The following is a 112,564-nucleotide window of genomic DNA, read 5'->3' on the forward strand; positions in this document are numbered from 1 at the left end:
AAGTGGGTGTGCATGCTGCAGCATCATTAGAGCCACCGCAGCCTTCCCCTGCCTTGCCTGGGTTTTCGGATGCCCAGTGTGGGTGTGATGGCCTCCCAGAAGCCTGTGAAAGCAGTGGGGTTCCTTGAAATAGACTATTTAAAAATGGAAACAATGGAAACAAAGCTCATAGCAACCTGCTGAGGCAGTTCTCTAAGCTGACAAACAGTGTAGGCGTGTTGCAGCCTCCTTTTTCCATGAATGAAATCTGTTGGCAGGTACAGGGCTGCTGGAAAGAGCAGGGATGTGACAGCAAGAAAAAGACTCAAAAGCTTTATTTTTATCAACGGCTGAATTATCTCCTTTGCAGTCCTCTCTCTGGCCCTGGTCTTCCTTTTTGGTCTGCCATGGCTCCATCCTCTGCCCCTGGTTGGGGAGCAGGATGGGGCCACAAGCTCTGAGAGGTGAGAGCCACGGGGGGGCTCGGTGCAATGGGAGGGAACTGGGCACACCAGCTTATGCAGGGGAGCTGCTGGTGGAGCACAAATACATCATTCATACAGGCTCAGAGTCCTTCCTCTGAACACTTGGTCCTGAAAGCCCTGGCCGGAGGGAAGTGGAGCATGTTGCTCTGCTAAAATCTGCACAATGAGAGGTAATAAGGGTGGTTGGGCAGAGCCCTGGCAGGAGGGACAGCTGAGAGGCTGATATCCCTTCTGTGGTGGCACCCTGGTTGCCAGGGATGCCTTCACGTCCACGCACATTATTTGGTAATTATGCTTAGTAGACCATGGGGGACAGTTAGGGAAGCTTAAACATGTGGCAGCTTCCACGACATCATCACCGTGAGCACCAGCGAGGCTGGGATTGAAGCTCTGGGAAGGGTTAGCACAGAGCAGTCACAAGCAGCCTCCCCAGGGCAGGGAGCAAAGAAGAGGATCCCCTCCTGCAGCAGGTGAAGCTTTGTGCTGAGGGTGATCCTGCAGGCCGCCTTTTCTCCCATGTTTTCAGCAGACTGGAGCACTGGCGGGGTCCCTGCAGAGCCAGCAGCTCCTGCTGTGCCTCAGCTCACATCATGGGGAGGTCAGTGGGTGTGCTGCGAGGTGCATGGCAGGGCAGGAGGCAGCAGCCGGCCTGTGCTCAGGCATCTTGAACTCCTGCTGCAGGAAGGTTTTGTCACCCACTCCAGCTGCTGTGGGTTGTGGCCGTGTCCCTGTTCCTTCCAAGTGGTCCCTGTGTTGTGCTGATGCTCTGGTGCAGCCTGAGAGGTTGTTTAACCTCAGCCTGGGGCCCGTTGTCAGCCCAGTTGCTGATCAGGAACCCAGGGCAGAACAGTCACTGATTATTGAGGGGGGTTCCTGCAACTGGTGCGGGCTGGAGCTGGCAGGGAGGAGGAGGAGGAAGGGCCGTGGGATGTGGTGCTACACCAGCTGCATGGGATGGATGAGTGTGAAGAGTTCATGCTGCTGACTGGAGTGTGCTTATTGCCACATTTTATTGGAAATTGGGGCTGCTGGCTTGGGCTTTGGTTTGCTGGTGCAGCCAGAGGGGTCTGAGGGGAGCTCGGCAGGGGTGTGTGTGGCTGGAGGGGCTCTAAAAAATCAGTGTAAGGCTGCCTCTGAGCATCCCAGCGTGGAGAACCGAGCACGTTTTGCTGATCGTTACAGGTGAGTGTAAAGCAATAGGGCAAGGTCCTTATTTTCGAATGTTAGCTGTGTTTATTATGAATATTGTGTACCAAATGATCTTTACTTCATTGTTTGGGGAATTGAGAGCCATAACAGCACACGGTGAAACATTGCACAGGCGAGCTTTGCGGATTGCGTTTTCCAAGGCACACCAGAGCACTTTGTTGGATGGCTGCCCTGTGATTTGCTGTCGCCAGGGCTGTGTCTCGTGGTGGATGGCAGGGGGAAGGACCTCTGGCTGCTACCCTGTGTAAGGGAGCGTTCCCTGCGCAGAGCAGTGTGTGCAAAACAGAGATTCACATTACTTACAAGTATTCTTCAAATAGCAACTCAGAATTGCCTTGGAAACCATTTCAGAGCCTGAAATTGCTGATGTGGGGTGGATTATTCTAGAGAAAAAGTGAAAAGAAGTTAGAGTATCTTAGATATTTGTGGAGTTTTCTCCTTACTTCTCTGGGTAGCCGGGTATGCTTGTCCTTCTGTCTGAACTCTTAGTGGTATGCGACCTGCAAGCTTTGCATTTATAAAAGGTAGCAAAGGGAAAACTCCGTCTGTACTGATGTGAGTGTTGCTGGCAGGGTAAGACTGAAGATGCTGAAGGTTTTAGGCTTTCTTCTATGCGGTCTGCTGATGTCACCACAAAATTCAAATGCAGAAAGCAATGTCGTCTCTCAAGAAGCATATGAGAGGGTGAGTAAAACCTCTCCAGTTTCATCCCAGCCATTCTGCACACTCTATAAGCATTTCTGTGTCTGTTTCCTCAGTGCTGTCTGTATGTTCTATTAAAGCCCTCAGTCATTCAAAATGCCTTCTGTTTTGGAAAACTAAGCTAGCCTTGTCTGTAGCCTCCCACCTCCTGAGCCCTGCTGAGTTTTGAAAGCCTCAGTTTTTCCATCTCTCCCCCAGTATCAGCTATTTTTGAGCTGGAGTCCACTTGAATTAAACCCAGAAACGTCTCCCTCCACCCCTAATAAACCAAGAAAGCTCTTTGCTCCCTTGAGTGCACCTGCATGCTTCTGGGCATCTAAATTCTACTGCAAGCAGCTTCTGCTGAACGTGCAGCACCTGCACAGTGCTTCATTGGGATGCTGCCCCCTGTGAGGGGCGAAGTGAGAAAATGACAGCTCAGATGCTCTTCCTACAGTTAGAGGTCAGCATCCAGGGCGCTAGCCTCATAATGGCAGCACCTTTCTTTACAGCTTGTGGAGATTCAAGGAATAGCCTTTGAAATGAGCAAATTCACATCTGCAGACTTAAAGGTAGACTCAGCACCGATCAAAGGGTTTGACAAACAGAATGAAGGCTTCTGCACGATTCTTTGTCCTGAGAGGCCCAACTGTAGACTAGGCAGTGTAAGAATTATAGCAACAACGGTGGCTGCAGGAGGAACATGGGTGGTAACTAAAGGTGTGTGAAGTACACCCATTGCAGCCTGCCTACAGCATCAACAGGGTAACTGAGGGGGAGAGAGGCTTTTGCAAATTACTTTAAGCTGAGGCCCACTCTACAAGGGATTATCTGAAGAGAAATGACAAGACAGAATGACACCAAAAGCATTCTTTTTTTGTCTATTGTTTGACAAGAAAAGATGCAGGCTTGGACCTTGCAGAAGCCAGCCTCACTTTTCTCCATCCTCTCTCTGCATTTCACTTCCTGCCAGGCCTATTTAAGGACAGTTCCTCCTCCTATTCTGCGCATTTAACTGTTTTTTTTTTTTTTTTTTGTATTATTGTTCATGTTTGTAAAAGCGTATAAAGAGATCTGCAGGAGATGCTTTGCTAGATACTCTGATACTAAATTCATCTTTTCATTTTTTCTTGTCTCATTTCACAGGTTGTACATCATGGATCTTACAATTCTTCCTGTAAAGTGCATCCCTGGAGTTGGGGTCAAGGTGTTTTTCCCTGCTCTTCTCGGTATCTTTGGTACTTAGTGAGTGTTGGCTGTGAAGGCTCTTGTGGAGTGTGAATTTCTTTGAGCAGCATATGAAAAGTATAATGGAGACTTCTGCGTGGGCAAAAGGAGAGAGGGAGAAGGAATGAATTTTTTTCTAAAGAAACGTTGCAGAAATACAACATTATTCCCAGGTTCCTTGTAGAAATCTGTGCAGAGTCCCCAAACATGGTAGATGATGAAGGGCCAAGAAGGCTTCCCAAGGATGCTGGACACTGTTATCACCATGCAGCTGTGTGCCAGACTCTCAGAAGCTCCCGGACTCCTGGTGTGTGCACTAGCAAAGAGGCAGTGCTCGGTAGGTGTGCTCAGTGTGGCTTTGTCTGCTGAGGTTTGCATTGCTTCCTCTTCACACGAGAGGAACGCGGTGCATTTGCTTGCTAAGACTGCCCTCTCCTGAGGCAGCAGCTCGGAGGCAGCACTTAAAAACATGAAACTGGGTTCAAATCATCTCCTGATGATCAGCACTCTCATTTTTCTCACTGCTTTTGTCTGACAATGGTTTGTTTTGTTTCATAACAGTTTCATTTTGTCTGCAGCAATATTGACGTAAGCATAGAAGCCACAATAAGAAACAGCATCCTGTTTGAGTTAAAAAACAAACAAACAAACCAAAACAACCAAACAAAAACTCAACAAGGCACAGCTCATTTCTGATTATGTTCCCTAGAACCATATGAGAGAGAGAAAAATGAGAGCTTTTCTCACTCGGCTCCTCCAGGTGTAGGCAGGGAGTGTGTATTTTGTGAGTCTTTTTTACAAAGCCACTCTGCTGAAGCAGAGCAGAACCACGTTTTTCTCTTCCTGACCATGAGTGGAGATGTCGGCTCTCCAGGGCTGCAGCAAATGGCTCCCTGCAGGAGCAGGGAGTGAACAGTAGCTTCGTTACCCCTTCAAGCCTTCTGAGCAGTGTGCACCATCCTTCCGTGACCCATCTCCGCAGGAGGAGATCAGCTGCTCAGTTCTGCAGTGCTAACGAATAATGGCATCTCTGAAACGATGTGTGACAGCACGGGGGGATTCTGCCACCTCTAAAGGGAAAAGCAATCCAGACCTGTTTTTTCCCTGACTTATGCTTAGATCTCTGTGCCTGGAATGGAATAACTTTCTCTTGTGTTTCAGACAGCTAAAATACTTTCAAGTTGCTTTTCCATTGGATGTAGGAGATTGCTGCACCATGTAAGTTGTAAGTGATGCTCCTGAGATACAGAGAGGGTCTGTATCTCAAGATGTGTGCAGTTTGTAAAGTATTTTATTTTTGGAGAAGCTATGTTGATTGGGAGTTGAGCCTGCTCTTTTAAATTAGACTGAGGCATTCTTAAAAAAAAAAAAAAGTATCTCATATATACCAAGCAGACTTGTTCTGACACCTCGTTAAGTTAATTTAGGTGGTTTAATACAGTTCGGCAGCAGCTTAAAATCACAGTCTTCCATCTGATCTGATACATTGATTATACTGGTGTTTTGTTTGTAAACCTCCTTCTGTTTCTGTGCAGCTGTAATTGCATTCGAGAAAGGGAAAATTATATATGTGCCCAAACCACCCAAAGTGCATAATTGCTCTGCTGAAATACCTCTAGAGGTAAGTGCAAGCTGAGATCATTACTGAGACTGAAGTTTCTCAACTCTTTTTTCTTGGTGGTTTCTGGGCTGTTTTGGAGCTTCTTCCTCCTGCAACACGAATCAGGAACAACTGGCAGAAACACTGCTGTGCCATTCAGCTGCCAGGATCCACTTGGATTCATGGAGAATGGCTCTGCTGCTCTTACTGGCATCATTTCCTCGTTGAGATCTATGTAATTACAGGCTTTCTCCAATAGTAAATGTGTGGTACCATCTTTGTTTTCAGACAATATGAGGCCAGCAATGGGAAGAGGATTCCCCTTCCATCTCTGCCAGCCAGCCCTGAGGTGATGCCGGCAACGAAAGGCACAACCGAAACCACTGGGGAGAAAACATTTACCAGTATTCTCTCCTGAGTGGTCTCTGGGAGACCCGAGACCACCCCTTCCACCCATGACACAGTGAGTGCGGTGACTGCACAGGCTGCTTGGCTTTCCGTTGTGTGTCTCTTGCCACAGGATTTTGGACCAGTGCAGCAAGCTGCTAAGTACCTGCTTCTGCCTCCTGGTTTTATTGGGCCAGCAGCATTCCAGTGCTTATTGCTTCTTCATTAAACTTGTGTTTCCAGGCACTAAATTATTTGCATAAAGTCTCTGATTTTCTGGAGTTGCAGCTTTGAACACCTGTGCAGCTGCTGCAGAGTTCAGGGAGTGTATTGCAAAGCTATCCATTCTAATTTAGGTTTCTATATATTCCTCAATTGCCTTGAAAGGGCTTGGAAGCAGCTGCTGAAAAGCCATAGAAAACCTGATTGAGGAAGAAAAACAGACTTGGTTGTATAATAAACACACAGGCTCCTTCCATCCGCACTGATAAGAACAAAAAGCACTGCATGGGGGGGTTGGTTGGGTACTGGTGGGACGTGGTGGCGGTCCTGTTACCAGCATGTCCCCAAAAGCTCCACGTGGCTGTGGGAAGCGGTGTCTCCCCACCCTGCCCCTCAGAGAGGAGGCAGCCTGTGTGCAAATCTTTAATCTTTGAGACAAGCTGGCAGTGACAGCTGACGTTTGGCTTGATGTCAAACAGCTCACAGAGGCTCACGCTGCAGAGATGGCCCTCAGCGATGCCGCTGTGTCTGAGGTGAGCCCAGCTTAAATCCATGGGGGTCGTTTCCCTGCTGCATCCCAAACCTCATCATTTAACCTACTGCCAAGCAGACCTCGATTCCCCCAGCACCAATTCCTCTGGGGCTGGCATGGGGGACAAACCCGTGGCAATGCCATGTGATGCCCAAACAGCTTCCACGCCGGTTCTTGCTAGCATGGCAGTGAGGTGCAAAACCTTCCAGTAGAGATCCGCTTCCTACTCGATGACAAGGCGTAGGATTTCAGCAACGCATTCTTTTGGTTTTCTTGTGAAGTCGTTTCTGCTTTTCAGATCAAACTTCAAGAACCCTTGAGAGCTTTTGTTCTGGAAGTTATAATAAATGAAATCAATTCTAAGTCCACAGGGACGTTTTCTTCCCTGATGTCTTGTTAGTCAAATCCAAAGTATATAAGCCAAGAGTAGTGTGTGTTTTTTTTTTCCCCCTCCTTTCTGTTTGATTTATTTATTTATTTTTGTTTGTTTGTTTGTTTTTCCCACTGGAGCAATTTAAGAGTCTGTTCTTCCCTGAATCAATTGCATATTCTACACGTGTTAATTCATAAAAGGCAAGCTGGGTCTTAGGAATCTTGTATATAAACAACCATGAGCCTGGGTCTTAGACTATGATGTTTATATGCTAAAGCAATGTGTATATATATTCTACAAAGCTGTAGGTGTCTGGGGGACTGAACAGTAAAATCCAAAAGTCCTAATGCGTGTTTCTGCATACACCTGACTTAGGTTTGTTTATCTCCAGATGCACGCACCAAATCCATCTGTTCCTTCACATCGTAATAAAATAATTATAGTAAAAATCAAGCAAAGGCTGCATGTTGGCACTGGAGAAGTTTTCCTGTATTGTAAATGAACTTAATCTTTCACAAATACAAAATAATTTTTTTTTAAATATCTGTGCTAAACCTTTCAGGTACTTCTCTTTGCCCCTCATCCTGGCTCTGGGCAAACCTCAATGAGGAGATCAGGCAGGCCAAGTGTGATCTCTGTGCGTGTTTATTCAGCGTGCCCAAAGCTGGAAAAATCACAGTGCTGAGGATGTCAGGGCTGGTACCCCATACAGGTGAGCCCCCTGGGATACAGGGCAAGTCTCCTGTCCCACTGGTGCCTTCCCTACCAGCTATGAGTGTGCAGAGGCTTTTCTGACCACCTTGCCTTTTGGGATACCTTTCCAGGGGAAATTGTGCAGAGCCCAATACCTCTGAGGAGGGTCTCCTGCCCCTAAGCTGCTGCTGGCCCCCTGTGTTTGCTGCCAGCAGGATTTGTGGGCAGGTGCTGCTGTCCTCGGACGTGTCCTGCATGTTGCAGGCAGGACATGCCTCGGGGGAGCCTCTCCTGGCTGATTTTGCCTTTGCACAGTGCGTGTGCCCCAGCGTGAGCTCTGCCACTTGTGCGAGGACCTAGAATTAAACAGGACCACACCCCTCCAAGGCTAGAAACAGTGTTTTGGAAATACCCATTTCCTGAGGGCTTTAAATCAAATTCTGGCTAGACATAGCTGCTCTGATTTAAGGCTTGCCTGGGTGTATCAGGACAAGGTGGATCCATCCGGTTGTGCTCTGACACAGCCACCTGCCCAGGCTAGACAGCACCAGCCAGACTCAGAAGTGTTTACTTGCATTTACGTGGGCCTTGAAAGGTTTCTTAAATTCCGTGAAGTTAATACAATGGAAAATGGATTTTTTCTGCCCACCTAAGCAAGCCTTTAGTGATTAATGCTGTAAAGTAAAAACAACAGCAACAAATTCAGTTTTACAATGTGCTGTGTATTCCAGGTCTATGAGGAATGCTTGCTTTGTAAAACAATTTTTTCCTCCTCCCAATGCACTTTCAAAAAATATTTTATTTCCATAAAATCCCCTTGTCTCCATAAGCTGTGTGTTGATACTAATAGGATGCATAGCTTCATAATTCTTTGTCTCTTCTTGCGCTGGTATAAGGCTAAGCCCTATCACAGAGCAGATATGTTTTACTAGCAAAGACACTTAGCAGAAGAGAGGGTTCACCCTTTGTTTGCAAAATTAGTTGAGAATTTTTCATCTGTTCATCTCCTAGTCCTGCATTGTGTGCCGTAACTACAGCACAAAAAAAGAAAATCTGATGTACAGGATGAGTCGCTTGCTGTCGTGTCTCTGATGCTGAACAGAAGAGAGGCCGTCATGAATATATTTTAATTAATGTGATTATTTATTCTAAATCTTTGATTATTTTAATTGGGGAAGTGGAGGGGGGGGGGATCCTGCATCTGCATATGAGTTACAGATATAGAAATAAGGAGGTACAGATAAGAAATACGGAGGATCTAAACAGTCTCTGTGTTAAAAGAATGCATTCTACTTAGTGCTGCTTTTCCAAATCAGTGTCATCTTTGGTGATGTGCTTTGGGAAAGTCTGGAACATTAATTATTGCTCTTGCTTTCTGTTAATTGCTGGGAATAGATGCCTACACTTTACCAGCACTTTCCTTGTGGTCTTTTCTCCCAGCAGCAGGTTCATAGCTGCAACACCTCCCCGTCCATCTTGCTGGGTGGGAAGGAAGAATCCCAGCTTGGCCCACCCTGTGCTGACCCCGTGGCTCTCTGGCTCGTGGTCTGTGCTCGGCGTGGATCCTGGCTGGCACACTTGACTCAGTGCAATGTGAGTCAGCTTTCGGGATCTCATCCCTTGTTACCGGGGCTAAATGCACGACTAAAGGTTTTATTTGAATGAGAAATTTCAGAGGGCCTGCTCCCAGCCACAGCAAAGCACGCCGCTACTTGGAAATAAAGGTATGCTGTGAGTCAGGATATCCTTCCTGCTCGTGAAGCTATCCAGAAACCGCAGATACGGATTATATGACTTGAATGCTATGCTATTTATGATGTGTGTTCAGTCACCTAAATCACATTGGCACTGTTTGAGCTTTGCCTGGATAATTGATTCAAATGTAAATTGAATGAATAAATCCTTTACAGCTAAAATATGCTCCCTTTTTATCTTGATTCTTTTTCTTCTTTCTGTTGAATGGCATAGAAAATAGGTAGTTATAATCTCATAAATAGATTTTTGACTACTTTTCTAGGAGGGCAGGTAAAATGAGGTCTGTATGATCTATTTTGAAATGCTTTACTCTTTTGTTTATCGAATTGCTAACTTGCTTATAACTTGGCTTCTGTACTTCTGGTCAATAATCTGCTTGTGCAATGTTTGCGCTGCTCTTCAATGGCAAGGCCAGGTGGTTATTTATTTCTCTAAGTGCATATTAGTCAAGGGCAAAGTATCGGAGAAATCTCTTTATTTTTGCCATGGAGTGGAATATTGTTGTGAAATGCGTGCCCTGCTGGCATCAAAGGTTTATTTGGCTTGGGAATCTACACAGAGGGACTTGAACTGGCATCAGCACAAGCCTTTGTGAGTGTTTTGTGAAAGTTTTAAGCTATTTTTTTCCTGTAAGGCTTCACTGATGTTGCGTTAGAGACAGGGCTAACGTTAACTACAAGCCAACAAAAGAATGTCATTTAAGCTTCTCTCCCAGCCTGGTTATATTTAATCAGCAATTCCACAGATGGTAATTCTTGGAGCCAGTGTCTTTTCAATGAAGTCCAGTGGGCCCCTCACTCTCTTATCCCCAGCATTTCAATGATGGCATTTCTACTCCCAGATCAAGCATTTAGCTAGAGAGCAGAACCAGGCGCTTGGCATTCCTTGGGCTATAAATATTTGGGCATTTTTTTCATGCCTCGGGGTAGGAATCCCAGTGCTGTGTAGCATCCCTGTGCCCAGCTGGGCACTCGCTGCCTTGCCGGGGTTTCACTCTGCACTTGTCAGCTCTTCCTTTTGCTCTGGTCCCCACGTCAGGTATTAAAAGGATTAAAATGCCTAGGATGGCTCATCTCTACCCATACAAGACTCGATTCCTGCTGACAGCTATCACTCACAGGCCCTTCAGAGGAAGGTACCAGCACTCTGCAGCTCAGGTGGATAAGCCACTGCCTGCCCTCGCCTTTCTGGGCTCGGGAAGCCTCTGGGAGCAGGAGGCTGGTGTGGAGGTGGAGCCCATCGCACTACCCTTGAAACGTGCTGCCGGTCACTGTGTGCTTCTGTCCTCTGTGTCTGTGTAAATGTCCAGGCTGCTTTTGAATCTAATTAGCTTCTTGGCTTCGGAGATGTCCTTTGGCAGAGTATCCCGTATTTGAATCACCCATGTGGAAATGCATTTCCTCCTGCCAATTCTCTAAAAGCCCCAAATCCCTGCTTTAGCTGTTTGTGCTGCAATCCTGTTTGCTGGAGGTGTTTTTTGTGCGTGATTTCTTTTTCTGAATTTTACTTCCGTCTCTTCTTCCCTCTCTCCTTTGGTGCCAGACACTGTTTGCTCTGGGGGAACTGGTACAGCAGCCCAGTGTACTGGGGGTGAGAGTGCCCTGTCCCCCGTGTGACCGTGCTGCTGGGAGAGCTGCTGCTACCGCTTCCTAAAGCAGAGCAAGGTTCATTGGTGCCCTCCACCCTGTCCTTGCCTTCCATCCACCGGTGTACCGGAGGCCTTCAAACCCCCTGGCTTCTTCTTGCTGGACTGAAAGGGACTGATTTGCTTCTGTGTTTGTATAACAGAGGCTTGTTTGTGCCTTGTATCATCACAGCCAGATGTTGAGTATCAATATTTATAGGCTTTGCTATACAGCTTCTTGTGTGTATGTTTATGGGGGAAAAATTGCAGATAAAATGGTTCATGCCCAAACTTGCTACTGTCCAGAAACTGAATTTCTCTCTTCCTATCTCTGCACTGAGCCAGTTATGAATAGGAGATTTTGTGACTGGCTTCAGAGCCTGGCTCTGGCTATTTAGAAAACATCCATTCAATAAATCATATGGGGAGCAGCTGCCGCTCTCTGCTGAGCCAAGACACATCAGATAAAATATTGCTCATTTATTTGGTTTGGTAGAAATAAAGTTGCTGTAGTGGAACATCATTACAGGCTGTTCTTAATTCACCTCAGGGCTATTTCTAATAGCAGCACACAATTCTCCTGTGATAGTGTGAGTGAATGAGATGGGTGTTTTGATGTCAAGCTGAATGTAAGAAAGGTTTTAGGAATCAAAGCTCTGAAAAAGAAATAACTACTGTTTGTGCTCTGATACTGGAAGAGGTCCCTGTTTTATTATTAACACTATAGCTATTGAAAGTCCTGACACTTGCTCCTTGGAGATTTGAAGCAATTCAATACATGAAATACCGTTTCAGCTCAGCCTTTTACAAGTCACTGTGTTTTGGTAAAGCCGAAGGTGGCCTTGATAGCTAATGGAGACACCCAGGGCTGGCATTAAGTTAATAACACCTGATTTTCAGCTGTGTGGCAACCAGAAAGTCTGCTTCTGCCCAGCTCTTGGGTTACAGCTGCCAGCTGCTTTCATCCAAGGAAAATGGTTTATGAAAGGCTGTCCAAAGCATTTGAATGTAGGCTCACTGCTTTGCATAAATGTCATCAGCATAATATCCAGCAACGGGGCCATGGTGTCTGCAGACGTGTTGCCCACTGATCTGACAAGATGCTAGAGGCTGTTACTTAAAAAAACTAAAAGTGAAGGGGTAGGAAGACAACGGAGAGTGTTGCAATGTAGGGTTGGGTGCACATTTTCTTTGACAAGGAACAGGCATCTAATCAGGATCCTGCTTTTCTCCTTGGAAAATTGGTCTTCAAAATGTCTTGTCTTGTCTCCCCTTTGCGTCATTGCTTGGCTAAAACAAGTGAGAATTGTGTGGATCTGAAGACATTACCATATCGCAGGCAAGACAGACAACTGCTGTGATTTTGTTTGTGTTAGATCTTTAAATGTCCAATCACCTGTGTGAGACACTGGCATTTTATGCTCATTTTGGGTGTGCTGTGCTGCGGCAGAGAGCCATGTATTCTGCTTTTCCACAGAGGCGTTTCTTTGCCCTTGCTTGTCTTAATTATTCTCTATAAAATCGAGATAACTGGCGGAAAACGTATGGTTGCTCCAGCTTACGGAAAAGCAGCTCGTGTTGCTGAGAGCGATAAAGCTCATAATGCAACAGAAGCGCCTGGATTCCTCACTGCTGAATTGCATTTTCGTTGACAAAACAGATGCTCTTTGTTGGAGCTGAGGTACAGGCACTGCCCTCGCTGCCGGCGTGATTTAGTGGAGGCAGTGCTGTGACCCTGAAGCCCTGCGTATTTAATCACGAGCCTCTTAAGCGTTGGCTCTGAAGGGTGCAGCGGCGCAGGCACGCAGAGAACTCGGGGCGAGTGACAAGATGCTTGTGGTTCCTGGGCAGAAATGAGCAGCAGGCGAAAATGATTTATAATTTGCTGGTCTTATCGGAGTCCGAGCATGAACAGCATTGCTATGTTTTCCATGCAGCAATACTGCTGATGGCTGTGGTCATATTAAACATGCTCCCTCTCCTGACAGCCCAGATAGCCTCTACTTAACAATAACTTCTGCTGCAAAAGAAAAAAGTGTATGCTGAAATAGCAAAGATCGGGGAGCAGAGCTCTCTTGCTAACTGCTAGAGATGACCTTGATTCTGTGTGTGAGGGCTGCGAAGTATCATAATTCAATGAGAGTATTTATTCTGAGCTATGCTGCACAAGCTGAAAGAATCTCAGGACCTCATTTTTGTTTGAATAATTTTATATGGCAAATAGGGGAGTCAGATTTTTTTTTTTTCATTCAGGCACTCTGCTCCAAGTGAACCTCCAGAGTGCTCATCTCCTGTACATAAAAGTTTCCCAAAATACTGGTGATGAAGCTGTTTAGTTCAGCTCTATTTCCACGGTATCGGTGACTTTGTTAAACAGAAGTTCCCTGCAGACGGCTGTTGCTTTGATGCTAGTTGGTGTACGGCACATTAAAAAATCCTTAACTTGGTTTCTAAAGTCTCACTAAAAACCCTACTGGGACTTTGATGTTGAGAAGATTCCACTCAAAGTACCCAAACTCTCTGAAGCTCACCCGGCCTTATCTCGGAGGCAGACCAGCAAGTGGTTGCCTCAGGCAATAAAACACCAGTGGCAGCAAAAACCTATAGTGATTATTTATGGTCTGAGCATCTGCAGTCAGGAGAGGCTGCTGGAAATTACCAGAGCCTGGCGATGCCTTGAAGAATCCAGTTCTTTGTTTTGGAGACAATATTAACTGCTGCATGTTGTGGTTCAGCCATTTCATTCTCTAGTCCAGCTGAAATGTCTCAGCAGAGCACTGCGCAATTTCACTCACAAATTCCAGTCGGAAGCTTTGGTGCCCCCAAAGTTTAAAAAGGGTCTCTTTTGCTAAACGATGGCGTGCTAAAAGCAACCGTGGAACCCTATTAAGGTTTTAATTAGACAGCGGCACGCTTTTAACCACAGCACCTTTCTCACTGCCGTGCAGCTGAGCAGCACGGAGCTGCCACTCGGTGCCGTGGGGCTGCTCATGTGCAGCTGGCAGGATGCGGCCGCGCGTCCCTGCAGGTAGGAGCACGGTGCCCCGGCTGCGGGGCTCGTTAGTGGCTGGTGTTATTGCAGCAGTCTGTGCTGCTCCAGCACTACCCAAGTCTTGCTGTTACTATGAGAGTGAGTGAAATTGGCCTGGAACCAAATTTATTTTTTTTTAACTTCACTCAACAGTGTGAAATAAGAAGGCCTGGTGTGTGCCTCGCTCCCATGTGCTGTATTTATTTTCTAGGGCGATACTCAGTTCTTTGCAATGTCAGATACTGCATCAAATTATTTTTCGGAGTTAAGGGGGAATTAAATGTTCTCCTTTTTTTTTTGCCTATATTGCGTTTTTGTGCACAGGAATCAATTTGACCCTACTGTGAGTTGTTTTAAGAGCACTATCTTGTGCGTGCCTTTGAAATAATTTTCTGCATACCACTGCCAACCACCTCCCGTCCAGTTCCAGCTCTCACAGGGTGGACATCAGGGCCTTGGGCTCCCCGCCGTGGCTCCACACTGAGCCCTTGTACTCGTGGTTTGGGTTGGAAGGGACCTTAAAGACCATCTAATTCCAACCCCCTGCCATGGGCAGGGACCCCTCCCACCAGACCAGGTTGCTCAAAGCCCCATCCAGCCTGGCCTTGGAGACTGCCAGGGATGGGGCACCCACAGATCCTCTGGGCAGCTTCCACCAGGGCCTCAGCACCCCCTGAGGGAAGACTTCCCTCCTCTGCGCCTCCTTGTTGCCTCCTTTCAGTCCTGAGCAGGTGTTGTGAGGCTTCTGCCCTGTGAAGGACCCATGAACCAAGTGACACTGGCCTGACTATGCAAGGAAATATCATGCAAATTCAACCTCAGCCTTACTCAGGTAATTAACTCATCAGCAAGGCTCAGCACCAGGTTTGTTTAACATAAACTGGCTTTCCTGTCTCAGCAGCTTCTTTACAGCACTTGCTGTCTCCCTAGAAATAGGCATTTATTTACATACCACTGACTCCAAGCACTTGATTAGTGGTAGGGGCTGTAATTTATCCCCAGAGGAATGTCTGGACAAAGTGTGGTGCTAATTCTGCCAACTGTGCCGAAGATGTGTCCAAACCCACCATGTCAAGTCTCTGTTAAAGCTGAGAATAAGACAGAAAGCCTGAAGTCCTTACTTACAGAAGATAAGTGAGTGTAATATAAGGCTGCTGCTAATTCTTCCCCAGGATTAATAGGGACCATCAAGGACAAATTCTCTCAATATTGCTTTTCTTTTTGTAAACTGAAGCTTCCCCAAACCTGAGGCGAGATAGAAACATGACTTTGTGTCTGTGGTGCTCTCTTTCAGTCAAATGGAAATAGCTGTCTTTATTTAAAAACTCTCTTGGCACCACAGCGCTGACACTTTCTGAGAGAATGGAACGGACAGAAATCCATTTTCCAGGCTGGAAGGAAAGCAAAAAAATAAATTGGAAGAATGAAGAGTGAGGAGGAATTGAGGTGTCCTCAATGCTCGCAGCGTGAGTGATTGGAAGTGATGGTGGGAAGGCAGGTAAGTGTTCGTTTGTTTAAAATATAGGACTAGATTTGGCTTTAAGACGCGCTGCATCACTGAGAAAGCTGTGCTGCAGTGCTTCTGCTGGGGCCTATGGGCACGGGCAGCTCCCGTGTGTGCTCTCTGCTGGGGAGCCCTGCCCGTGGCCACGCTCATCCTGCATGGGGCTGGGTGGAAAAGGGTGCCCAGGAGGAGCCTGCGGATGCCAGCCCTGAGGACGTTGAGATGTGAGATGTCTGCCTGGAAAGGTGCTGAGGGCAGCACGTAGGCTTCAGTGTGGTCTCCTCTGGTGATGGACACTGCCAAAAAATTTTTCAAGACTTGGTGAAATAAGGCCAGCCGTGGGTGGTGTCGGTAGCTGGGGAGGGCTCAGCTGGAGTGAGCTTGGTGCTGCCTGGCGCAGCAGCCGGGCTCTGCAGGGTGGCTGTGCTCAGGGCCTCTTTGTGGATTTTTCTCCCTGGTGGGGCCTGATTTGCCCCACGGGTCCTTTGGGAGGTGTTGCTGTCAGCAAGGCACTGTGGGGCTCTGATGCCTCGTTAGGGCCTGAATGTGTGGCTGCAAAGCTGCCCATAACGCTCTGCCCCCGTCAGTGCGCTGCAGCTCGTCACGTAGCACCTGGCTAATGAAGCTTGTCCCTTTTTGGTGGCTGATAACGTTCAGCCTATTTTCCTTTGGTTCACATCTTGGAAGAAGAAAGTTTCCTGTCTATAAAATTCCCGGAGACGTTGTTTTGATGTTATCTCATCTCGGTGTTTTTGCCGTGTGCCCTGCTGCTCGTGCTTAGCCTCGTGGGTGCACCCAGACATTGGTGCTGCTGCTCTCGCTCCTGGCAGGCAGCTCCCAGAGCTGCTGCCCGTCAGGCTCCCTTTTTTTTCTCCTGCCATACTCTCTGCATAGTCCTTCCCCAGGATTGTTTCTGTTTCTCGAGTTCCACACGTAGGAAACTGCAAGGGTGAGTGATCAGACATGAGTGGATCTGGAAAGGATGCTTCTGACGTCTGCCCACGCATGATGTGCCCCAAGCCCCCCGTGCAGGCACTAAGCAGGGGATTGCTGCCTGTCCTGGGTCAGCGTGAGCCCAGGATTGATCTGGCAAGGCTCAGTGCCTTGTGAAGAGTGATTGGTATTAATTAGGCTGCTCTGCTCCTGTGGAGTGCCGACAATAGGAGCTGCTAAACCAAGTGTGAATCTGGCTGCGGGGCTCTGGCAGTCCTGGGCTGGAGTCCCGTCCCCTGACTGGAGGCGCCCGATCCCCTCTGCTTATACCAGGTCTCTCCAGCTCCTTTCCAGGAGTTTTCAGTTCCTGTTCTGCCAGATCTCATTGCTAGAAATTAGCTTTTGAGCCTGCCTTTAGGAGGATCAATTCATCTCAAACCAAGCAAGAAAAGAGATGAGCTTAAAAAGACAGAAGATGTCCTGTCATCCAGAATGTTTCGCTAACGCAGCTGTCCTGGTTAGAGTAATCCCGTGCATTACACCGCATTGGGGAGCTCACGGAGAGGTTGTCTCCTGCTGTTCCTCTGAGCAATTTCATAAATAGGATTGGGGAAAAAAAAAATCCACTGTGCAAGGCTGCTTGCAATGAGGCAGAGTGAATAAAGCATCAAATAACATTTCTGCATGAGTTCTTTTCCTGGTTTCTGGACTGAACTGCCACTGACCGTTGCACTGGCCAAGGTGGTGGGCCTGCAGGATTGCCATCACTGCTGTATTCCCCTGTAAAAGTGAAAGCTGGGGAGAATGATTCCTATAGGTGAACTTCAGCGATTCTGAAACCAGGCTGGAAATTCACAGCCTGGGTGCAGTCAGCGTTTAAAACTTTTTTTTTTTTTTTTTTCCTATTCCTTTCCCAGACTTTGTTCTAGCAGCCTAATTCAGATTGTTTGCTGTGTCATTTTCCTACCTTAGTGCTTTCTTCCTTTCTGCAGCGCTGTTCTCTTTAGCTGGCTGCTTTATTTTGTTGACATCAGAGAAGTTATTTTCCATTGACCTTTGAACTGAGCGATTTCATTAATGCTCAGAGCATCCATTTGGAAGCAGCCGCTCACTGGGAAGTGTCCCTGCAAGAGAACAGGTTGAACACTTGTTCAAGGCAGCTCTGTCATGGGGTGTAACTCTTGTTACCAGATTTTGTTTTTTCACCTCAAGAGAGAGGACTCATTTTATGTGTGTTCTTAATAAGGACTTTCTATTTGCCTGTTAAAGGAGTTTTATGGGCTGAGGTCACTCTTTCTTTTTATTCACCACATAACAATAAAGAAAGTTTGTGTTCCTTGTAGCCTGTAAACCTCTAGAATGCATCAAAAACATCACTTTGTCATAAAAATGTGGTAGTGTTTTTCAAACTGTGGTGGAAAAATTCTGTTTTTTTTTTTTTTTTTTTTTTTTAATGTTGCTCAACGTTTTTATTTTGAGACACGTTTGCAGTTCTCTCGATTTCTCCTTAAGCATCTGTGGCTCTTAATGCTAGAGAAAACAATATCAGCAAATTTAATCACATTTAATAAAAAATATTTGTTTAATATCACTCTGCTGAAGTACCTGCTGCTGTTTAAGCTGCTGCCTTTGAGATGCACACTCGGGGCAGACCTGAATGCCGGAGGCTTCCCATCTCTCCATTTTGGATGTTAGATTTTCCATAAGTTACCCAACATTTGTGTTGTGATAATCTCTTTTAGCATTTCTTGCAATGCTTCATTTTAATATATATTCCCTTGTCGCTGCATATCTGAACTCAGCCTTCCTCTAAGTGATATCTAAATCACTGCTGCAAGGAAAGAATGAAATATAGGTAAGTGTGAGAGAAGCAAGGGATGTGACTGAACAAGAAAAACTTGCACAGCAAGAAGGAATATCAGCGGCTGCTCTAAAATGTACTGCTTCACTTACAGCTTGTGCTCGCTGCTGGTGCCACAATGTGTGTGTGTCAGACAGGATGGCAGATGTCTGCCTCTTGCTGTAGCAATAACTGCAGATTACCTTTGTGCACACAGTCACAACACACGTGTGCAGCGGTTCGGGTGCCCACGGCACACGCAGCCGTGTGTTGGAGCCATTCGGATGGGCCCTGCTCAGCACCTGCGTGCCAGCACTGCCGCGGCCTAGTGCACGATTCACTTGGGGTGTTTGCGGTGACCACCCCACCTTGGAAGCCTGAACGAGGCTCTTAAAAAGGGAACAAAACCCACAGAAGCACCAGGCAGTGGAAGCGCGTTAGGGCAGGCAGCAGAGTTGGCCGTAACGTCGGCACGCGTCTGTTCCTGCGCCAGCCTCGTGCGCGAGCCCAGGCCGCTCGCCTCCCGTCTGTGCCAGGCGATGCTATCTGCCGCCTTTGTTCCGCCGTCCCCGGGCCGTCCCGCAGCCCCTCGCTGCCCGGGCCGTGTCTGGTTGTGCCCGCCGTGCACAGCCGAGCAGAGCCAAGCCGAACAAAGCGCCCCGATAAGATCTGCCTGGGCCTGCACAATGGAAACTCCCGCAGCACTCGGCCCAGGCCCACCTCCCGCAGGCCGAAGCTTTGCTTTGAAATGCACGTTGCTGCTGCTCTCAGCTCCTTCAGCTAGCATAAGCGTTACATGTTCAATATGATATTTATTTTTGGCTTTATACATTTCAATACAACTTTATTTTTTTTACAGCCAATTCATGTCACTCTTTACAGAAGCAATTGAAGTCAATTTGAAGCTTGGTCTTAACAAAGCCAATGTTTGTCAGGTTTCTCCGAGTTACTTTTTGTGGAGAAAATCTTTGTCTAAGGTTTCATTTGAAATGGGAATGAGCATTATAAATCCCGCAGCTCCACAGGGACTGGGAAGAGCAGATTTTGTCCCACCGTCAGCCTCCCCAAAGCCACGCAGCAGCAGCAGCAGCTCCCAGCCCTGCCTGGCCCAATGGCCCCAAGCAGCCCTCTGCAAAGCCCGGCGCTTCAGTAATTCTCATGACTTCCTAAAAAGTTTCCTCAAAACATGGAGATCCCACTGGGGCCACCATTACCAGGCACCCTTTTAAAGACAGACTGAGGGGAAAAAAACAGCTCCCAAAAAAGTGACCTGGGCCAAGAATGGAAGCAGCTGCTGGCGAAGTCAGGAGTGACGTGGTTGGGTATAAATCAACAGAGGTGGCAGCTGGGTGTTGCTTGCAAAGAGCAAGAGTTAGAGGGGTGCTTGCTCACGAGATGCAAAGGCCATGAGGAGAAGGTGTGTCTGGGAGGCTGCAAATTTTATATAAGGGCGGCTGCATCCACTGCACTTGCAGGAAAAAAGAGGAAGACCAGAGGAGCCTTGGCTGCAAGGAGAGCCGGGGCTGACCAAGCGCAGCTCCTGCTCCTGGTGGTGGGTGCAGGTAGTGGGGGCTGTGGGGCGTGGGGGGCGCATTCTTGTGGGGCCGTCCCTGTCACCCAGCTCTGCTGAGGACTTTGCTGAGCACCAGGCTGCTAATCATCTGCATCACTCTGTCCTGACATTATTAAATTGAAATTTTATAGTTATTTTTATCACTTCAGCTTTGGTTTGTTGCTTTTGAAAGTTAGAAGGAAGAGGACTAATCCTCAGTTGCTTCCCTTGGCAAAGATCCTACCAAAGAGCGTGCAACTTCATCTAACGGGTGCAGAAATAATTACTGCTTGCGCAGCGGAGCAGGGAGCTACCAGGAAGAACAGTTTGGCTCCTTGTGTGAGTGCACAGAGTATTTGGGGCAAGTCACAGGGGCAAGTGAAGGGCTTTTGTTGATCCCACTGGAAATCTGCCCACATGTGAGCTCGGGCAGGTTCCTGTCGAGGAGGGAGCTTACCCTCATAAAGACCCTGGGTTGTTTCTTGTGGGCTTCTTCCTCACCGTTCGCTCTACTGCCTCCTGTGCCAGTAGGAGACTCTCCGGAGATGAAGTTGTTGAAGCTTTTTGGAATTGTCTTTTTCTGTGGCCTGCTCTCGCCGTCCCGGGGAGTCTTGTCCGGTTTGTCCTGCGCCGTCAGCCCAGGGGCAATGCAGAAAGGTAATCAGAACAACGTGGGTCGTACTTGCTTTGAGAGCTGTGTGGGGCCTTAACATTTCTTAAAACCTCTCGACTGTCTTCATCGTTATTTTATAGTGGCAGGCTTTGCTAGAGCCTCTGACAGCCGTCACTGGGTTCATGGGGTAGGGAAATCTTCCCTCTCCAGAACTGGGACATGTTTCTGCACCAAATGGCCACGCCAAATTTTAGGATTCTGGATTCTTTCCTCTCTTTGTTTTAGTTTCTCATTTCTCATCAGAGCATATTTGTCAAATAACTGCTGTGAAGCTTAGCAACCTTCTTAATAATTGCAGTGCCCCAGCAAAAAAAGGGCAGATTGTTTCATGTTGCTTCTGTTACAAAGACAAACCAAACCAGCACCCTTTAGAAATGGGCAACAAATGATTGGAGCAGGGCTCCTGCTGCGTGCAGCAGTAGTCATTCTGCTAGTGCACAACCATCCTTAAAGTCAGGAGTGCTCCGTATTGCTACCTCTCCAGGTTAATCCATTAAAGGCAGTTCTACTTTAGTCTGTCTTATAAAATGTTTTCCCTATGTGATTTGACTGCATTGACACTGGTAATGACTTAATGAGGGGTTTTGGGGAGAGGTGGGGTGTTATGTGGTGTCTTTGCCAAGATGGAGCTGGCTGAGCGGTGAGAGGTTGTTGCCCCAGGTGCCAGCCCTCATGCAGAGATGTTTTCCAGTGCTCTCGGATGCCGTAATTCAGAACGGGCTTCTCCAGAAGCACCTGCAGGGCCTTGTGCTCCCAAACATCATGGGTGATGGGGGTCTGCTGAACTCTCCCACCAGCATCACGGGGTAAGTGGAGAGACAGGGCTTCTCCGCGAGCGCGCCTTGACCAGCCACAACGAAGCAGTAAAAACTGAGAGCTGTGGCTGGCATGACTGACCCAAGCTGCTATCCTCAGTTTATTTTGATGCTGAAATTCTGGCACAACAGGATTTTTCTGTGTCACGTGAAAGTGGGTGGTGAAGTGCGGTGCAGGCTGTGCAGCCAGATGCGGGATGATGGTTCGGATGCTGCTGTTGATATCCGAGGTGCTTGACAGCACTTAGGGAGGAAGGAGGGCACCCCAGAGAGGAAAACTTGATCTCTGTCTAAAGTTGCCTTTCACCCTAGTCTGAGTCTAGGTTGCCCTCTTAAGCCTCAGCCCCACGCTGTGTCTCGTGCAGGAGAAGCACGAGAAGCCAGCTGATCCTGGTGCCTCTGGCTGGAGGTGCCCATGGTGATGTGGGCATTGGGGTTGCTCACCGTGAAGCTGCCCAGCTATTACAGGACTTTTTAAACTTTGTGAACTTTGTGACCACTTTTGCTGTTGTTTGCAGACTGCACCTGGTCCGGGTTCGGCTCCCCAAGCTGTCAGTGGCGCTGCTGCCTGGGATCGGGGTCCAGCTGGCCATCGCTGCAAGGCTTGATCTCAGCGGCAACTGGTGAGAGCGCAGCTTCGGGGTGGTGGTGGGAAACTCCTGCCCACTGGCTTCCCAGTGCTTGGCATTCTGCATCCTTTATGGATTCCTCGGGGTTTCTTGACTATAATAAAGGCACAGAGTAGAACAGGCACCAAGGGATGGCTTGCGGCCTTTGTAATGAATGGCAGGAGATGGAGGTGCAGCTTGTTGCTGCTGGCTTTGCTGAGTTTCTCTTGTTAGCTGAACAGATTTCATCTCTCAGCCTCTCATCTGCTTTTTTCAGCTTGGTTGGCCTTCTCTCAGAACTAATTGATATCTCAGTGGATGTGACCATTACTGCAAACATTAAATGCACAAATTTCGAATTGGGCGCAGTCCAGGTCGTCATTGATGACTGCTTCTGCATTCTTGGTGCTGTAAAGATCAAGCTCCTTTCTGGGTAAGTGCCTGTGGATTTATGTTTTCCACTGCCTGTACAGCCCTGCTCTTTATCCAGTGATCTGGACAGTCTGCCAGGACACAGCCAGCGCTGAGCTGACAGAGCCAGTCCTCAGGGAAGGAATTTCTTTCCCATTGCCAAAGCCAGTCGCTTCAATGGAACATACAAAGAAAATTGGTTGTTGGAAAATGAGGGTTGATATGCCCTGTTTGCCCCTGGAAATGTTAAGATCTGAAGTATGAGGCGTAGAATCTCTTCCAATGCACTTCCTTTAGACCTAACTAGTGAACTGACATTGAAGAGAGAGGAAAAACCGGGCAGGGAGAGTGTTCCAGGAGAGCAGCACCATTTGCTTGTCCTGCTTTTATACTCTGCCTTTGGCTGCCATCACAGAAAGATGTTGGCCATGTGGGCCTTTGGGCTGACCTCTGCGGGTATGTGTAAGTGCAGGCAAATGCCCCATCTCCTGCTCAGTCTCATTAAATTCTTGGCAGAAGGAATTTGCTTACTTCCTGTACTGATGAATGCACTGTTTAAATTGGTCGTTGGAAAATATTTTCTTTAGTTGGTTTTGGATTACTCACTTTTGAGGTTCAGTGAATTTCTCCTAATTAATTTTTGCATCATTACTTTTTTGCATTATGCATTACATTTCAATCAGTGCAGCAGCTGGTTGTGCAGCAGTTGTGTAAGGGGAGCACAAACCACCCACTCCAGGGTTCATTTTTTAGGTTTTAGCAGGATTAAAGTGATGGTGTACTGGAAGTGAGCTCCTGTGGAGCAAGGGTGAGCATGTACACGTGCAGTTGACTTCATGGCAGTTCGTCAGGTGTGTCTGTGGGCAGAACTCAGGCATAGCAGTGCGATGCATTATGAATCCTGCTGTCTGCAGCTTGCAGAGTGTGTGGCTGCGTGTTCTAACTCAGTAGTCCAGAAATATATTGATTATCACGCTAAATGTCTGCACTGCCTGCAGGCAGCATGTAACCCAGAGTGTTCTATTTAGCAGCAGTGTTGAAATGTTTCACAGCAGTTTTCTCCTCTTGTTATTCCACATGTAAATTGTTTGTTTCCCATAACCAACACAGAAATATTTCACAATAACTCCACCTTCCCTAAACTACAACACTGATTTAAATGCCAGAGGGAGACAACCGAGCTCAGGATACAGTGTGAGAAACTCACTTTCATACAATATTTTCTGCACACCCCAAGTGCTGAAGCCTTCTCTTCTCACAAGTTAGCTCAATTCTCCCCTCTCATTCATTCTCTCTCTTTTTTTTTCCCTTTTCCAGATTACTGTCCCTATCAGTAAACGACTTAGTGCTGAACCAGCTGACAGCAACCCTGCCCGGTTTGGTAAGCCTGAAGACTGCCATCCTTTCACAGCTGAAATGCAGAAATATCAAGAACAACATGTTAAAAAGCCATAGTGAGCTGCAGCATCTCTGCGCTGCATTCCCACATCACCGCCGTGTGCTGCAGGCAGCCTGCTGCTGCTGGCGTGCTTCTGCCCGCAGCACGATGCCTGCCACGTTCCCCAGGTCGAAGCAATCTGCTTGGTGGGGCAACGCAGCTCCAGGGCTTCTCCACCCCCCTGAGTCCTTCTCGATGCCCCAGCTGCCACCTCATGGCCACACAGCACGGCTTCCCTGGGGTGCAGCTTAAAGCCCGGGGGTCCGTGCTGGAGGGCTGCCTGCAGGCGGCTGGCTGAGCCCTGAGCTGTCCCATTCCTGCTTTCTGTTGCAGCTGTGTCCGGTAATCGATATTATCGTCAACCTGGTGAACATCCAGTTCTTGGGCACGCTCAATGGTATGTTCCCTGTGGAGCTGTGGCTTCCTTGTGTCCTGTGTGCTATGGCCAGGGACACGTGTGTTCCCCTGCTGTCCCCGATGCACTGGGGAAGGTCAGCGCTGCCCACTGCGGGGGTTTGGATCCATACAGACTGAGCTGAGGGCCCAAGGTGCTCGCTGTTCAGAGTAAATCTCTGTCCTCCAAGTGTCTGGGACTGCTGTTGAATGTTGAATTCACATGTCAACACTTAGAGTGAATACTTCACGCCTTAGCCCTCCTTATACCACTTCTAAAGGTCACCCCTGGATTTACCTTACTATCCTTGTTGCTCTTTTTTGTCTGTTTTCTGAACTCAGGCCCCACAAAGCTGAATCTGGGGGTGTTTTCCCATTGTAGTAGCGGCGTTTTTACTGCTTGTGGGGGTGAGGTCTGCTTGGGACCTGAGGGTCGGGAGGGGTTCATGGTGCTGCTTCTCTCCTGGTGTTTAATGATCCTTTTCTCCTTGAAGCGGTGATCCCGGTCGGCACGGTGGGAACGATTCACTACCAGTTGGCCAGCCTCCCATTTACATCTGGCTTGTACCTCGGGATGGATTTAGATGTAAGTTGATGCTCGGTAACGAGACCCTGCAGGCGTGGTTGCAGCGTGGGGTCTTCCAGCACCGCACACCCAGAGCCTGTGGGAGCTGCTGTCATCCTTCTGCACAGCCAGATGGAAGAGCTGGGCTACTGACTTGTTCTGGGAGTGCTGGCTAAATGTTAGGCCAATGATAGGCAAACCCATCACGAAGTGACTGTGTGCTTCTCTTGGAGCCCTCTTTTGCTTTCTTGGCAAACCTCCCCAGTTCTGCCCGTGTGTCTGTGGTTTGCAGCCATTTGCAGACTGGGTGCTTCTGCTTTTTGCCTTTGCTGTGTAGTCGTTATGGTGGATGAATGCTAAGCCAAGCTAATGGATGTAGTTTTTACTGCTGTCTCACTGGAAAAACACCAAACCAAAGAGTACTTTCAAACAGGAGAGCTTAAATAAATGCTAGTGAGGAACACCTGGCACATACGCGGTAAGGAACAGCAAGGGCTGAATAACAAACGCTCCAGGTGGTATGACAGCAGTGCTCCTTTACTGCTTAAGTGCAGACACAGCACTGGGGTTAGTCTTTATCCTGCAGGGATGGTCAGAGTTGGTCTCCTCGGCAAACAGTGGTGCTGGTGCGAGCTTCTTGCAGTTGGAGCGATGGCTCTGACTTGGCTGAGCGCTGGGGGAACGCAGTGCTGTGACCGCACTGCTGGCAGTGCCTGTGCTGCACGGCTCGTGGTCGGAGATCGGAAGAATGAAATGGAGCAGCGAGTTGCGACATGGACACTTTGTGCTCATTAGCAGGGGTCTCAGTTATGCACTCTGGGCTTTGTCATCTCCTTTCATGTATTAAGCATTGAGAGAATGGCTCTGTGCGCGATGATCTCCTGCAGCTGCTGATGGGGGGTGTCTGTTTCAGCCTGCCCAAAGCTGCAGTCTCCTTCCTGAGGGTCTGGGCAGGCTGCAGGGCTCTGGAGGACCAGGTTAGCATTTAACATTGGTGCCACCTCCGCAGGGTGCAGTGCAGCAGGTGGGAGGCAGCATCATCCCCCACGACTCGTCCGCCTCCGCCTTGCCCCCGCTGCTGGACAGGCTGCTGGTCCTGGGGCTGCGCCAGAGCTTTCTCAACGCCATCCTGTCCCTCCTGATCCAGGTCCAGCCGCAGACATTCACCTGCACGCCAGAAGCCGTGAGTGCTGCAGTGCCATGTTCACACCAGGGGAAGGGGCTGGTGATGCGTGCCCACCCGCCCTTGGCTCTGCTCAGGGAGCAGTTCCGTGTGCCCGAGCAGGGTGCGAGGCTCTGCTGGCACTGGGCTTCATACAGGCAATGCAATTCTCTGGGTGCACATATTTTCTGTACCTCCCAGCTGTGCTTCCATGGGAAAATGTTAGGGGTCTGCATGTGGAGAGATGCTAAAAGCCTCCAGGCTGCATCTCCTCCTGCTGCTGGTGGTGCCACCTGCACGAGGGACTGGCAGTGCCTGGGAGCTGGGAAGGGCTGGAGGGGGCTGTGGGCAGTGGGTGCTGCCGTAGCATAGATGTGTGTGCAACTGGAGGCCAGTGTGGGGCTGGGGGCTCAGGACTGTCCCCAGGAACATGAACAAACCATCTGGGAGCAGGGGCATGGGGCAGAGGGGTGGGCAGTGGAACCCACTGGCACCCACCTGGGCTGTGTGTGCTTCTCTTCCCGCAGTTCTCAGGTGCCAAGCAGCTGCAAGATGCCGTCCTGACCCTCTTTCCCTCTGGGGTGAGTGACTTAGGCTGCCATGAATGCTTGCATAAGCCTTGCTGGGTCTGAGGCCACCTAGGGTGTGCCAGGGTGCTGCCTCAGGTCCTTTGCTCCTCATCCTGGTGGCACAGAGCATGCATGGAGCCGGGGGAAGGAGCTGGTGCTCTGCAGCCCAGCTTGGTGCTGGGCAGCCACCTCCATGTGCCCCCTCCCCACAGTGCTCCAGCTGCTCCATGAACTCTCCTCTGAGCATCAGGATAGAGTTGTTCGGGAAGCCACTCATCCTCTTGGAGAACAACAAAGCCACCGTCGAGCTCTCGGTGATGATCCAGGTGTTCATTAAGCGCCTGGACGGATCCATCCTCAACCTGCTGCTCCTGAAGGCCGTAAGTGGCATGTGAAGTTCTGGGGCTGCTGAGATGCACAGCCGTGTCCGTGGGCTGATCCTCTCACTGTCTGCTTGCAGGACCTCGGCCTGAACGTCCACGTGTCGATCTCTGGGAGCAGCCTGGTGCTGGCCTTGTCCCTGGGCAGGTAGCCTGTCCCCGCCGTGGCCGTGCAGGAGGCTGGGGGCAATGCTGGCTGTGGCACCCAGCCTGGGGCTTTCGTCCCTGCTGCCAAGCTCCGGCTCTCCTTTGGGGTGGAAAGGAGGGTGCCAGATGGTGGAAGGGTTTTGTGTCCTGGGGATGTACCAGTGTGTCCAGCTGGGGCACACCAAATGAAGGCAGACGTGATGGGAGTGTGGCACAACCACGTCTGATAAAGGCAGGCAGTGCAGCCCTGTGAAAGTCTCTCCATGGCCAAGTTAGCTCAGGAGCCACTGACTCGAGGAGTTTTCCAGTGTCTGTGTGCCCTGGATTTCCCAAATCTGAGAATGTGATGCCTGGCTGATGGCAAGAGATGCGCAGTGCTGGCTCTCAGGAAACTTTGCAGCAGTGGGAGAGTTTGAGGAGACTGGAGGAAAAGTCTGTGGCCTTTTTATCACAAGGAGAAGTGAGGTAGCCTGAAAAACCGTGAGACTGTCAGTTTGACTTTGGTCCTGGGCAGCACTTCCAAGTGCCTGATGTTGGACATGAGTGATAAAGGAGTGAAGGAAAGTGCTATCATTAATGCCAGTCAAGGTATGATTAAAGACTGGAAAGCATTCCTTATAGCAAGAGGTTTGAAGAATTCAAGCCATTTACCTTGTCAAAGAGTTAGATTTAGAAGCAACATTGGCATAGCTTGTATGCAGCGATACAGAGAATGGAAATGCATCACAGGCTTTTAATTCAATAGACAAAGATATAACAAGATTCAATGGAAGCAGAATAGAGAAATTCAAAGTGGAAATAAAGCACAGGTTTTAGCTATGGAGATAGCTTTGTGATCGAAATGATAGATTAGGAACTCCAGCAAATTCTCCAGAGCTCATGATCTTTAAAGTTGGACTGGATGCTTTTTCTAGAAGCTCTGCTCTCAGCTAAACAGGTGCTGGCTCCTCCTCTAAGGTGAATAATTGCCTGAGCACCGGAGAGAGAAGGGGAAGCCAGGAGCTAGTGTGTGCCCTCTTGCAGTGCTGTTTCATTCAAGGAAAAGAAAATTAGGTTAAGATTTTAATGTTGATTTATTGCTTTTATTTCGTTATTTTCTTTTTGCTCTCTTACAAGTGTGTCAGTGCCTGTTTTTGTTTTGTTTTGTTTTTTTTGTTTTAAGCAAGAACACTGTGATCTCTGTAGGAATGCCCTGATGATGTTCATAGGGGTCACTTGCCCATGGGCAGGGTAATGCTGCACCAGAGGTGGCGGGGGTCTGGGCAGGGGTCTGGGGTCCGTGAGCTCTGGCCAGTGACCTGCTGTCTGATGTGCTGTTTGCTTTCTGCTTCCACAGCACTTCCCTCTCCTTGGAGTCCTCTGACGTTGGCATCAGTGACGTAAGTCTCTCCTACCAGCCTGCTGCTTCCCACGTGGATGCAGCACTGGGGAGGGTGGGAGGGAGGCGCGATGCCGCCGTGTCCCAGCTGCCATGGGCCTGAGCTGTTAGCTGTAGTTCTGGAGGTTGTAGCAAGTCTTCTCTCATTTTATTATTTTATTTTTATTTTATTTTATTTTATTTTATTTTATTTTATTTTATTTTATTTTATTTTATTTTATTTTATTTTATTTTATTGTCTTCTGTCTCTTCTACTAAGGCAAATGTAGTCTGAAATCTCCATTTATTTACCCCTGCCTGTGCAAACCTTACACTGAGCTCCAGCAGGAGCTTTACCTGTAGAAGGTTTCCTAAGTGAGGCACCAACTAAAAATTGAGGAAGAAAAGTGTTTTAATGAAAAGAGGGCCTGTACGTTCTCTTGCTGTGTTAGTGGGAAGTGATTTCCCATCCCGAGGCCTGGCTGCCTTCATGAGCTGAGCTGTGTGTGCTGCTGCCGCGTGCGCTGCTCACGGTGCTGCCCCTCTCTGCTTCAGATCTCGAGCCTGAAGCCCCACTGCAGTCAGCTGCTGGCGGAAACGTTGCTGCCTCTCATCAATGGTAAGGAAAATGGGCCAGCTGTAAATCCGGGAGTGCTTTGGCTAAGTTCTGGTGATGGGGAGTGGGGTGGTGTCCATGTGGGAAAGCTGCAGGGCAGAGCTGGCGTGGGTGCAGGTCTGCAGTCCCCAGGCTGGGGCTGTGGTTAAACCTCCCAGCCTGCTTCTACCTGCACCCAGCCCCGCTCTGGTCCTCAGGGCCCCGGCAGGCGTTGCTGGTGGAGGTCAGCAGCAAAACACTGCCCAGTCCTGCCCAGAGCAGTGCTGTGCCCCTGGCCAGGTGCCTGGTAAGGCTCTGTCTGTCTCCGCAGGCTGTCTGGGCGTCGGGATCCCTCTGCCGAATGTGCTGGGCATTCCGCTGGTGAAAGTGGATATTCAGATACTGGTGGTGAGTGCCTGCAATGGCTCTTTCCTCTGGCGGGCACTGGTGGAGGTCACTGGGGTTGTTTCTGGCGTGTGGCTCCTGCAATGGGACCCTGCCAGCAGTGTGCCAGTGTGCAAAAGCACACTGTGGGGGCAGAAAGGTTTGCTTGGTCTGACCTCCTTCAGGACAGAAAATGCTGCTGAGTGCTTCGTGCCCAGGGGTGCTACCAAGCTGGGAACAACATGAGCTGTGTCCAGCCTCTCTGGGTAGATCCTGGTTCCCCCCTCTGGGCTGTCCATCCCTCCTGGATTGCTCTGTGTGAGCAGCTCTGATGTGGGGCACTGGGTCTGGCAACCCCTTTGGAGCAGCACCATTCAAAGTGCCTTGGGTTGCACCAAATTCCAGCTTGGTGCATCCTGGTGACATCCCAGAGCAACTCAGGTGTTCTCTGGCACTTTCCAAAGGATGCTGAGTACTCCCTGCTACAAGTGTAACTCGAGGAGTTTTGCAGGAGGGTTTTCAATTCGCTGTGCTGCTGACAAGCTGCTGTGAGCCAGCATCCCTTGAGGTCAGAGAATAATGTAAACGTGTCGCTTCTCGCACTTCTCCAGGGCCTGCTGGTGATCCTTGTGTGAGCTGGGGAGGAGAGGGCGTGGAGAGCTCTTTCTGATTGTAGCCTTGGGCAGAAAGAGGGAGAAGGACCAGCGAGGATGAAGCTTCGAGACTGGCATTATCTTCTTTCCTTTTCTAAACGTGCTTCGAGATTCTTGGTAACATTTAAGGCACTTTACGTTAACTGGCTCGTGTGAGTATTAAGATACTTGCATAAGCCAAAACCAGATAGGCAGCTCTGTGTAAAAATATTTATTTAGAGAAATTAACGTGACTTAGAGGTCGCAGTTATACCAATTGCATGTGAAGCTGCAGTTGAATTGTTAAATTCCTTGAAAATTTGTTCTGTGGGAAAGTTGTTCTCAGTGTAATGGAAAAGGGAACTTGTTGCATGTGGCTCTCTACTTAAAAGTCACCAGCCATGTGCAGAAGCGGATGAAGTGCTGAGCAGGAGCTCAGGATACATTTGTCACTGATTCTTCTAGTAATAAACATTCTGACTTCTAGTGCTCGGAAGGCGGTTCTTGTTTCTGCTGCTTCTCGGGGAGAGCACCTCTCCTGCCTCCTGCTGGGGGACTGAGCTCCTCTCTGATGGTATTTCAGGTTTAGGCTTGAAAATTTCCCAAATTTTCCCCAAATCCCTCGGAAAAACACTCTTGAATTTTCAGTGGCTACTCCTGGCTGGGTTACCTATTGATCAGATGCTCCTCCTGGCCCCCAGCATGACCCAGGTCTGGGGCTGAGCCTGCTGCTGCAGGTGGGATGTGCGTGGCCAGGAGCGGGGCTGCAGCTCCCCTACCCCAGCCACCAGGGTCAGAGCAGAGCAGTGCAGTAAATCCCCCGGCCAGAACCTCTGCTGCCAAACAAATAAATTCTTTTACTGCTGTAGCATATTCCTCTTGGGAAACTGGGTTAAGATATATTAGTCAAAGACTAATGGTTGCAGCTCTACCAGCAAACTTTTATTAGGAACTGTTCCTGCTATTGCCAACTTCGGGCGTTAAAATCATTAGTCAGGTCCCCAGGACGGGCATATAAACCTTCAGTTTTTTTTTTTTTTTTTTTTTTTTTTTTTAGTCCCTTCAATAAATCAGCCTGGCTTGTTTTGTTTCCTTTCCTATTTCTAACTCTCTGAAATATGAGGTTTTCAAGTGCTTTTCAGCAGCTCCAAAGGCTAGAAATGATGGGGACGGTAGTTGCATATGAAAGCAGATGCATGTGTAATTAATACAGCTTCATGGGCTGGGTGTTAAGTGCAGCATTGCCCCCTGAGCGCGCTGCAAGAGCAGCAGCAGAAGCCAGGAAGCTGCCCGTGGTGCCTGCAGGGGACCCCCAGCCCACTCTCGGCTTGCTGCAGGAGCTCGGTCCCCACATGCAACTGCTGCTTTCAAAAATGTGACTGGCTTCAAGTCTAATATTAGAAACCTTTGTACAGATGTGATTATTTTTTTTCCTTCTTTCTGGCCGAGTGAAAACTCACCAGCTGTTTTGTTCCCATAGTAACGCTGGAAATGGAGGAAAAGCCATGAAATGTCTCTTGTGGGTAGGGGCGATAGTGTTCTGCAGCTGAGAAGCTCGGGGCTGCCTCACGTCCTTATAAATTAGTGAGATTTTGATGCTCCCTTAGTTAAATGTGAGGTCTGGACATCTGTACTGGTACTCAGCAAGATGAAATTCATCTATCTTTCAGTACAAGTCATTGAGGGGAAAAAAAAGTCAATAGTCATACAGGAAAATGCAATATTAAAGAGAAATGTTTAATTAAAGCATGGAACATTGTTACAATCCATCCTCCTTGTACAACAAAAAAATAGACTGGAAGAGAAAGCCACTAGCAAAACGCCATTATTATCCTACGCTTGAGAAAATGTTGTTTCAGTAAAGAAAGAAGATTTTAAACATTTCATGCAGTGAGAAAACACGACACATCCTCTCAGAGTCAGTGGGGTGGCTGTGCCCCCGTTTTCCTCCAGGTGAAGCTAACGGCACACCGGGTTCAGGCCATGGCCCCCTGCTCACCATGTCTCGCCTGCAGCTTGAGGTTGCACAGGAGCAAGACGTAATCCTAGACACAGGTGGGGGAGGCCTGAGCACTGCAGCCTGCCCCTGATCCTTCTAATGAGCATTTTTTGCTCATGTTAGCATGGCTAGAGAGGGCTGCCTACGTAAAGCAATGAAGCTCGGTTCTGTGGGTTAGCAGGACAGGAGAAGCAGGCTCAGATTTATTTTAGTGCCAGGAGGTAAGCGTCACTCCCAGGTACCCTTTAAATCAAATGTAGCAGGAAGCAACTTAAATGTCTTGTTTTGGGGAGAAACTTGCATGCTGTGATTTCTTACCTTGTGAATCATGACGCTGACATCGGTGTAGGTGAAGGTGGAGATGTGTGGCAGGTGTACGCCTTCATTCAGCACCGCTAGGAAGAGAAACAGGGAGAGGTGAAAGAGGAGGGAAGGTTCCCAGCTGAGACACTTCATGCCTGGTGGTGCCTGGGGGGTGTCCCCACTCCTCACCATTCATCCAGACCGGCACCTCCTCGCGAACAGTGCCCAGGAACAGCTCTTCCAGCAACGTGGCCTGCAAAGGGGAAAGCCACAGGGTCGGCTTCTTTATGGCCTGGCTCTAAAGGGGTGGAGAGAGGCCAGGACCCGCAGCAGTGGGGTCCTGGAGTGCTGCCCCTCTCCCAGCCCCTGTGGGATGCAGCAAGCACCATGAGCATGACGAGCACCACGAGCGTGTGCTGCCCTGCTGATGGCCAGGCTGTGGATTTTGTGGCATGAGCTCGGGGTGGTGCAAGCTGTCTGGGGATGGCCAGGCTTTAGGGGACAGCACTAAAGCAAGGGCTGCTGTGCTCAGCACGGTGCGGGCAGGAGCCCAGCTGTGCTCCATCACTTCGGGGTGCTGGGAGCACCTACCGGCACCGGGCCCACGTCGGAGGCAGCCAGGCTGAGCTCAGCATCTCTGCAAAACAAAGAGCAGCGTGAGATTTGCTCAGCAGCCCTTTGGCTGGGTCGCTGAGCAGGGTTTTCCTTGGGGACCATGCTTGGTGATAAGCAGGGGCTTGCACGTTGCTCTGAAGGTCAGGGCTGTGCCCAGGGCTCCAGCAGCTCCCCAAGCTGGGCGCATGGCAGGGAGCAGGGGGCAGTGGGCACTGTCTCTGCCCCCATGCACAGCAGCAGGGAGCTGGGAGTGTCCTGGCCCTGGGACCTGTGGTGAGGGCTCGCTGAAGGCAGGGACACGGAGTGCTCAGGGAGATGGGCAGCATTTTTCTTTCTGGTCCTGCTGCTGGAGCCTTGCCATTTCCCTTGGGCTAGAGCGACCTCCACAGCGACCAAGCCATCAGAGGTAAGAAATTCCTCAGGCTATTTGCCTCTCCCATCCCATGCAATGACTGAACGGTGTCCCCCACAAGGCTGCAGAGCACAGCCGGACTCGTTACTCGATCACTGCTGCAGAGATCATCATCCGCGTGTCGGTGACGCTGAGCAGCAGTCCTGCAGTCACATCCTGCGAGGAGAACAGGGAGGGCAGGATCAGAGCGAGCAAACTGTCCCATTTCAGCTCTGAGCATTGAGAGGTGATGAAGCCATCTGTGCAGTGCCCCCACGACATGCTCCTCACACCCTGTTTGCTGTGACAGAGACCTGTGCTCGTTGCAGCAGTTGAGGGGAGCAGTGGTCGTGGCCCCGTCCTGCAGCGCTCACTCACCGCACTCACGTTCAGGAAGCTCTGGAACTCTGGCGAGCCTGCCCCGACGCGGATGGTGAGGAAGAGCTTCAGGGCTGCTCGGCCTTCCTCCAGCTCCACCCGAGGAGAGCTTCTGAGCTCGGCCCTCAGCATCACGGGCAGGTCCTCGGGGTACAGGGAGCCGACCTGCCGCAGGCAGGCGTTTGCAGCCCGGCAGCCCCCGCAGCAGGGGCTGTGCCAAGCGGGTGCTGGAAGCAGCCACGTACCTGGGTGATCTTCTGTGCCATGGTGGCGGTGGTCAGTGGGCTCTGGAGGACAAAGCACAGAACATCAGCTGGCTGGCGGCCCCAGGAGCTGCAGTCTGGGGTCTGGCACAGCCGCTGCTGAGTGCTGCACAGCTGCCAAATGCAGGCGGCCTTCCCTGCACACCAGCACGTGCCAGAAGCTGTGTTTTGGCTAGTTCTGATGGTAAATTTCCCATGCACCATTTGAGCAGCAGAATTTTGCCTGCAAGGTCAAGGTAAGAGGCTGGGGGTGTTGCAGTGCGGTTCCATGGGCTCTCAGAGATGCTCTCATTTCTTTCAGGGAGCACAGCTCCCTTACGGCTTCATGGGGCATGGGCACAGCCATCGCCGTCCATTTTATTATTCCCTCCTCGCTTGCTTGCACTACTCACCAGGATGGTCATGTTGAAGGCTCCAGCCCTCTCCAGGGCGAAGAAGAGGCTGGTGTAGAAGTGCTCAGACAAAGCCAAGGTGAGGTGGGAAGGGCTGGAGCTCACCAGCTCGGGCATGCTGAACGGCGTGGGGCTGACTGGCAGGGGCACTGCCATTCCTGCCACCTGGAACATTGTCTGAAGGGGACAGAAAAGGGGTCAGGGTGCTTGGGGTGTCCACCTCGTCCTGCAGCTGCTCACCCAGGGCAGAGAAGTGGCAAACAGATGAGTGCATAGGCAGGAGCTGGGCAGCACAGGTAGGATGTGGTGCTTACTTGCAAGGACATGGTGATTCCCTCCTCGGAGATCACGGGGGCAGCCAACGGCAGGTATTGGACCTGGCAACGGGGGGTGATGGGGAACTGAGCTGCAAAGCGAGCAGAGGGGCACTCAGAGAACAGAGGGGAGCAGCGACAGGAGATTGTGCCTGTGAGCAGGCTGGATTTCCCCCAGGAACAGGAGACAGGTGAGGAGGGGAAGAGCAGAAGGATTAATTTCTCGTGTTTTATCATCCTGCCCTCCCCAAGGTTTCTGGCACACCTGACCGAGGAGGGGAGCTCCCACCACGGAGCAGCCCCCATCCAGCTGCCATTGCCTGCTCCCCGCAGCAGGGCACAGGGAGCTCATTTCCCAGCAGACAAAACCCACAGCCACAGAGCAGCCACCGCTGCTCCAGCAGGAGCCCCTAAACCCTAACGAGCCTGAGAGCCGAGCTGCCCACCTGTCAGAGACATCAGCTGCTCGTTAGGCAAAAGGAGCAGTTTGGAGACTTCCAAGCAAATCTGTGGGATAAGAGCAAAGATGAGAGGAGGGAGATGAGCGCAGGGGCTGCTGGCATCTGCTGCAGCCTGCACATCCCCATCGGCTGGCTGTGAGCTGGCAGATGGGGGATCACAGACAGAGGATGCAATCCTCATCCCGTGTGGAGGGATATTGGGGATGCCCGGCACATCCAGGTGGGTTTTGTAAGTGCCAGGTTCACCTGAGGGCTCTAATTCTTACAGAACCGTGCCAGTTTGTCTTCTGCTGTCTCGTGTCTGTACGGACGTTATCTTACCTTATTGGCATTCATCTCCTTGTCCAGGTCGGAACTAGAGGACTTGCTGGATGAAAATAACAGAGCAGAGGAAGTTAGGCAGCACCAGCTCAGCCAGGGAGGTGTTAGTGTCTTTTGATTTGACCCAGAAAGTATCTGGAGACATTGTCATCATTTTCCATCATCTATTAAGCTGTGACTGCAGTTCAGAATCCTAAAATGTTAAAGACCTGCCACTGGACTTGAATTAAAACTTTCCTGCTACGCTCTTTAGGAACATCTGCTCCTTTATGAGAGGAAAAATTTGTAACATTGTGGTGGGAAAGAAGAAGAAACAACCAAACAAAAAACAAACAAATGAACAACAACAACAAAAAAAAAAACAACAAACCAAACCAAACAAACAAAACAGAACAAACAAACAACCAACAAAAAAAAAACGGGGCTGTAAGCAGAACAAAGTTTCTGTCATGAAGCGAAAGGATTTGCACTGACATTTGTAAGCTTTTATGCCAGTGATCAGATTTTGGTCCTACCACCTTTATGTACTTGTCACTCAGTTTTGTTCCCCCATTCACCCAGATCCCGTGCCAAAAAACCCCACGGGCTGACCTTCCCACCTCCTCGGCGCTCTGCACCTCCACAGTGGGTCTGCAGTAGGAGGTTATCAGCTGCAGGTCGCCGTCGGGGCTCAGGTCTATGTGGAGGTCGGCCAGGATGGACAGCCTCGCCAGCCTGGGTGCTGCACTGCACGAGGGAACGGCGCAGGTTGGGGGGTCCTTGCCCTGTGCCGCTGCCCCAGCCCCGCAGGCAGGCACTACTCACTCCGGGGGGGTGATGCCCAGGTCCACCTCGATGCCCAGCCGCAGCCCAGCCTCTGGGACAAGTGACAGTGACAGGTCGACCACTTGGACAGAGCTGATTTGGTCCCTGCTTGAGAGGAAACGTGGGTGTTAGGAGCCCAGTGCAGGCTGAGGTGCGAGCCCAGGCTGCTCCTGCAAAGAAACACCGAGTGTCCGTGGGGTCTGCGCCCTGCAGAGACAAATCCATGCCCCGAGGGTGGCACCGGGGCTGCTGCCATCAGACCCCAAAGGAGGAGCAGGGAGCTTGCTTCTAAATGGATATTTAAGACATCCAGGTCGATTCCCAGGAGGGTTTTTGCTTTTTGTGTTGGTGCTCACGGTGCTCCAGGAGCTCCACCAGGACCCAGAGGAGAGGTCACAAAGCCCAGGTGAGGCAGAGCCGTGGACTCACCTGCTGGCTTTGGGGGAGCCAAGGGGCAGGTCCAGGTCCATCAGGTCCTGCCTGAGGACCACCTCTGCGTATGGTCTTGAAACTTCAGCAACTGAAATAGGGCAGAGTTATTAGAAGCCCCTGAGCCTGCGGTCTCACGCACAGAGGCGGACAGACTGAAATCTGTCCTGGTGCCACACATCCACCTCTTCCCAGACCCCACTGTTACTAGCTGTAGGAAGGGGATGATGAAAATGAGCTGATGCTCGGTGTAAGTTTACAAGAGGATGCCTCTGCCTGGACGGAGAGGTGCGGGCTGTGTACTTACGGTAGCTCAGTCCTGACGGGGTGAGGATGCCCCCGCAGTCGGGAGACCTGGTGGCCTGCGCGGGGACCAGGAGGCTCAGGAGGGTGCCCAGGGCGCAGAGCGGGGCCACGGCGCTGCCTGCGGGAGGAGGGCACCCGCGATGCCCGGTCAGCACAGCGGGGTCCTGCCAAGGTGTGGGACCGTGCTCGGGAGCTGTGGCTTCAGCTCCTGCTTTGTGTTTGTGCTCCTGGGCTTTGCAGTTTTTGTAAAATAATGATGCATAGCTCTCGTGGAGCACCTGGGCATTTAATAGCGCTGAAAAAAAGGCTCAGCCTTGAAAATCTCCTGCAAGTGTGTAAGCTCGAGTGGTGCTTGCAGCACCACCATTACGCCTGTTAAATATCCTGTAATGGCCTACAACTGATACAAAATGAAATAATCAGGAGTTAAAATTAGCTCAGGAATGAATGGAAGGTATGCAGTAGGGTAAAATCAGATACAGAGGTAATAGAGTCACCTACCTCTGAAAAACATTCTAGAATTGCTTATCATGTTTGTGATACTCTTACAGCATTAAGAATACAAGTTATTCGGTAAGTTTAACCTGTTAAACCCAAGTTTAACAACATGCACGTCTATATCAGTCCTTGCAGAGGGAGGACTTCTGATCGGGACTGATGCTCGCAGAGACACACCAAAGTACAAGCAATGTTCATTTCGTGAATGCATCTTTACCTTTTCTGCCCGGTCTCCCCATTCTTCTAGTTCTGTCTGTGTCTGGCTGCGGCCACACAAGGATGTGTTCTTGCTTTATATATCTGTGTAACCAGGGCTGATGGAGGCAGAAATTGGCAGAGGGCTGAAAACCAGGAGGGTGCGCTGGGAGGGGGTGCTTTGTTTTGTATACCATTTTTTATTGTTTCCCCATAGACCTGATTACATTGGCCATCGACCCAGCAGGGTGAAATATTGAGCAGCAGGTGCTAGGGCAGCTCGCCTGCATTGTGAAGTTACTGAGGAGCACAAAGTCTCTGGAAGGAGGGTGCCAAGAAATCAAACACTGTTAGATAGCGGCATTGGTTCCACGCCACGGGGAAGCTGCTGTGGTGGGTGCTGCTCAGATCCAAAGGGATGAGACCTGATGCTGTGTGGAAGGAGGCCTCGTGAACACTGTGAGGATGCTCCTGAAGGACAGACAAACCCCTTGGGCTTTCCTTCAGGCCGGTGGTAAGTCTGCTGAAGGCAGCAGGCGTATTTCTGCTGGGTTCAGTGAGTTTTAGACCAAGCAGAAGAGCAGACTTTTGAAGGCATGATCTCTAACCTGCAGAGTGGCCAACATGCAATAACTGCTGCCTCTCCACTTCAGTCCCAATCAAAATCCACTGGCAATACTATTGCAAACGGTATATAAAAATAAATAAATAAATAAAAAAGGTGGGTGATGCATTCAGTGGCATCTCTATGGGCATCAAAGGTCCTCACAAGGGGAGTCAGGGTCCCCTCCTTCCTGGGCTTTGGGTCCATCCTGCTTTTCTGTTCCCTTTGCCCAGTGACAGCACATCCTCTGCACCCCATGCAGCTCTCCTCCCTGCTGGGTGTTCTTCCCCCTCCGTATTTGTGATCCAAACTTTGAGGCATGACCACTCTTCCAGAGAGGGTTGAGCTGCCCAGTTTGGTCCGGGTCCTTTGGCAGTAGGGTTACCTGTTCAGCCCTTGTTGATTCACCTGTGCCTTAGGAGGCAGCTATTGTCCTCCGTGCACTGGCTGTGTGAGTTATTGGGCGCTGGTTCCAGGTGCATCTCGACATGTCTGGAAAGGTCTCTGGCTCTCAGCAGCACTCTGCTGGTTTCTTGGTCTGACAGAGAAATGCCAGGAATAGGAGCAGTTTCAGCCACGTGTATTGCCACTGAAGGCATCCAAATAGCAGCGTAAAGAGAAAATATGAAGATGTATGTCTGAAAGGGGAGAGCAGAATTTACACTTTTACATTGGTGCATCCATTTGGAGACAAGAAATGTGTTCAGAAAAGTAAATCCTGGGAGAAGTTTGCGACTTCCAGTGAGCTGCCAGGGGCTGTGGGGGTGATTCCAGACATTGGGAGGAAGGTGGGCAGAAAGGAAAGTCTGCAAGAAAGAAGACTGCTGTGTTATAGAGCAGTGGCTGGAATTGCCTCCAGTTAAGCCTTGTTCCATTGCAGGTAATTCCAGCAGCTCTTTCGAAGCAGTACTTGAGATTTATCTGTGGCACGTTATCAGCATTTACTCAAGTACAAGAATGGAGATGAGCTGTTGGGGCAAGAGGGCACCATGGCACTCGGATGTGGATTTGCTCCTCCTGAAGAGCTGCTCTGGACCTCATGGTCCCCAGGGAGGCTTAATTAGATGTCAACTTACAGCACAGTGACTGATCAAGTTACCGGCACAAAGGCGTCTTTCTGGCATGATGGGTTCTTAAACAGGAGCTATCTATAAATCTTACCCTCCTGTTAGATAAGATGTAAATCTCCCTGTCTGTGCTTAGCAGAGCCACCAAGTATATCACAGGGGGAGGTGATGACAGATTAAGCCCTCTGACACATTTTATGCAGAAATGAAGAGAAGGAATAAATTTCTCGGTGCTGCAGGATCCCACCAGGGTGGGCTCTGGGTGAGACATCCCTGTGGGGCTGGTGCTGGCAGGGGCAGCTGAGCATACAGGGATGGTTCTGGCTCTGGCCAGGATATGCATGGATGGCCCGCAGGAGAGCTGATGCAGTTTGTGCATGGTCTGGAGGATGTGCAGCCTCCCCGTGGCATGCCAGGGACAGCTCAGGTTGCTGTTCCTCGCCTCGCTCAGACCTGCAGAGATCAGCACCAATGTTATTGGGATCACCACAACCTCCCCCAGGTCCTCCCCCAGCTAATCCCAGGTCCTCCCTTGGCACCTGCACAGGCTCCACGAACCTCTGGGGAGCATGGGCGATTTGTTCTGACAGTCACACTGCACACACGTCTCCAAGAGCAGAATTTACTATTCCATGGCTCAACTTTCCCCCTGCCCCCCCTTCTGTCTGTACCATGTTATTAACAGATCAGTTTTACTCTTTCAGCTCCCGCAGGCTCTTCCAGGCTGTTGAGCAAGAGAGCTGGCCTCAGACATGCCGGGAACATCCACCTGATACCTGCAGCTCAAGGACTTACCTGGACTTTTACATTTATTAGTGAGATTATTTGTACTGGAAGATGTCAGAAACACTGAGGGATTAGTTTTACATCACAGTAATTATCCAGCTCTTTAATCCGTTTATTTTTTCCTTTTTTTTCTCAGCCAGGGCTGTGTATATATAGGCCATTTCCTGCCTCTCTCTGGAAGATCGGTGCAGAGTGTGGACAACCTACAGGAGCACTCTGCTGGAGGAGGTCCTGGTGAGGCGACCACTGAGCTCTTCCTCGCAGAGGTTTCTGTCCCAGGGTCGTGCTGCAGCTCCTGTCCCCTTGGGCTGGAGTGAGCCCTGCTCAATCCTTTCTGCAGGAGTGCAGCATTTATCCCTTGCCGTGCTGTTGGGAACCGTCTCCAGCTAATTGTCTCTTTCTGTCCATTAAGCCAGTGCATCATTTAGCCACCTCTGGAGCTTTGTGGGCAACGGTACCAGGCCTGAAGATGCCAAGGATCTGGTGCCTTTTGCTCCTTGGTGGCTGGCTGGCAGTGTCACAAAGCGCCGGTGGCCCGGGGGCCGTCCTCAGGATGGATATTGGGACAATCGACCGTGGTAAGTGCTCAGCCACATGGGCACGTCTGTCTGTCTGTCCGTCCGTGCAGCCAGGGCTGCCTCCAGCCTGTGCCATGGGCCCTGTCTCCTCCTTGGAGGTTCTGTGCTGAGCCCCTTGTCTTGTGCAAATTTTCCAGCGGTCTCCACTGCGCTGAATGAGAGCAATGTTCTTCAGAAGCTGGTGCAGGAAGCAACAAAAAAAAAGTCGAACATGAAACCCATCAAAGGCATCTCCAGGTGAGTGATAATCAGCAGTGTTTCACCAGGAGGCTGAGTCTGGAAATCACAAAGCAAAAGCAGAAGGTTTGGAAATTTTAGCCTGGAGGCAGAAACAAATCACTCCTCACTAACAAGTGTGGTATTAAGGCTGGTGATTTTCCGCATGGTTGTGTCTGCAAGACACAGAGAAACTATAACTTAAAGGCAATAAAGCACGTCCTGCTTCTGAGCTGGCTGGGCTTGGCTGCTGTGGCCTTGTGGTGCTGGGGGGTTGCTCTCGGACCTGTGGGTGCCGGCTCTTGGGAATAATGTCCTGAGGAAACCCAGAAACACTGGGGGATCAGATCTGTCTCTGTCTGGCAAGTTGGCTCTGGGTGAAAACATTGTTTTGAATGCCCAAACGTTGTGCTTCACTTTTTCAAAATTAAACTGCAATATTTTTGTTATGAAGAAACATCTTTCTGAACTGAGAAGTGGATTAAAATGTTAATAAAAAAGTTTGAACAAGAAGCAGAGGACTAAAGGTGGTGACAATGGTACCAATAGGAAGTGGTTTGACTTACAGGTCCGGCCGTCTGCTCTGGCAGATCTTTCCCAGTGCTTTTCCTCTGTTTTCCCCCAGGCTGAAGGTGACAGACCTCCGTCCCCCGGAGATATCGCTGACACTCTCGCCAGGCGTGGGGCTGTTCATGGCCGTGCTGGTCCGGATGACCATCGCTGGGAGAAGGTGGGTGGGCAAGGACGCCCGTGGGACAGCTGCTGCAGGGCTTTGCCAGGCAGCCTTGCGCTGCCGGCCGTTTTGGGAGGTTTTATCCCCTGCTAACCATGATTCATTCTGTGCAGCTTTATAGGAGGAAACATGGAAATCAAAGTGGCAGCAAACCTGACCGCCAGCGCACGGCTGGCGCAGGACCCCCAGGGCTGCCCGTGGTTCAGCACCAAGAGCTGCCGCATCGCCCTGCTCAGCGCCAAAACCAATCTGCCCAGCAAGTGAGCACTGGGTGTGCTGGGGCCCTGCTGGGGCAGCAGCAGCTGTGGGCAGATGCCAGCGGTACCCCCGGGGCAGGCAGCAGCGCTGCTCAGCGGGGATTTTCAGTCTCTGGGCATGGGCTTGTAGAGAACGCAAGCACTTCTCAATACAAGTGTTCATGCATCGAAGGTCCTGTTTTTCCCACTAAGAAAACCAAAATGTTTTATGGACAAATTCAGGCCGGCCCTATCTGTGTTATTGCACACAGTGCTCATTTCTGGCCAAAGTCCTCATTTGAGTGCTGTACTCCTCAGATAACCGAGCTTCTGCTAGGCGTGGAAGCTTTCAGCTTTGTTTAAAGCCAGAAGATGGAATGCATTAGAAAAGATTTGTAAAAAGGGAAAATACCTTTTATTGGACATGAGCCATGTTTCGGCCTAATCCATCCCAGACATGTTTCTTTAGCATTTGACTGTTTACGGTTTGGTCTGTATAAGTAGTCACTGCTCCGTGCCTCGCGGCCGTGTTGGCTGACGTGTTCTCTTTGCCCAGCATGCTGCCCCAAGTCGTGAGCAAGTTTCTGGACAGCAGCCTTCAGAAAGTGCTGCCCAGCCTGGTAAGTGCTGCCTGGTCTGCCCCGTGCTTCCTGAGCATCCCCTCCTTGTCCTCCTGCTCCTCCTCTCCACGGCTCAGTGCCAGTTTGCCCAGTTGTGCTGTACGGGGGAGCTGCAGGTAAAAGGGAGCACTTCGAGCCGTGGCTGCTGGCAGCCCGCTGCTCCCCTGCCCAGCACCAGGGTGGGCAATGCAGTTTAAAGTCAGATTTACCCTGAAATAACCTAATTAAATTAGGGACAGAGAAAACAGAGGCAAGTCCTTGTCTGGGTGCTTACAAGTGGAGGGTCCCAATGGGAATTGTGCTGGCCTGGTGGCACAAAGCTGTGCTCCCACAGGAGCGGCCGTGCAAGGTGTTCTCACAGCTTTCTTCTTGCCCTCCAGCTGTGTCCGGCCGTGGACGCGGTGCTCAACCTCATGAATGCAAAATTCACCACCATGACTTGTAAGTTGTGCTCTCTCCAGCCACCCACACCTGAATCCAGCACCCACAGGTAGCACTGGTGATGTGGCCGCTGTTCCTGAGCCGTGGCGCAGGGTGGGTGCCTCTGCCTGAGCCTCCCCCTTCTTCCCCACAGCCACAATCCCTCTCGGCACTGCTGGCACCCTCCGATACGCATTGCTGAACCCACCGGTGACGAGTGAAGCTTTCATACAGCTGGATTTGAGGGTGAGTGCTGCTGCCAGAGCCGGAACTTGGAGGGGCAATGTTCCCGACACCTGTTTGCTTGGAGGCGTTGTCCTTCTCAATGGCTTTAAACTAAAAGAGGAGAGATTTAAATTAGAGGTTAGGAGGAAATCCTTCACCCTGAGGGAGGTGAGGCACTGGCACAGGCTGCCCAGAGAAGCTGTGGATGCCCCATCCCTGGAAGTGTTCAAGGCCAGGTTGGAGGAGGCCCTGGGCAACCTGATCTGGAGGGTGGCACATCCCTGCCCATGGCAGGGGGTTGGAACAGGGTGAGCTTTGAGCTCCCTTCCAACCCAAGCTGTTCTATGACTTTATGATACTCAGCCTTTGGCAGCAGAGGGTTTGGAAGGGGTGCAGGCACGTGCTGTTTGCATTAAACTACCCAGCCACCTCCTTGGCCCATCGTTTTCTGTGGCTTTGATTGTTCTTTCATTGCTGAGGCTACAGAGAGATGCATCCAGTACCTGGACCAGTACCCAGTACCCTGGATATGGTCCAAATACAGATCCTGGAAATGGACTTGTACTCTCTGACATGGCTCCTTCTACGGGTCCTTTCAGACCATCCTCCACAAAAAAGAGGGAGAGGAGGTGGACCTTCCAGCAGATCAGCCGTCTCCTACTTCCCTGCCACCAAAGAGGGAGGCTGCTACCCAGCTCATCCTGTCTGCAGGCTTCTTGGGTGCTGAGCTCTCTGTTATGCAGGCGTCCTTCAGCCTGAACATCAGCAATAACATGGTGGGTAATTTGGGCTGGAGATTTTCCTCAAGGGACCCCTAAAGAAACCTGTGCCTGCATTCAAGGCAGATCCATGCTCTTTTCATCACTCTCTGGCACTGGTCAGTGGCTGCAGACAAGTGTATTTGGGGATCATGAAAGGGATTATCAGTAGTTTGTTCTGTCTGTGTTTTATGGAGTCCCTGGTTTATAGGGATTTATGGACATCCTTCATGCATGGCCTCAGGGTGCTCCTTCAGGTCCAGCAACAGCATCCGAGATCCTGCTAGGCTCAGGCAATGGCAGTGTATTTTTTTTGAGGACAGTCGTGTGTAACATCCAAAGCCTGTTGTCCTGTTGTCCCTGCCCCATGCGTGGCTGCTGCAGCCGAGCACCTGCCCCCAGGACCACCGGACGGGGAGCCACCAGCTGCAGTGGCAGCGCCCTGTGCCCTGCCTGGTGCCCGCAGCAGAGGAGCACAGTGCCTGCGGTAGCCCCAAGGGCTCAGCAGGTCCTGGCTACCAGCCAGGGTGAGCCCGAAACACCGTGGGGCTGTGGCAGCCTCCAGCCGCCGAGCTCTGCAGCCTCTCTGCCCCTCTTTGCTTCCTGGTGTTGAACTCCCCCCAGCTGAGTGCTTGCAGTCCCTGCCTCTGTGCTTCCTCAACAGATCCTTGGGCTTCCCCCGCTGGTGACCACGACGCTTGGAGCCCTCATCCCAGAGGTGGGTGGACTTTGCTTGATCCTAATGGTCTTTGGGTCATCTCAGGCTATTAACAGCAGCAGGTAATGCTGTTCTCCATCCACCCCCTGTGGCCAATCACAAGGACTCACTGAGAACCTATTCCTCAAGACCAAACTGGTGATTTTTTCATTTTATTAGCAAAATTGTTATTAATAAGACTAATAAGACCTGATTGCCTGGCTACCATTGACTTTGGTGACTGCTACTGATGCTCAGCAGCCATCAGGATGATCCCCAGAGCAGTGAACTGCAAAGGAAAGGGGAAGTCACCCTTGGGTTTGTCTCTCCCCAGCTTTCCATGGTGCTGCCTCCATCACAGCCACTGGTGATTGAAATGAGGGAAGCAAATCCACCGCTGGTGACAATAACCCCGAACAAAACCATCGTGCACCTCTTCAGCACTGCTGAGTTTTGGGTTTCCAGCCCGGATTCCGATCTTGGATCCCTCTTTGTCCTGGATGTGGTGAGCTGAAGCCTTTTGCAGTCGGTGCTGGCTGGCTGTGGTTGCCCCTGCCCCTGAGCCAGGGGTGCGTGGGACATTGGGCAGGGGCTGCGGGGCAGTGCCTGGCCCTGGGTCAGGGCCTGGAGCAGCCGCCGGGGACCTGCTCGGCTGCACACATGTCCCGCTGGGGACCCGCACCCCTCTTCTCCCTGCAGCACTCCGACCTGGGAGCACAGTTTGCAGTTGAGGAAGAGAGGCTGCAGCTCTCCCTTGCTCTGGACAGGTAACAGCTGCTGGGCTCTCTTCCCAGTGCCACCACAAGCACAGGGACAGTCCCGGGCTGCTGGAGAGCCCGCACGTGCCACATGTGCATTTCCATCTCTCTGCATGAGTTTATTGCAGTTTATACTAACAGCTATTTAAAAAGAAAGAAAAAGGTTCAGCATGACATAATGCAGCTGAACTGAAACCTAGCTGGGGTCTTCACTCTGAAGAGTTGAAGTTCAGGCTCCAGCCGAACAGCTCGGGGGGTTGGTGAGCTGGGTGCTGGGTGCAGGGCAGGATTGCTGTGGGTGGCGGGGGGGCTGCAGGCTGTGATCCCCAGCAATTTCTCTCCCTACAGCTTGTCCCAGGTGGCCTTGGTGTCCTCCTCCATCGGCACATTTGATGTGAGTTGTGCAGTGGGTGTGGGACAAAGGCAGCGCTGAGATCTCCTCCATGGGGCTCAGTGCTGGTGGGCTTGGGTAGGAATTCAGTCCTTGGAGCCTGGTCCCATTCCTTTCATTATCAAAAACAGATTCATTAAAACACTAAACAAGGTCAAACTGAATGCCAAGGATCAAAATTTAAAGGAAGATGTAAATGACAGATAAACTGCCCAAACTGCTTGCCCACAAACACAAATGCTCTGGTGGGGGTCCCTGTTTGTAACGCACTGTGCGAATTCCTGGGAGGGTTTGGGCCATAAATAACTGCCCGCCGCCTGGTCTGCCCTCATGCCACGTGTGCTCAATGTTCAAGTCTCCAAATCCCAACACAGCAGCAGAGCCATGCAGCAGGGTGAGAGCCTCAGGACCTGTGGGCAAGGTCTGTCCATCCGTCCGTCTGTCTGCAGGGCTGGGCAGCCTTTAGGCAGTGAGGAGGCGCCTGCAGCAGCGGTGGCACTGCCCTGAGTGCCCATGTTGCTGCTGGCGCAGAGGAAGGTTTTCATTTTTGGCAGCTTTCACTGAAATTTAGAATTTTTCAAATGTTCCCATTTGTCTTGGGGTAGCGGAGGGACCTGTGCAATTTTCCTGTGATTTGGGGCCGCGCTGGATGAATTAATGGAAGTGAGCCTGACAGGCATGGCTGCTGGCATGCAGAACGATGGGCTATGTACATCACCCCTCTGTGTTTCAGGAGCTGCCGCTGAACAGAGTTCTCGCAGACATTATTCATGTGGCCTACGTGCCATCCATCAACAGTAAGCACGGCTATGGCTTCATCTGAGGATTCGCTTTCTGCACAGGGAAAATAGCTCTCATTTCTTTTCCTATAGCTTGTTGTTATCTTTTTTTTTTTTCTTTTTTTTTCTTGGAAATGGCATTGACTGGCTGACCTTGCATATTTCTCCTGCCCTCGGTGGCAGTGAGTAACGGTGCCCAGGAAAATTGCTGGCCTGTCATTGTGCAGCTGCGGGGCATGCAGCCGGAGCTGGGGACGGGCAGTGCCTCCGGGCTGGGGGCTCGGCACGGCCCCTCCTGGGCAGATGGGGAGAGCTGGGCCCCATGGGCAGCTCCAGCAGGGGCTGCGGGCTTCCTCTCTGACACCTCCCTGAGTGTTGCTGCTGTTCTGAAAATCAAAGCCACTTGTCAGGCAAAACTGGGAACAGTCCTCATAACTGTTCTGAAGTCTCCAAAAAACGACTCGTCCCTCTTTGCCATGCCAAGGCATCGTTAAAATGCCCACCCTAGAACACCAGTTTATCTGCTTAACTCATATGGAAAGCACGCCGAAGGACGAGATTTTATTCACGCTAATGTACACAGGCCAGGGTGCCAGCCCTGCCTGCTTTCCTTCTGAGTGCTCCCCAAACCTCCTGCAGAGCCCACAGCGGGCACAGGGGTGGTGGGGCTGGGACCCCCTGACGCCTCCCCGCTGGTTGCAGGGGCGCTGCGAGGAGGGGTCCCGCTGCCCCCGCTGCTGGGCACCCAATACCGGCGGGCAGAGGTCAGCCAGCTGCAGGTAGGCACGGGCACCAGGGATCCCCGATCATCCCCACCCAGCAGGGTGACTCTGAATCCTGCCCCCGTGCTTTTTTTCTCTTTAAATCTGCAGAACGGGCTCGTGCTGGATGTGCCTGTCACGGAGATCTGACGCACGGGGAGGGACGGCTGCACCCGGCTGCTGCTGCGCGACTGAGCCAGAGCGGGGGGCAGAGGGAACGGCGAGGGTGGTGGCTTTCCTGGGGCGCTTCTTCCTCTTTGCTTGACTTCTCAACATTTTCCCTCCTGAGCTAAAATTAAAAGAGCGGATCACACAGTGACGGGACTCTGGCCTGCTGTGCATTCAGTGCAGCCAGCCGGGCACGTCTTCGCTGAGGTCGCATTTCTGCAAAGAGCTGGCCCCTGAATTGATCACGTCTGTAACAAAAATGGCACAGGCATTGGGGCAATGGGGGGCTGCAGAACCCACATCTCCCCTGGGAGGGGGGCAAGAAGGGTTCCCAGGGGTGTATACCCCTGCTGTGACAGGAGGGGTTTGTGTCTGCAGCCGCATGCATGGGGTTGCGCATTTTGGAACTAGTCAGGGAAGCACGTTTAGATATCTCCCGGTGTTTTTTAATATTTCAGAAGTGCCTCGTATCATGGTTTACTGGCTGCATTGCAGATATTGATCCCAAACATATAGTTCACTGATTGCTGGATAATTACGTGTCATTAGTATGCCAATAAACAGCTTTGATCCTCATTTCATTGAACCAACGTGAATCGAACATTTTTTCCTGGTGACAGGTAGCTGGTGTAGAATTAAGGTTATCTTTGAAAAGATCATTGTGGTTTTAAGAAATTGTCCTCAAGAAAATCTCACTGTGAGGCAGGCTATGAAAACCCCATTTGTTTTCTTGTGTGTGCTGCCAGACACAGCAGGCGTTTGCTCTGTACTGCTCGTAAGGAATTGTCTTTGTGAGAGGCTCTAAGCAATGAGGAGAGCAGTCATAAAGCCAGCTCCCTGTGAGGACTGGTGTTTATGATGCCTTCCCTCCTCATTGCCGTGCAAGCACTGCCAATGCCAAGCATTTTTAAAAAAGATTTTCCTCATTGTTCTTGCTTTAGCTAATAAAGAATTGAACAGTTTGGGTTGGAGCTCCTCTGAGAAGGAGAAATAAGAATCACAATATCTGTATGCAGCCCTCCTAGGAGAAACAAAAGCTGGAAATCTCAGGTGGTGCCTATTTAATTTTTCATGAAACACTTAACCACGCTGCCAAGCCGTGCTATCACATAGCTGGCATTTAATGCCCCGGGACAGCTGCTCGAGGCACAGCTTTTGGATGCACGCAGAGGCCAGCACCACGTGCCGGGGCTGTAGGGACCCCAGCCCTGGTCCCCCAACAGGGCCTTGTGTGGTCGCTGCTGTTGGTACGGGGAAGCAGAACCCAGGGGGCTGCTTCTTGAAGCAGAGCTCTCCATTTTGTGTTGCTGCTGTGGCCAGAAGGGTGAAGGTGTGAGGGGGGGGCCCTGCCTCTTGCCCTGGCAGCCAGGGGTGCCCCACGTGCGAGGCCCCACACCCCCAGCTCCAATTGTCGCTCCCAGAGCAGATGCAGTCCCAATAGCCAATTCACCAATAATCAATCATTATTTCACTCATGCTCAGGAATTGTCTACCCCTCTTGTTAATGCCAAGATCTCTAATCCTTCTTGGTGCTGTGTCTGGGTACAGCCTGTCCTTACGTCTCAATTCCTTGGTGATTCAACTGTCAAAGACGTAGCTGCTCTCGTTGCTCCCATTCTTCTTTTGAACAAGCCCGTTCTGATGCAGTCTGTGTGTCTTCACGCGCTGATTTGGCCTCGGGTTCTTTGGGCTTTCCAAGTTGCTTTAGTGAGAGCTGGACCTTGAGCCGTGATTCTCTTTATGGGAATCTGCTTTGGTTTATCTGAAATATTTGGTTGTCAGAGACCTCTTCATTCAGTGACAGCGGGTGAGAAGCCAAGTTACAGTCATGCCTAAAAGGTCACTGCTCAGGAGCTATTCTCTGCAGTGCCAAAATGCCCCGTTACTGTGTGCCGACCATCAGCAGGGCTTTCTTTATGGTCAGTCAGGTTTCGTATAGTGATTGATTGCCCAAAGGATGAAGTGGTTCAGGAGGGATGATAACATAATACCATCTTGTTAACACCCTCTTCCATCTTATCAAATGCCACGATCTAGCAGTGACAGCAAAGCTTTGTGCTCCGGGGGTGCCTGACTGATCAGGTTGCAGGAGAGTGACAACTCCGTAAGTACTTTGGCACCTTTGTCATCCCTTCCTTGGCCTTCAGCTAAGATATTTTTTAAAGCTGGAATTAATGTGTGACAAAAGCTGGCTAATCTCCTGGAAATACTTATTTCCAAGTTTGCAGAAAGTATTAACTCCGAGCAAGCATTTTTCTGGGCTATTATTCCTCCGAGCTGGGGAGCAGCCCATCTACCCCTGCCATTAATCATCATGACAGCAGAGTGAATAGTTCACAGCTGCCCCCTTGGCTGGCCATCGTGTCCTCTCCTCCACCAGGGACAGGTTGCATGGTGCGTGCCCACACGGGGGGCTGTGCTGGGGCTGCGGCCCCAGAGGATGGCTTTCCTTTTCCTGCCCCAAAGCCTGCTTTTTTTGGTACAGGCTGAGGCAGCAGCTCCGTGCACCCGTGTGGTGCTGGGACCAGGACTGAGGGGAGAAGGAGAGAGGCAGTGCCTGTGGATGCACATGATGCATTGGCTCACCAGAATTTGTTCTCCTTTCCTCCTGCCTGCAGCAGTAAATTAATTGGCAGTAAATGAGGCGTGATGAGGTGGGATGCGATTTTTCAGCACGATTCCAAAAACCTTTCCAGAAATCTGAGGGCATGCAGGCCTAGATGGAGGGTGAAGACCCCGGGCAGGTGCTCGGCTGTTCCTCTCCTGCAGCACATTTGTTGCCGGGGATAGTGCAGCCACAGAGACCCCCTCTCTTGGTGTGCCCATCCTGGATCAACATTTCCTCCAGGACCCAAAACAATTCTGAGCCCACCAGTTCCAGCTTGGGAGCTCCCTGGCTTTGCAGTCGATAGCATCACCCTTTGAGCAGTTTCTCCTGTGGCAGCACATCCCACCTTCCATCCTCCTCAATAACACAGCACCGAGAACTGCACCAGTACTTGGTGGTGGGGGCGGCTGGCGTTTTGACACATTTTTCAGTCAAGGCTTTAATTTCATTCAGAAAAAAAAAGTAGCATTTTATGAGGACATGACTTTTCAGCCACGTCTACATCTTGATGCAGGGCTCATGGGACAGAGACCAAGCCCCAACCCATAACGTATGAACCGAGGCAGCGGTTGTGTGCACATCCATGAGGACTGGCACCCAGGGCTGGGCTGACCTCTGCCGCTACACATATTAGTCATTGCTCAATGATTTACCCAACTCCTAGTATCTATAAGGAAATATTTGCAGTAGAAGTCACCAGAAACCATATATTGTTTGTTTTGCTCCCCACTAATTCTTCTGGATGTCCTCCATGACATCATTTGCCTCATTCCTGGTGAGAAGATCTGTATATAAGGATGCATGCTGTGGGGCATCTTCAGAAGGCAGGGACATTGGACGGAAAGATCCGTACACCGAAGAGATCGGTCAGGTAAGAGCAAAACTATTCCTCAAAAAGCATGTTCTTAGCTTCTGCTTCTGCAAATCTGAGTGTCTCCCAAAGGCAAAGCCTTGATGTTAGCTTGTGACTATTTTTTTTTTTTTTTATTTTAACAAAAACCATTATTCTTGCCTGCTGCCTGACTGAATTATGCTCTAACAAGCAAAATGTGAGGCAGCCTTCACTGCGAGTTTCTGAGGAACAGACGTGCATGTTCATTGTATTGGCAGTCCTTGAAGCAGAAAGGGTATTTTGTGATTTTCGTAAACAGTTACCAGATTAATTACTTATGGTATAATTCTAGTGTCCAAGATAGCATTTTTACCTAAGGTGAATTACACCTTTCACATTTGTTTTGATCCTTTTTGATGTGCTATTTACATTTAAATAGATTCAGGGCAATGAAGTTCATTATGGTTCTGTAAAAACGCTTCAAGTTGTAGATCCCCCAAAATATTTCAATGGCACTGAAACTTCTAAAATGATTTCCTTCTTCGTGTGATTCTTGGAAAAGGTGCTTTTATGCAGAGGCAAGCCTCAGATTCATGATGTTTGTGATAGATCCTGACACTCAGACAAGGAGATGCTTTCCTCACCAGACGTGCCGGTGCATTTGTCTGTGTGCTGCTGCTGCTTTTCTTTCTGTGACCTTCCCGGTCGGTAACAACACGCTGACCAGTGCTGGGGGCTTCAGGCAGGACCATCTGAGCAGCCTCCTTCGCTTGGCTGCCGTGATAGTCTTTGCAGCAGCTGCTGCTGGAGCTGTGGTTGCTCCTGCAGGGAAGTGCTGTCAGGACCGTTCTGTGCCCACTGGTGCGGTGGAGAGGAGGGAGAGGTGCCCGCAGCTCCCTCTCTGATTTTGTCTTTCCTGCAAGCCTCTCCTTTCCTTCTTCCTCCTCCTTCCTCCAGCCACTGCTCTGTGCTCCCTGTTCCAGCATTGCACTGATGCCAATTGCTTTCCGCAGTTATCAGAACCAAAGATGTTCAAGTTCTGTGTGGTTTTCCTCCTCTGCGGCCTGCTGACCCCTTCGCAAGGACTTGCTGGAAGTGCCTCGGTGTCTGCCAGGGTGGATAAAGATGTGCTAGAAGGCGGTAGGTGTTTGGAAGAGACAGCATTTTTCTGTTTTGAGACCACTTCTGCTCTTTCTGTCTCTTGACCATATTCAGAAAAGCAAAAGCTGGTCCAGCAGTAGTGACAATGCTCGTAATTTGCATTTACAAAGCATTTTGCAGATGGCATGTCAGATACTTCCCAGTGACTGGAGCATCACCCCGGTGCACCAAGAGGGGAAAGGAGGCAGAGGGGAGGGAAGGAACAGCCAGGCTGACACAGCATGTTCGTGTGCTTGGGTCAGCATGGCTCACAGTGACCTCTCAACCGTTTCTTCAGCCATTACAGGGTCACTAGGCAACGGCAACCTTCTCGAAGGGCTCCTGGATAGTCTCCTTGGTGGCGGCGGTCTTGTTGGCGGTCTGCTTGGAGGCGATGGACTTGTTGGAGGTCTCCTTGGTGGTGATGGACTTGTTGGTGGTCTCCTTGGTGACAAAGGACCTGTTGGTGGTCTCCTTGGTGGTGATGGACTTGTTGGTGGTCTCCTTGGTGGTGATGGACTTGTTGGCGGTCTCCTTGGTGGCAAAGGACTTGGTGGTGGTCTCCTTGGTGGCAAAGGGGCCATTGGTGGTCTCCTTGGTGATGATGGACTTGTTGGTGGTGCCCTTGGTGGTGATGGACTTGTTGGTGGTCTCCTTGGTGGCAAAGGGGCCATTGGTGGTCTCCTTGGTGATGATGGACTTGTTGGTGGTGCCCTTGGTGGTGATGGACTTGTTGGTGGTGCCCTTGGTGGCAATGGTGGTCTTGCAGGTGGTCTCCTTGGCAAAGATTCTCTTGCAGGTGGTCTCCTTGGTGGCAAAGGGACCGTTGGTGGTCTCCTTGGTGATGATCCTCTTGCTGGTGTCCTTGGTGGTGATGGAGCAGTTGGCGGCCTTGTTGGCAGCAACGGTATTGCAGGTGGTCTCCTTGGTGGCAGTGGTCTCCTCGGTGGACGTGGTCAGCGCGGCCAAGGCACTTCTCCTGAAGGAGGGCTCCTTGGCAAGAACGGTCTGCTGGGCACCATCCAAGGGCTCACAGGGTGAGTGAGAGTGGGAGACGCGTGTCCCCCGAGCAGCCCTCTGTGCGAGGTCTGGGCAATGCTGGGGAGAGAAGCTTGTGGTGTGGGCACACCGTCCCCTCCTTCCCATCCTTGGGGCAGCTTCATAAGGGTTCAGCTGTTGGGAGTTTGTGTGTGCCCCTACCACAAGGGTGCCTCGTGCCCGCTGCAGGCTGGCCCTGGCTGGAGGGGAGCCCTGCAGGCCCAGGGTGCAGAGGACCCCAAGACCTTGGCTCAGTGACTGGCCACAGCACTGGGGGCCAAGGGGATCCCAGCAAAGTGCTCCTGACTGACTTTCCTTGTTTCGACTCTCCAGGCTGAAAATTGTGAACATCACCCTCCCCAAAATAACCCTGGGCTTCCTGCCAGGCGTCGGGCTCCAGCTGAATATCTACACCCAGCTGCTGGTAGATGGCAATGGGTAAGTGGCATCTGTCGGGGGCACAGCTCAGGGCAGGGGTTCACCACCTCTTCGGAGAGCAGATGGATAGAAAACCCTCTGAGACGTGTGTCCTCCTTGGGCTGTGCAGCGCGGCGGGTGGACTGCTCCAGCTCCAGGTGGAAGCGAACATCACAGCAAGAGTCCGGCTGGTCCAGGACAAGTCGGGGGCTCTCAAGCTGGTCGTTGAAAACTGCAAGACTCTTCTCGGAGACGTCAACATCCGTGTTGGGTAGGTCTGCATGTGAGCAAAGTGCTCGTCACTGCTGCTGCTGTGAGAAACCTTTGCACTATTGACCATCAAAGAGTGCATGACGCACCAGATGAAGTGTTTTTTTTTTTTTAAGTTTTAGCTTGAGAAAACATATTGCAAGGTTGTGCCGCAGTTCTGGCATTGGGCCTGGTTCGGGGGTGCTTGCTTTTGATGTCATTCTGGCACTGGCGTACAGCCCTGGACAGTGCCAGGCCTCATGTTTCTCTTGTGTGAAGTACATTTATTTTCCAGCTGCTCGTCTATTTCACATTTTGTTTCCCATTTGCCTGTTACCCAGACCCAAAGTGCCACTTGTGGAGAAAACCTTAAAGAGCGTCCTCGGCGGTGTCCTGCCCGGGCTGGTAAGTGCACGAGCAGTGGCAGCAGCATGCTGCGGGTGGCCAGGCACCAGGACGGGGCTGTTTGCACAGCTGCAGCCTCACCAGGTCACCCACCCAGCCCTGCCACCATGGCCAAGGCTCTGTGGCAAGTGCATTTCTGAGAAATGTGCTCGTGTAACGGGCACCCCGCCTGCATGAGTGGAGGGTCTCGCCCTGGCAGTGAATCCCAACCTGGTGCAGCAGGCGTGTGGCGATGCTGAGCCCTGCACCAGGGCCCCCCAGCAGCAGCCCAGGGCAGGCAGGGAGGGAGCTAAGGAGCTTTTAGCCCCAGTGATGCCACACATGGAGGCTTTTCTGGGTGCCCCGGGGTCCTGACCTCTCTCTGCCTCCCCAGCTGTGCCCTGTCGTCGACACCGTGCTGGGAGTTGTGAACTCGCTGCTTGGCTCCGTGACTTGTAAGTGCTGCGGTCCCTTCCTCCTGTCCGCGTGCCCCTCCTCGGGTCTGCCCTGCTCTTAGGGTTTGTTTTCCTTATGTTGGGAATATACAAATGTTTCAACAACTTTTTGAAAACACAACTTCAAAATTCAAAAAAAAAATTCAAGCACAGCATTCAACCTCCCTTGCCCCCAGAGCAGCAGCAGGCAGTGTTTCCTGCAGAAAGCCACTTCAGGACCCATAGCTTTTGGAAACAAGAGTTTTGCTGCAGAACAGTGCTTGCCAGCCCCTTGTCCGGCTGGGAATGCTGTGAGCAGGGGCCACCCACAGCTCAGATATCTTTTGGGACCGTGGTATTTGGGAGCAGTTCCTCTCCTTGCAGCTTAGAAGCTCTCCTCCCTGTGTCTCGCAGCTGTGCTCCCACTGGGGGCCCTGGGCGATCTCCAGTACACCCTGTCCTCCCTTCCCATCATCGGCGACAAGTCCATCCAGCTGGATCTAAACGTGAGTGCTGCCAAATGCCTTCGAATCAGCAGGTTTGGGTGGTTCATCCAAATGGGGTGGCTGCTTGTGCAGGACTGCCTGTTTCCAGCTGTCTGAGCACATTCACCGAGCGCTGCTGCATGGGGCCCGGCCAGGTCTGTGCCTGTGCCGCTGCCGGGTCTCTGCCTTATTCTCTCCTTGCTAACCCTGGAGGACAGCGTGAGTCAGACCGGCTTGACACTGGCTAATTAAGCATAATTACAACACTCGCATAGTTGTTAATCAGAAAAGCCCAACATTAGCATTTCATACAGGAGCAGTAGGTCACCGTTTACAAAAAGGTTTCACTTGTAAGTGGTTTAAAAAAGTTTGGTGTATAATTAATGGGGATTATAATCATGCCAAAAATATTGGCAACGTGTCTTACTCATCAGGAGATGTCACAGTGCTCGGAGTGGAGAGCTCCAGCAAATGCTTCCGTTGCCTGTGCCAGGGCAGCCGAAAGCAGCTCTACAGTTAACAAAGCATCAATTGATGGCGCAGGTGGGCAGGGAGCCTGGCAGCCCCTCTGATGCCAACCTCCTGCCCCTGCTCTGTCCCCTGCAGCTCCTCCTCAGGGATGCGGCAGGCAACGTGGTGGAGCCCGTGCGCGGGCTGTCGTCGCCTGTCACCCTGCTGCCAACCACCGGCCGCGGGGTGCAGGTGGGGCTCTCGCAGGACGTGCTGGGCGCCGTGCTGGGGCTGGCCCAGAAGCAGGGAGCCTTCAACCTGGACATCACCAGCTCAGCGGTGGGTTGGGGCTCACGGGGTGCAGCTGAGCCCGGCAGAGGCTCCTGCAGAATCCTGCCGGCTGCTGACCCTGCGGGTGCTGTTCCCACAGGTACCCAGCAGCATCCCGCTGTCCACCTCGGCCCTCATCTCAGCCTTCCCTCAGGTCAGCCACCTCACACTGTGTAGGATAGGGGATAAAATAGATGCATTGCATGCATTTGTCCCTAAAACCCCTGGCCACGCCAAGGCCGCTGGCCCTGATGGCTCCTCTCCCTGCACAGCTCTCCACTGTGGTCCCTGGGTCGCTGCCGCTGGCGCTGCGTGTGCGGCCGGCCGATGTGCCACAGGTGTCCCTGCGGGATGGGAAAGCCACGGCCACCCTCCAAAGCACCATCGATGTCGTGACACGGCGACCAGGCTTCCCCGTGCAGACCCTCTTCAGCCTGGACTCGGTGAGCGTGAGGCAGGGGGACGGTGTGGGGCTGCTCCCTGCGGCAGCACCCATGCCCTTGGATGCCCCACATCTTAAAAATGGCTTTTTAATGTGCTTGTAACCACACGCAGACGAAACATTTGATGAATAATTCAAAAATTAATTGAAAAAGTTTAAGTAAAAAATTAAATAAATTCAAAAAGATGGGAATTCCAAATCCCAAGGGGACAGATCCGTGGCACCATCTGTCCAAAAAATGCTATTTCTAGACACAGATGGGTGTTTTTTCACCATCTGGGTTATTTATAAATATTCCATGTTTTATTTCCAGTCTCGGGGAGCTGTGCTGGGAAATAACTTCATTTCTTCTGTTGTTGCAATTCCAGGACATCGGTCTGAACATCACCCCCTCCGTGGCCAGCGGCAAGCTGCGCACCTCCCTGGCCATCGACAGGTAGGGCCCAGCTCGGCGGGGGGGGCTCTGCTGGTGGCTAACGGGAAGCACGAGGGAGGGGTGGGAGAAATGTGAAGCTTCTGGGGCTTCAGGGCTTCCCCCGGCACCGACCTCAGATGAAGAGCATGCCTGAAGAGGGTTTTTGTGTATTTGTATGGACAGGACAAATTCTGGAGCAAAAAGGGTCTGGGCACTGCTCAGAAAGTGATGAGGGCTGCTCTTAATTGTTTTTATCTTTTTGTTTTTATCTTTTGTAGAGTCAAACTGAGACTGGCATCCTCACAAATTGGCCCTATCAATGTAAGTGCTTGCGATGGTCATGCTGCAGCAAGTGATTTGTTGACCAGGAGCTATTTGTAGGGCAGGGACACCGACATTTGTCGGCTGGAGGGGTTTTGCTGTAGGAAGCTCCCTGGCATCCGCGTGTCCCAGCCCCAGGCATCCTGCACCCACAGAGCTTAGCTCATAAAGCTGCCGGCGCTCAGCCTTCACCCCCAAACCATCATTTCCCTCGGGTACTGACTTGTGCCTCCTCCCTCTGCAGGCCTCCCGGCTTGAAGGATGGGTGACCGACGTCCTCACAGCTGCATACGTGCCTGCCATTAACAGTACGGCGGGGGCCGAGCCCTCCCCTTCCACACCCAGCCTAAATCCCAGCCCCCTCCCCTGCTGGCTGCTTCAGGGGCTTTGCCCGCAGCCAGCCGCTCTCTTGGTCTTGCAGGTGCCGTGAGTGCGGGGATCCCTCTGCCCAACATCCTCAACACCAACTTCGAGAACAGCCAGGTGGACATCGCTGATGTAAGGCTCTCTTCTCCCAGCATTGCTTTCCCAGGGGGGTGCAGGATGAGGGGCCCCTTCCCGAGGAGCTGCTGCTCGCTCTTAGGGGCTTACCCTGCAGGATATGGGGAAGAGCTGGAGAAAACCCAGCTGACAAAACTGAATTGTTTTTGTGCTTCTTCCTGGCAGAACACCTTTGTGATCAACCAGAAGCCTAGAGTGCTCTAAAACCAGCTTATCTCAGCAAAACCTTGCCCTTGGTCCTGGGATGAGGCAGATAATTCCCCGTGAGCCTGGAGAGCCCTGGTCGTCCCTAATTGCTTCGTCTTTATTTTCTCTTGAGTATTGTCATGTGTTATTGCCGTGGCCCATAGAGAGGGATGTTTCTGGTCCATCCGTCCTGCTATAGCCCACATGGGGGTATGGAGAAGGTGCTCGGCTGATGGATATAAGGGGGCATTTTCTGTGGCCAATTCTAACGCCCTAAGTCTGGAACCAGAGCCCCTGTTTAGGCACAAATGTTACTCTCAAATTCCTCTATCAATAAAATCCTTCACTGCCTCAATACTTCTCTCTCTGAATGTTCTTTGGCTGTGGGTTTCCAGCTGCCAGGATCCATTTGTCCCTGCAGTGCCCCTACACCATAGGGCCCATGGAAAGGCCACGCAGCTCAGCGAGGAGGCCGTACCCAGAGCCAATAATCCCATAAGCTGCGACCTAGCAGAAAGCACTTGTGCAGCTCTGGCGGTGGCTCCAGCTGTGAAGTCATGTGTGAAAAACCATGTGTGGCTGCACAGAGCCACCACCGTGTCCTCCCGATTGTCACCACCAGGAACCAGCTGTGTCCCCCCTCTCCCAAATTTTCCTGTTTTTCAGGAAATCTCCCTGCTTTTCAGGAGCCAGAGCCCCCACCCCAGCCCCAGCCACACACACAGCTCCCTCCCTGCACCCCAGCACCCTGGGGCTGCATTGCAGAGGCAGCTCCAGACCAGTGCAACCTCCCTGGAGCAGTGTGGGGACCACAAGCAAGGCACAGGAACGGGGCTGAGCCTTCTGCTCGATAACTGAGCAGGGAGAGCCACAGCGAGGGAGCAGATGGGCCAGGAAAGAGCATCCACTGCTCGACCTGGAAGGCAGAGAGCTGATGTGCCCAGCACTGCCTCTTGTATTAGGGTCTGTACAGAGTCAGGCACTGAACTTACACCTTCCTGCTGCCTTGTTTAGGGATGTTTTTTCCCCTTGTTGTGTAAGATGCACTGGACAGTTTTATCTGGAATCTTAGCAATATATTTTATCTCACAAAGGTATTAACTGTTCAAGACACCGGCACAAAGGCACCCTTATGATCCATGGGCTGACACCCGATCTGCATTTCTCACCCTGAAGGGACTTTCCTGGGGCTGCAGGAACACAACCTGCTGGAAGGGGCTGGCGGCTGTGGAGGCCGATAGGATAATCCTTGGGAGCTGCTTCTCAGGTTGAACACTAAAGGAGCTAAAATGTCTCCCAGGGCCTTTCTGGAGTGCTCGATGGAAAGCTGGGCAGGACCTGAAAAATCACCTGCAGGTGTATTTGTGGATACCAGCGCAGCAGTTTGTGTTAATGCCTGGATGCAGGTGGTGGCTGGGATTTGTGTGGACACCTGGAGAATAAGCTGATTTTCCAGCATGCCTCCTTTGGGGTCAGCAGCAGCTCCATGTGCTCCAGCCCACTGAGGCTTGGGGATTTTCTCCTTTCCTCCGAGCTCTTGGGTAACAGCACTGCTGATAAGGGGGTATCTGGTGTCCTATTGCTCAATACTCCATCCTGTTTTACAAAGCATTATTTATACTGGGATATATTAAAACCACAAATGCTGCTTTATGGACCCAATCCACTAGCCCAGCTTTTACAAATTAGGCATCCTTCCACTTTTCCTGTATCAGTTTTGCTATATAAGGACCCCCTGTTCCTACACAGCGGGGAAGAGCTGAGAGCTGGGTGACCATGGACAGCTGCGAGGTCTCCACTTGATCAGGAGCTGAGCTGTGGAAGACCAGAGCTGAGCTTTGCAATTTGGGATAAGGCCAGGTAAAGGTGGGCAAAACAGTGGCACGCGGTTTTCTAAGACTGGGGCACAGAGCCACCATTTTACCTGCAAGCCCTGCAATGAGCTCCGGTGAGTGAGAAAAACGTTGGGAAGATACTGAAAATGGTAGAAATGTGCCTAAATGATCCTAGTTTATATTTAGTGGCTAGCGTGAAAACTCCAAAAAGCAGATTGATAAAGCAATATGGGAACACTTCTCTGAAGGAAACTGTATTCATCTGACACACACAAAAAAAAATTAGGGATATTTTTGCATTGCAGGATTTTTTAAAGCAATTGGTGTTATTTTTATTGTTGCAAGGTTAAAACGTGCCATTTAAAAAAGAGCTGAAGGAATTTATTCCAGACATGAGTTGTTTGTGTGATGGCACGATGGATTTGCACGCCTGCTTAGGGGATGTTTTAGCGAGGGAAGCGCCGCGCAGCCTCTGGGTTATGAGTTACAATTTCATGCTGCAAGTTCAAAATCATGTCACAGCGACCGGAGGTGGAAAGGAGCACGTTGCCCGGGCTGCACGTGAATGGAAGCAAGCAAATAGGTGCTGTGGCTGTGCAGACAGCGGCTTGAAAAATCACCGACAGATGTGCGTATGGATGCCTCCCTCTTTCCGTGTGTGTGTGTGTCCAAATCTGTTAGCCAAATGTGGCTCGAACACACAAACAGTTTTGCTCCTTCTAAAGCCCAGATTTGCTGCTCACCTAAAACTGCGCACCCAGCTCGAGGTATCTCAGGCTTTCCTCTGCCTCCAGGGGTTGTCCACCCTGTTTCCCCTCACCTCTGTTCTCTTTCCCCAGGTTGTTTCTGGCTGCCTCAGTGCCAGCGGTGTGAGCGGTGTGAGCCATCCCTTGTCCCCATCCTGCCACCACCACCAGCGGGGTCAGAGGACAGCATGCAAACAGCTCTGAGCATCGCTGTCGTGTACGCCCTGCTGACCCCGACACTGGGCCAGCCACCAACAGATGCCGTCCTGAGGCTCAATAAGGGTGTTCTGAGCGACGGTGAGTTGACCTGCCCTAACCAACCTCCGAGTCTTTCTTTTTTATTGTGATTAAAATTTCAAGTAGCCAGGCTCCCAGAAGGCCTCCCCGCGTGCTAGGGACTAACCAGAGGTGCTGCATGAGCCCTAACCTCACCTCCTGGTGTGGGTCTGCCACCATGCAGCCCCTGTAACCACGCCAGCCCACGTGCTGCCTCACCTGGGTGGGCTGCGAATTCCCCTGCGCTGCTTTGCGCAGCTCCGTGCCTCCTGCCCTGGTATTTGGAAGATGTCAAAGCCCTTTTTGCTGTTGTAGCACAGATGGGTAAAAAGAAGCGCAGGCAGGCAGGGGCTGGAACGGGCGGTGACTGGGATGGGGAGCTCGTGCTGGGGCTCAGCCTGCAGGTGAAGCAGGAGGGGCTCTGCCCAGGGACTGATGGTGCTGGGGGTCTCCAGCTCTTGCAGGCTCCCTGCGGCAAGGCAGTGCCCTCCGTGGTGCCCTCGGCGAGGTGCCCCTTGGCAGCGGAGCGCCCGGCGTGGACGGCAGCGGCGGACTTGGAGAGGGTCTCCTCGGTGGCGGTGGCCTGCTGGGTGGTCTCACCGGTGGTCTGCTGGGCGGTGGTGGTGGGGGACTGCTGGGGGGGCTGACTGGTGGCCTGCTGGGTGCGGGTGGTGGTGCTGGTGGTGGCTTGCTGGGCGGAGGTGGGGAGGCTGGAGGCGGTCTGCTCGGTGGCAATGCTGGTGGGGGTCTTCGTGGAGATGCTTATGGGGCAGCCCCCAGAAACGGCCTCCCTCCCAGGGGCTGGCCTGCAGCTGCTGGTGACATCCCCAGGGGTGGCATCCCCCCGGGGGTCTCTGGAGGAGCGCTGGGCGATGGAGGTCTCCAAGGCACGGCGGGGACCCTCGGTGGCCCCGGTGGCCTTCTCGGCAGAGGAGGGCTCCTGGGCAGCGGAGGGCTGCTGGGAGGCGGCGGGCTGCTCGGCGTCCTGGGGGAAGGAGGCTTGCTCAGCACAGTCCAGGGGCTCACCGGGTAAGGAGGGCTCCGTCCGGGATCATTGGAGGGGGGGCAACCTCTGAATGCTGCTGGGGAGGGGGTGCTGTGGTGATCCTTCAGTAGCTGCTCAGATTTGGTTGGGAGCTGACCCTTTGGCAGAAATGCTGCCTGCAAGTCCCCAGGTTTGTGTTGCCGGCTGAAGAAGAACCTCTTAGCTACACAAGGGGAGGTTGGAGGAGGTGGGAGCTGAGAAGTGTTTGCCCGTAGAGGGAGCACTGAACTGTGCATCAGCCCTGGGCAGCCGATGCCGTTGTTTCCAAGCCAATGCTCAGTTGTTTGCAATTTTCCTGTTTTAATTCTTATTGTCTAGCACTGAGCAGAAGCACAAGAACAAGCAATAATAAGGCAACTAGAAAAAGCTTCTGATAAAACTGGAAAATAACCGAGAAAACTTGGTGTCTTTTGCCATTTCTTGCCTAAATTCACCCATCCTCCAAGCAGTCACCTGTGCAGAGCCCCGGGTAGTGTGTTGCTGTGCCCAGAGCCACCACTTGTGACTATTCGTGCCCCCCTCACTGTCCCCACAGGCTGAGGATCGTGGACCTGACGCTCCCCAGGGTGTCCCTACGGCTCCTGCCTGGCATCGGCGTCCACCTGAACCTCTACACCCGGGTGGCCCTCAATGGCAAAAGGTGGGTCTGGCTGGTGCCACGAGGGGTGCAGGGGGACAGAGCCCGCTCCTGTCCCAGGAAGGGGCTGCTCCTCTGGAGCTCAGCCCCGTCCCCTTGCACAGCCTCCTGGGTCTGCTGGACATCGCAGTGGAAGTGAACATCACATCCAGGGTCAGGCTGACCATGGACGGCACCGGCTATCCCAGGCTGGTGATAGAGAAGTGCGACACGCTCCTCGGGGGCATTAAAGTCAGACTGCTCAGAGGGTGAGTGACCATGACGTCCCCATCCACTGGCACGTGCTGACCACTGATTGCCCCTCGCTGACCCCCTGCCCATGCCAGCAGACACCAGGGTGGTGGTGGCAGTCCCCCCGTGCCCTGGCACAGCTGCAGCAAACAGCAGGGTTCTCCTGTGGGGCTACGCAGCCAAGCAGGACACCCTGCAGTGGTGCAGAGGTCTCAGAGGAATATCCCTGCCCCTTGTGCTGCATTCAGTCTTTTTACCTGACATTGCACAGGGTCTGCTAAGATGTAGGCACTTGGCATGTGAAGCACAAAACCTTCTTGGGCTGAGATTGTTTTTGCTCATTTACAGAGCCTAGTAAAAAAAGGCAGCAATAAATTTCCCACTGGCTATTTTGGGATGCAAATTAGACTTATCTCATGCAAAATCCAAGCATACACAACACACTTTGCTGCTGCAATTGCCTTGCTCCAGGAGGCCTGCTCTGCACGCATTTCACAGGGAATTGTTTAAAACTCATTTACTTTGCAGCAGGTTTTTTTTTCCTGATGCTCCTTTGTTTTTCCACAGCCTGCTCCCAGTTGTGGATAATTTATTGGCCAGTGTCCTGAACAGGCTTCTTCCTAATCTGGTAAATTGGAAGAAAAAACCCCTTGTGGTGCGGCTTCGTGTAAGCCGAGCCAGGGCACACCTCAGTCAGTGCAGTTGTTGCCCAAGTGACTCCAGGTGAGCAGGAGGCATAAATCCTGCCCTGGAAAGGAGCAACGAGTCCATCTGAAAGCTGTGCTGCTGCTCCTGCTTGTCCCAGGGCAGGATCAACGCCACTGCCCAGGGGCTGCCATGGTTTGGGTTTATGGGGGGACCCATGCCACCTCTCCATCTCCAACTGTGCCTGCCCCAGAGCCTGGCACAGATCTGCCCAAGTGCCTGGGATCTGCTAACGATGCCCGTGTGATGGGCTGGGGTCTCTGCTCCCTCCCAGGAGTCCCAGGGTCTCTCCATCCATCTCACATGGGTTCCTGGCACCCTGTACTTGTCCTGCTTCCTCAGTGTGCTGGAGGGAGGGCAGGGTGCCCCGGGCTGGACCCAGGGCTGGCCCAGCCTCAGCAGCACCGGGGGGCTACTGGAGGGGCTCCCAGCCCCAGCCCCAGCACTGCAGCACCCGGGGCACAGGGGCTGGGATGTGCCTGGCTCTGAGTGTGGTTGCTCCCCATCCCCCTGCAGCTCTGCCCAGTCCTTGATGTTGCCCTGGGCCTCGTCAGCGACCAGCTGGGGTTCGTCAACTGTAAGTGCCTGGGGTCCCCCCCAGTCCCTTTGGGTCATCTCTGCCCTCCATGCTGACCATGTGGGGACTGTGACATTGCTGCCCCCAGACCCCACCTCTGTGCCACACCAGTGCCAGGACCCCGGGAGCACCCTGCTGAGACCCCCTTATCCCTGGGAGCAACCGGGGAGCAGCACCCAGTAAAGCTAAGCCACCAGCAGAGAGACCCCCGGGTGGGGGCGGTGGGGTGGCCCCTCCGTTCCCAGCAGTGGCACACACTGCTCGTTAGGGATGTGGCTTTGCGTGGAGCTCTCAGAGACAGGGCAGAGCCCACAAGCACATTGGGGCTTTGCTGGAGGAACTGCAGGGGGCAAGGGGAGCTGCACCCCTACCCCATGGGAGCCACTGAGCCTCCTCCTCTGCCCCCAGCACTGGTGCCGCTGGGTTTGCTGGGCAGTATCCAGTACACCGTGTCCAGCCTCCCCCTGGTGACCGGCCAGTTCCTTGAAGTAGACCTGAATGTAAGTCCTGCACCTTCTCTTTCTGTTTGCTACGTGCACTGTGATATCTCACACGGGTTGGGGAAAGGCTCCTCGGCTGAGAACACCGAGCCGAGGGCACCCAGGGTGCTGGGAGGGGGCCACAGAGGGGCTGGCTCTGCTCCCTGCTGCCGTGCTGCTTGCTGTCACGGCAGAGCGCAGCGGGGTTCACATTTCAAGAACTTTTGGAGACGGAAATGCAATGGGATCTGCCTTGGCTTGGCTGTGCATGAAGGGATTTCACATTGACTGAACATGAAGTTAACCATAAAGGCAAATATTGCGAGCTTCTGCAACGTTTTTGGCTTGTGCTTCCTTCCCTGTACCTGCAGACTGTTGTTGGGCGAGCAGCAGGAGGCCTGGTTGACTTCCCGCTGGGAAGAACAGAAAGTGTCCCCGCACCTCCGAGGGTCCCCATGCCACCCCTGCCACCGATGCCGGACACCAGCTCCTCCCAGCTGGGCCTTTCCGTCAATTTCCTCCGGTCGGTGCTGTCTGCCCTGCAGAAGGAAGGCGCCCTGGACCTGGACATCGCCAACGGCATGGTGAGCACGGGACATCTGCCCGGCCCCAGGAGGCCCGGGGCTGCCAGCAGTGTGCTGTGCACTGGTCTCACCTTGCAGTCCTCTAGCACCTCGCTGCCATTTACTGGGATCTGTGCTATCTTGTGCAAAAAAACCACGAGTGAGAGGCCGTGAGGTCTCAGGTGTGTTGCTGGGGCAGAGTACGAGCTATCTGCTGAAGACCATCACGCTCACGTGCAACATTTCCCCTCCTTGTCTGTGCCAGTTCCCTGAGCTCCCACCGCTGACGACATCGACGCTGGGAGCCCTGGTTCCTGCGGTGAGTCCTGGTTCCTGCCCGCGCTGCAGCTGGCCCAGTAAGACATGGCAGATGGGGGTAGGGGAGATCCCCCTGCCTCTTCCTCTCAGAGACATCATTTCAGACATCCCTTGGGCTTGGGTCTGAAGTCAGAAACCTCAGCAGCCCCAAGCCTGGTTTGCCAGCCTGCCCTCTGCACATCTCCTGGGTCACAAAACCCCCTTGCAGCAGTCCCACAGACAGCAGCAGACGCTCCTGGGGGGCTCAGGGCATGCACAGTGGCTGAGCTCACACACAGTCTTGAACTGGAACAATCCAGGAGCAAATCCATCGCTGAGCACAGCAATGCCCCCGCAGGCAGCCCATTCCCTGCTTCCCCCCGATCCTCCTCACATGCCACCACAGGCCTCCTGCTCTGGATGTTGCAGGTTTTCAAGGCGTACCCCGAGCCACACGAATTGCTGCTGAAAATTGCAGTCCCCGAAGCACCTGTGGTGACCCTAAAGAAAAACAAAGCCACGATCCAGCTCAAGGCTACAGCAGAGGTGGTGGTCATCCACCATGACGACGTCCAGAAGTTCCTCTGCCTTCTGAATATCGTACGCATAAAGCAGCAGCTGTGCAGAAATGCCACCTCGCTGGGACTTGGCTGCTCCAGCTCTGCCTGACAGCCTGTGCTTGTCCTCTGCTTGTCTGCAGGACGCCTCCCTGCTGGCCCAGTTCTCTGTTGAGGGCAACAAACTGAAGATCAGCGCCAGCCTTGAGAAGTAGGACACTGTCTTCTTCTGCTACTGCTCACACTGGCGTTGGATGGGCTTGGGGTGGTGAGGGGTGCCCAGGCAATGGGATGTGTGGTGGGACGCAGGGAACCTGAACCTCACTCGCTTCTGCTTCCTCCTGCAGGACTGATCTCTTCTTGGAGTCTTCATCTGTCGGTGACTTTGATGTAAGAACAGGAGCAGCCTCAGCCATACGCGAAATCTACTGCAGAGAGCAAAGCACTGAGAGAGATTGGCTCGGGAGAATTAAGGGCCAAGTGCCACTGAATGCTTAAAGAAAGTTCTAATTTCTGTGAAGTTGGGGATTTGCATGAAGTGGGTGTGGAGCTGGGGCAGCAGGGCGTCAGGTCAGGTTCAGGTGGGACAACAGGAGCACCCTCACAGCCCCAAGGACGGGGTGAGGCCACGCTGGCCACAGGGGCACAGCTCTGAGGAACCCTCTCCTTGTTGCAGATCTCGCTGCTGGAGATGCTCGTTGACAAGATTTTCGATGTCGCTTTCCTGCCTGCACTGAACAGTAAGGGAGCTTTGGTGCCTCATCCATGCACTCATTTGTGTCAGAGCACCCACTGCACACATCTCCGTGCATTGCATTGACCTCGGCTGGGTGCGGTGGTGGCAATGGGACGGCTCGGCAGGGCCAGGCTCACTCCGGTGGCAGCGCTTTGTGGGGCGGCGAGCACACATCACAAAACGCCCCCCCCAAACCCCTGCTGCCCCCCACCAGTGGGTGCTGCAAACCCCAGCACACGGCGCTGGGCCCTGGGGCATGAAGCCTTGTGCTGGCCGGGGTTGTGGGGAGGGGGTGGCAGGGACACGCCGTGCTGACCGGGCTGCCCCGACCCGCAGGTGTGCTGGGCAGGGGGGTCCCGCTCCCACGGCTGCTGAACATCGACTTCACCAACGCCGACATCAATGTCATCGAGGTGAGTGCAGCCCCCGCTCCCCGGGGCATGGTGTAAAATGAATCCGAGTGACACCGAGCCCTCTGCCGCACCAGGATCTCCTCGTGCTGTCGGCGTGAGCCCGTGGATGCAGCGGGACCTGCGGTTTTCCACGTCCACCACCTGAGAGGTGGGAAGCCCAGCCTGCTCGAAGCTGCCCCACGATGTTTCACGCTGTGCCTGGAAGAGCAAAACAGCAGCTCGGTCTTTTCCACAAAAATGTTGCATCCTCCCTATGTTGCTTTGAACACAAAAGAAAGCAAGGGTGTTTTTTGCCTCTGATTGTTGCATTTTGCACTTTTCTTTTCGCTGATGCTCAGGCACCCGTCTGCTGGCAAGAATTACATTAGAGCAAGATGCTGCAGGTTCCCTCAGGGATCCGAAGCCCCTGGGGTCTTCTTCTTATCCTTATGGGGTGGGAGTGGATCTCCTTAGATCAGAATGTGTCTCAGTTTCTGTGAGTGCCTGGTTTGGGGCTAGGCAAGGGCTGGGTAACAGCTCCTGTGTCTGTACGTACACGAGCCCATCAGCCTTTCCATGCAAAACCCACTCACCTGAACGCAACCCCTTCCCCTGGTTTTGGGGAACCCTCTGGGCATGATGAGGCGAGCTGGCTGCCTGCCCACCGTGCTGGAGCTGCGGTGCTGGAGGAGCCCTCACCCCGTCCCCTCCCAGCACCACAGGGAGCAGGGGGCAAGCGGCTGTGCCACGGGGGGCAGGCACAGGGACAGCTCGCTCCCTGCACCCCTGAGCGATGCCCGACCTGCACAGGCTCTTTCCTGCGGTTCAGCTGCTGTCAGAGCAATGAGGCTGCTGTTAACTTCAGGCTGTCAAGACACCGAGCACTCCTGGGGTGAGGGGAGACCTCTGGGACTGCTTCAGTAATGCTGCCTTCGAGCCTGCGTCCTTTGTCCAACCCTGTTACACTCTGAAAACTATCTGGAGATGAGACTTAGGCTTTTCCCGTCATCTTTACTGTTCTTTTTCCCTTCCTATCAGCATTTATTTCCCCCTCTGCTTGTATTTGTTCACTCTCAAGCCTGCTTTAAATTGCTCGGATCTTCCTTTGAGACACAAGCCATCTCCTGCTTACCTCTGGGTAATGCGTGGTTTCCACAGAGCAGCTGGCACACCGTAAATCCACAAACCCTTTAGTTTGCGACTACTTTTTAAAATCAGCCTTATGCTGTTGTTGTGCGTAATTCGCTTGTTGGAGGCAGCTGTCCTCTCCCTGCACGCAGACAAAACCCTCCTAACCCCGATGGAGCATCCTCCATGGCAGAGCTGCCCTGAGTCCCCCTCAGCCACCCACTCAGCCAGGGACCGGGGATGTCCCCAGACCCTACACCACAACCCTGGCCACCGTGTGGTTGTCTCAGAGGGGCTGTGATGCTCAGCACAGGGGCTGGGGTCTGCCCATCCCAGGCAAATTTGGAGATGCAGCCAGGAGAGAGGGAAGAGAGAGGGATGCCTGCCCTGGGACCGAGGGATGCCCTGGGATGGTTGCTTGTGCCTGGTTCTGCCTGCAGGGCACAGACCTGTCCCCATCCCTGTCCCCATCCCCATCCCTGCACTGATACAGCTGTGTGTGCCCCGGCTGCTTGCAGTTTTGATAACAGCACCGGGGCTGCAGGGCAGGAGGGGGCTGCCCCCTGGCTTGGCCAGCACTCCTGCACCTCGGTCCATTGCTAGTCAGGCTGGCACAGGGCTCGTGCTTCTGAGCCCACACGGGGAAATTATTCCTATTTCATCCTTCCCTGTACTTTCCTTGTTCCTGCACTCTGCTGGGTATATAAGAGCTGCTCCCTATCAGCAGCAGATAAGAGGCTGTAGGCAGCTGCACAGCAACTTCAAAGGGCTCCAGGTAAGAGGCATAAAGGTACCGTAGCCACAGAACTCCTGTTCCCATTAGACGACCTACAGCAAAGTGTAACTCGGCTTGAAAAAGCAAGAATTTTAATGATGTTTTCCTTTGATTTCTGTAGCAGCATTTAATCATTTATGAAAATTAATTTTTAAAGCCAGTAGAGCTCTTGCTTGTCAAATTCCACATTTATTTTTGTTGTTGTTAAGTCTATTATAATGACTGAGCTAGAAGAAATGACTAGGACTCTTTAATTGTTCTTGTTGACCAGAATTCAGAACAATTTTCAGCTTATCAGATCTAATCTCAGCTGGTATGAAATAGGCACTTATCTGCAAAGCCATGCATACATTTTGCATGTACAAGCTGCTCAGCTCACTTAAATGTGAGTGACCAAGGAGATGTACTGACTAGTTGGATATAGTTAATACCTGCATAGATATTTGTCTGCTTTATCACATATTCTCTCTAAGAGCTCTTTTAAAAGACCTGAAACCCATTTTGGCATCCTCTTACAATGCTACACACGTCTTGCAGAGACCCTCCAACAAATCCCACTGATTTTATTTGACACAATTCTCAATCGAAGCTGCTCAAGCCTCTATCTTTCTCTTCTGTTCAATAATCACAGCTACAGGAGCTGTGCATCATTACGTGCTGATCAAAGGGAAAATGTAAAAGACAGTCTAGTGAATTAAAGTCTAATTTAATTGTGCCAAGAACTGTCATAGAAGGATTTTTTAAAAAGTATCTGGAACAGATAAGTTGTTCGGAATGACCTAAATAACGTTATTTCCTAGTGCTGAAGCGCTGCAATATGCAGATCGTACTTTGTCTTTCACAAAGGAGACAACGCCAGGCAGGCTGGGCCCACGCCGTGGGCTGTGCAGGCTATGTGTGTTTTGTTGGACTCGAGACCTATAGAAATGGCTCGGCAATTGCCTTTTTCCTTTCTTTGCAAACATATTTATTGGCATAAACCAGCGTGTCACAGTGCTGGTCACAACCCCAAGAAGACCAAGTGGTGTGGGAACATGAGATCCCCAAGGGTGATCTCTTGTCACTAGAGGCAGCTCAAACACAGAAAAATGGGCTCTCTTCAGAGGCTTGACTGAAGCAAAATGAGAAAAACAAACAGCCTGACCACGGGGAAGTGAATCTGATTTTGGCTGTGCTTTGAGCTTTCATAATGCAAGGTGTTCTTCACGAGGTGGAGAAGGACGTGGCTTTGACACACCATTTTTTATCCGGCTGTGCCCTTTTATCTGTTCTTATTTCAGGGCCATTTCTGAGCAGGTTGAAGCAATCCATCTCTCTCGCTACAAGGTCCTCCTGCTTCTTCTCCTCCCTCTGCTCTCTCCAAAATGCCATTTTCCTCCCCGCTGGGGAGTGGTGGGGGCCCAGGGCCACCATGTCCCACTGCCTGGGCTGATGTGGGTCTCTCGGCAGGTGCTGGGACGGAGATGCTGCCCCTCTGGTGCCTCACCATCCTCGGGAGCCTCCTGCCCCCCTCCCAGGGCCTCCTCAACCTGGGGGGCATCTTGGGGTCTGGCCCAGCACAGCCCACAGCCGGTGAGCTCCGAGGTTTCCCCACGGTGTCCCCTCGGTGTCCCCTTGGTGCCAGCGTGTCCCCATACCCCAGCTGCCCGCACCCCCTGGCACTTGCCAAACTGGCCCCACCTGGGCAAAGATGTCCCTGGCAGGGACTCACCCAGGTGGAGGAGGCACCACAGAGGGATTTGGGTTGTTTTTTAAAAGTCTTAGCTAAAAGGGAACGACCTGCCAGCTTGCTCAGTCTGTCAGAATGAGACGCGGGCAGCAGCCAGGCAGTCCCAGCTGGCACGAAGCCTGGCGGGGACGGAGGATGCGGTGTGATGAAGCGTTTTTGTTTAGCAGTCAAGATGCGCAGGGTGACCCTTTTGCTGGCAAAAAAAAAAGAAAAAAAATGATGTTCTGAACAAGGTAGATTAATAACTGGGACTTGCTTGTTGCAGGAGGTCTGCTTGGCGGTGAAGGTCTGCTCAGCAAGAAAGGTGGGCTTCTTGGCACTGGCCTTCTCGGTGAAGGTGGGCTGCTTGGTACGGGCCTTCTTGGCAAGAAGAGTCCGAGTAGTGGAGGAAGTCAAGGTCTCCTTGGCACTGAAAATGAATCCAAGAACGCCGGTGTCCTCGGCACAGGTCTCCTTGGTGGGGAAGGGCTCCTCGGCACCGGCCTCCTCAGCAATAAAGGCCTTCTTGGAGAGGAAGGGCTGCTTGGCACGGGGCTGCTTGGAAAAGGAGGGCTTGTAGGCAATGGAAGTCTACTTGGTGGTCTTTTGGGTGAAGAAGGACTGCTGGGTGAAGGAGGAGTTGGAGGGCTGCTGGGTGAAGGAGGACCGCTGGGTGCTGCAGTCCCCGACAAGTCGACACAGCACTTGGCCTGGTAAGTCAGAGCAGAAGCACGGCGGTGATGCTCACTGCAGATCCATGGCCCTTCCACCAGATTCCCTGACATGGTGACAGCTTGTAAGAGCCTGGTGTTTAAAAACTTAGCTTTAAGAGTAAATAATAGCAATAGGGATGAAGAAGAAAAAAAAAAAAAAAAGCAGTAGTAAATAATAGCAGATACTTAACTGCATTTTTCTAACAAGTGGTGCCCAGAGGTGTGGGTTCCCCTAAAAAGGTGCTCCAGGGCAGGACCAGATCCTTCCTGTTACACAGACCACGAGGGGAAATCCCAACCAGACACAGGTCCAGGAAAAGTCTTTCCCATGACGGTGATGTGACTGCGATGGGCACCCCAAGAGGTGGGGGAATCTCTGTCCTTGGAGATGGCCAGGACTCAGCTGGACACAGCCCTGGGCAACCTGGTCCTGCTTCGAAGCTCTCTCCTCTTGGAGCAGGGCTTGACCCTTCCCCACCTACACCTTTTGACCAGAGCTATCCACGTGGGTAACAAGCCCAATGCCTGGCAGAAGGGATGAGGCTGTAGGGCTTGCTCCTGCCACCTGCTGTGCAGCAAGCTCGGCTCGCAGCAGCCGGGCTTGCTCCCATCTCAGCTCGGGTTGGCTTTGGTTTCAACCCCCAGGTTGAAGATGCTGAGCCTGGACAAAGCCCGAGCATCGTGGAAGGTCCTTCCTGGGGGTGAGCTGGTGCTGAACCTGTACTCGAAGCTGACGTTCAACTTGCCAGGGTGAGCAGGGCTGGTGGGAGAGCAAAGCGTGGTGGGGTTACAGGGTCCCAGGGAGTGGGGGAGCTGGGGTGGTTCAGGGGGCTGGAGAAGCATCTGCCAACGTTTGGTTCTTAGGGGAGCTTGTGCATTGCATGCAGCTCTGCAGCTGCTGTGAATATGCATTCGCAATGCATTTTAGAAATCCTGTTCTCCTTAAGAGAAGCTCTTGACTTCACCAAGGCCCAGATCTCAACCCCAAGATGCTGGCAGAGGCGGTGATCCTGCTGTGAACAAGGTGTTGGAAGCAAAGTGCCAAGAAGGCTTTGTGCTCTTTCATGTAGATGAGTCCTTCCTTCCTCTGAAGTCCGAGCTGCCCTGGAACCCCCCGTGCCTGTTAGCACTCAGGGGCTCGATGACCTGCTAACCCGAACAGGAGCCTGATGAAAGTCCTGAGATGAAAACAGCCCCAGCCGAGCCCCAGCTTGTGTCTCAGCCACAGAGACTGCTGCTCTGTGCTTTCATCTTCTCCATAGCCCTCCAAGCCACAACAGCTATTCCCTTACTTTTCAGAATATTTCTCTTTCTGAGCGGATCTTCGGTGGAAACGAACATCACATCCCACATTGCGTTGACACAAGACACCCCTGGTGACCTCAAGTTGGTCATTAAGGATTGCAGAAACCTGTACGGTGGCATTAAAGTCAACCTGCGAAAGGGGTGAGTGCGGGCAAACTTCACCAGCCCCATACTAATTTGACACTCTGTGCAGCTTCTCATTCAGAAGTCCCGGGGTGATTTGCAAGGACACAGCCACAGCATGCAGGATCCGAATCCAACCCGGGCTTATGTGGGGCTTGGCCCTGGCCCTCAGCACGGCTGTGCATTTTGCTCCTGGACAGGCTTTTCCTTCCCTCTCCTCTCAGGGCTCAGCCCCCCCGAGCTGCCCAGCTGGGCTCTGGTCCCCAGGCTGGGGACCCCCAGCACTGCAGAGGGAAGGTTGGCACCAGGGAAGCCTCAGTGGCAACATGCAGACTAAATTTTTCTCATATAAAAGCCATTTTTTGAGAACCCTTTAAAGGAATGGGAAGTTGGTTTGTGCATCTGGAAATGGTTAAAATAATGTGCAGGACTAGCCACGGGTCAGCTCTTTGCGTGTTTGCAGTGAGGCAAAATTTCAGTCTCAAATCTGGGCACAGATTTACCGTTAACAATCAGATTTCACTAAGCAGATAACTAAAAGTCCTGAGCACCTATAATTCCTGCTAAAGCCTGGGGGAGCTGTGGGCTTGCTGCATCTTTTAACATCAGAGAGAAAAGAAGAGAATGTGTGTTCATCCTCGCTGCTCACAGCATCGCAACCCAGCGTTGCACTTCAGATTTGTCTTGATTCTGCGACCTGGGTTTTGTCAGCCTCCTCAGTAATTCCTGCCTTTTTTCCTTTCCAGCTTCTTCACCAATTTGGTGAGCGGTTTGCTGAACTCTTCTCTTCGGTCTCTCCTACCTGCACTGGTGAGTGCAAGAAATCCTGCCATGTCAGAAAGTTTGGCTGAAATCAGTGTTTTTTCCCATAAGCATGAAGCAGATTTACATATCCATATCCAGATTTGTGTGCGTGTACAGACACACACCCACGTTCTATAACTGAATTCTGCAAACTTCCTTGATCTTTCTTACAGTCAGGATTTATTTGTTAGAAGCAATTCAAATTCCATCATGCAATGTTACGGGATAATTTGTAACCAATTGCTTTGTGAAATGCCTTTTCGTACGGAGAAGGTCTGGTAAACAGAAGTGACAGCCTCACTTAGAAAAAAGGTTCTTGTTAGAAAATCTTTTATTCTGTTAAAGAGAAGCTGTGCTGTTTTGAGAAGTAGGCTGAACAATTTATATTGCTCTTTTTCCGTGGAGGAAACTATGCTCTAGGAGCTGATTGCTCCATCTTGATTTAAAGTCTGTGAGACTCAAAAGATGTTAGTGAAATGTGTTGCTACAACTGCGATATTCTCACCAAGGCTGTTCCACTTATTACCGTTGCAGTTTTGCCCATTAGTGAATATTTGGTTCAGCATCATCAATATCAAACTACAATTTCTCAACCGTAAGTTGTGAACTTTTCTATACAATTTTTGTAGCAACACGTGGCTTTTCTGTGACTGGTGTTTCTGCCCTCAGCAGAGCATGGGACGTGGGGAAGGAGTCGCTCTGCTCGCAGCAGGGGCAGCTCTGGTTCCCCCACACCAAGCAGTGTGCTGGGGGCATGGCCACGGCTCTGCTCCCACTGCTCGCCGTGGTGAGAGCACCGTGCATGGACCCTGCTGTCCGTACTGCGGGGTTTATAATTAGGGTTATAATTAGGGTTTATAATTAGCAGACCCAGACTGCTGCAGCGAGGCAGCCCCGGCGCGTGGCCCCCAGAGCCATGTCTGTCCCTCCCCAGCTCTGGAGCCAGGCAGAGGCGCAGTTGCTGCTTCACTCCATGGAAAGTTTTCAGGATGTCACCCAAACATTTCATACACCAGATAACTCCAGAACAACAGCTTTCACCACCTGTGAACCCAGGGGGTTTGAGACCCACAGGAAAATGAGAATTGGGAGCACCTGGGGGCAGGGACAGCATTTCCCAGGGACTGCACCAGCCCTGGGGGCTCTGGGCAGGACAGGGCACTGCAGGCAGCTCTGCGAGCCTGGCGGCCTCTGCCCCTGCCTCTCCTTCTCCTTCTCTTTCCTCAGGCATCGTCTTTTTTGGACTCCTTGGGAAAATCCAGTCTGCCCTCTCCAGTTTCCCGATGACCTTGGAGAACTCTGTGGAGCTGGACTTGCAGGTGCTGCCAGCGCTGGGTGTAGCCCCAGGACCTGGCTTTAGGGATGGTTCTGGATGGAGGCTCCCGCGCTCCCCAGCCTTCTCCCATGCCCCTATCCTCCTATGGCCGTGTCCCCACCAATAATAGAGCAATGGGACCTGCCCTACCCGCACGCTGTGCCGGGTCTGGCCCCGACCCATCCCTTGCCTTTCCTCACCTTCCTGCCTTCCCACAGCCGCAGCGCCTGCACTCACACCCGTTAACGTCTCCTCCTTTTTTTGCAGAAATACCCCTTTCCAGCTGTCTTCATCGACTGGCTCCTGCAGAGTAAGTGCAGCCCCAGGGGCAGCCCTGGGATCCGCAGGGTGCCAGGAGCGGGGTGGCAGCGGGGGCAGCGGGTGGGATGGGGACACGGTGCTGGCACAGGTACAGCCGGGAGCAGGTCCTGCGGCTACGGGCGGATGCGGTCACACCATAAAACGAGGTCTGTGTGCTCCTGCTCATGCTCTGTACAGCCCTGGAAAAGTCACTTCACCTCTCATAAAAGGATTTAATAATATTTACTTAGTAGGAGTGAATAATGGTTCTCAGGATGCTGTGAGGATTAATTAATATTTGCAGAGGTGATTGTAAGAGCTTTGAGCTTCATATGCATGCAAAGTTAATATATAGAGGAGGGAAGAAAGAGTTGGAAGCCATCCCAGCTTCCCCAGAGGTGAATTCCTCAGGGCACTAAATCATCTCTGCCCATAACACCAGGGTTCCCCGGCACAGGCGGTGCACAGCAGGGCCCCAGACAGGACCGTGGGGCTCAGCTGGGCTGGGGGCTCTCACGTGGCTCCGTCTCTCCCAGCTGCAGGCATCGATGTCAGGAGCATGCAGTAGGCACAGGGCCAGCAGTGCCTCAGGTAAGGGTTTGCTCACCGGGGACAGGGCTCGGAGCTGGGTGTGCTGGTGCTGGTGCTGGTGCCAGGCAAGGTGAGCCCAACGGGGTGAGCCTGGTGCCGTTGTTGGGAGGCAACAGGGGGCTGCTGCACCAAGCTGAGCTGCTCCCGCGATGCCCCTGCACTGCCTGAGCCTCATCTCCAGCATCCCCAGGTGCCCCCCGGACCATTCCCACCACTACACCAAGAGGAGGAGGAGCAAAGAGAGGAGGATGATACGATGCACAGAGCACAGACATGAAAACAGGAGCAACACAACCAAGAAAATACGCTATTTCTTCTACCTTACATTTCAGCCTCACCAGGATTTGGTGGCTCTGCCAGGCTGAGCCGTGCCGACCGCAGTGCTGCCGCGGTGCCAGCGGCAGGAGCTGCGGGTCCTGCCCGTGTGCTCTGCTGGCTGTCGTGGCCGTACAGTCACCGACAAAGACAGTGGCCTGATCCACAAGTCCTCCCCAGGCAACTGGGGCTGGGTTCAGGGCCAGTGATGGCCATGGCACGGGGACACGTCCCCAGTGTGTGACCGAGGCAGCCGGCAGCTGGCAGAAAGTCCTTCCACACGCACTGGTCCCACGTGAATGTTGTGAGCGTGCACCACGTGCACCAAATCCACAGAAAGGGAAGAAAGAGAAGGGACAAACACTGATGAAATGTAAGTCTTTGTCTTTGCTCTCCTCCTGCTTTGTGATTAGTTGACCACTTGAAAAGGAAATTTTTCTCTTTCCAGTGATTTCTTATTGTTAAGAAGTAGGAAGAAAGGCCTACAATCTAATCTAAATATGTACGTAGCTGATTTGTTCACAGTTCTGCTTTGAACTGATCACAGTACATGCTATCCTGTCTTGTAATCTCCGAGTGGGTTTGGATGTGCTGCATTGTGGGTGAGGCCGATCCACATCCCTTCTGTTACTCCTCGCAATAAAAAGGACTTTTCTTCATCTGCATTCAGCACGTGATTTGGTTTCTTTCCAAACTGCCAAAGGAGTTTTGCATTTGCAAGGGTTTTGTTATTTATCTCCCCTATCAGCTACAGGAGTAACTTGCCTGCAAAGAATATTTAATAGGCAAACCTGCTGGAAAGGCGGGGAGCCACGACGAGCTGCAGCCCCAGAATTGGGCCTAAACCCTGCCCAGCTCTGCAGGACCGTACCTCCCTCGCAATTTAAAGTAGCTGCAGAAATGTGGTCAGCGAGAGGAATAAATATTCACCTCATTTGTATTTATGCAGATTTATTCTGCCCTTGTCCCTGAGCTGCTGGTTCTTTTATTCCCTTTTCCTGCTCCCCGCTTGTTCCCAGCGAACCGGCAGCTGTTTTGACACGAACAAACGCGTTCCTCGCGCACTGACAGGGTCAGGGCTGGGACCCCCGGGACCCCCCAGGCGTGTGGCCGCAGAGTGCGGGGGCTCAGGAGGGGCTCCCTGTGGCCGAGGCAGTTTCCCGGCTGCTGGCTGTGCCAAAAGGCTTCGTGCCCCTGCCCCGATGCGCCTGGTGCCAGAGGATGTCACCATGTGTGACGAGCAGGTGGTCCTTCCCCTGAGAGGGCCTGCTGCAGTAAGTGCTGAAGTGCTGGGGGCTTGCACTTCGTGCCAGTGATGTGTGTGCTCAGCAGCAGGATGAGGCTGTGTGGCTGCCCCGTGACAGCCCCGGGAGGAGGCTGCAGAGCTCCGTGGCACAGGGGAGGGACAGAGCTCACTGCCACGGCCAAACTGCCCAATATGCAACGCCTCGCCAGGTACATTCGGCTTCCAATTCCTAAGGAAACGGGAGGAACAGGATGAAAGAAACTGCCAATTCTCAATTCAAGCTCACCGTCTGTGAATAATTTCAAAAACAGGTGTAAAGATCTCCTCCGTAATCCTAGAAAGAAAATGCCAAAAAGCAAATCCGCCCAGGTGGCCTGGCACAGCCCAGCCTGCTGCTCTCCCCGCTGCTGCAGGGACAGGGTGAGGGCTGTGGGGGCTCTGCGAGGTGCACGGGGCCGGGGCTGGGGCTGGGTGGGCACCTGGAGCTGCAGCTGCAACCCAAAAGAAGGGCAGGAGGGCAGCTTTGTGTGGAACTGCCCTGCCGGCCCTGAGCAGCGGCAATGGAGGCACGGGGAGGCTTCATCTCACTGCTGTGGCTGGGCTGTGCTGCAGATGACACTGCAGAAGACACACTGTAGGTGACACTCTGCAGGTGACACTGCCATTTGCAGCTGCTGCTGGAGCAGTGCTGCTGCCACATCCCTGTCCCTGGCCGGTGTGTCCGGAGTCCTCAGGGCTGGCCGTGTTTGGCTGGAGCACGGCTCAGACCTTGCCAGCTCTCCTTGTCCAGCAGCACCTCGGATGTGTCTGTGTTTGCAGGCTTTGCTCTGACAGCGTGCCACCCAGCCTCCATCCGGCTTCTGTTGACACAACAGCGAGACACGAGGTCTGGGACTGCGGGTGAAGGTTTACTTTGGCGCACAGACCTGCGGAGCCAAAACACTGAGGGCAAACAGAGGCCTCAGCTTCCATTGTGTCTCCGCTTTCCTGGTTCACAGGCTGGTGTCATTGCACAAGAGCATCCAGTCCCACCGCAGCCACCCAGGTCTGGGTGCCGGGGGGGCTCTCCCACTAAGCAAGGCAAGGGGAGGGCTGTGGGAGGGAGATGGGCAAAGCCCCTGCCCGTAGCCAGGGCAAGGAAAGGGGCTCCAAAGAGAGGAGCTGGCGTGGGGAGGGGAGCCCGTGGGCCCTCGCTGTGTGCCCCCAGAGACAGCTCAGGGTGCAGGGGGGACTGGGGGCACCCCAGGGGGCGAATAGCTTGGCTCTCGTGTTTTGGGACACCAAGCTGTATTCGTTGCATTCAGTGGATGCCACTTCCTTTACTGAGTACCCCCTGTCCCTCCTGAGGAGCTGCCAGCTCTGGGAGCTTCTTGCCTTGTCCCTGCCCTGGAGATCCCCCTGCTTCCCCGGGCAGTGCTGTGCCGAGCTGTGCCGTGCTTCCTTCCGAGCTCCGCACGGGGACAGTTTTCCCACAATCAGCACAAGGGCTTTTCAGATGGAGCTCTAATCAAATAGTCATGGGAAAGTGTTTTTAATAATGTCAGAAAAATTCCCCTTTTTAAAGAGAAACTGTTTTTGGAAATGGCTAATGTTTTGTTCTGGTAGCTTCAAAGAAAATATTTTACTACTCTTTTTTAAACATCCTGTAATTAAATAGCGGAAGGAAAGAAAAAGAAAGAAAGAAACAGGTTAAAAGATGAGGCTAAACAACCTGAAGAGAATGGAATGTTTTGTTGTCACTCAAAAAAACCTGTATCAGCTTGACCGAAAGTGAATCTTGTTTTTGTTTCCTTGCTTCAGCCATTACCCTTGGCATCTTCATGGATGCAGAAAGGGGAGGAGGACAATTCTGTCTGGCTTTTCATTTTCACAGCAGTGCGCTGAATATTAATCAGCCTAAAAACAGTGCTGTAGGCACTGCTGCAAATTACAGATTCTGCACTGGGTACTAGTTTGCTGTGTAATTTTTGCATGCAAGTCAACAGCAGGGGTTGGGCAAGCTAATTCTCCTTTGTGACCTGACTTTGCAGATAGCAGACATAACACTGAACTTGAGTGTCCCTGAAGCACCCTGATATCTTTATTAGAAATGCCACTGTGCATCAGTTTGTTTTCGTGCCGGGGGTTCCTGTCAGGGAACCAGGCACCCTTCTCCTCCTCATTAACGTGAGGACTGCAGGCAGGGAAGCAGGGCTTTCCCCACGGCGTCTGGCTCAGCCCGGTGTCCTGCCCCTGCCCTGCCTTGCACCTTGCCCGTGGGACCTGGGAATGAAACCCAGGCATGGATGTCGCTGTTCTTACAGAGGCTACGGACCAGGCACTGTGATCTGTGGGCTTCAGCAGGCGAGGGGATGCTCAGGGAAAGCTCAGCCGTCACTTACAGCAATCTAGGCAGAAAACAGTACCTCTTCTGTTTTAATTTCCATCAAACTTTAATCAGGTGAAAGGAGGAGAAAAGTCCTCGCAGGTGTCCAGCTGCCTGATGCAAGTACAAAGTTGTCATTAATTCGGGTGCTCGTTAGTGCCACTCTCAGGGCTGGTAGCAGCCCCACATGCAGCCAGCCCCTGCCGTGACCCAGACGGATACAGCCCGGGTGTGAAAGCTGTGAACGGGCACCTGGCTGCACCAGCAAGCACGAAGGAGATGCTTTCTGACACCAGAGTGCCACAGCTGCTATATGGGCGTGCTCCCATCTCCTCACACAAGGACAGGATTTATCTTTGGCTCCACCGAAGGCACAGTGAGGACATCCCAGTAGGCTGGGGCACTGGAAGGTGTCGCAGCCGTGGGCAGTGTCTGCAGGAGCAGCTCCTGCCAGCCTGGCTGTGGTGGGGTGGTTTGGGTCCCTGCTCACACACGGCCTTGGAATAATGTGAAAGAATTCCCCTTCGCTTCCAGTTTTCTAGGGGAAGCCTTTCTTGCAGGGAAGGGAACCTGTCAGGCACGTGAGGCACCGCGGAGCCTCCCTGCAGCCGGCACGTTGCTGTAACACAGCACCGTGCAGTCATTCCTTGTGCAGTTCTCAGACCAAGAGCGGCTGCTGCCAGAGGAAGATGGTAATGGCTTTGGCCATGCTGTGATTTCCCCTCTGCAGGCAAGCAGCTGACGTTGTTTCAGTTAAATGATCACTGTCGATGTTGTCCTTTCACTGCACTTTTGTCTTTCCCCCAGTGAAAACAAGTTCCCAGATTTCCCCATTTCCCAGTGACGTTCGCAGTGTGGGGAAGAAGCTGCAGTGTCTCCAGCACAGGAAATGTTTGTCAATGCTCTTTGTGTTTCAAAATGTCCCTCTGCTCTGCTGTGCTGACATTTTAGGCAAAATGCTGGTTTGAATCCCACTTAATTGTTTGCTCTCGCAAGTTTTCCAGGTAAAACATCAAATTGCTGTTGGTCTGTGTGCTGGAATCAAGGGGCACGAGGCAGTGTTTTTCCCTCCAGCAGCTTTGTGGCTCAGTCTGTGCTCCTGCACTTAGCGGCTGCTCCGGCTTTCCCCAGACCCCTGAGCTGTGAGTCCAAGCTCCAGGTCCTGACCCCTCAACTGCAAAACAAGACCTTGAATCACACATACACACATTTTCTTTCCAAACCAGCTTTCCAAAAGCTTGTGAGTGTTCCAGACCTGCTTGCCACAGCCCATGCCAGCAGCGTATTTACTGCAGGGGAGCCTGGTTCTTCTGCAGCTGTGTCTGTGAGAGCTGCTGGGCATCCTCCTGGCTCCATGCAGGGCTTGGTTGCAGGGACCAAAGTGGGTAGGGAGAGTGCAATGCGGTTATCCAAATGAATTGCACCATCATGCCTCACAGGAGGCATTTTAATTACCCTATTGATTCATGTTCTTGAGAGCAACCACCACGGCACAGCTCAGCCTGGGATCAAAGGGATGCAGCGAGAGCAGGAGCGAGGCAGCCCGTGGCCATACTGCTTCACCTCCAGCCCTCCCCTCTGCACACATTGGGCTGGTGGGCCTGGGGCTGCTCCATGCACATCCCCTAACCACGCCTGATGGCTAAATAATGCAGCCAGTGGAGGAAAAACAACTGAAAATATATGTGGAAGATACAGAGCCATTAATGAAAAACATCAGAAAACAGATATCAAGTAATGACACCATGACAAGAGCTTATTAATAGGAAAGTCTAAAGATAAAACTAATTTAAGCCTGATGAGACAGGACACCTCATCTTCACGAGAATGAGAAGTCAATAGTGAGCTGTCAGTAAAAGAAATAAATTGCTCACAAGGGAGAAGGAGAAGCCACAGGACGCCCAGGCCCCAGAGGACGGCACTGACAGGCTTGTGAGATATGCTGAATCCACAGAGCCCTGTAAAACCTGAGATGCCACTCCGCAGCAGCCCCTCTGTCATTGAAATGCAGCCCACAGCTCCAGAAAGGCTCCTGCAGCGGGGAGGGACCGGCAGCGGGCAGAAAGCAGGCGGGGGGCTCCTGGTGCGGGTGGGCTGAGCAGCCGGAGGGGCAGACGGACGGACTGACAGCCACGCTGCGACGTGAGGGACAGACGGCGCTGGGGGTCCCAGAGCAGACAGCTGTCCCCTGTGCTTGGGACCACACGGGACTCCTGCTGCTGGCACCCACAGCAGCCAGTTTAAGAAACAAGTGAACGACATGTACGGCTGGTTTCAGAGACGGAAGACACTTCAGAAGTATTGTTGATGTTGTGCTAAATCCCTAGGGCCTACCCACAAAGCAGGCTCCAGAGGCGGTGGTGAAAAGCCAGCAAAGGCAAGCCCCCGGGCCTCCAGCCCCCAGCAGAGGAGAAGGCCCAGGGACACGGCAGAGCTGCCCCGAGGCCATCGCTCGAGCAGCCAGCAGAGGCCTGAGACTCCTGAGAAGGGAAGGAAAGGCCTCACCCTCAGCACGGCCCAGCAGATTGTCACCGGGAGGCAATGCCTCTCGTCACCTGCCACTTTTAGCTAACCTGAAGCAAACTGTGCCTACAAGCTGCCGCTGGGGAAAGCGTTGATTTTTCCCTTCAGCTTCATTGTTATCCAGGGTGAGAGCGGATTGCAGCCTGCCGGCATCCCGGGGCAAGCCACGGCACCACAGACAGCTCTGGCAGGGGGAGAAACCCAACTGGCAGCCTCTGCTGCTGGGGAATTCTTGGAGAAGGGGGCAAGGCTGGATAGGGAGGGTATAGATGGTGATGGGAAGGTATTGAAATTGTCTTCGGGCTAATAAACTGCAGCGGTGAGCAGACGAGCACTGCCTCAACACACTCACTGCAGTCTGTCCCTCCTCCCTGTAAGCACAGGCAGACCCGAGGACAAACAGGTTTGTGCCTTAGGGCTGTGGAGATGTGAGTCTGGAGAACAAGGGTCCTTTGTTCACTGTGACAGTGACCTTCCTACCACTCTGTAACATCGCGTCTGTGTTCACACCCAGCCTCACTCAACTGCAAGGCACACTGCAAGCAGAAAGAGGGCAGTCTGCGTGTGGCATGAGTGCCAGGAGATGCCTCAGGGCACGGCTAAAGCTTGAAAGCAAACATTGTCCCAGCACCTCAGGTCTGTGCTTGGAAAACTCCTCTGTCAGATGCCTCGTGAGGTGTTTGCCAGCTGATGACTGCAGGGCCTCATCAGAACCACAGAAAGGATTGCAGGTGTACCTGGGGCACAACCGGCCCCTTGGAAGCATGAAAAGGTCCAGAGGGACCCTAGGACAGTTGCTGAGGTCCCACGAAAGGATGAGCTGTTGGAAACCCCAACAGGGCAGGCCACTGCTTTGGTTTGGAACTACAGCTGTGTGATCCCAGCAAAACAAATCTTTTTGATCACTGAGATATACGGAAATACCAAAACACTCCAACTTCCAATTCAAGAAGGCACAAGTCTAAATGAGCACGGGAGATTTAAATTCCTGTGGCGTTCAGGACTGTTGTCCCTGTTCAGGCTGGGAAAAGGAACATACAACGAGGAGCATGAGGCAGAATGACACGAGATAATTCAGCTCTCCCAACAGCCAAACGCAAGGACATCTTCTGACATGCAATACAGAAGCTGCAGAACACCTCTAGTCCCTGAGAGGAAAACAAAAACAAAAGTCCTGCTTCCAAGCAGTGTCAAATGATTAACAGCCTCCAAGGTCATTGTAAGCGCTTCCTAATGGATGCTTTGGTGCCTTAAAGCCTCAGCCTTCATTCCTGAGGCCTATAAAAACTAAGGAGGCAAGGTAAATGGTAAGCACTATGGCTCCTTGGGGAGTCTGTGCAGTGAGCATTATCACCTTCTCATCAAAATGTAAAACCCAGCTTTCCTCCTCGTTAGTCTCTGGCTCTTAAAATAATGACTGTAAAAAGACCACAGCTGGCTTCAAAGCTGGATGGAGCAGGGAGGGCAGACTGAGGTCTGCATTTCTCGCTTGGCAATAGGTGCTTGTGGGGAACAGGTCAAAACAAGCAGGGAAAGGCACCCGTCAGCCCTTTTCACGGGGTCCTGGCTTGGGCCATGGTTTCGAGATGCATGGGAAAGCGTGAGCTGAAGGAGATGCTACAGGGCTGTGAAAACTGGGCCACTTACTGAGGCAAACACAGGTTGGCTTCAGTACCTGTCACTGCTGAGAGATGATGCTTATACATCCTGCCCCTTCTTTTGGTATTTCAAACCCAACAGCTTCTTGCTGCCTCTTTCTTAAGAGCCTGCTGGCCAAAGGCTTACACTCACCAGACAGCAGAGGTCTAAGACTTGGTTTGTGAATTTGGGCCTAAGACACTTTCCCATGTGGAGGCAGGATAGCAGAATGACACTTACCACCACCTCAAAACCCACACTGATCCGTGCTGACCATGCAGATTCACTTCCATGAGAAGAGGATCAACTCTTAGATAATCAGCAAAACATATTTGTTTCTTAAACTAAGGTCTGACAGACGTTCAGTGAACCACACTGTTTTCAGAGATTATATCTAGATAGAGCTGAACAGAAGAGACTTTCTACAAAAATGCCTAGATGCTTATTTAAAAATTCTGCAAATTCATGCAGTGACTGCTCTACTGAGTTGATCAGCTGCTCCTTCAAAATCTCTCTGGACAGTCTTTTACAATAATTTCTTTTAGTTGCATGATAATCAACATTAAAAGTTGTGATTCTGTCTCACATCTCAGAGGAGAGAGTTGGCTTACAAGTGCAGGTTGCACACACACGCTTTAATTTAGCAGTCCAAGCTGGAATATGACAATGCAGCCACAGTTAACTGCAGGCTCTGATAAAAATAAGGAACTGTAAGATGCACTCATGAAGCTATTGTCCTTTTAAAATGGCACAATTTCTTCCCTCTTGTGAACCAAAGGGAAGGACGTACCACAGGAAAGAAGTACAATGCCGTAGCTAAAGATTTAACAGGCTAGAGAGAGAATGCTAAGGTGGAAGCTAGTTCTTCCAGTGCATTCTCTAAGGCCTGGAGACAGGGAAAACTTACAATCAAATAACACCAGAACACGGGCAAGGCTGCATTCCTTCAGTCTCAGATAAAACAGATTAACCAGCACTCACACTCATTAAACATCATTTTATATTCCACAGTTTGGTGTTACATTCCATCATAAAGGCACAGTGCAAGTTCTTACTTCCCCCTTCCAAACATCTTGCAGTTGAGGAAGTTATTATTTGGAAAGAATTCATCACAATCTTCTCAACAATCTTGTTCTTCAAGTTGTTCGGCCCTTTGGCAGTTCTCCTGCAACTCTCCAGCAGTTACCTGAGCTGTGTTTTCTAGGTTCTCCCAGTTTTTGCAGCTCCTAAATTCAGTGGAGCTATTAGGAATGATCTGCCCTGCAGACATAAATTTCTCAGGCTGGGCTGCGTTAGAGGACAGGCCTGCAGCACAAGGGTGGGCCGAGCCTGACAGCAAGTGAAGACACCAGAGCACACAGTGCTTGGGTTTGGCACATCCACGCACAGCTTCCCTCCCTTTTGTCTACAAACCTGCACAGATCTGTAGGGGGCAGGCTGTAGCCAAAATGTAGATATACCTAACGTATAGATAAAATACAACACATCGCTGCTTCTGCCCCTTCTACACCTGTCCAAACTTCGTTGTTTCTTCCTGGGGAGAACGTGCTACTTTTGAGTTATCCCTGCTGCCAGTGGACGATGTCAAGCTGTAGAGCAGGCAAGGGTGGTACGACAAAGTGGAACTCCCTTCAAGGTCTGAGAACTGGCAGAGGTTACCTGAAAGAAACAGCACAGCATTCCTCAGGAACAAAAAGGCTGAGGAGGATCCATTCTAATTTTAGGCTCCCTGGGCAGCAGCTCTTGTAGGAAACAGCACTGCGCAGAAAAAAAGAGCCCAAAGAAACAAGAATTACAGGCAGGTCACCTTCACCAAAACATAGTCCCCTGGGTGGGCTCTGACCAGAGCCTTGCAGCCTGCAGCATCCTTTATCTCAGCATCAGGGAAGATCACTTTGATGTTGCCATCGTTCCTCCCACACAACTCTGAGGCAGAGCGCTTGCTGGGCTGGAAGGAAGACAGAGAACATTACCTGCATGGCAATAGCTCTGATTCACTGCTGGGTTTTATTGTATCAGAAATTAATTGAGCACTATTGTCAGTATTAAAAGCCACGTTCCACACTTAAGCATGACATGTAAAAAGTCCTATGGCCTGAGCTGTTGCTAAGAGCCACGCAAATACAAGGTTTGAAAGCCTACACTAATTCCATGTTTGGCCAGAGACGTGTCCCTAACCTATCCCATCCCTTCCCAGGACTGCCAGTCCTTCAGAAAGGAGCCTCACCTTCACAGACGCCTGAAAGGCCCACAATGTTGTGCGTAGCTATCAAGCAGCAATTAGTCAGTCTCATCCAGTTACCTCTTTAGAGCCTGTGCTATACAACAGTCCAACTCTGGTGAGTTCCCCAATGCCTGCCTCTGTATTTGAACCAAGGATTTCAGAAGCAAAGTGGCTAAAGTCCTAAACCAAAGGGATTATGAATTTACTTAGCACCACTTTTTGCTCAGGTCAGTGCTCTGGAAAACCAGGCTGACCACTTGAGTGTGTGCAGTGTGTGCACGTGGTCTTGGAGTCTCAGGATTGTGTGGGGAAAGATGAGAAGTGAAGGCAGAAGTGATGACTGTGGTCTGTAGCCTTGTCTCTTGTACAACAAGAGGGGAGAAAGACAACTGCTTCAGGCATGCTCACCCCTTCCACCAGCACCAGCTGAGACTGGCCCACCATAGCCTCATTTGCTCTTGCAGCCTCCTCTCGGAAGACAGCAATGAGCTCCTGCAGACGCCTCTGCTTTACATCCGCAGGAACGTCGTCCTGCAGCCGGTGATACGCTCGGGTTTTCTGCAAACAGACAAAGCGAGTGCAGCTTCTCAACAGACAATCTGAGATCAGAGCCATGTCTAACCAGTAGATGGACAGAGAAAAGACTCTTCTTCGTCAAGTCTTGCACTCACCTGTCTCATGCTGTAAGCGAACAGGAAGCCTACGTTGTAGCGGACTTCCCGCAGCAACGACACGGTCTGCTGGTGATCTTCTTCTGTCTCCCCGCAGAAACCCGCAATGAAATCACTGCTTAAACTCACTCCTGTCCCAAAGACACAGACTTACAACTCACTCGAGGAAGAGAGGAACATTTCACTCCAGAAAGGACAGTAAGATACAGCCCTGCTGAGCTCAGATCAACCCAAAGGGAGTCCCTACCTGGAATGGAGTCACGTACATGGTGCACAAGCTCTAAATAAGCTTCCCTTGTGTATCTACAATGAACAACACATGGATTTGCTGATCAGAAACCCAGATGTTGGTGAGGAGAAACCAGCACCCTAAACCAGGGATCAGCTCACAGGGCTCCCCGTGGCCATCACTCACCCTCGTCGCATGGCCTCCAGGACTCGTGTGCTTCCACTCTGGGCTGGGAGATGAAGCTGTTTGCAGATGTTGTGTCGCTCCTGGATAAGCTGCAGGACCTGCGATGGGCATTCAGGAGACAACGTCATAGACAGCTCAGCTCTACCAGAATGCCAAAGCAAAGAGTCTTCCCCAGGTAAAATTCAGCAAATTGAAAACCCGCCAGCTTCAGCACACACAAACCCCTTCCCAGGAGCTGCCGTTACCATTCTGTGACCCTCTGGTTCCCTTTGGGAAAGAGGCACAGCCCACATCCAACAGATCACAGATGCCTGCCTGCCAGCAGAGGTCCAGGTATTTATTTCACACTTGCCTCGTCAGGAAAATCCTTGGGGTGTGGAGAAGTGAAACGGATCCTCATTTCTGGATCAATTCTGGAAACCTGGTCCAGAAGATGTGCAAAACGCAATCCTCCTGGCTTAGCTTTGTAGACAGTGCTAAAGCCACGACTGAGGACAGGGGCAGCAGCTGACTGGAACTGCACCTCAGACGTATCTCGAAAGCTGTTGACATTCTGACCCAAAAGAGTCACTTCTTTCACCCCCTACAAAGATAAACAGAGAGGAAAAAATGCAACCATACAGGATGTCCAAGCTGCAATGGCAGCTGTGGTTCTACTCTTACTTGAGGAAGAGTCCCCAGGGGGAACCCTCCCCTGTCCTGTCTGTCTCAGAGCATTGCAGTGGAAATCAAACAGCAACTGGAGGAGCCCTACTGCAACGTTACCTCCAGAGGTGAAGGCTGTGTCATCACCAAGAGGTATCTCTGAAAATACTTTCACGGAGAACCTGCCTGTGATTTGGGACAGGTGGGAAGCGAGCTCTGCCTCACCTGATCCGAGAGCATCTTCACTTCCTGCAGAATGGAAGCAATGGGGCGGCTCCTCTCACGGCCACGGGTGAAGGGCACAATGCAATAGCTGCACATGTTGTCACAGCCCCGCATGATAGATCTGCCGGGAGGCGAAGTACAGGTCACAACATGATCTCTCCGGAAGAATCACCCACGTTGCAGCCTGCCCTGCTTTGACCTGGCCCAGCACTGCTGCCTTCAGCCAACTTCCTCGTCTGCAGCACACACAGCACCAACTCCGAACACAGCTTTGCAGCTTTCCCCGACACACCACTCCAATCAGAGCTGACTTCTACTTGCCCCCTAGCTAACACCTCCTAGTTTTCCACACACATTTCCAGGAAACTCAGAAAGCAACTTACGGGATGCAGACTTGCACTGCAATCTGGCAGTGATGAAAGATCCTTCTGCACTCTGCTCCTAGAGAGGGTGACAACTGTCCCTCTGTACACTACAGACATACTGAGCAGAATCTGACTTCATTGTTTGGGAATCTTATCAAATCCAGACAAATGCAAATAAACCCCACAAAAATTACAACACATGGAGCATTAGAAGAGTTATATATAACCTGGGACAGCACATAGCAGAAGGCAGGGGATGAGAGAGGCACGAGCTTAGAAAGGGACAAATGTCAGTGGAACAGAAATCACTTGGTGCAGCAACAGGCTTAGACAACCAACGTTCTCCAAGGACACTAAGAGAAGCCTGCAGCCAGCCAGAGCACAGGGCAGTCTCTCCAGGGCTCAGTCAGACAGCAAAGAGACAGCAAACAGAGTCTAGGTGCCTCTGGGCTGTCGGGAGTGAGTGCGGCCAGGCATTGCCTGTTTTGGGTAGCTGCTGTCACTGGCATGTCTGTTCTGGGCAGCAATATTTTCAAACAAAAACCACAGAAACGTGCACAGAAAATAAGGTACTTACACAAATGCTGTTGTGCCACCTGCGCTAGTCTGGACAGGCAGAATATCTGCGTAAGTCTCATCTAGTGACAGCAGGACATTAGCAGCTTGCTGGCCAGACTCAGCCACGGCCAGCAGCCGAGGAAGGTCACGGTACGCATCGGGGCCTGCCACAATATCGACTAGCTTCTCCCTGTGCAGAATCTCCTCCTTAAGCCTCTCAGCCATGCATCCTGCCACCAAAAAGAAGGGTCCTTGTGAAGAACTGCCCACCCTCAGTCAGCCTGCTGTACCCCTTCCCTAGCTGTTTTCACCCTGCAGAAAAGGCTTGATGCCACCAGAGGGGAAAAAAAAAAGGAACATAACGGGATGTGGCACAACAGCGTGTGCTCCCCGCCGCCGCACAGCCCAGCAGGTACCTAGAATCCCGATGCGGAGGGGCAGGCGATCCTGCTGCCGCCGGGTTTTCAGTGCCTTGAGGTGCTGCAGGCGATTCCAGATAGCTTGCTCAGCCTTCTCCCTGGGAAACCAGGAAAAGAGGGGTTATTCCCATCACTGCACTTTAACAGTCCTCCAGCTCAAAGCAGCTCAAGTGCTTTCAGAGAACTGAGCTAAAGACAGAGAACCAAGAATCCTCCTGACGGATCTGATGGTACATGGAAGCGCTTCCTGTGCTGTGTAGATTATGTCTTGACTCATTTGCTACCATTTTGCTTGCTTAGGAACATCACCACTTCAGAAACTCCCAGACTAAGCTCTTGCAGAGAAAAAGTCTGCCTCAGCCAGCAAATATCAGCAACCTTGCAAGAGACAGTGCATGTTCAACATCTGCATGCAGGAAAAAAAAAACAACAAGCAAAGTTCCCTATATATTTATATCCCAAATATACCCTAAATGGATTTCCCAATTTTTTGTAGTACAGACCTTGTACTAAAGAGACAGGCACTTCAACCAAAGACAAGAGTCAAAAAGTAAAAAAATAAAAATCATACAAGCACAAATGCCTGTGAGTCTCTCACTGCCTGTGAGATATATACACAGCGTACACTACCAAGGAGCTTTTTCTCACCATACAGTAATTAATTACACAATTAGTGTTATGTATCATAACATCAACTAGCTCTAGCCGAAGCTAAATGGGCAGTTTCACATCTGCCTGCTGTTTTCAATACACAATGTATTTATCGCCTCAGTTTTCAAACTGCAATTCCTTTAAAACCACCCAAAAAGCAGCAGTGACAAAAGTTTCCTTACCTCACAGAACAGGTAACAAGCAGAATCACATCTGCCTAGATTGAGGATGACAGAGAAGGAAGGAGAAATTGTAAAAACTGCACACATAACCTGAACAGGCAGACTTCAAAACTCACTTAACTTAGCAAAAAGGATCTGCCTAAAACCACTTTGGGTTTCAATGACCAAATCTGCAAGAAAACTTAGCAGAAAACAAGCAGAGCCCTCCACAAAACAGAAGTAAACTCAGATAAAGATAAATCAGGAGCATCCCACTGTGTCCAATCCCCCGCCCCAGCTGAGAGGGAGTCCAGCAAAAAAAAAACAACCTGCAGCTTTCTGGCATGCTTGTTAGGTAGTTTCTTTTACTGCACCTACTCACGCTGCACAAATCCCACCACCCTGTGGGACAGCACTACTCAAGACAAGTCCTGGGACTTGGTGGTGTGCAGCTCTCCCAGGCCTGCTTTCCAGAGGAGCTGCCTCACCTCATCCACCTCCTTTGTCCTCGTGTAGCCGTTCTTCTGCAGGATGGCCCAAGCGATCTCTGTATCATTGACGTTCATCTGGCAGCCGTAGGTCTCCAGGTACACTGCAACAAAGGCAGAGATGGGGGTGACACAGATGTCCGCTGTGAATCGATCTCTCATTTACAAGCTCTTTCTATGATCCCCTCCACAGGAAGGAAGCTGCAGTCCCACAAGAGGCGAGCTGCACAAAAGGTACTCTCCCTTGCAGCTGATATAGAAAAGACAAGCCAAAATTAAAGGCAGGCTCTGCTGGTGGCACCGGGAAACCCGAATGCCCCCGAGCACATCACTCCAACACCAGAGGCCTGGACGGTGGCTAGCAGAGGGGCTGCAGCTCCTGCCCTACTGAGACACGGCTCTCGGTGCAATGAATGCCCCTCTCCCTGCAATTAATGCCCCTCTCCCCTGGGCACTGCACCCTGCGAGCCCTGCCACAGCTGCTGCCGGCACCCCGGGGCGCCCACAGCCCCGCAGCTCGCCCACCACGACCCCCACCGGGGCTGCAGCCTGGCCTCGGCCCAGCGGGCAGGGCAGGGCCCGGCGGCACCGACCTGTGCCAGGCCCGGCGGCAGCGCCCCGCTCCGGCCCGGGGGGCGGTGGCGGCCCGGGGGGGGCCCTCAGGAAGTGCCTCAGGTCCGGCCCCGCGGGCAGCGCGGCCCCTCGGCCCCCCGGCCGCTCGCCGGGCCCGCAGCTCGCTCCGCGGGAGGCCCCGGGGCTGGCAGCCACCGAGCCGAGGCGCCCGGCCGCCCGCAGCACGCGGCCGCAGCCCTGCATGACCGGGACCGGGACCGGGACCGGGACGGAGGCGGCGCGGCCCCGGTGTGCGCCGCCAGCAGCGGCCCCGCCGCGTCCCCGCCCCGCATCCCCGCGTTCCGCTCCGGCACCGTTCCGCCGGGGCTGGCTCGGTCCCTGCAGCGTCCCAGCCCCCCCTCCCTAAAATAAATAAAGGGAAAAGCGCGATCGTGCCCGGTGTTTTTGACATAAAGGTGTCCTAAAAGACCCTCCCGGCCCCCTCTCCGCCCCGGTGACAGCACACGAAGGGGGATGGAACGAGGCAGGAACAGGAGTGATTTCCATGTGGTGTTTTTATATAAAAGGCTCAGAGCGGGGCGCAGCCCCCCCACAGGGCGCTGGAAGCCCCCCTGGCTGAGCAGGGCTTCGTACAGCACCGCGGGGAAGCGCTCGCTGGAGGTGAAGCACATGCAGGAGGGGAAAATGGCGCCAGGCCTCGTCCCAAGCCTCGGCTCTGTCAGCCCCAGCCTGGTGGTGGTCGGTGGCAGGAGAGGGCCCAGGACCCGCAGCAGCGGCGATTTGGGGTGGGCAGGGCCCACCCGGGGTCCCCTCAGCCCAGCCCGGGCCGTGGGGCTCGGCCCCTGGGGTGGTTCTGGCCCCTGCCCGTGCGTCTGCGGTTTGTCCTCTGGCTGCTCGGGCTGGGGCGGCCGATGAGTCAGGGTCTGGCAGAGCTGCTTGTTTGCTGTCTCGGCGGCGGGGACGGCGGCAGGGAGCTGGGGTTGGGAGCCAGGGGTGCGGGATGGGAACCGGGAACCCTCGGAGGGGCAGCACGGGGCAGGTGAGAGGGGGGCATTGTCGGCGCTGAAGGTCGCTGTGGTCGTCTTATCTGCCTCGCCTGGGCTGGTAGCGAACGTTGGCTCCAAAGAGCAGGAAATTCTAGGAGAAGGGGAGAGGAAGTCTGTGATGCGTCCTTGCAGCTGCTTTGCTGTTAGAGCCAGCCCTGCTCATCACCCGACGCTCTGGGGAGGGAGCGTGGGCACTGTGGTTCTGCCATCCTTGGCTAATTTTAGCTCCGGAAGGGCTCTGAAGATGTTCCACAGCCACACCCTGCCGTAAACATCCAGCACCCAGCCTGTGGCACTCCTCCGGGGCCTCCCCGGGCCTCCCCAAGTGAAGGATTCCTCCCTCCTGCCTGGGTCCGGGGCTGCAGCTGCTTGGCCACCACGCACAGAGCCCCGCCAGGCTCAGGGCTGAGCTGCCGCTGAGCTCCACTTACTATAAAAAGTGTCATGGGAAATTCGGGCCCCGGTTTTAAAATCTGCAGAACACAGCCCTGCCTGAGCCAGTGCCGTGTGTGAAATTTGCTTCATTCCCCCTTCTCCAGGCACCTTGCCTGGCCCCCGCCTCTCAGGGACGAGTGGCAGGACCGGCTCCAGACCCTCCACTCACCTCATGAAACTGCACGATGGGGTCGGAGAGCTGTACTTGGGCTGGCAGCGGCAGAGGGAAGCCCTTACCTAATCTCTCTGGAAAAGAAAACACACACAGCTGTGTTGGAACGAGAAGCGAGAGGGAGCAAGGGGCCGTGCAAAGCAGGCGGCCGCTTCCTACCCCCGGCCCTTCCTTTGCCCCCCCTGGCCTGGGAAGGCAGAGGGAGCTCCTCCAGGCTACGCTAAGGCCTGGGGGCTTCACGTTGTGCTGTGCCCCTGGGGCCCCTGGCAGCCTCCAGCCCCGCTCTGGCCTGATTTGTTCAGCTGTAATGAGAAGCAGTGAGCGGGGGAGAGGGTCTGGAAAGCATTAGGATGTGTGTCAGGCTCATTTTTTCCATTGCGTTCACTTCTGGATGTGTGTCACAGTGCAGAGAGGCTCCCGCACTCAGTTACCCACAGCCCTACTCTGCCAACCCCAAACACGCCGGGCGCTGCCGCTGCCTCCTCTCTGCAGGTTTTACCTCCTGAGCAGGCCTGGCAACAGGGGCTTAGTTAACAAACTGATGGAGTGACCTGAGTGGTGTCTGTTCCGGCAGCCCCATTCCCCCCAGCAGGTTATTACCATTAAGACGTGGCAGCAGGATACTGGAGGCAACTACGTTCATTATTGACTGCATCATTTTCACCTGGAGATACGGAGAGAGGGAGAAGGAAAAGAGCTTTAGTCTGTGGGAGAGCAGGTGACCAGATCTCGCAGGATAATTAGGAAGAGTTAAAATAAAGGAGAAACTGTGATGGGCGCACACTTCACCAGAGACCTGTGGTTTTGTCTGGGCCATACGGGTAGAGTAGGAAGCATAGTGGTAAAAAAGGGGATAGTGGCCAGCTCTGCTCCCTCGCCCAGGCTCACAGGGAGGTGCCCGTGGGGTCAGCATCCCTTGGTGGTGGGGGTGAGGGAGTGAGTCCCTTCCTCAGCACCTGGCAGGCTCTCACCTCCATGTCAGGAACAGCTTACCTTGAAAGTGCCAGTGCCAACATTTGAATGCTTCAGCGTGAGCTTCATCCTGTGCGGAGGGAAGCAGAGCTTTGCAGTGCCCGTGGCCGTCCCACTCCCTCCAGCCCCAGCTCATCCCCTTTGCCCCAGGTCCCCATCCCCAGCACCCCCCTCAGCAGCGGTTCATCGGGACCTGCAGCTCACCTGCCCACGGCCAGGCTCCCAACCATGCGGCCGGACTGCACATCCGCGGTGGCAGACACGTTGCCTGTCTGAGGAAAGAGGCAGAGCTCTGGCGGTGCCCCCCCAGCTCCTCCCAAAACGGGCGCAGTGAGCTCAGAGCAGCCCAAAGGCAGCCAGACCGCCCTCCCATCAGGGCCCCGTTCGCACCCAGTGTGAAAACCAGCATTTGTGAGCTCGGGTATTTCTGCTGGGGTCACCCCATGTGCCCGACCGGGCTGGTTGCAGGAGGCAGCTCTCAGCAGGAGCACAGCATGGATGGCACAGGATTGCCAAACACGATGGGAGGGGGCTGCACAGCTCGGGAGCTCCCACCTTTGCTCACCGAGGTGCAGGCAATGGTGCCTCACGGGGCACCATGTCAGACTGGGGCTGTGCGAGGGGCTCCCCACCGCAGCCCTGGACCCCAACTCACCAATCCGAGGAGGAAGAGGGGGGCCAGGTTGCCATTGGGATAGATGGCGTAAGCCTGGATGTCCACAACAGGCTGGAGCGAGACCCCGTTTGTTCCGATGTTCAGGAACGGGGCGGAGGGAGCAGACAGCCTGAACTTCATCGGCATGTTGGGGTACATCTCGTCCAGCTGCAAAGGAGCAGGGAGAGGGGAGGAACTGCAGCACAAAACCTCCTGTGGCTCTGCAGCCTGCTGTTGCCGAGCTCCTTCCCGTGCCAGCAGCTCATGGAGTGCAAGGATGCAGTACCCAGAGCATGGCCCCACTGTGAACCCCCCTCACTGGGAACCTGGGGCTGGGCTCTCTGGGGGGCCACCTCGCACAGAGCCTGTGCTGGGCAGGGCCGGGGCTCACCTGGGGAAGGAAGGCTGCAAAGGTGGAGGTGTTCAAACGGAATTCGATGTCCTTCGGGATCTGCGGGAAGAGGATGGTTACTGCCCGGCACTGCAGCGTGGTGCTGGGGCAGCGCCACGCTGCTGGGGCAGGATCAGCCCCTCGAGCCCCTCGTGCATCTCAGCCCCTGCCCTGTGCCCAGAGCAGCTCCACGGGGAAGTGTGGAGGAGCCCTGTGAGTCTGCCAGCCACTGACCCCACACCTCTACTCCTTACCATGGCGTCTGTGATTTCGAAGATGAGTGCCCCAGCCGTGTGGTAGGCGAAGCTGGCGGTGTTGAAGAAGTAGCTGGAGACCCCGAAGTAAACCATGCGGTTGTGTTCGGGAGGAACGGCCAGCGCTGGCGGAGTGAAGGGGACGGGGGTGCGCTGTGCCAGGGAGAAGCATTCGCCCTGGAAGGACAGGAGTGGGTGAAACGTGGGGGTGGTGACTGACCCCCGCCTCCCTCCTGCCCCCTGCAACGGCAGCAGCCACACAGAGCTTCCCGAGGGCAGCCTCTCACCTTCAGGTCCACGTTGAGGAACTGGGCAGTGGCAACCGGGGCTGCTGTCAAGGAGTAATCGATCCCAGCCACGGCATCTATGTTGGCTGTGACTGCAAGACACGGGGCAGAGGATGAGCGAGAGCCAGGAGCAGCTTCCCTCTGCTGACACCTGGGCAGAGCCTTGCCCCTGCTTCCTGGTGCAACAGCAAAATAGCAGTTTCACACGCGTTCGCTTCTGTTTAGAAATAAAAATTGCATTTTCCTCTTCACTCTGTTTCTCAGCCATGCAAACTAACTCCTGGACCTGAGACACCATCCGGGTCTCCTTGCCAGGGCAGCCCGTGCTCCGCCAGCCCTGGGGCACGGCTCAGGGGAGGCTGCGTGCGGGTGCCCGGTCTCGGCACGGTCTCTCCCCATGGGAGGACTGAGTGCGTGGTGACAACTCTGCTGTGTGGTGCTCCACAGTTCCCGGCACATGTGCAGAAATACAAAGAAATGGAGAGTGGGCACAAGGTAAAACACCATCCCCATGGCCAGGAAATGCTAGGAAGAAACACTCCCCAAGCCCCGGGCAGTGCTCACACAGTACCTGGTACGGTCTGGAGGTACGGCTGGAGGTATCTTCTGGCAGAGCTACGCAGGGTTTCACAGACCTGGGGAAACAAAGGCAACAGAGCTCAGCAGCCTGGCTCTGTTGGGACACACAGCCCTGGGTGGGAGCCTCGGGCATGTGCTCTGCTGCCCGGTGCTGTTTGTATTCTTTGCAAAAGCCCGCTTAGATAAAAGACAACTCAGTGACGTTCTTCTCTATTTATCAGACGGTACTTAATTAAGTATCTGAGAGACAGGCAGCGTTTATACCTGCAAATATCTGCTTACGGCAGGTTCCCCACACAGTTTAGCTGCACTGGGGCCCTTTGAAGGATTCTCAGCTGTGTCCTCAGACTTCCTACAGTCTCTGCGGGAATGCTTTGTGCTGAGCGGTTACGACTCAGCAGAAGCAGAGCAACTGAAAGATTTAATCTGCCCCTGAAGGGGCAGGAGCGCTCCTACCTGTGCACCCACAAAGCACAGCTGTGGAGCTGGGGCAGCTTTGTGCTGCCAGGGGAGAGGAGCAAATCCCTCTGCCACTGTCATCCACAGGCAAAGCCTCAGCATTAGTGGAGGATTTAAATGCAGCCTAAATGCTGGCTCAGGAATTTACTGCAGGGAGCAGTCCTGTAGACGGCCGAGATAATCTGCACAATCTCTCTTGCAATGCCATCCTGGCACAAGAACCCCCGTGCAGGATGAGGCCATCATTTGCCCGACCAGGCAGCCAGCTGGCAGCCGCTGACAGCAAGATGCGGAGCTCGGGGGGAGCAGCGGCCGCGCTGGCAACTCCTGGTGGCTGGCTGCACTGCTGGGAGGAAGAGGAGGGATGGAGCCGTGGGCATGATTTTATCAGCAGAGGCTTGCTGGTAAGCTGCCTGTCCCCCTGCCTAGTAGAATAGAATCATAGAACAGAACAGTCCACTTGGAAGGGACCTACAGAGATCATCAAGTCCAAATTTGTCTGCAGGTGCTGGGCCCCCAGGTCCCTCCTGGCCCCTGGGCACTGCCCAGCCCCGCAGCAAGAGCTGCAGGCGCCCACAGGTTGCTGGAGCAAGACTGGGACAGGGACGGGGCTGAGCAGGGTCCTGCAGCACTCCCAGCCCTGCCCTCTCCTCTGCTCCATCTCAAGCAGGGAGAAAGCCCCTGGAGAAACGCGTGTCTGGCAAAGGGGCTGGGCTGCTGGGGCAGATTCCCCAGCTGCCTCCTTCCAGGAGATACCACAGCCTGAAAGCCTTTCTGTCCAGCCCCAGCCTCGCTCCTGCTGCCAGCCCATCTGCTGCCAGGGCTCCAGGTGGCCCCCAGGCAGCACGAGATGGCATCGGCTAGAGCCAAATGCGCCCCGGCCCGGACCCGACCTGCAGCAGGGTGGGATTTGCCTGCTCTCCAACTGCCTCCTTCCTGAGCAAGGTTCACGGCCAGGGAGGTTGTAGCTCCTGCCAGCGAGCCTTGTAGTAATTATTGCTAACAGCTTGTTTCCATGTCTTGATGCGAGTCTCCTGCATGTAGGCTTTTGTACGGGGCTGAAGGTACCAGGGCTTCCCTGGTGCACCCCGTTACAAGACGGCAAGCGGCTGAAATCCAGAGATGAGGATTTCTAACCTATTGCTCCCAAAAGCACATATGAGTGCAGGCCATTTAAAGGGCAGCTCTGAGCGGGTTTCCTCTGTTACAATGAGTTTGGCTGAGGCCTAAGATCTAATTAACTGACCACATGGAAGGAGAAGTATTTGTTAATTGGGAACCAATTATACTGGGCTTTGGCAAATGCTGCATGTTTAGAATCCAGCCCAAGCCATGTGATGCTGTGGGGACTGCACTTAGCATGTGCCCATTCCTCACAGTTTCCACCAAATCAGCACTGTGCCCGTACGCTCTGGCCCTGCTTAAATCCGTAGGTGTGACCTGAGCCCTTGAAACGTCTGTTACAAGGGAGGGCTACAGATCACCAGAAAGCCTGGAGCTCTACCAAGCTTCTTTCACGTACCTTGTCCTCCAAGTTTTCCTTGAATTTGGACGCAATGGTTTTACGGAAGAGGTTGTAAAGCCAACTGCAGAGAAAAGGAGAGAGGGAGTCATTTTTGCTCTAGCTCGGAGGATTCTGCAGAAGTATTGATGCAGGAAAGGGAGACACCAGAGCTGTGGGACACTGGGGAGTGCCATTCCCATGCCAGCCTGGAGTCAAGCTTTGCCTCAGGGTTTACATTTGCAAACAAACCTGCTTGTAAACAACATGCATACAAGTCTCGTGACTGCCCCGAAACTTCTCCCTTAAATGTGCAACCACAGCAGGACAAGCTCACAGCAGATTCAGGCACATACTGTGCCTGGCAGCCACCTTCCTATCCCAGCTGGGCTAACACGCAGGATTTCTAGGCCTTCATGGTGATGTTACCTCAATTTGCCTGAAAAGTGTACGCGGACATTGGAGATACTGGTGCTGCAGGCAGAGATATCAACCGTCGGCTTCCCAGAGTCATCTCTGCCCAGCTTCAGGATGGTCTTGATGTATATGTGCTCCACGTTCAGGTTGAATGACCCATGGTGCCGGCTGCAGGGAGAGGGAGGACAAGAAAAGGGGCAGTTGTCAGCAGTGGGTCCTGGTGCAGGGACCCAGAGCTTCCAGAGGGGTCTGTCTGCCTCAGGCTCTGCTTGCAGTGAGCATCCAGAGGAGACCGAGAAGGCTTTTAAACTCAGGAAAACTGAATTTCATTGGAATATAAACTAGGCAAGGTAGCCTTTAAACAGAAAGAACCGAAAGTAAGCCGGGGAGATGGCAGAGAAGCGGGTGAGTTCACACACAGCTCTCAGCATCCGCCCAGCTCTTCCTTCCCAGCCCGTTTCATCAGCAGCTTTCTGAGCAGCAGCACCCTCTGCACAGGCTGTTCCCGTGGGTGCTCAGGGGGCTGCTTCCTGGCCCCAGCCCAGCTCGAACGAGCAGGAGGGACCAACCCCATGTGCCCAGGTAAGGGGAGATGTCACTCATGTTACCTCCCCGACCATTTGCAAGAGGCATGAGCGCTGCCTGGCCAGCTGCGGGTGCCCTGGCATGGGGAGAGGGACCTTGCGGTGCTCCCCCGGGGCAGGACTAAAGCAGCTGCAGCCCAGCTGGGGGAGTCAGGACATCCACAGGTAACAAAGCAAGGGCTGCCCGAACCATGAAGGAGGCAGAGGAGGGAAAAAAGCTCATCCAGATTCAGAGAGGGAAATGCAGAGTGAGGTGCCTGTGCCAGGGACAGCCGAGTACCCACAGGATGCGCAGCTTCACACGCCAGTTCCCGTCCAGCTCAGCAAAGGCGTTGGAGATGGAGACTTGCAGGCCCTCGTTGGGGACCAGGGAAATCTGCGAGTGTGGCAACTGGAAATCGCGAAGGTTCAATCTGAAATAAATAAAATAAAATAAAATAAAATAAAATAAAATAAAATAAAATAAAATAAAATAAAATAAAATAAAATAAAATAAAATAAAATAAAATAAAATGGCATGTGAGAGGGAGTGCCTCACACTGGATGCCCAGCTGGGGAGGGCAGGAGCGAAGGCACCGTGCCGGCAGCATCCCCAGCTCCCATCCTGCTCCCACTGGCAGGGCTCACCCGGAGATCTCGTAGCGCACCTTCCCCAAGACCGGGATTCGGGATTCACCCGAGATGTCTTGCAGCTTCAGCTGGGCCAGCTCCTCCTCCAAGATAGCAACCCCGTGCTGCTTGGCTGCGGGGGCAAAGAAACAGCATCATGGTCATGCACTCCCAAGGGAGCCAGGAACGTGCAGCAGGTGCATGGCAAAAGGGTTAAAGGAGACACCAGTGGCCTGGCTGCTCTCCACTGTGCAAGCTCTTGCTGGAGCTAATCTTTGTGCAGCACAGAGCCCTGCAAGTTTGCAGGCATTGCCTAATGTCTGCTTGCTTGCAAGCCCTGGGGAAGGTGGCAGCCAGGCAGCAGGAAAAAGGAGGAGCCAGTCCCGTGCAGCAGCTCCGTGCTGCTCCATGCCCTGTGCCAGCAGGCAAAGCCAGGCAGAGCCCCCGTCCTGGGGTGTGGGCGAGTGCTGCAGCCCTGCACCCGTCTGGGAAGGGGAGCCACGTCCTCCCCCGACAGCTAGCAAAGCCGCTGGGTAAATGAACTGTTTCTCACACAGTGTATTTCAATCCATAACAGCGCTTCACTGGAGCCGGGGCCCTGCCTGCCTCAATAAACCCAGCACAGAGCCCATCCATCTCCGTCACCGCCTTCCTGGCACCTCCCCACCGCCTCCCTCCACCGCAGCTCGCTCCTCTGGGGCTCAGACTCGGCTGCTTGGATGCGTGCCATGAGCGGGGGGCCCTCCTGCCCCGCCAGCCCTGTGCCTCCTCGAGCCGGGATCTCCCCTGTTGCCACCTGGGTGCAGCCCTCAGCCCCCCGCAGGGCCTGGCTGCTCTGCACGGACTCGGTGGAGACAGCGGCAGGGGAAGATGGGGACATCAGGGTGATGCTGCCTTTGGCACTCATGGCCAAGGCTGCCCCTGTCCTGCCCCAGAACTGCATGAGCATCCAGCTCTGCACCTCAGCCACCAGCACCTGCAAGAGAGGAGGGAGATTAGGAGCCAAACCCACCATAGTCCAAGCCAGCCTGGGTGATCCTGACCACAAAGCCAGGGTTGGTGGCCCCACTGAGCGCCAGTCCCAAAGCCAGCACGGTGCTGGCCACCAAAAGGCTCCGCACTCCCATCCTGGCTGTCTGACGGTGCCGTGCTGCTGCCTGGCTCTCTCTGCCCACAGCGCCTTTATATCCCCACCAAAAGGGGAACTGCGGACGAAGCAGGATGCAGATCCGCTTCTGCAGCCCACGCGGGGCATCCCCTCAGCCTGGTGCTTCCTGCTTGGCCGCTGCCCTTCTCCCAAAGCGGTGGGGAAGGCAGGTGAGGACCTGGAGCTAACGGCCTCAGCCCCGTGCCAGGGGCTCGCAGCCCCTCCCCACAGCAGCAGCTGCCCAGGCACAGACGAGCCGCTGGCCTCGGCTCCCTGCTGCTGGCTGAGTTTATGGGGCACTTGTTTGCTTTTTGCCCTGCCCGGTTGCTTTGCCCTCCACCCAGCAAAGGCTGCCCCCGTCCTGCCCCGTGGGGCCCCTGCTGTGCCCTGACAGCTGCCACCAGCACGACCCAGACCCTGGTTGTAGCATTACCACTGGAACAGCCTTGGGGCAGAACAAGGGCTAAAGTTACGTCTTTTTGTGTCCTGCAAGTAAATCCCAAGCCACCTCACACCCAGGGGCTGGCCAAGAGGCCCCTGCCTCATGTTGTGAGTGCCCCCAGCTCTCCCAGGCCTGCTTTCCAGAGGAGCTGCCTCACCTCATCCACCTCCTTTGTCCTCGTGTAGCCGTTCTTCTGCAGGATCGCCCAAGCGATCTCTGTATCATTGACGTTCATCTGGCAGCCGTAGGTCTCCAGGTACACTGCAACAAAGGCAGAGATGGGGGTGACACAGATGTCCGCTGTGAATCGATCTCTCATTTACAAGCTCTTTCTATGATCCCCACCACAGGAAGGAAGCTGCAGTCCCACAAGAGGCGAGCTGCACAACAGGTACTTTCCCTTCCAGCTGATATAGAAAAGACAAGCCAAAATTAAAGGCAGGCTCTGCTGGTGGCACCGGGAAACCCGAATGCCCCCGAGCACATCACTCCAACACCAGAGGCCTGGATGGTGGCAAGCAGAGGGGCTGCAGCTCCTGCCCTACTGAGACACGGCTCTCGGTGCAATTAATGCCCCTCTCACAAGCCCTGCCACAGCTGCTGCCGGCACCCCGGGGTGCCCACAGCCCCGCAGCTCTCCCACCACGACCCCCACCGGGGCTACAGCCTGGCCTCAGCTCAGCGGGCAGGGCAGGGCAGGGCAGGGCAGGGCCCGGCGGCACCGACCTGTGCCAGGCCCGGCGGCAGCGCCCCGCTCCGGCCCGGTGGACGGTGCCGGCCCGGGGGGGGCCCTCAGGAAGTGCCTCAGGTCCGGCCCCGCGGGCAGCGCGGCCCCGCGGCCCCCCGGCCGCTCGCCGGGCCCGCAGCTCGCTCCGCGGGAGGCCCCGGGGCTGGCAGCCACCGAGGCGAGGCGCCCGGCCGCCCGCAGCACGCGGCCGCAGCCCTGCATGGCCGGGACCGGGACCGGGACCGGGACCGGGGACGGGGACGGGGACGGGACCGGGACCGGGACCGGGACCGGGACGGAGGCGGCGCGGCCCCGGTGTGCGCCGCCAGCAGCGGCCCCGCCGCGTCCCCGCCCCGCATCCCCGCGTTCCGCTCCGGCACCGTTCCGCCGGGGCTGGCTCGGTCCCTGCAGCGTCCCAGCCCCCCCTCCCTAAAATAAATAAAGGGAAAAGCGCGATCGTGCCCGGTGTTTTTTGACATAAAGGTGTCCTAAAAGGCCCTCCCGGCCCCCTCTCCACCCCGGTGACAGCACACGAAGGGGGATGTAACGAGGCAGTAACAGGAGTGATTTCCATGTGGTGTTTTTATATAAAAGGCTCAGAGAGGGACGCAGCCCCCCCACAGGGCGCTGGAAGCCCCCCTGGCTGAGCAGGGCTTCGTACAGCACCGCGGGGAAGCGCTCGCTGGAGGTGAAGCACATGCAGGAGGGGAAAATGCCGCCAGGCCTCGTCCCAAGCCTCGGCTCTGTCAGCCCCAGCCTGGTGGTGGTCGGTGGCAGGAGAGGGCCCAGGACCCGCAGCAGCGGCGATTTGGGGTGGGCAGGGACCTCCCGGGGTCCCCTCAGCCCAGCCCGGGCCGTGGGGCTCGGCCCCTGGGGTGGTTCTGGCCCCCGCCCGTGCGTCTGCGGTTTGTCCTCTGGCTGCTCGGGCCGGGGCGGCCGATGAGTCAGGGTCTGGCAGAGCCGCTTGTTTGCTGTCTCGGCGGCGGGGACGGCGGCAGGGAGCTGGGGGTGGGAGCCAGGGGTGCGGGATGGGAACCAGGAACCCTCGGAGGGGCAGCACGGGGCAGGTGAGAGGGGGGCGTTGTCAGCGCTGAAGGTTGCTGCAGTCGTCTTATCTGCCTCGCCTGGGCTGGTAGCGAACGTTGGCTCCAAACAGCAGGAAATTCTAGGAGAAGGGGAGAGGAAGTCTGTGATGCGTCCTTGCAGCTGCTTTGCTGTTAGAGCCAGCCCCGCTCATCACCCGACGCTCTGGGGAGGGAGCGTGGGCACTGTGGTTCTGCCATCCTTGGCTAATTTTAGCTCCGGAAGGGCTCTGAAGATGTTCCACAGCCACACCCTGCCGTAAACATCCAGCACCCAGCCTGTGGCACTCCTCTGGGGCCTCCCCGGGCCTCCCCAAGTGAAGGATTCCTCCCTCCTGCCTGGGTCCGGGGCTGCAGCTGCTCGGCCGCCGTGCACAGAGCCCCGCCAGGCTCCGGGCTGAGCTGCCGCTGAGCTCCACTTACTATAAAAAGTGTCATGGGAAATTCGGGCCCCGGTTTTAAAATCTGCAGAACACAGCCCTGCCTGAGCCTCTGCCGTGTGTGAAATTTGCTTCATTCCCCCTTCTCCAGGCACCTTGCCTGGCCCCCGCCTCTCAGGGACGAGTGGCAGGACCGGCTCCAGACCCTCCACTCACCTCATGAAACTGCACGATGGGGTCGGAGAGCTGTACTTGGGCTGGCAGCGGCAGAGGGAAGCCCTTACCTAATCTCTCTGGAAAAGAAAACACACACAGCTGTGTTGGAACGAGAAGCGAGAGGGAGCAAGGGGCCGTGCAAAGCAGGCGGCCGCTTCCTACCCCCGGCCCTTCCTTTGCCCCCCCTGCCCTGGGAAGGCAGAGGGAGCTCCTCCAGGCTACGCTAAGGCCTGGGGGCTTCACGTTGTGCTGTGCCCTTGGGGCCCCTGGCAGCCTCCAGCCCCGCTCTGGCCTGATTTGTTCAGCAGTAATGAGAAGCAGTGAGCGGGGGAGAGGGTCTGGAAAGCATTAGGATGTGTGTCAGGCTCATTTTTTCCATTGCGTTCACTTCTGGATGTGTGTCACAGTGCAGAGAGGCTCCCGCACTCAGTTACCCACAGCCCTCCTCTGCCAACCCCAAACACGCCGGGTGCTGCCGCTGCCTCCTCTCTGCAGGTTTTACCTCCCGAGCAGGCCTGGCAACAGGGGCTTAGTTAACAAACTGATGGAGTGACCTGAGTGGTGTCTGTTCCAGCAGCCCCATTCCCCCCAGCAGGTTATTACCATTAAGACGTGGCAGCAGGATACTGGAGGCAACTACGTTCATTATTGACTGCACCGTTTTCACCTGGAGATACGGAGAGAGGGAGAAGGAAAAGAGCTTTAGTCTGTGGGAGAGCAGGTGACCAGATCCCGGAGGATAATTAGAAAGAGTAAAATAAAGCAGAAGCTGGGATGGGTGCACGCTTCACCAGAGACCTACAGTTTTGTCTCGGCCATGCTGGCGGAGTAGGAAGCATAGGGGTGAAAAAGGGGATAGTGGCCAGCTCTGCTCCCTCACACAGGCTCACAGGGAGGTGAGCTGTGGGGTCAGCATCCCTTGGTGGTGGGGGTGAGGGGGTGAGTCCCTTCCTCAGCACCTGGCAGGCTCCCACCTCCATGTCAGGGACAGCTTACCTTGAAAGTGCCGGTGCCAACATTTGAATGCTTCAGCGTGAGGTTCATACTGTGCGGAGGGAAGCAGAGCTTTACAGTGCCCGTGGCCGTCCCACTCCCTCCAGCCCCAGCTCATCCCCTCTGCCCCAGGTCCCCATCCCCAGCACCCCCCTCAGCAGCGGTTCATCGGGACCTGCAGCTCACCTGTCCACGGCCAGGCTCCCAACCATGCGGCCGGACTGCACGTTCGTGGTGGCAGACACGTTGCCTGTCTGAGGAAAGAGGCAGAGCTCTGGCAGTGCCCCCCCAGCTCCTCCCAAAACAGGAAAAGGGGGCTCAGAGCAGCCCAAAGGCAGCCAGACCGCCCTCCCATCAGGGCCCCGTTCGCACCCAGTGTGAAAACCAGCATTTGTGAACTCGGGTATTTCTGCTGGGGTCACCCCATGTGCCCGACTGGGCTGGTTGCAGGAGGCAGCTCTCAGCAGGAGCACGGCATGGATGGCACAGGATTGCCAAACACGATGGGAGGGGGCTGTACAGCTCGGGAGCTCCCACCTTTGCTCACCGAGGTGCAGGCAGTGCTCACGGGGCACCACGTCAGACTGGGGCTGTGCGAGGGGCTCCCCAGCCGGGCCCAGTGACCCCACCGCAGCCCTGGACCCCAACTCACCAATCCGAGGAGGAAGAGGGGGGCCAGGTTGCCGTTGGGATAGATGGCGTAAGCCTGGATGTCCACAACAGGCTGGAGCGAGACCCCGTTTGTTCCGATGTTCAGGAACGGGGCGGAGGGAGCAGACAGCCTGAACTTCATCGGCATGTTGGGGTACATCTCGTCCAGCTGCAAAGGAGCAGGGAGAGGGGAGGAACTGCAGCACAAAACCTCCTGTGGCTCTACAGCCTGCTGCTGCTGAGCTCCTTCCCGTGCCAGCAGCCCACAGAGTGCAGGGATGCAGCACCCAGAGCACGGCCCCACTGCGAACCCCCCTCACTGGAAACCTGGGGCTGGGCTCTCTGGGGGGGCTGCCTCACACAGAGCCTGTGCTGGGCAGGGCCGGGGCTCACCTGGGGAAGGAAGGCCGCGAAGGTGGAGGTGTTCAAACGGAATTCGATGTCCTCCGGGATCTGTGGGAGGAGGATGGTTACTGCCTGGCACTGCAGCGTGGCGCTGGGGCAGGATCAGCCCCTCGAGCCCCTCGTGCATCTCAGCCCCTGCCCTGTGCCCAGAGCAGCTCCACGGGGAAGTGTGGAGGAGCTCTGCGAGTCTGCCAGCCGCTGACCCCACACCTCTCCTCCTTACCATGGCGTCCGTGATTTCGAAGACGAGTGCCCCAGCCGTGTGGTAGGCGAAGCTGGCAGTGTTGAAGAAGTAGCTGGAGACCCCGAAGTAAACCATGCGGTTGTGTACGGGAGGAACGGCCAGCGCTGGCGGAGTGAAGGGGACGGGGGTGCGCTGTGCCAGGGAGAAGCATTCGCCCTGGAAGGACAGGAGTGGGTGAAGCAGGGCTGGTGGGGCTCAGCCAGGCAGGGGAATGGCATTTGCAGGTGGTGACTGACCCGCGCCTCCCTCCTGGCCCCTGCAATGGCATCAGCCACACTGAGCTTCCCGAGGGCAGCCTCTCACCTTCAGGCCCACGTTGAGGAACTTGGCAGTGGCAACCGGGGCTGCTGTCAAGGAGTAATCGATCCCAGCCACGGCATCTATGTTGGCTGTGACTGTAAGACACGGGGCAGAGGATGAGCGAGAGCCAGGAGCAGCTTCCCTCTGCTGACACCTGGGCAGAGCCTTGCCCCTGCTTCCTGGTGCAACGGCGCAATAGCAGTTTAACACGTGTTTGCTTCTGTTTAGAAATAAAAATTGCATTTTCCTCTTCACTTTGTTTCTCAGCCATGCAAACTAACTCCTGGACCTGAGACACCACCTGGGTCCCCTGTGCCCAGTCTCAGCACAGTCTCTCCCTGTGGGAGGACGGAGTGCATGGTGACAGCTCTGCTGTGTGGTGCTCCACAGCTCCCGGCACATGTGAGGAAATACAAAGAAATGGAGAGTGGGCACAAGGTAAAACACCATCCCCATGGCCAGGAAATGCTAGGAAGAAACGCTCCCCAGGCCCCGTGCAGTGCTCACACAGTACCTGGTACGGTCTGGAGGTACGGCTGGAGGTATCTTCTGGCAGAGCTACGCAGGGTATCACAGAGCTGGGGAAACAAAGGCAACAGAGCTCAGCAGCCTGGCTCTGCTGGGACACACAGCCCTGGGTGGGAGCCTCGGGCATGTGCTCTGCTGCCCGGTGCTGTTTGTATTCTTTGCAAAAGCCCGCTTAGATAAAAGACAACTCAGTGACGTTCTTCTCTATTTATCAGACGGTACTTAATTAAGTATCTGAGAGACAGGCAGCGTTTATACCTGCAAATATCTGCTTACGGCAGGTTCCCCACACAGTTTAGCTGCACTGGGGCCCTTTGAAGGATTCTCAGCTGTGTCCTCAGACTTCCTACAGTCTCTGCGGGAATGCTTTGTGCTGAGCGGTTACGACTCAGCAGAAGGAGAGCAACTGAAAGATTTAATCTGCCCCTGAAGGGGCAGGAGCGCTCCTACCTGTGCACCCACAAAGCACAGCTGTGGAGCTGGGGCAGCTTTGTGCTGCCAGGGGAGAGGAGCAAATCCCTCTGCTGCTGTCATCTACAGGCAAAGCCTCAGCATTAGTGGAGGATTTAAATGCAGCCTAAATGCTGGCTCAGGAATTTACTGCAGGGAGCAGTCCTGTAGACGGCCGAGATAATCTGAACAATCTCTCTTGCAATGCCATCCTGGCACAAGAACCCCCGTGCAGGATGAGGCCATCATCTGCCCGACCAGGCAGCCAGCTGGCAGCAGCTGACAGCAAGATGCGGAGCTCGGGGGGAGCAGCGGCCGCACTGGCAGCTCCTGGTGGCTGGCTGCACTGCTGGGAGGAAGAGGAGGGATGGGGCCGTGGGCATGATTTTATCAGCAGAGGCTTGCTGGTAAGCTGCCTGTCCCCCTGCCTAGTAGAATAGAATCATAGAACAGAACAGTTCACTTGGAAGGGACCTACAGAGATCATCAAGTCCAAATTTGTCTGCAGGTGCTGGACCCCCAGGTCCCTCCTGGCCCCTGGACACTGCCCAGCCCCGCAGCAAGAGCTGCAGGCGCCCACAGGTTGCTGGAGCAAGACTGGGACAGGGACGGGGCTGAGCAGGGTCCTGCAGCACTCCCAGCCCTGCCCTCTCCTCTGCTCCATCTCAAGCAGGGAGAAAGCCCCTGGAGAAACGCGTGTCTGGCAAAGGGGCTGGGCTGCTGGGGCAGATTCCCCAGCTGCCTCCTTCCAGGAGATACCACAGCCTGAAAGCCTTTCTGTCCAGCCCCAGCCTCGCTCCTGCTGCCAGCCCATCTGCTGCCAGGGCTCCAGGTGGACCCCAGGCAGCACGAGATGGCATCGGCCAGAGCCAAATGCGCCCCGGCCCGGACCCGACCTGCGGCAGGGTGGGATTTGCCTGCTCTCCAACTGCCTCCTTCCTGAGCAAGGTTCACGGCCAGGGAGGTTGTAGCTCCTGCCAGCGAGCCTTGTAGTAATTATTGCTAACAGCTTGTTTCCATGTCTTGATGTGAGTCTCCTGCATGTAGGCTTTTGTACGGGGCTGAAGGTACCAGGGCTTCCCTGGTGCACCCCGTTACAAGATGGCAAGCGGCTGAAATCCAGAGATGAGGATTTCTAACCTATTGCTCCCAAAAGCACATGTGAGTGCAGGCCATTTCAAGGGCAGCTCTGAGCGGGTTTCCTCTGTTACAATGAGTTTGGCCGAGGCCTAAGATCTAATTAACTGACCACATGGAAAGAGAAGTATTTGTTAATTGGGAACCAATTATACAGGGCTTTGGCAAATGCTGCATGTTTAGAATCCAGCCCAAGCCATGTGATGCTGTGGGGACTGCACTTAGCATGTGCCCATTCCTCACAGTTTCCACCAAATCAGCACTGTGCCCGCACGCTCTGGCCCTGCTTAAATCTGTAGGTGTGACCTGAGCCCTTGAAACGTCTGTTACAAGGGAGGGCTACAGATCACCAGAAAGCCTGGAGCTCTACCGAGCTTCTTTCACGTACCTTGTCCTCCAAGTTTTCCTTGAATTTGGACGCAATGGTTTTACGGAAGAGGTTGTAAAGCCAACTGCAGAGAAAAGGAGAGAGGGAGTCATTTTTGCTCTAGCTCGGAGGATTCTGCAGAAGTATTGATGCAGGAAAGGGAGACACCGGAGCTGTGGGACACTGGGGAGTGCCATTCCCATGCCAGCCTGGAGTCAAGCTTTGCCTCAGGGTTTACATTTGCAAACAAACCTGCTTGTAAACAACATGCATACAAGTCTCGTGACTGCCCCGAAACTTCTCCCTTAAATGTGCAACCACAGCAGGACAAACTCAGAGCAGATTCAGGCACATACTGTGCCTGGCAGCCACCTTCCTATCCCAGCTGGGCTAACACGCAGGATTTCTAGGCCTTCATGGTGATGTTACCTCAATTTGCCTGAAAAGTGTACGCGGACATTGGAGATACTGGTGCTGCAGGCAGAGATATCAACCGTCGGCTTCCCAGAGTCATCTCTGCCCAGCTTCAGGATGGTCTTGATGTATATGTGCTCCACGTTCAGGTTGAACGACCCATGGTGCCGGCTGCAGGGAGAGGGAGGACAAGAAAGGGGGCAGTTGTCAGCAGTGGGTCCTGGTGCAGGGACCCAGAGCTTCCAGAGGGGTCTGTCTGCCTCAGGCTCTGCTTGCAGTGAGCATCCAGAGGAGACCGAGAAGGCTTTTAAACTCAGGAAAACTGAATTTCATTGGAATATAAACTAGGCAAGGTAGCCTTTAAACAGAAAGAACCGAAAGTAAGCCGGGGAGATGGCAGAGAAGTGGGTGAGTTCACACACAGCTCTCAGCATCCGCCCAGCTCTTCCTTCCCAGCCCGTTTCATCAGCAGCTTTCTGAGCAGCAGCACCCTCTGCACAGGCTGTTCCCGTGGGTGCTCAGGGGGCTGCTTCCTGGCCCCAGCCCAGCTCGAACAAGCAGGAGGGACCAACCCCATGTGCCCAGGTAAGGGGAGATGTCACTCATGTTACCTCCCCGACCATTTGCAAGAGGCATGAGCGCTGCCTGGCCAGCCGCGGGTGCCCTGGCATGGGGAGAGGGACCTTGCGGTGCTCCCCCGGGGCAGGACTAAAGCAGCTGCAGCCCTGCTGGGGGAGTCAGGACATCCACAGGTAACAAAGCAAGGGCTGCCCGAAACATGAAGGAGGCAGAGGAGGGAAAAAAGCTCATCCAGATTCAGAGAGGGAAATGCAGAGTGAGGTGCCTGTGCCAGGGACAGCCAAGTACCCACAGGATGCGCAACTTCACACGCCAGTTCCCGTCCAGCTCAGCAAAGGCGTTGGAGATGGAGACTTGCAGGCCCTCGTTGGGGACCAGGGAAATCTGCGAGTGTGGCAACTGGAAATCGCGAAGGTTCAATCTGAAATAATAAAGTAAAATAAAATAAAATAAAATAAAATAAAATAAAATAAAATAAAATAAAATAAAATAAAATAAAATAAAATAAAATAAAATAAAATAAAATAAAATAAAATAAAATAAAATAAAATAAAATAAAATAAAATAAAATAAAATAAAATAAAATAAAATAAAATAAAATGGCATGTGAGAGTGAGTGCCTCACACTGGATGCCCAGCTGGGGAGGGCAGGAGCGAAGGCACCGTGCCGGCAGCATCCCCAGCTCCCATCCTGCTCCCACTGGCAGGGCTCACCCGGAGATCTCGTAGCGCACCTTCCCCAAGACCGGGATTCGGGATTCACCCGAGATGTCTTGCAGCTTCAGCTGGGCCAGCTCCTCCTCCAAGATAGCAACCCCGTGCTGCTTGGCTGTGGGGGCAAAGAAACAGCATCATGGTCATGCACTCCCAAGGGAGCCAAGAGCGTGCAGCAGGTGCATGGCAAAAGGGTTAAAGGAGACACCAGTGGCCTGGCTGCTCTCCACTGTGCAAGCTCTTGCTGGAGCTAATCTTTGTGCAGCACAGAGCCCTGCAAGTTTGCAGGCATTGCCTAATGTCTGCCTGCTTGCAAGCCCTGGGGAAGGTGGCAGCCAGGCAGCAGGAAAAAGGAGGAGCCGGTCCCGTGCAGCAGCTCCGTGCTGCTCCATGCCCTGTGCCAGCAGGCAAAGCCAGGCAGAGCCCCCGTCCTGGGGTATGGGCGAGTGCTGCAGCCCTGCACCCATCTGGGAAGGGGAGCCACGTCCTCCCCCGACAGCTAGCAAAGCCGCTGGGTAAATGAGCTGTTTCTCACACAGTGTATTTCAATCCATAACACCGCACCGCTGGAGCTGGGGCCCTGCCTGCCTCAATAAACCCAGCACAGAGCCCATCCATCTCCGTCACCGCCTTCCTGGCACCTCCCCACCGCCTCCCTCCACCGCAGCTCGCTCCTCTGGGGCTCAGACTTGGCTGCCTGGATGCGTGCCATGAGCGGGGGGCCCTCCTGCCCCGCCAGCCCTGTGCCTCCTCGAGCCGGGGTCTCCCCTGTTGCCACCTGAGTGCAGCCCCCAGACCCCCTCAGGGCCTGGCTGCTCTGCACGGACTCAGTGGAGACAGCAGCAGGAGCAGATGGGGACATCAGGGTGATGCTGCCTTTGGCACTCATGGCCAAGGCTGCCCCTGTCCTGCCCCAGAACTGCATGAGCATCCAGCTCTGCACCTCAGCCACCAGCACCTGCAAGAGAGGAGGGAGATTAGGAGCTGAACCCACCATAGTCCAAGCCTGCCTGGGTGATCCTGACCACAAAGCCAGGGTTGGTGGCCCCACTGAGCGCCAGTCCCAAAGCCAGCACGGTGCTGGCCACCAAAAGGCTCCGCACTCCCATCCTGGCTGTCTGACGGTGCCGTGCTGCTGCCTGGCTCTCTCTGCCCACAGCGCCTTTATATCCACACCAAAAGGGGAACTGCGGATGAAGCAGGATGCAGATCCGCTTCTGCAGCCCACGCGGGGCATCCCCTCAGCCTGGTGCTTCCTGCTTGGCCGCTGCCCCGCTCCCAAAGCGGTGGGGAAGGCCGGTGAGGACCGGGAGCTAACGGCCTCAGCCCCGTGCCAGGGGCTCGCAGCCCCTCCCCACTGCAGCAGCTGCCCAGGCACAGACGAGCCGCTGGCCTCGGCTCCCTGCTGCTGGCTGAGTTTATGGGGCACTTGTTTGCTTTTTGCCCTGCCCGGTTGCTTTGCCCTCCGCCCAGCAAAGGCTGCCCCCGTCCTGCCCCGTGGGGCCCCTGCTGTGCCCTGACAGCTGCCACCAGCACGATCCAGACCTGTCCAAGTCGCTGGATGTAGCGTTACCAGTGGAACAGCCTTGGGGCAGAACAAGGGCTAAAGTTATGTCTTTTTGTGTCCTGCAAGTAAATCCCAAGCCACCTCACACCCAGGGACTGGCCAAGAGGCCCCTGCCTCAGGTTGTGAGTGCCCCCAGCTCTCCCAGGCCTGCTTTCCAGAGGAGCTGCCTCACCTCATCCACCTCCTTTGTCCTCGTGTAGCCGTTCTTCTGCAGGATGGCCCAAGCGATCTCTGTATCATTGACGTTCATCTGGCAGCCGTAGGTCTCCAGGTACACTGCAACAAAGGCAGAGATGGGGGTGACACAGATGTCCGCCGTGAATCGATCTCTCATTTACAAGTTCTTTCTATGATCCCCTCCACAGGAAGGAAGCAGCAGTCCCACAAGAGGCAAGCTGCACAACAGGTACTTTCCCTTCCAGCTGATACAGAAAAGACAAGCCAAAATTAAAGGCAGGCTCTGCTGGTGGCACCGGGAAACCCGAATGCCCCCGAGCACATCACTCCAACACCAGAGGCCTGGACGGTGGCAAGCAGAGGGGCTGCAGCTCCTGCCCTACTGAGACACGGCTCTCGGTGCAATGAATGCCCCTCTCCCTGCAATGAATGCCCCTCTCCCCTGGGCACTGCACCCTGCGAGCCCTGCCACAGCTGCTGCTGGCAGCCCGGGGCGCCCACAGCCCCGCAGCTCGCCCACCACGACCCCCACCGGGGCTGCAGCCTGGCCTCGGCCCAGCGGGCAGGGCAGGGCCCGGCGGCACCGACCTGTGCCAGACCCGGCGGCAGCGCCCCGCTCCGGCCCGGTGGACGGTGGCGGCCCGGGGGGGGCCCTCAGGAAATGCCTCAGGTCCGGCCCCGCGGGCAGCGCGGCCCCGCGGCCCCTCGGCCGCTCGCCGGGCCCGCAGCTCGCTCCGCGGGAGGCCCCGGGGCTGGCAGCCACCGAGCCGAGGCGTCCGGCCGCCCGCAGCACGCGGCCGCAGCCCTGCATGGCCGGGACCGGGACTGGGACCCGGGACGGGGACGGGGACGGGGACGGGGACTGGACCGGGACGGAGGCGGCGCGGCCCCGGTGTGCGCCGCCAGCAG

At 53.4% G+C, this 112,564-nt stretch overlaps 9 protein-coding genes across 26 annotated transcripts; 5 read left to right on the plus strand and 4 right to left on the minus strand.

Moving 5' to 3' along the window:
• The first annotated feature begins 1,140 nt into the window (after positions 1-1,140).
• Positions 1,141-30,242, plus strand: LOC101794408 (BPI fold-containing family B member 4). Of its 13 annotated transcripts, none has more exons than XM_072026398.1 (20): positions 1,141-2,357; positions 3,501-3,918; positions 5,470-5,644; positions 7,258-9,112; positions 15,093-15,296; positions 20,159-20,284; positions 20,992-21,106; positions 21,634-21,738; positions 22,001-22,156; positions 23,452-23,515; positions 23,906-23,969; positions 24,460-24,551; positions 25,540-25,713; positions 26,220-26,273; positions 26,474-26,641; positions 26,722-26,789; positions 28,125-28,167; positions 28,701-28,764; positions 29,072-29,148; positions 29,736-30,242. In XM_072026398.1, exons 6-20 carry the CDS (start codon positions 20,173-20,175, stop codon positions 29,757-29,759), a joined length of 1,380 nt encoding a protein of 459 aa, XP_071882499.1. In that variant the 5' UTR covers positions 1,141-2,357; positions 3,501-3,918; positions 5,470-5,644; positions 7,258-9,112; positions 15,093-15,296; positions 20,159-20,172; the 3' UTR covers positions 29,760-30,242. The 13 variants fall into 13 exon arrangements, with proteins under 13 accessions (XP_071882499.1, XP_071882500.1, XP_071882498.1 ...); XM_072026399.1 differs by having other exon boundaries at positions 1,141-1,646; positions 2,246-2,357; positions 5,470-9,112; XM_072026397.1 differs by having other exon boundaries at positions 5,470-9,112.
• A 1,138-nt stretch (positions 30,243-31,380) lies between these two features.
• BPIFB2 (BPI fold containing family B member 2) lies at positions 31,381-37,264 on the minus strand. Its single transcript, XM_038166447.2, has 16 exons — positions 37,234-37,264; positions 36,734-37,039; positions 36,427-36,517; positions 35,998-36,102; positions 35,785-35,919; positions 35,194-35,239; positions 34,858-34,918; positions 34,412-34,503; positions 34,098-34,274; positions 33,688-33,729; positions 33,443-33,607; positions 33,174-33,241; positions 32,650-32,695; positions 32,248-32,311; positions 32,074-32,150; positions 31,381-31,801 (listed from the first exon to the last, which is right to left on the minus strand). The coding sequence occupies exons 1-16, from the start codon at positions 37,262-37,264 to the stop codon at positions 31,733-31,735; spliced, it is 1,575 nt and encodes a 524-aa protein (XP_038022375.2). The 3' UTR covers positions 31,381-31,732.
• Positions 37,265-39,959: 2,695 nt separating this feature from the next.
• Positions 39,960-47,798, plus strand: BPIFB6 (BPI fold containing family B member 6). 3 transcript variants are annotated; one of them, XM_072026396.1, is made up of 16 exons: positions 39,960-40,116; positions 40,295-40,460; positions 40,598-40,697; positions 41,302-41,406; positions 41,523-41,669; positions 42,202-42,265; positions 42,646-42,706; positions 42,840-42,931; positions 43,510-43,686; positions 44,333-44,386; positions 44,700-44,870; positions 45,065-45,132; positions 45,472-45,517; positions 46,248-46,311; positions 46,996-47,072; positions 47,166-47,342. In XM_072026396.1, the coding sequence occupies exons 2-16, from the start codon at positions 40,352-40,354 to the stop codon at positions 47,202-47,204; spliced, it is 1,374 nt and encodes a 457-aa protein (XP_071882497.1). In that variant the 5' UTR covers positions 39,960-40,116; positions 40,295-40,351; the 3' UTR covers positions 47,205-47,342. The 3 variants fall into 3 exon arrangements, with proteins under 3 accessions (XP_071882497.1, XP_071882495.1, XP_071882496.1); XM_072026394.1 differs by lacking the exon at positions 46,996-47,072 and having other exon boundaries at positions 47,166-47,798; XM_072026395.1 differs by lacking the exon at positions 46,996-47,072 and having other exon boundaries at positions 40,028-40,148; positions 47,166-47,798.
• A 140-nt stretch (positions 47,799-47,938) lies between these two features.
• On the plus strand, positions 47,939-57,811 carry LOC101793871 (BPI fold-containing family B member 3). 2 transcript variants are annotated; one of them, XM_072026393.1, is made up of 17 exons: positions 47,939-49,326; positions 50,614-50,701; positions 51,676-51,802; positions 52,101-52,839; positions 53,174-53,278; positions 53,388-53,528; positions 53,848-53,911; positions 54,285-54,345; positions 54,739-54,830; positions 55,416-55,598; positions 55,690-55,743; positions 55,862-56,032; positions 56,400-56,467; positions 56,725-56,767; positions 57,012-57,075; positions 57,189-57,265; positions 57,434-57,811. In XM_072026393.1, exons 3-17 carry the CDS (start codon positions 51,691-51,693, stop codon positions 57,470-57,472), a joined length of 2,013 nt encoding a protein of 670 aa, XP_071882494.1. In that variant the 5' UTR covers positions 47,939-49,326; positions 50,614-50,701; positions 51,676-51,690; the 3' UTR covers positions 57,473-57,811. The 2 variants fall into 2 exon arrangements, with proteins under 2 accessions (XP_071882494.1, XP_027328547.3); XM_027472746.3 differs by having other exon boundaries at positions 47,939-50,701.
• Positions 57,812-59,204: 1,393 nt separating this feature from the next.
• LOC101793693 (BPI fold-containing family B member 4) lies at positions 59,205-66,866 on the plus strand. The gene is made up of 16 exons (XM_027472815.3): positions 59,205-59,314; positions 60,129-60,332; positions 60,767-61,340; positions 61,892-61,996; positions 62,098-62,241; positions 62,792-62,852; positions 63,446-63,506; positions 63,915-64,006; positions 64,357-64,569; positions 64,814-64,867; positions 65,275-65,445; positions 65,546-65,613; positions 65,750-65,792; positions 66,079-66,142; positions 66,475-66,551; positions 66,626-66,866. Exons 2-16 carry the CDS (start codon positions 60,224-60,226, stop codon positions 66,647-66,649), a joined length of 1,860 nt encoding a protein of 619 aa, XP_027328616.3. The 5' UTR covers positions 59,205-59,314; positions 60,129-60,223; the 3' UTR covers positions 66,650-66,866.
• Positions 66,867-68,341: 1,475 nt separating this feature from the next.
• On the plus strand, positions 68,342-76,276 carry LOC101798040 (uncharacterized). 2 transcript variants are annotated; one of them, XM_072026457.1, is made up of 11 exons: positions 68,342-68,433; positions 69,883-70,005; positions 70,428-70,854; positions 71,500-71,604; positions 72,154-72,300; positions 73,029-73,092; positions 73,621-73,681; positions 74,314-74,405; positions 74,669-74,711; positions 75,238-75,292; positions 75,483-76,276. In XM_072026457.1, exons 2-10 carry the CDS (start codon positions 69,897-69,899, stop codon positions 75,267-75,269), a joined length of 1,080 nt encoding a protein of 359 aa, XP_071882558.1. In that variant the 5' UTR covers positions 68,342-68,433; positions 69,883-69,896; the 3' UTR covers positions 75,270-75,292; positions 75,483-76,276. The 2 variants fall into 2 exon arrangements, with proteins under 2 accessions (XP_071882558.1, XP_021134549.2); XM_021278874.4 differs by lacking the exon at positions 68,342-68,433 and having other exon boundaries at positions 69,483-70,005.
• An 8,080-nt stretch (positions 76,277-84,356) lies between these two features.
• Positions 84,357-101,732, minus strand: CDK5RAP1 (CDK5RAP1 mitochondrial tRNA methylthiotransferase). 2 transcript variants are annotated; one of them, XM_038166256.2, is made up of 13 exons: positions 101,451-101,732; positions 100,882-100,985; positions 89,735-89,769; positions 88,899-88,999; positions 88,502-88,712; positions 87,560-87,680; positions 87,042-87,272; positions 86,690-86,787; positions 86,522-86,577; positions 86,275-86,405; positions 86,012-86,161; positions 85,187-85,327; positions 84,357-85,038 (listed from the first exon to the last, which is right to left on the minus strand). In XM_038166256.2, the coding sequence occupies exons 1-13, from the start codon at positions 101,671-101,673 to the stop codon at positions 84,964-84,966; spliced, it is 1,677 nt and encodes a 558-aa protein (XP_038022184.1). In that variant the 5' UTR covers positions 101,674-101,732; the 3' UTR covers positions 84,357-84,963. The 2 variants fall into 2 exon arrangements, with proteins under 2 accessions (XP_038022184.1, XP_027328560.3); XM_027472759.3 differs by lacking the exons at positions 100,882-100,985; positions 101,451-101,732 and adding exons at positions 90,202-90,305; positions 90,795-91,053.
• Positions 91,311-100,307, minus strand: LOC113845749 (bactericidal permeability-increasing protein-like). Its single transcript, XM_038166257.2, has 15 exons — positions 100,148-100,307; positions 99,154-99,268; positions 98,811-98,939; positions 97,955-98,110; positions 97,547-97,610; positions 95,558-95,621; positions 94,987-95,078; positions 94,700-94,876; positions 94,446-94,505; positions 94,055-94,222; positions 93,604-93,671; positions 93,421-93,469; positions 93,028-93,091; positions 92,425-92,501; positions 91,311-91,911 (listed from the first exon to the last, which is right to left on the minus strand). Exons 1-15 carry the CDS (start codon positions 100,260-100,262, stop codon positions 91,858-91,860), a joined length of 1,452 nt encoding a protein of 483 aa, XP_038022185.1. The 5' UTR covers positions 100,263-100,307; the 3' UTR covers positions 91,311-91,857.
• Positions 101,733-102,015: 283 nt separating the features above from the next.
• LOC101798586 (bactericidal permeability-increasing protein) lies at positions 102,016-111,071 on the minus strand. Its single transcript, XM_038166259.2, has 15 exons — positions 110,906-111,071; positions 109,912-110,026; positions 109,490-109,618; positions 108,634-108,789; positions 108,226-108,289; positions 106,237-106,300; positions 105,726-105,817; positions 105,402-105,578; positions 105,167-105,226; positions 104,775-104,942; positions 104,309-104,376; positions 104,126-104,174; positions 103,733-103,796; positions 103,130-103,206; positions 102,016-102,616 (listed from the first exon to the last, which is right to left on the minus strand). Exons 1-15 carry the CDS (start codon positions 111,018-111,020, stop codon positions 102,563-102,565), a joined length of 1,452 nt encoding a protein of 483 aa, XP_038022187.1. The 5' UTR covers positions 111,021-111,071; the 3' UTR covers positions 102,016-102,562.
• Positions 111,072-112,564: the final 1,493 nt, after the last annotated feature.

This window comes from Anas platyrhynchos, chromosome 21, assembly GCF_047663525.1.
Source record: "Anas platyrhynchos isolate ZD024472 breed Pekin duck chromosome 21, IASCAAS_PekinDuck_T2T, whole genome shotgun sequence".
Taxonomy (NCBI): domain Eukaryota; kingdom Metazoa; phylum Chordata; class Aves; order Anseriformes; family Anatidae; genus Anas; species Anas platyrhynchos.

What these genes read in the sequence shown, in the direction of transcription:
- LOC101794408 (XM_072026397.1), top strand. Translation starts at nt 20,173, where the DNA reads ATGAAGTTGTTGAAGCTTTTTGGAATTGTCTTTTTCTGTGGCCTGCTC. An exon ending in CCCAGGGGCAATGCAGAAAG is followed by an intron (nt 20,285 to 20,991) that starts GTAATCAGAACA and finishes GATGTTTTCCAG; the next exon opens with TGCTCTCGGATGCCGTAATT. An exon ending in GTTGCTGCCTCTCATCAATG is followed by an intron (nt 28,765 to 29,071) that starts GTAAGGAAAATG and finishes CTGTCTCCGCAG; the next exon opens with GCTGTCTGGGCGTCGGGATC.
- BPIFB2 (XM_038166447.2), bottom strand. Translation starts at nt 37,264, where the DNA reads ATGATAAGCAATTCTAGAATGTTTTTCAGAG. An exon ending in CCCGTCAGGACTGAGCTACC is followed by an intron (nt 36,518 to 36,733) that starts GTAAGTACACAG and finishes GCCCTATTTCAG; the next exon opens with TTGCTGAAGTTTCAAGACCA. An exon ending in CCGACGTGGGCCCGGTGCCG is followed by an intron (nt 32,312 to 32,649) that starts GTAGGTGCTCCC and finishes TCCCCTTTGCAG; the next exon opens with GCCACGTTGCTGGAAGAGCT.
- BPIFB6 (XM_072026394.1), top strand. Translation starts at nt 40,352, where the DNA reads ATGCCAAGGATCTGGTGCCTTTTGCTCCTTGGTGGCTGGCTGGCAGTG. An exon ending in AAAACCAATCTGCCCAGCAA is followed by an intron (nt 41,670 to 42,201) that starts GTGAGCACTGGG and finishes CTCTTTGCCCAG; the next exon opens with CATGCTGCCCCAAGTCGTGA. An exon ending in AGAAAGTGCTGCCCAGCCTG is followed by an intron (nt 42,266 to 42,645) that starts GTAAGTGCTGCC and finishes CTTGCCCTCCAG; the next exon opens with CTGTGTCCGGCCGTGGACGC.
- LOC101793871 (XM_027472746.3), top strand. Translation starts at nt 50,573, where the DNA reads ATGTCCTCCATGACATCATTTGCCTCATTCCTGGTGAGAAGATCTGTA. An exon ending in TAAAGATGTGCTAGAAGGCG is followed by an intron (nt 51,803 to 52,100) that starts GTAGGTGTTTGG and finishes CCGTTTCTTCAG; the next exon opens with CCATTACAGGGTCACTAGGC. An exon ending in TGGACATCACCAGCTCAGCG is followed by an intron (nt 55,599 to 55,689) that starts GTGGGTTGGGGC and finishes CTGTTCCCACAG; the next exon opens with GTACCCAGCAGCATCCCGCT.
- LOC101793693 (XM_027472815.3), top strand. Translation starts at nt 60,224, where the DNA reads ATGCAAACAGCTCTGAGCATCGCTGTCGTGTACGCCCTGCTGACCCCG. An exon ending in ACAGGCTTCTTCCTAATCTG is followed by an intron (nt 62,853 to 63,445) that starts GTAAATTGGAAG and finishes ATCCCCCTGCAG; the next exon opens with CTCTGCCCAGTCCTTGATGT. An exon ending in CCGACATCAATGTCATCGAG is followed by an intron (nt 66,552 to 66,625) that starts GTGAGTGCAGCC and finishes CTGCCGCACCAG; the next exon opens with GATCTCCTCGTGCTGTCGGC.
- LOC101798040 (XM_021278874.4), top strand. Translation starts at nt 69,798, where the DNA reads ATGCCATTTTCCTCCCCGCTGGGGAGTGGTGGGGGCCCAGGGCCACCA. An exon ending in AAAGTCAACCTGCGAAAGGG is followed by an intron (nt 72,301 to 73,028) that starts GTGAGTGCGGGC and finishes TTTCCTTTCCAG; the next exon opens with CTTCTTCACCAATTTGGTGA. An exon ending in CTGTGGAGCTGGACTTGCAG is followed by an intron (nt 74,406 to 74,668) that starts GTGCTGCCAGCG and finishes CTTTTTTTGCAG; the next exon opens with AAATACCCCTTTCCAGCTGT.
- LOC113845749 (XM_038166257.2), bottom strand. Translation starts at nt 100,262, where the DNA reads ATGGGAGTGCGGAGCCTTTTGGTGGCCAGCACCGTGCTGGCTTTGGGA. An exon ending in GTGCGCTACGAGATCTCCGG is followed by an intron (nt 98,940 to 99,153) that starts GTGAGCCCTGCC and finishes TATTTATTTCAG; the next exon opens with ATTGAACCTTCGCGATTTCC. An exon ending in GTACCTCCAGACCGTACCAG is followed by an intron (nt 95,079 to 95,557) that starts GTACTGTGTGAG and finishes CGTGTCTTGCAG; the next exon opens with TCACAGCCAACATAGATGCC.
- CDK5RAP1 (XM_038166256.2), bottom strand. Translation starts at nt 101,673, where the DNA reads ATGCAGGGCTGCGGCCGCGTGCTGCGGGCGGCCGGGCGCCTCGCCTCG. An exon ending in CCAAGGATTTTCCTGACGAG is followed by an intron (nt 86,788 to 87,041) that starts GCAAGTGTGAAA and finishes TGCCCATCGCAG; the next exon opens with GTCCTGCAGCTTATCCAGGA. An exon ending in CTGGAGGCCATGCGACGAGG is followed by an intron (nt 86,578 to 86,689) that starts GTGAGTGATGGC and finishes TGTTCATTGTAG; the next exon opens with ATACACAAGGGAAGCTTATT.
- LOC101798586 (XM_038166259.2), bottom strand. Translation starts at nt 111,020, where the DNA reads ATGGGAGTGCGGAGCCTTTTGGTGGCCAGCACCGTGCTGGCTTTGGGA. An exon ending in TCGCGGCCTTCCTTCCCCAG is followed by an intron (nt 104,943 to 105,166) that starts GTGAGCCCCGGC and finishes GCTCCTTTGCAG; the next exon opens with CTGGACGAGATGTACCCCAA. An exon ending in CCATCGTGCAGTTTCATGAG is followed by an intron (nt 102,617 to 103,129) that starts GTGAGTGGAGGG and finishes CCCTTCTCCTAG; the next exon opens with AATTTCCTGCTGTTTGGAGC.